We start from the raw sequence: 131870 nt of genomic DNA, 5'->3' as shown, positions 1-131870 counted from the left end.
CACAAGCAATCCAGGATCATCACCCTAATTCAATTTCAGCAGTGAGATGTTTTGAAGCTCGGCTGCAGCCCTTTAGAAAGCGAGTCTGTTTCCAGTCCTCAATCCTTTTGGGTGCCGACCCAAAGTTTGGTATAAGAGATCATGGACTTCAGATTTTCACCCCCAGGTCTGTGAGGCTAAACCACTCACTTCTCATCTTCTTCTTCTGAAAATGAGACGTACCACTGGTAGGAAAGTGGTACCTGTGCCTAATTTAACCCTGGATTTCTGTCTTCTCCTGGTTCTTGTCTGCTAATTCTTTATTTCCTTGTTTGTTCCCTGATGTTGATGACTTCATGTAAATGCTTGTCATATTTTTTTTCAGTTTTTCAAGTTATCCTTAGAAAGAGGGTTGAATCCAGTATTAACACAAGTGGAAATTCAATTTATACTTTTATTTTTATTTTCCCCCCTTCTGGGTTCATTTTCTTGTTTTAAATTTTTTTAACCTTTTAAAAATTGCTTAATGAAATCTCCTAATACATGCATATAAAGCTATACATTTTCACATGATACTATTTTGTCCATAACCTACAAGAGTCAATAATCAGTTTCTCTCACTGTCATCTATTTCCAAATAGTATGTAATTTCCATTTTGATTTCTTTTTTAATCTAAGGAATTAAGATCAGGAAGATAGAAAGGTGTTTTTATTTACTTGTAGTTGGAGTTTTATTTTTGGTTTTGAAAGAGAGCACTGTTGTTATTAATTTATAATGTTATTACATTATGGTCAGAGTGCATAGGTTCTGCATTTTAGAATTATTAAAATGTCTTTGATGGTACAGTATTTTCTGAATGTCCCATATGTATTTTTGAAAAATATGTATTCTGTTTGTTAATTTATTAGTTTTGTTATATAAATCCTCTATAGCCTTAGTTATTTTTGTCTACTTGATTGGTTAAATTTTGAGAGTTATGTTCAAGTATCGCCAAAAAATGAATTTGTCAAATTTTCTTGTATTTCCAACAGTTTTTGTTTTATATTTTGAAGGTCTGTTGTTAGGTTCATAAAGGTTCATGACTATTATATATTCTTGATGGAAACACCATTTATAAATGTGAAACATTAAATTGCTTTTGATTTAATTTGTTTGATTTTATACTGTTACTCCTACTTTGTCTTTAAGCATTTGTTTGAGATATCTCTATTCATTCCTCTAATGTCAATCAGTGTGAGTTATTTTGATTTAGAAGTAGCTCTCATAAATAACATGTAGCTGGATTTGTTTCTTACCCAATAAGAGATTCTTTAAATAGCAAATGTCATTTTTATCATTCGAATGAAAGTTTAAAAATAAATAAGTAAATGAAATGAAAACACAATGGATAAATTCATAAAAGGGGAATTATAAATAGCTCTTAAACATATACACAAATGTTCAACTTTACTTATAATAAAAGCAAGACAAATCAAAACTATGTTAGAAACAATATTTCATCCATAACATTGGCAAAGATCAAAAGTTTGATACCACTATGTAGTTGAGGGGGCCAGGTCTGCTGTCTCATTCATGGTTCAAGGGAGTACAAATTGCTACAAAGCTTTCAAAAAGTAAGGTGTACTTAACCTACTTCTAGGGATTTATTTCACAAATATGCGTGCATATATGCAAAGTCATGAATATACAAGGATATTTACTGCAGCACTGTTTGCAGAGATAAATGCAATATTGGAAACAAATGAACACCCATCAGCAGGGAACTAATGAGATAAATCATGGTTAATCCATGCATTGGAATCATTTGCAGCCTTAAAAAACAATGATACCAAAAGTTTAGTGGTTACCAGAGGGTAAGGGGGGTGGGGGGGTTGGAGATGAGGGTAAAGGGGATCAAATATATGGTGGTGGAAGGAGAACTGACTCTGGGTGGTGAACACACAATGTGATTTATAGATGATGTATTACAGAATTGTACACCTGAAATCTATGTAACTTTACTAACAATTGTCACCCCAATAAACTTTAATTAAAAAAAACACAATGATACAACCCTATATGTACTGATATGCAACAATTGCCAAGATAAATAAAAAGAGCAAGATGCAGAACAGTGTTAGGGTAGGCTATCATGTAATTACGCCAGTCTTTGCAAATGCACAGAATATCTATGGAGAGATATACAAGATACTTATAAGAGTATCTACCTCAAGGACAAAGGTGGCAGGGACACTAAGAACTTCACAGCATGTTCATGCCTCTGAGTTATGTAATATGTATATGTAATATCCACTTCTTTTCAACTAGCCTGTCCAAAAGTCACATAGCAAGGACATTTTCTTTTGAACTTTCTGAAAATTTGTTTCCCAAAGTGATGTCTGGCTGTCCATTAACTTGGTCATCAGAGCCAAGAACTTTAGTGAGAGCAATAATAATATATTAAAATAATTAAATCTTCACATACATATATATAGCACCTTACTTTTTCTTTCTTTCTTTCTTCTTTCTTTCTTTCTTTCTCTCTCTCTCTCTCTCTCTCTCTCTCTCTCTCTCTCTCTCTCTCTCTCTCTCTCTTTCTTTCTTTCTTTCCCATTTTTTTGGGGTGGGAGGATATCCAGAAAGAAGTACGTTGTGGGAAATGTATAATTAAAGATATCCATGAATTAAGTACAAGGAAAACTAGTGTGCAAAAAAATTGGTTTGAGATGTGAGAGTAGGTAAAACTGATCTGATTATTTTAATTAACTCATATTTTGTGATTTTGAAAATTAAAATAAACGAAAAATTTCCAAAGCTCCTGAAAGTGGAAAATTTATGTTTGCATTGCTTTCAAAAGAATTAAACTGTACAGAAAAACATCCCCAAAGTACAAATCACCTATAATCTGACCACTTGAAAAATGTATATAAAGTAACAAAATGAAAGACCCTGCTTTGCTTCCCCAATTACATTCCCTCAAAATGAAGCACTGTTCATATTTTAGTGCATATTCTTCCAGACCTTGTCCTATATTCATATAAACATTTTTTTTACTGTAGGTGAAAAATATTATATTGATACTTCAATGTGAATTCCTTTAAATATTACAAAGACTCAGGTTTTTTGTTTTTGTTTTTCAAATATGCTTATTAAACATTTCTTTTTCTTCCATGAAGTCTTTAGTCATATCATTTGATTTTTTTATTTTATTGGATTGTTTGTCTTTTCTTATTGTTTTGCTGGTGTTCTTTTTCTATTTAGGGAGATTAACCTTTACTACATACCGGGGGTGCCAAAAAAATGTGTACATACACATGACTTGTATTCATCTTTTGTTATCGGTATATATTGAGTTTTAGAATTTTACTTTTCGTTTCTTAAAATGTGCATACATTTTTTGGCACCCTCTCTATATTATAAGTATTTTCTCCTGTTGGCATGTTCCCTATATCTTGACTGTATTTAGGGTATCTTTTGGAAATTCCTGCATGGTTCGATCTGGCATTTTTTTTCTTTTATAACTTCTGAGTTTCCTATCTTGCTTGCACTGCTCCAAGATTACAGGGGGAAATAAATCTCTTATATTTTTACCTTACATTTGATAGTTTCAATTTTCACATGCTACATTTTTTTTTCAGTTAGCAATTCAATCCATCTGGACTTAATTTTTGGTTTTGGTATGACCTAGAATCTTAACATATATTCTACTTATTCCAACATTATTTATTAAATAATAGCTCAAGAGATTGCTGGGTAGCGACATTCCCTATATGGGAACAGCGTTCTTTAAATTACAGGACTTAGTTGATTTTCCATTTCATTCCAGGGTATTCCTTTGGTGCCATCAGCTTTCAGGAGCTGGTTCTGGGTAATCCTCTGATACTGCAATGAGCAGCTGGAGCTCAGAGTCACAGTTTACCCAAGGGTGACCCTCCATCTTCACTGGGGGCTGGTAGGAGATGGGAAGAATGGACCCTTCCCCCACATCCCACTCTGTGTCTTTGGTGTTCACAAGACCAACATAGCAGAAAGCATATGTTCCTTTAGCAAAAGGTTAGGACATTTCCAGAGGGGAATCACTCACTACATAGGAGAACTGAACATGTTAAATCTCACTTCTCCCTCGGGCGGCAGGAGGGTAGGCAGCTGGTAGCCAGACCTTGATGACCCTGTACTTCAGAGGCTTCTCTAGCAGCCCTCTAACTGGTTCTCCAGCACTGTGCTTAGTTCATTGTCCCTCTTGCATCCTCTTCTTCAGGCCTCAAAGTGGAGAAACTCCACCTTCCTTTCCTTAGGAAAACGCCACCTTTACCCGCAAGGACCCTGGTTTCTTTTCTTCAAATAAGGTTTTGAGTCCTAGTTTCGTAGTCTCGTCCAATTCCAAGGTCCCACAGGTGTGGGGGAGTGGGATATCCAGCTCCTGGGAGATGGTGAAAGAAGAATCTCTAGCTCCTGTTTTATTGACAGTATTTGTACCCATAATCATGGTGGCAAGGTTGCTGGTTTGGTTCCTCTCCTGGTTGATCTGTAAAAGTAAGCATCTCAACCTAGATAAATTACTTTTCTTTCCCTTTAGACTACACAACCTAAACCCATGCTGAAGCAAAAATATTTCTTCCCAACATTAACAGAATCAGTAAGTTATCGATTATTTTGCTAAAGAACAAAGCAGCTGGTTTCTCTCTTGAGTACACTCTCTGACACCCAGGGAAAGGCACCTGCCTTCATTAAACTCTTTCATGTCAACAATTATTATCTGATTTGGGATGGGATGGGATGGGATGACCAATTTTTCCACACAAAGCTTCCCCAGAGGTTTGAAATACTATACACATTTTTTCTTCAATTCTAGTAAGTATTTGGATCTATTTCTGTACTCTCCATCCCAGAGGTCAAAAATCCAAGTAGCTTTAAATCAAACAGACCAGGACAGACCCCAGAATAGGGGAGGGGTCGGAATTGGGGTAAATTGAAGGATACGGCCTCAGGATAGCCACCACCCAACTCCGGCAAACTACTGGTGTTGCTAGAGCTTTGGATTTTTTGAAGAGACTCCCAAACTCAGAATTTTTATGAGACAACAGCTGAACATCTTTTTAAAAATTAATCAGGTCAAATAAAATCTGTGTGTGCTAATTTTCAGCCTCTGTTTTATTATGTTCCACTTTTCTCTCTGCCTGTTCCTGCGCCAGTACGATCCTGTTTGAAATACTGTTTTTTCTAGGCTGAACTGTGTGCCCCCAAAATTTATATGTTGAAGTCCTAAAAGCCAGTGCCTCAGAATGTGACTGTATTTGGAGATAGGGTCTTTAAAGAGGTAAATAAGGTAAAATGAGGTCACGTGGGCCCTGAACCAATATGAGTGGCCTCCTCATAAGAAGAGATTTGGACATAAGCATACTCACAGAGAAGACCAATGAAGACACCTGAGGAGCACAGCCATCTACATGCCAAGGAGAGAGATCTTAGAAGAAACCAATCCTGCTGACACCAGGATCTCAGACTTCCAGCCTCCAGAATGGCGAGAAAATAAATTTCTGTTGTTTAAGCCACCCAGTCTGTGGTACTTGGTTATGGCAGCCCTCACAAATGAATACACTGCCTCTTCACAGAAAGATTTACTCTTCACAGCAATCTGTTTCAATACCACAGCCTCCCTGAATAGTTAAGAGGTCGTTCTTCTTCTTCACATAAGAAAAATGAAGTTCAGGTAAAGCACAGTAAGGGGCAGAGCCAGACTTTAAACCCAGGACTTCAGGTGCTGAGTTTAATGCCCTTTCCACTAGGTTTGAGGTATGAAGGGAAGGACTAGGTAGTCTGAGCATTCTTACTGCAGAAACAGGAAGTCAAGAGCAGCGCATATTACCCTGATAACCAGAGGCTGGGTGATGGTCCATAAGAAGGTAGAACCTCTTGCCTGGCCCTGCATAGTGACACCTGCCTGGAATGAACAATACTCTCCAGTCCCAGTGACGAGCATCTCTGGGAGGGTGGGGGAGAGTTGGCTCACTGTTATCCCAACCAGGGCTGCCACGCTAAGGTCTCTAAGGACAACTTCAAGGGCATGTGCTGGCCTTCTGAATCTGATAGACTCTTGTTTGGAATTCCATTTTGTATCAGAATGTTATCCTCAGTAAATTTAGGGATACCTGATGCTGTATAACAAAAAATTTGTCTGGTCTTTGTCCTAGGTTCTTATGATGGAGCTTCTAACTCCTAAAATTTCCCAAGTGATGGGAGTATCTTTGTTATTCATGGTGGATCCCTAGACAGTTTCAGAGTGGGGGCTGGTCATGCTGGAAAGACTGGTCACATGATTAGAGGGGTGGGGCTTCCAGCCAGGTGATTTCAGCCCAACTTCTGGGAAGGGGAGGGAGGCAAGAGATTGCGTTCAGTCACGTGGCCAATGCGTCTATCAATCCTGCCTATGTAATAAAACTCCAGTAAAAACTCCGGACAGCAAAGCTCAGCCGAGTTTCCTATTTGGTGACTACGTCAATATGTTGGGGAGATGATGCATCCTGATTCCATGGGGAGAGGACATGGAAGCTCCATGATCAAGCCTCTCCTAGCCCTCATCCTATAGGTCCCTTCTCTTGGCTTGTCCTGATTCAGATACTTTATAATAAAATTGTAATTGTAAATATAGAGCTTTCTTGAGTTCTGTAAGTCATTCTAGTGAATCATCGAGCCTGAGGGGGTTGTGGGAACCCTGATTTTGTAGTCAGTTGGTCAAAATTACAGGTGGCCTGGGAAGCCCCAAACTGGATCAGAAGCAAGGGCAGGCTTACTGCAGACTGTGCTCTTAACCTGTGTCTTCACTAACTCTCAGTGGTCAGTGTGAGAACGGCAGTGTTACCCTTACCGTTTCCTTTCCCTGCGGTTAGGTCTCACTTTGAGGGATTACATCACACCCAATAAATGTACGGCTCCCAACCTGGTCCTCAGCTGCTGTTGGCCTGTGCTGCCATCACCTGAAACAGCCTCACTTCCGCCTGGCTTCTCCTGTACCCCTATTCCAACAAAGGGCTCTCACTTTCTTCTCTCTCTCTCCCTCCTTCCCTCCTGCTCTCTCTCCCACATCCTTGTTGGGTTCCCAGGAGCATCTGGCTCTTCCAGAACTCAGGGCAAGGATAATTTTGAGGTCATTTCAGGCCTATCTGCCTACATATCTCAGATGTCCCCATAGAGGGCATGAAAGAAACTCTGGGACTTACCTTCCAGGCAGCAGGAATAGGTATTTTCCGTTCTCAGATTCTCAAAATAATTGGTAGAGGAGAAGTGCAGGATACATGCTCTGACGTCAGGGACACATATCAGCCTAGAAAGAGGAGGAAGAAGGGAAGGGAGGAGGAGAAAGAATGAACATTTGAGGGTTTGCTATGTACCAGGCACAGTTCTGAGCACTTTCTTAATATTAATTCATTTGATTTCTGCATCAACTTTAAAAGTTAGTAACATCTTAGAAAACAGAAGGACAGAGATTAAATGTAATTGCCCAAGTCAGATAGCTGGTAAAGTCAGAGCCAGAATTCAGAAACTGGGAGCCCCAGTGGTCATGGATGCTCCAGAACGACTTCCTCTTGCTAGACCTGAGTCATGCCTCCCCGTCTACTACTTAAGGTAACTCTTCCATTCTTCAGGACAGGAAATTCTGGCTCTCAGTAATCAAACATTTTTTGTAAACATTTCATTATATAGCCGAAATTCAATTTTTACAAAGCAAATCATTGACTACTTTGCTCTCTGCTATGTCAGCCTCTCCCTAAAGGGAATGAGATGAAACACGTTAACTACTGCTTCCTTCATGAGGGAAAGGCCACTCAATTAAAAGGGAGCATCTGGAGGTGTTGTTATACTTTGACACTTGAATGGGGCTCCCTATCTGAAACCAAAGAATTTATTGAAACAAGATGGAGCATGTTACAGTGATAAGAGTGTGGGTTTTATTAAAATGCTCACAATGTTCCAGTAAGAAGAAACAAAAACAAGTTACAAAACCATTTCAACAGTTGATCTCTTTCTCCCCACCCCCTCAAATGTTTACAATATTAAAGAACATAGGCTATACAGATATACAGTCACACAGACATAGATTCCAGTCCTTGCTTTGTTACTTCTGAGCTATGAGACATTGGGCACATTATATAACCTCTTGAATAAGCCTCCGTTGTCAACTATTAAATAAGAATAATTGTCCAAGTCATACGAGGTCGGACAATTAAGTTCGTGAACTTGTTGCAACAATGTTGCTAACCTTTTTTGATATCAGAAGGATTATTCATTATGAATTTGTACCAACTGGACAAACAGTTAACCAAGTTAATTATTTGGAAGCGCTGAAAAGGCTGTGTGAAAAACACAACCTGAACTTTTTGCCAACAATTTATGGCTCTTGCATCACGACAATGCCCCAGCTCACATGGCACTGGCTGTGAGGGAATTTTTGGCCAGTAAACAAATTACTGTATTGGAACACACTCCCTACTCACCTGATCTGGCCCCCAATGACTTCTTTCTTTATCCAAAAAGAAAGGAAATATTGAAAGGAAAACATTTTGAAGACATTCAGGACATCAGGGGAATATGACAGTTCTGATGGCCATTCCAGAAAAAGAGTTCCAAAATTGCTTTGAAGGGTGGACTAGGCACTGGTGTCAGTGCATAGCTTCCCAAGGGGAGTACTTCAGAAGTGACCATAATGATATTCAGCAATGAGGTATGTAGCACTTTTTCTAGGATGAGTTTGTGAACTTAATTGTATGACCTCGTATATGTGGTAAAACGAATAATTTGTATTAGACTTTTGCTATTGCTGCATGACAAACTGCCCAAATACTTAGCAACTTCAAACAACAATCATTTTATTATGAATGTGAATTCTGTGAGTCGAGAATTTGGAATGGGCACAGTAGGGTAACTACTTTCTGTTCTACAGTGTCTGGGACCTCAGCTAGGAAGACTCAGAAGCTAGAAGAATTGGAAAGCACCTGATGACTCTGAGATAAGGACTGTTGTCCAGAGTGTCTCCACGTGGCTTCTCCTTGTGGCTTGGCTTCCTCATAGCCTGGCAGCCTCAGAGTAGTAGGACTTACCACATAGTAGCTCAGGGCTTCAAGTGTAAATGTTCCAAAGAATAAGGCAGAAGCTGCATGATCTTTTTTGACCCAGCTTCAAAGTGATGTAGCATCACTTCTGCTATACAATTTGGTCAAAGCAGTCACACGCTTTCCCAGATTCAAGGGGAGGAAAATCAGACTCCGTTTCCTAAATCAGACTCTGTTTGCAGCTACCTTTGGAAAAACAATCTCCCACATTAGCCATCAGGGAAATGCAATGTAAAACACAATGAGATAACATGAATACAATTACAAAGACAAACGAATAAAATTAGAAACACTAAAATTACAAATACCCAAATGTTGTTCCGCTTCAACTGGAACCTTCACACACTGCTGGTAAAGTGTCAACGGCTACAAGTACTATGAAAATCTAGTCATATTTACAAAAGCTGGACCGTGCCTACCCTGTGACACTGTAATTCCACTCCTACACAAATCTAACAGAAATGTGTAAGTATGCTCACCAAAAGATGCATATGAGAATGTTCTTAGCAGTTCTACTTGTAATAGTCCGTAAATAAAAAGCATTCAAATATGCCTGACAGTAGAATAAATAAATGATAATATATTCATACAATGGAATTACATACAGTATGAGAATGACCTGTAACTACACACCAGTGAATCTCATTAGCATAATGTTGACTGAAAGAAAAACCCAAAACACAACATACTGCATGATTCCATTTACATAAAGTTTGAAAACAAATGAACGTCATGTATGGTGCTAGAGGAAGGCAGTGATCAGCAATTAGGGGAGCACAGGGGGCTTCTGGGGTTCTGATCATACCTGTTTATTGTTCCGAGTGCTGGTTTCATGGCTCTGCACACTTCCTAAAAATTCATCAGATTATACACTTATGATTTGTACACCTTTATATATGCTATATAGCAATTAAAATGTAATTAAAAAATAAAGAGGATGTCAGTAAAATGGTGGAGTAGGCAGCTCCAAATGCCCGTGCCTTCACAGAAACACCAGGGGGGAAAAAAACCCTGAAATTGTCAGAACCAACTTTGTCAGAACTTGGAAAAACCATCCAAAGTTCACAGCAACCAAGCAAATGCTGAATCAAGAAAAAGGCAACTTAAAAACAGTAGGAAAGCTTTGTGGCACTTTCACTTGTCGTTGTCCTATCCCCTTTCCCAGCTGGGTGGCACTGCTGAAGACAGCAGCCAGTATGGGCCCCTGGCCCCTGGTTCTGGAGGGTGCAGTGTAGACTTTTTTCACAGACTATTTGTTCTAACCTGTCTGGGAGCTGCCTGAAGGACTGACAGCAAGGTGCTAGTCTCTGTTTCGCTTATCTCAGAACCAGACCAGGGCAGACAAATGGCAGTCATTGCTCAAAAACACTGCAAGGCAAAACTGCAGGATACAAAATCAACACACAAAAATCAGTTGTATGTATAGAAATACATACACCAGCAATGAACAACCCACAAAGAAAACAATTCCATTTACAATAGCATCACAATAAATAAAATACTTAGGAATAAATTAAATCAAGGAGATCTAAGACTTGTACACTGAAAACTATAAAACATGACTGAAAACAACCTAAATAAATAGAACAATATGCCATATTCATGGATTGGAAGACAATATTGTTAAGGTGACAATACTACCCGAATCTATATTTAAATTCAATGTAATCCCTATCAAAATTCAAATGGCATTTTTTGCAGAAATGGCAAAATCTATCCTAAAATTCATACAGCATTTCAAGGGACCCAGAATGGCCAAACAATCTTAAAAAAGAACAGAGTCAAGGGACTCACACTTCCTGGTTTCAAAACTTACTACACAGCTACAGTAATAACAACAGAGTGGTACTGGCACAGGATAGAAATCTGGACCAATGGAGTAGAATTGAGAGCCCAGAAATAAACCCTCACATTTTTGATCAATTGATTTTTCACAAGGATGCCAAAACCATTGAATGAGGGAAAGAACGGTCTCTTCAACAAATGATGCTGGGAAAACTGGGTATCCTAATGCAAAAGAATGAATGGGGACTCTATCTTAAACCATACACAAAAATAACCTCAAACTGGATCAAAGATTTACATTTACGATCTAAAACTATAAAACTCTTAGAAGAAAATGGGAAAATTTACATGATTGTAGATTTGGCAATGGTTTTTAAAATATGATACCAAAAGCAGACAACAAAAACAAATAAATTGAACTTCATAAAAATTAAAAACTTTGTGCATGAACAGGCACTATCAAGAGGGTGAAAAAAACAATTTACAGATTTGGAGAAAATATCTGCAAATCATATATTTGGTATGAGTTTAATATCCAGAATATATAAAGAAATACTACAACTCAAAAATAAAGACAAACAACTAACTGCTTGTTTTAAAAATAGGCAAAGGACTTGACGACGTTTCTCCAAAAAAGATATACAAATGGACAATAAGCACAAGAAACAATATTCAACATCTTTTTTCATGAAGGGAATGAATTCAAAACCACAGTGAGATATTACTTCATACCCTCTAAGATATCTTTAATTTAAAAAACAAACAAACAAACAAAACCAAAATAAGTGTTGGCAAGGATGTAAAGAAAATTATAACCCTCGTACATCACTGGTGGTAACGCCCAATGGTGCAGCTGCTGTAGAAAACACTTTGCTATTTCCTCACATAGTTAACCAAAGAATTAACATGTGATCTAGCAATTCCACCTTTAGGTATATACCCCAAATAATTCAAAACAGGGACTCAAACAGATATTTGACATCAATGTCCACAGCAGTATTACTCACAATAGCGAAGGGCGGAAACTACTCAGGTGTCTGTCAACAGAAGAACAGATAAACCAAGCTGGTATATACTATACGTACGTACAATGGAATATTATTCAGCCATAAAAAGAAATGAAGTTCTAATACATGCTGTAACATTAGCATGAAAACATTATGCTAGGTGAAATAGCCAGACATAAAGGGACAAATATTGTATTATTCCACTTGTACGAAATGTCTAGAGTAGGCAAATTCATAGAAAAGATTAGAGTTTACTAGAGGATGGGAAGTGGGGGGTGGGGAGTTATTGCTTAATGGGTACAGAGTTTCTGTTTGGGGTGATGAAATATTTGGAAATAGGTAGTGATAATGATTGTGTAACACTGTAAATGCAATGCCACTGAATTGTACACTTAAAATGGTTAAAATGGCAAATTTTATGAAAGAAGGAAGGAAAGAAGGGAGGGGGGAAGGAGGGAGGAAGGAAGGAAGGAAAGAAGTGAAGGAGGAGGGAGGGAGGGAGGGAGGGAGGGAGGGAGGGAGGGAGGGAGGGAAGGAGGGAGGGAGGGAGGGAAATAGGGAGAGAAGGAGACCAAGACCAGTCCGGGGCTGAAGGAGGCAGGAGTTAGGTGGGGAATCAGGTACGCATTCCATTAAGCCAAGCTGGAGTCTATGCCCATACTCGTACCTGTGCACATAATTTGTACCCACAAGATTCCTCACTCTATAAGTTTGTTACATAGTAGAGGGTTGGCTGGACCCCTGATGAAGTATACTCAGTAGAGCAAATGAAAGGTCAAGAATAAAACCAAAGGACCCACCTCCATTTCCAAACGTAAAATACGCGGATGTGCCATAAACAATAATTGAATAATGATGTTGGAAACCCCATTTGACAACTGGCAGAGGTTTTTATTTGGACATATACTGTCTATTTCATCATTCTCAATGAGGGGAAATGTATAGGAACATATTATATGGGGAAAACACGAAAATATCATTTACAAATTATTTAATTATTACTTTATGAACTGTTAGGATCATAAACTCTTGATCACATGATTAATTCACTGTCATATTTGTCAATCTCTTAGTATTCTTGCCTCTTTTTTGGCTTCTTATTCCATCCTTCCTTCAACCCAGGTCTTCGCATTGACGTCTGAAGTCAGCAACTGCTACAAAGTACTAGGAAACAGGGTGGTACATGTGTTCAATAATTCATTCAATAACTTTGGACGATTCATCTAACCCCTCTGACACTTGTTTTTCTTATCTGAAAAATAGAGATAATACTGAAGGGTGTTTTTTTTTGTAAGAACGTGTGTATGTGCATATACATGCACATGTGTCAATACTGAAAGTAATACCTGAATAATAGAAACTTATTAAATCACAGCTACTATTTGTTTCGCTTGAGCATCCACTGTAGGGAGAGAATTACACTTATGCACATATTAATAAAATGTCTACCTCTTCCAGTAACTACAATTTCTCTTCTGAAATATATTATGATGAGATCCTCAATGTCAAAGAACTCATCTGTTAATGCCACAGCCCATAAGGAAAGTCATTTGTACAGGATAGAGATGCATCATAGAAAAAGAAATTTATCTCCAGGGATTTGAACCTTTTCTCATCTGGTAGAGGCAAGAGAGAAATCTGATAAGAGAAATCAGTGATGTTTATCTCAGCTATTGTCTCAGGTATGATTGCTGAGATACCTGGTCTTTCCCCAAGCCCATGGATTTTGAGTCCGTTTCCTAACAAGAGAAATGTGTCTTAAAATTTATATCCCACTGGCTATGAGCATTCAGATTTGAGATGTTTGGTTTCAATTAAAGTCTTTCCAATTCTAAATCTACCATGCACTCTAATAATTTTCTTGATGATTTACACCCCAAGACTGATAATGTCATTGTCACAGCATTTATCAATAGCTGATCTCACTTGGGAACTCCATTCCTAGGTATATACCTGTGATGGATTGAACTGTGTGCTCCCCAAATTCATATGCTGAAGTCCTGGCCCTCAGTACCCCATATTGTGACCTTATTTGGGAATAGGGTTATTGCAGATGCAATTAGTTAAGATGAGGTCATACTGGAGTAGGGTGGTCCCCTATTCCAATATGACTTGTTCTTATGAAAACGAGGACATTTGGACACAGATATGCACACAGGGAGAAGGCCTTATGAATATGAAAGCAGAAATCAGGGCGATGCATGTACAAGCCAAGGAATGCCAGATGGCCAGCAAACCACCAGAAGTTAGGAAAGAGGCATGGAACAGATTCTCCCTCACAGCTCTCAGAAGGAGCAAACCTTGCCAACACCTTGATCTGCTAGCCTCCAGAACTGTGAGACAACACCACCCAATTCGTAGTACTTTGTTACTGCAGCTCCAGCAAATACAATATCCAAAGGAAGCGCAAACAGGCACTCAAACACATTCACAACAGTGCCATTCACAACAGACCAAAGGGAGAATCCACCCAAATGCGAATCAGTGGATGAGTAGAAAACCAGATTGTGGTAAATACACACAACAGAATATTACTCAGTCATACTCTTCATATTGCATTCTATACAATGGAATATTATTCAGCCGTAAAAAGGAATGAAGTACTGATAGATGAAACTTGAAAATATTACTCTAAGCGCAAGAAGCCAGACACAAAATATCACATACTGTATGATTCCATTTATATGAAATATCCAGAATAGGTAAATCCATAGAAACAGAAAATAGAAAGCGGGGGCAGGGAGTAGGGGGGCTGGGGTATCCTTTTAGATTGATGAAAATGTTTTGGAACTAGACAGAGGTGGTGATTGCACAACACTGTGAATGTACTAAAATGTTCACTTTAAAATGGTTAATTTTTTTATGTCAATTTCACCTCAGTTTCTAAAAAACATGCTATTGCTATTTTTAAAGAGCACAGGTCTGAAGTATACAATTCGATGGGTTTTAACTAGTGCATTACCTATATAAACAACACTCCCAATACACAGTACCATCACTCCAGAAAGTTATTTTGTGCCCCTTTTCTTACTATACTATTAAGTCCCCGAGGAAATCACTCTTCTGATTGTAATCCCCATAGATTAGTTTCCTCTGTTCTTGAACTCCATATAAGTAGAATTATACTATATATATATATATATATATATATATATATATATATATATATATATATACACATACACATACATATACATACACATACATATACATATACATATATATTTGTGTCTGGCTTCTTTCACTCAACATAATGTTTTTGAGATTCATCTATGTTGTTGCAATTTTATTTTTTTACGGTATCTTTATCTGGTTTTGGTATCAAGGTAATGTTGGCCTCCTAAAATGAGTTTGGAGTTTTCTTTCCTCTTCAATTTTTTGGAAGAGTTTGTTGAGGATACACATAAAATCTTTGAATGTTTGGTAGAATTCACCAGTGAAGCTGTGTGTGGCCCTGGACTTTCGTTTGTTGGGAGGTTTTTGATTACTGATTCAATCTCTTTGCTAACAGTCTATTCAGATTTTTTCCTCATCAAGTCTTAGAAGATTATGTTTCTAGGAATTTAACTATTTCTTTTATGTTGTCCATTCTATTGGCATATAATTGCTCATAGCAGTCTCTTATGATCTTTTGTTTTTCTGTATCAGTTGTAACCTCTTTCATTTCTGATTTTACTTATTTGAACTCTCTTTTTTTCTTGGTGACTCTAAGTTTAATTTTGTGTCTTTTCAAAGAACCAATTCTTAGTTACATTGATCTTTTCTATTGTCTTTTTAGTATTTATTTCCACTCTGATCTTTATTATTTCCTTCCTTCTACTAACTTTGGGCTTCATTTGTTCTTGTTCTAGTTATTTTAGGTGTAAAGCTAGAGATTTTTCTTGTTTCTTAAGGTAGGCCTGCATTGCTATGATCTTCCCTCTTAGAATAGCTTTGGCTGCATCCCATACAGTTTGGTATGTTGTACTTCTGTTTTGTCTCTAGATATGGTTTGATTTCTCCTTTGATTTATTTGATGACGTATTGGTTGTTCAGTAGCATATTGTTTTCTAGTTTCATACTATTGTGGTGGGAAAATAGGCTTGATATTATTTCAATCTTAGATTTATAGACTTGTTTGGTGGTATAACGTGTAACCTATCCTGGAGAATGTTCCATGTGCACTTGAGAAAAATGTGTAGTCTGTTCCTTTCGGGTAGAATGTTTTGTATATATCCATTAAGACCATGTGGTCTAATGTGTCATTTAAAGATTTATGATTCCTTACTAATTTCAGTGATTCCTTATTAATTTTGTCTGAATGACCTATCTATTGATCTAAGTGGTGTGCTATTGTATTGGTGTCAATTTCTCCCTTTTGGTCTGCCAACATTTACTATATATTTTTGGTGATCCTATGTTGGGTGCATATATAAATCTTACATCTTCTTGCTGGATTGATCCCTTTATCATTATGTAATGCCTCTCTCTTTTATTATAGTCTTACTTTTAAAGTCGATTTTGCCTGATATGAGAGTATAGCTACACCAGCTTTGTTTTTATTTCTATTTGCATGGAATATCTTTCTCCATCCCTTCACTTTCAGTCTCTGTGTGTCCTTATTTCTGAAGTGAGTTTCTTCTAGGCAGCAAGTCTTGGCTGTTTTTGGAGTTCCTCTCTGTTCCTTTCTTCTTTCTTTCTTCCTTTACATTTTCTTATGTGTATTTACTATATAGGCTTTTTTGCTTTGTGGTTGCCATGAGGTTCATGTATAACATCCTATGTATATAACAATCTATTTTAAGTTGAAAGCAACTTAAATTTGAACACATTCCAACACTATATTTTTACTCCCATTTCAGTTTAATGTCACACTTCACATAACTTATTTTATGTATCTTTTAGTTATTGTAGTTTTATTTAGTTTTGTCTTTTGACCTTCATATTAGCTTTATAAGTGATTAATCCACTACCTATACCTTTTACAGTGAGATTTTTTACTTTTGTGCTTTCTTGTTATTAACTAGTGCCGTTTCTTTTCCACTTAAAAGATGTCCCTTTAACATTTTTTGTAAGGCCAACTTTTTTTTTTTAAGGCTGTAGTTTGTTTCTTTTGATTGCCGAGTAGTATTATAAACCAATTTATCTGATCTCCTGTTGAGAGGTATTTTGGCTGTTTCCAATGTTTTTATTATGAATACAGCTGCAATAAATATTTTTGTTGGACATATTATTTCATTAGTGGGGAGGAAAGAATACCTAGGAGTGGAATTGCTGAGTCATAGGCAAATATGTTAATTTGTACAAAGTTCTGGTGTTAGATAGTAGTTGCAACATTTTACACCCAACCACCAGTCACTGTGAAAGCCTCACATGTTGCACAGTCTCTCCGACATTTGGTCTTGGCTGCCTTTTTAATTATTCTAGTGTAATTTCATTGTGGTTTTAATTCGCATATGCATCATGAAATAGTATTATCTTTTTAAAAGTCAAATTTACTTACCTACAATAAAACACCCATCTTAAGTGTAGAATTTGATGAGTTTGGACAAAAATACAATCATATACCTACCACCACGAGGATATAGAGTATTTCCAATGCATCTCTTTACAGTCAATCCCCTCCCTCATCTTATAGTCCCTGGCAATCACTGGTATACTTTGTTACTAGTTTACCTTTTCTATAATGTTATATAAATGAAATTATATAAAGTATGTAGTCGTTTCTGGCTTCTTTCACTTAGCATAACGCTCTTGAGATTCATCCATGTTGTTGCATGTACCAGTTTATTCCTTTTTTATACTTAAGTGGTCTTGAACAGATATATCACAATTTGTTTATTCATTCATTAGTTGTTGGATATTTATATTGTTTCCAAGTTTTTGCTGTTATGAATAAAGCTTCTGTGAACATTTGCATGCAGGAGTAAATTGCTGGGTCATATTTAAGAGTGTTTTTTTTATAAGAAATTGCTAAGCTGTTTTCCAATGTACCATTTTGCATTCCCACCAGTAATGTATGTGGCCCATTTACTCCCCATTTAGACATTTGGTATTTTCAGTTTTCTCTATTTGAGCTATTCTATTGTATGAATGGTGTCTCGTAGTTTTTCTTTTCCATTTTGTTTTTGTTTTGTGGTTGTTTTGCTTTTTAGTATTTTTTTCCCCTTCAAACCCTTGTGTTAAAGGCTGGCTTTCAATAAATCAGTGAGGGAGCAGCTCTGTTACATAGCAACCCTGACCCAGGAGCAGTACTTCTGAGTGGTTCAGCACCAGGCTCCCCAAGAAATGTACATTGTGTGACGTGGGGGGGGGGGCTTTCCAGCTATGCCGTTTCTCCGGAGGGGCTGTGCTCAGTGCTCAGTCCAGCACGCTCCTGCACCACCTGGGCAGCACGTAGCCACCTGCCTGCAGGGCCAGTGGGGTAGCAGCAAACCAAGGCTCAGCCACTCTGCCCTATCATTCTGCCTTCGTGGGATTTGGACTTAGAGGTTCAGTCATAATCTCACAGATGGTAGCTTCACCCACTGGCTCCTTAGCCAAGCATATACACCAAATGTCTGAATCTGTTTCATTATTGTTTTAATTGCCTGCAGCTTACATTGTTCTAAAGTTGACAAAAGGTCAAATCCAATGGGCCTGAATCGATCCCTTGACATCAATGAGGGCACAAACCCTTACGGAGGACCTAGGAGGCAAAGGAGGGTGGTTTGAGAGGCTGGATCACACTCTCTAGTGGCAGGAAATGGAGCTCCCTCAGCCTCATCTCTCTGAAAATCATCAACGTTGCTAAGTCTCAAAGTAGTTGGGTGATTCAAACAGCAGACAGAGGTGAGCCTTACTCCTAAGGGACAAACGCAGAGGAAGCCAGGAGGGGAGGTCTCATGGCTGCCTTTGGTGACTACCTTATTTAGGTAACTGATCCAACTGATGGGGCAAGTGGAATGGACTGTGTACCCAATTTATCAACCTCCTTCACTGGTTGTATGGCTCGTGCTGTATGGCTCCAGAGGGCAATCAGGTGTGTCGTTTGGCTAGGGTGACAGGGAGGGACAATCACCCTCAACTAAATAGTTCGAAACCATAAGAATGTACCTGTCATGACAACGGTGCCTTCTCACAGCTGTCGGGTCTGTTCTCTGGCTCCAGCTCTAGTTCAAGGTCTGTTTTCTGTACCAGACTCCTCCTCTTTCCAGCCACTGAGCACCCATTGTCCCCTTGCTCTGCCTTTCATGTCAAAACTTCTCTTGGGATAAGACAATAATCTCATTCAATTCACATACTTCTAATGCTTAATGTGCGTCCTTACCCAAGGGATACGCATTCTGTGAAATATTTAAGCAAAGAAATAAATCCCCGACAAAGAGTAAAACAATGAATAATGATGATAGAGTTTCTGTGTATTGGGGTGAAGGTAGGGGTGGCAAAGTATCTATCTAAACCCTGTTCTGGCCTTCTTCACCTGTAAAATGGCTCTATAGCTGCTTCACTTCCCTTTTACATTTCTTGCCTGCCTTTCCCTATCCAAAGAACAGGGTTTGGATAGCAAATGGAAAAAGGAGTAACCATGCACTATGAACCCTCTAAGTGCTTTCAGTACATTTTGCTTAATTTTCACCTCCCTTAAATGTAGGTATTATATTCGTATTAAAAAAAAACCAAAAAAAAACCAAGACTTAAAAAGTTAGATGACACGCCCAAGGTCACACAGCAGAGCTACAATTTGAACCCAAGATCAGCCTCCAAGGCCCACGCTCTTTTCCTATCAGAACACCACCTTTTCATTAGTATTTACTTTCTGACCAATCCTGAGTGAATCTGAAGCAAACAGGAATAGTGCCCACCCTCCTTGCCCTCCACCCAAATCCTTACTGCAGCGCTCCAGAAATACTCTGTACTTCATTCCGCAACTCAGGAGCACTCACTCCCCTTTCTCTAAACAGGGACTGGGTAAGCTATCATCTTAGGAAAACAACTGACATGTTCTGACAAACATTTATTCTATTACACCCCTAAATTTAAACTTTCAAAAAAACCCAAAAAAAACAAAACCCCAAAACCCTCATTACTTCCCCAAAATTCCTTATTCAGCTGAATAACTTATGCTGTGGTATTCATTGCTAAGTATGTATGCTGAATGCTTAATAAGTAAGATTTAATTTTCTCTCAAGGACAAAAGGGAAATGATCCATAAGCCCCATTCCTTCGCCCACCCAGCATAACATCTATCAGATACTTAAAGGTGATGAAAATTTAAAAACACTTGGCTTCAAGGACTTCTCCTATTGGCCCTGAATGTGAAGTCCTTACCGCAGAGCAGCAGGAGCTGCCCCAGGACTCTGACACCATGCTTTTTTCACAACTGTCAACACGGCCTTCACACTGGCCGGCAGTCACCTACTGTGGCCTTAAACCCAGTCAGGGCTCTTAGTGATCTTTCCCTGGTTCCATGTGAACTCACCACAGAACTCCAGGAGCCACGTGACAGGGTAGAGCACCTTCCCAAAGCTCTGGGAGAATGAAGGCAGAGAGCCCTGGGGGAGAGCTTCCTTCCTGCCTGATGTGCAAAGGTGAAAACTTGGGTATGACAAGCAGGGACCAGTTGGTTTCCTGTTGGGCCCTGCTGCTGGCAACATGAAGTAAAGGGATTGCAGGGCTAGGGAGGGGGCAAGCAGCGACTGGCAAGTGTGGGGTTAAGGAGGAGCACTGTTCCAGTGAAAACAGCCTTTCTGATCCAAGCTCCCGCCTGGCTCCACCTTCCCCTGCGGAGAGAGACGCAGAACTTCTGGTTCAGGCGCCGTGTCCTTGGAGATCTCCATCTGTACAGTCCACTCGAACATTTATTGGACACTCACCATGTTACTGAGATTTAGGGAGGGAGGTAGATTCAGTTAAGAGTACCAGAGTTAGTCAGCAGTCTGACTAGGAGCCCATCCTACAATGGTGACAGCTCCTGAAACCCACCTGCCATGCCACCACTCTGCTTGCCCTAGCGACCTGTGAGCCAGACCCAGCTAATCAGAGACAGCAAAGGGGAGTAAGCAGAACATGAGCCTCCTCTGGGTAGTGGGGGAATCACAGCTCCTTCTACCGTCCCCCAGGACTGTGTCCTTTGATATATGGACACAGCCAAGAGCTATTGGGATTCTCTGGGCTCCTTCACTGGGGCTACACGACATTCACAAAGTTCACAGAATCTCTCACTCTCAGAAAGTCAAGAGCTGAAGAGGTAACATCCATAAGAGAGAAGTCTAGAAGGCTGACCACGTAGTGATGGGAGGTGAGAATAGGAAGACCTAGGCCTACTGGCAGGCTGGATGTATGAAAAGGTAAATAGTCTGGTGGTGAAGGCCCCGAGACGAGGTTGGCAGGACGTGGGTTCATCATGTCACAGCCTCTCCGTCTACCGAGATGTCTGAAAGTGGCTCTTCCGGAGAGACGGTGAGACCTGAGGAGACTGTGAGCTCCCCAATGACAAAGGACTTCGGCCCAAATACGTTCACTATGTTTCTCCTCTTGAACTATAATTCAATCACTGTACCAAGGCCTAAAATAAACCACACTTGGCTCTCTGAGGGTAGAAACCAAACCCTGCTTTATAAGGCTGAGTAGCCATCATTGGCTTCTCTGCTGAGATATGAGGTACCAGCCAGTGACTCTTCCTCACCTTCTCTCACCCCGTCCCCACCACCCCTCCAGCCATCCAGATACCCATCTCTGGAATTCAGCCACTTCAAAAAATACTCTGAGGAGGGCCAAGGTGGAGGGGGCCGGGGCTCAGGCTAGCTAGCCGGCCGGTTCCCATGAGGTAGCTAACAGCGGTGATCTGGGCAGCGGCTAGTGGAGAGGCCGGTCATGGGCTCACAGCAGCCAGGAGGGAGTCACCGGTTGATTGGGAGGTGGGGGAAGCAGACAGTGTCAAAGTCTGCCCAGAGTACTTGTGGGTGGAGAGGCTGGGCTCTTTGCTGGTGTCCTCACTGTCCTTTGAAGAAATGGGATTCCTGAGGAAAGAGGAAAGGTCAGCTTGAGTCTTCTTGGGCTTGGGTGTGGTCCCATCATTGGGGAGTGGCATTATTCCCTCAGAGGAGCTGTGTTTTCTAAAGGGAACAGGCGAGAAACAAATGGCTGAGACTGTGTAGCTGAGATTTTGACCCCTGATCTGCCTTCAGAGTCTGGACCAGCCATTGACAACATTACGGTGTTACAGGTCATAATTATATGGAAGTATAATCATTTATCTGAAGGCTTGAGAGCTTAAGTGTAAGTATGAATGTATGTAAGGCTAGGAGGGCTAAAGGTTTCCTACAGCGCGTGGGCAGAGCTGGAAGTGGCCACTTGTGCAGATGAGTCTGTGCTCAGCTCCGTTGCACTGGGCAAACCAAGAGCCACCAGGACGAGGGTATTATGGCTGCATATTCTGATACTGCCACCAACGCTCAGTTGGAGAATGCCGATCTTATCATGATCGAGGAAGACAGGAAGAAAGAAAACTCCCTAAACTCACGCCCAACACCTTTCCCTCGCCCAGGTAGCACTCACCCCAGCTTGCCAGTCTCTGATTTGGAGCAAGCACTGAGCGTCGTGTCACCCTTTGAGCCAGTCAGAAGTGACGTTGGGAGAGACCACTGAAAGCAAAGGCAGCGGTGAGGCCCAAAGGGCGAGGCAGAGATCAGGTGTGGCCAGGTCTTGGCACGCCCTCCCAGTTCTGCTTCTGAGTGACCCTGGGGCTTTCCCCTTTCCGACCCTTACGGCACGGGCCCAGATGAGAAAAAGTCTCGGTTCTCTCCCAATTCAGACAAAAACTGAGGCTACACAGCACTTTTCGATCTTTGAAAGAAAGGTACCCAGAGACAATTATACCCTTGAAAAGGAAGGGTGATTGAGACACAGAGGCAAGGCCCAGGGGAGAAATGAGAGGGTCTAGAGGTACACTCAACCCATGCAGCACTCTCCAGGCACAGAAGGCAGGCAGGGAGCCGTCCCCCTCGCCCTGATGGCACCACTCACCAGTGGAGCAGAATCAGAGATGGCTCCTGTGTGGAACCCTTTGTAGCACCAACTCCGAAGCAGATCTACTCCTACGACAAGATTAGCAGGGGTGGGACTTAAGAAGGTGGAATCAACTGGCCAATTCTTCTTGCCAGGGAGGCTCATTTCTGGGATTTAATCTCTCACTAGACATGGCCTCCTGTGGGCAGGGAGGACACATCACCTTTGAGCTTGTTGCCATGGTACTTCTGTTCCCATTGGGTGGTGAGAATGTTGAAATATCGTGGCTGCTCAAAAAAGCGGAGATAGCGAGAAGAAATTCGAGAAGGAAAAATTCGTTCAAATTGACCCCGGCGAGAAAACTCATCTTCCATCTCGACCAGAACCCGAACGTCATCTGGTGTCAGGACATCCAGCACTGACGCGTAGAAGTCCTACGACCCAAAGAAAGGGAGGAAAAGGGTGTGACAGAGAGTATAAGCCAGAGGAAGAGAATCAAGAAGACGGGGGACAGGGAGCAGAGCTCTGGGATCCTAGGGCCCCACGACTCTCAGGGGACCACCAAGGCAGCCTGGTGGGCCAGCTCTGGATTTCGTCTGTTCCCAAGTCTACTGAGCTTAGCTGGAGGATGGAGATACTCTTGTTTGGGGTGAGGGGAGCCACTGAGATTCCCCAGTGTTAAGTGGTTTGTTGGATGGAGTCAAGATCAGAATCCAGCAACTCATACTTGGCAACAGCTTTGTGTCTGCCACTCTTCCATCTGGCTCCCTCACCTGCTCTGAAAAAGCCAAACCTTCCAGGAGCTCACTGTACCTCAGGGAAAGAAATGCAAAGAGACTACAGCTTTGAGAACAACGGTGGGTTAATACAGCATTTTGCTAAGAGCAGTGGTTCTTGAACACATGATAAAGGCCATCAACTCTCTCCTGGAATAATGCACATGCCAACATACCTCTGCACATCAAGGGGACCGGGGTTAGGAAACCCTGCCTTAGACAGAAGAGAAACTGGTTGCCTCGGGGTTCCAAAAGTTTGAGCAGGGAAGCTTCCTGCTGGCACTAAAGGGGAGGTAATTTCCTACCTGATCAGGAGTTTTCTGGGACAGGTAATAGGCTTTCTTCATCTTCTGTGCAGTGAAGTGCTCTGGGGCCATTTGACATTTGTCTCTGGGGGAGATGGGCAGGCTAAGGCAGGGGGTGGAAAGGGAGAAAGGGCAAGGTCAGCAGCTTCACATCCTGAAGACATGTGGAGAGAGGGTCCAGCCCAGGAAGACACCCTTCTCAAGAAATGACAAAGAAATAGGGGCAGATGTTTGTTACTTGAGTAGATTAGACTGCAATGTATTCCATTCAAGCAGCCGGTCAGAAAGTCAAAGATCAAGTACCATGGAAGAACTAAAAGAGTACAAAGTGCCACTTCTAGGTTGTATTTCAATGATAAAAAAAAGACACTGAGATAATTGCTGTACACTTCAGTTTAGTTTAATTTCGTGAACACTTACTAAATACCTAGCTCGGCCCTACTGGCTGTGTGATCCTGGGCAAATGACTTGACCTACCTTCACCTCAGTCTCATCATCCACATTACTACAACTACTACTGAGAGACACAAAGATGGCCTCCAAGGAGCTCACAGGATGGCAGGTGTCAAATGACAACTACAGCACGGAGCCAAACATGAGTCTACAAGGTGTGGTAGGAAGAACAAGTTTGTTACCGGCAAATTAGGAATTGAATTCCAACTCTATACCACTTTGTAGATGAATGACCTTGGATGGGGTACTTAATTCCAGTCATTTTCAGCTTTCTCATTTGTCAACTGAGGATAGCAATACAAGTGTCATGGGGCTACTTTGGGGATAACTTATAGGTCTTTCCTTACACATAGAAGGTACTAAATATTGGCTCCTTTCCCTCAAGAATAGATCCGAGAGGTTTGGGGGTATGGAGGAGAGAGCCCACACTGAGCTGGCTTCATGAATATGTTGCCTTGAGCTAGGCTTCGAAGGATGGGTGAGGTCGCAACAGGGAGGTCTGGCTGAGAGGAATTTCTGGAGGAAGGAACCCCTGAGCAAAAAAGGGGACACTATGGGGAAACAGTAAGGGGCAACAAATGTTTCAGAGAGACTGGATTAACTGATCTTTAAGGAATCTTCCAACCTTGAGGTTCTATGAGCGATCCCGTTTATCAGAGCACGGAAACCAGAAGAGGAGTAAAGGGAAAGGCAACTGGGAAAAGGAGGCTGGGGCCTTGAACGTCCACGTGAGTGGAACGCTGATTCCGCAGGCCCTGTGGAGATTCCTGAGCAGGGGAGCAGTAGAACCAAACGTGCCTGTAGGGACGCTGACAGGGCAGTAGCGCATGAGTAACCGTAGGGCAGATGGCGCAGCAAGGGAGACCAAACAGGAGAGTGCCCAGCCACCATTCCTTCCGAGAGCCACGACGGGGCTGTGCATGCTGCCAGCCGGCTGCGGAAAAGCAAGGAGGCTGACCTGGTGGTGGAGCTGCTGGAGCTGCTGGAGCTGGAAACGATGTCCTCTGCGTTGGGCAGAACAAAGCCTGCCAGGTTCAGAAGGTCACGGATCATCTGGCCTTTGATGCTGATGTCCAGAGGAGAGTTGGAATGGAGGCTTTGGGGAAAGGATGCAGAGTGGTCAAAGCACATTCCAAAACTGTTTCTGGCCACACGTCCGTCAGAGCTAGCCCCATTTACTCCCTCGAATCTCTAGGATGAAAGGCCTCTGACATTCATTTCACGGGCACCATCGTGGGGTCGTCTTGCCCACAGACGTGAACACCCTTATTCAGGCGGTTCTTGCCTATGGCCTTCACTTGCTAGGGGAAGGCAAGCAGTGGGATCAACTTCAAAACAACAACTTCTAACAAGCCCTGTCTATCCTCAAAGAACCCTAAGATCATGGCAAAGAATGAGTAAATGAGCAAACGAGCAGATGATGAAGGGAAAACTCGAATTCTAGTGAAGGAAAGGTCTGCCCAAAGTAAGCAAGGCTCGAGTGGAAACAGGCTCATGAGGAGACAAGAAGCATTGTACTGCGAGTGCCGAGAACACCTCCGACCTCGGGGAGATGTTCACTTCCAGGACCCAGGGCTTGAGGTTCTCGTCCAGCATGATGTCGAAACCGAAGAGCTCATGGCAGCTGTAAGGTCGCCGCACGTACATCTTCAGCAGGCTGGTCACATATGGTTCTGACCTGGTCAGAGGCAGGAGGAAGTATTCAGCCCAGCTCTTCCCAGGGACTTTACCCAGAGCTGCCCCACCACTGGAATGCCCCGGAGATGGGAGAGCAGAGCAACCCAGAAAAAGCGCCTCTCAGGAGAGGCCCCTGATCTGGGGCCAGCTTCCGGGGATGAATTGCAGTAGAAGAGCAGAATTGTACTCTGTCCACACCTTCCTATTCCCTGTCCTCAGAAACTGAAACACAGCATGGTCAAAAAATCTGGAGCACAGCAGCATAAAGGCCCATGGTAGAAAGGGGGGTTCCCTGGTAGGCCCCCCACCAGGGTGGCAGTGTGACTCACGAGATGATGGTTTTGACAACCACATCCTTTATCTTCTCCCAGATGGCATCACTATTGACTCCCTTCTGGATCAGGTAGTTCCATAAAGCCTTCAGTGCCCTGCAGGAGGGGGAGGAGGGGCAGTATTGGGGGTTTTAGTCTATGAACTGAGTGATGAAGAGAAAGAAAGAAAAAGGGATAAGAAGCCCAAAGGTATTTTCTTTGTATCTCTTCTATGTTTTGAATTAAGAAAGAGATGAGCTTAGATGCAAACAGACCGATTCTGAATTGCCAAGTGTTTGTATAAACTTTGGGTCTTACATTAATCCTCGGCCCACCATCTCCCTGAAGCGCCCCAAAGCCCAGAAGCCTGCACTCCTCAGGCCTCAGCTCGACAGGGACGCGGCCTAGGTACCATTTGTGGCCCTGGCAGGCCGTTTCATCTGCATTGGGCTGGTACTCAGCGTTCTTTTTATTGACACTGTAGTTTGTCAGGTGCATGAACTTGTTGCCAAGGCTCTTCATGGAAGGGGAATACCTGGAAGTGAGTGGAAAGGCCGAGGGTAAGATGGCGAGATAGCAGACAATGGTCCCCACATTTCCCCAAATCCTGAGGCAGAAAAGGGCAAGTGCACAGACCTTTTCAGATGCACAAGAGCCTCAGAAATACGTCTCTTGGTAAGGTCTCTAGAATACCACAGCTAAATTAATCTCCTTTATCCCACCTCAGTCCTGAAGGAAGATCCTCCCCAGATTCAGTGAAGTAGAGACCCTCTTTAATTCCCATTCCTCATGTGACATTATGATTTATAATTTTATATATGTATGTAATATATATATATCTCTGCCCCCAGTTCCTGACAGAGCTCCTAAAACTTATACATTCTTAAGTGATAAGAGCACTAGGATCACCTTTTGTTCTGATATTTGGTCTTTGGCCCCAGTTCCTTAACATAGGACTCCTGAAACCTTGTGATTTCCTGGGTGACAGGAGTGCCTTCTGTTCTAACAAGGAGATTTTGGGGTGGGCTCCTGGATGAGGGCCGGTCACCAGAAAGACCAACCCATGAATAGAAGCTTGGAATTTTCAGCCCAGACCCCCACTCTCTTGAGAAGGCAGATGGGCTGAAAACGGAGTTAATAATTGATCATGCCTATGTGAAGAAGCCTCCATAAAAACCCCAAAAGTATGGGGTTCAGAGAGCTTCTGGGTAGGTGAGCACGTGGAGGTACTGGGAGAGTGCAATGCCCAGAGAAGGAGTGTTAAGCTCCATACCCCTTCCCACATACCTTGCCCTACACATCTCTTCCTTCTGGATGTTTTTTTGTATCCTTTATCATATCCTTTTATTCTAAAGTAGCAAACATAAGTAAACTGTTTCCCCGAGTTTTGTGAGCTGCTCTACCAAGTTAATCAAACCCAAGGAGGTGGTCATGGGAACCTCTGATTTATAGCTGATGGGGCAGAAGCACATGTGGCAACCTGGACCTGTGATTGGCATCTGAGGTTGAGGGTTGGGGAGCCTTGTGAGACTGAGCCCTTAACCTGTGGGATCTGACGCTATCTCTAGGTAGATGGTATCAAAACTGAGTTACATTGTAGGACACCCAACTGTTACTGCAGAGAATTGCTTGGTGTGGGGGCAAAAATATTTGGTGACCAGAAGTGTCAGAAGTGAAGTTTTCTGTGTAAAAGAGACACACAGAAGGAAAAGAAGACCAGGTTTTCCCAAATAAATCCCCCTTCTCCTTTGCTAACAAAAACTACCAAAACATCTGTTATTTTTCTGCTGGGTGTCCTCCAGTTTCCCTTCCTCTCAGGAAAGCAAACCCTGAAAGCTGTCAGGGTGACACCTCACCACTACCACATACTTGCAACTGGCAAAGCGGACAAGTCCATCGGAAAAGAGGTAAATCCGTAGAGGATCATAGGAGGTGACGTAAACATAGATTCGCAGATCAAACTTGCTGCCACTGATGAGGTAGGGTTTGTGTAGATACCTACATAGGGAAAGGCGAGTTTCAGGGACACGGCAGATGAGATAGGCTCACGAACCGTAGCAAGCCAGCTAACAAACAGTCCCCGAGACAAAGACTTAAACAGTTGGCTGAAGAAGGTGTGTGGCTGGAAGGGCAAAGGGCAGAAGAAAATGGTAAAAAGGGAACCTGTAGGCAGAAGAAATGAGAAAATGGGGAGCGGGATCCAAGTGGGAGGCAGGCTCACCTCTGTACCAGAAGGGGCCTTCGCTTGGGGAGCTGACTCCACTTGTGAATGACCTGGATGCCAATGCCGCGAGCTGATGCTGGCTGGAGGTCAAGTGGAAAGGAGGTGAGATCTGCTCTTGGCCCAGGACTCCGCTGTTCCCACTCTCACACCATGGCCTGCTCCCCTTTGTGACTCACTCACTGGTTTAACAATCCACTTTTGGCGGCGGCTGCTCTCCCAGGCTTTGCGCAGGAGCTTGGCGTCCTGGGGCAGGATGAAGGACTGGGGGAAGAAACTGAACTCCTTCTTGCCAAAGCGGCTCTGCATGCGGGACAGGTTCCGCCATAGTCGGTCCTTTCGCCCAATCTGGAACGAACCTGGAAAGTGGTTTAGCTACAGGAGGGACAGAAAGTGAGAACAGGGAGAAGGCCCAGGTAAGACCATGAGGAAGATGGCAGGACTCATGATCCCATCCCAACTTCTAGCAACTTTCTAAGCTCCTGCTCCATCTTCTTATCACCACCTCATAGTCCTTAAGTATTCAGCTACTGAGCACTCACCAAAAGATGATTAAAGCACAAACAAAACACAACACAATTCAGTGCCCTCTAGGACTTGATAGTTCATGACATATAATAGTGATTAAGACAGGCATGACATCCACTTTAAGTGCAAAGAATAAGCTGTTAAGTCTTTCCTCATGGCAGCCTATAGGACAAACGCAGAAAGGAACCGGGCCTTCAGTAAGTCTCGGGACAAGGGATCATTCATTACATGAGACCAGAGGCCTCTTTACACATCTTCAGCTGGAGGAAGGGAGGAAATGTGCAGTGGTTGTAGGGGAAAGATAACAAACTGAAAACAGACACTGCATCTCAAGACACATTAGAGGCAAGTGTCTTTGAGAGGCTACGACTGCCCGTCACTGCAGCTGACCTGCTAGATGTGCGTGATCTGCTAGGGTCTGACCCAGAGCCCTCCTCCTGTACTTTCTCCACTCCTCCACAGACCTTTCTGACTTCTCCGTGGTCAGCCACCTCTTCCCCCGATACCATCCTCCTCTTGTCTAGAGCAAACACTTGGGGAAGAGTGCGTCAGAAAGGGCCCCTACCTTCTGATGTTCCCGAATGGATCGGAAACCAGGAGACTTCATGTGGTGACCCCAGCAGCCCAGCCAGTCATCATTTCCTACGGAAGGCACACTGGGGAGTCAGTCCTGCTAGCAGCTGAGTCCCCGGGAGAGAGAGAGGTCTGGAGGCCCCCAGAAATACCACTGGGGCTGGGCATAGCTCCCAGACCCTGTTTTCTAAGAGTTACCATGGAGCCGTCCTACATAAGGCCCTGGGGTCAAGAAACAGAACAACGGCCCTCTGTCTTACAATTTTGAGGAAAAGGCTCTAGTCCAGAGTGTTCAGAACTATGTACTCCTATGAGGTTGGAAACTTCAGGACAGGGTCCCCACATGGCAGGAGGCATCTAGAGCTTTCCTGCTGCCCGAAGCCCATGTGCTGGGGCCGAGAACAGGCTCACACTAAGGCAAATGACTCACTCTTGCTGATTTTGAAGTGGGACCGTCCAATGGTCTGCTTGACAATGTTGGGGGTCACTGCGCTCATCTTCCACCGGAGCAGCTTCCTCTGTTCCCAGGGAAGTTTCTCCACTGGGGGAAAGTGGGGGTAGGAGGTGGGGGATGGAGAAGAGCAGGAGAGTCGTGGTGAGAAGAGGAAAAAGATGGCACTATTGCTCAACCTTCTCTGGGTAGGCAAGTCACTAAGTATTACTGCAGATCAGAGTTTCAAAAAAACAAACTTTGGGGAAGAAAGGACGCTGCACAGGAATGAGGAACACAGAAAGAAAGAGAGGTTGAAAGGGGAAAAAAAAATTTTAGAGGGAAAGAACGAAGAATGAGCTTATGGGGTTAAGAAGGGTCAGTTCAAGGATGAACAAGAAAAAGATCCCCAGATCAGACCGGTGAACCAGGTGGGGCACTGAGCACCGTAACAGCCACTCTGGAAAGGTAGCCACCCTTTTGCTACCTCCTCCTAACTTTGCTAGTGTCCTTCTCCTGAAGGCTCTTCTGAGCTTAGACACTTGGCTAGGTTTACCTCTCTCATCCCGAGTGCTAAAATAGATGGTAGGGGGCACGTTGGGAAAGAGACTATAGATGAGGGCTGGTCGGACAACTTTCTCACTGGAAAGAGGTTTGGTCAGAATCTCCATGCAGCTCCTAAGGGAAAAAACAGACATGTAGTAAAGAAAGGGGAAGCCACAGCCCTCAAGTGTTGTTACTGATACATTCAATTTCTTTTAGGGTGCTGTCTTTTAAATTGTACTTCTACGAAGACAAGTGCTCAATAATTATTTTGCAAATATTAATCAGTAAGGTGCTAGGGCTCACCCATATACAACTATATACCATTAAATGTCACCTAAAGACAAGGCTTTCTAATACTCCATCCTGTGGTACAGCTCCAGAATTTCCTATGGGAAGCCACAGGCTGGGGAAGTTCCTGAGAAGAGTGGTTCTGAGAGCAGGTAATGAGTTTGGGTGGATACTAGCACAGGAATATGCTACACTAAGACAAAGAGAAATAAATGAAGAGAGAAAAAGAATGATATGGATAATTAAAAAGGAGGAAAAGTAGAAAAGACCTAATAAGAGGCGTAGAGATTTTTAAAAAGAAAAAGGAAAAAAGCAACAGAAAGAAAACAGAGATACTTTTAACTCATTTTATATCTAGGTTTCTCTGAAGATACACAGTTGATGAATGCTCTTCTCCATTTGGGAAATGATTTGTGACACCAGATAGTTATGTAACCGTGCAGATGGGTTTCCAGGCAGGAATTCCTGCCCATTCTCGTGAATTTTTTTCGCTTTCCTGTTCCTGAATCCCAAGAAAAGTTGGTCGGGAAATTGGGAAAATCAGCTCCTTGAATCCAGTAATACCCACAATGGGAAATAAATGTACTACTCACAATGTATCTCTTAGACATTTTTCCTATTTATTGCTAGGGTTTCCAGACGGAAATTCCCACCCATTCTCGGGAATGTTTTTCGCTTTTCCATTCCCAAATCCAGAGAAAAGTTGGTCGGGAAATCGGGAAAATCGGCACCTTGAACCCAGACGGTTGGCAGTATCGGCCGTCACTTTGTGGAAATGATTCATTATGGAGAACAGTAAATAGTTTATATCTCGGGATTCGGGCATGGGAAAGCGGAAAAAAAACTTCTGAGAATGGGCAGGAATTCCCGCCCGGAAACCCTAAGCGTGGTAAGACAGGTCTGAGAATCCAGGGCAGTGGGCCATGGGATCCCTGTTGTTCCAACAACGGCTAGGCCAAGGCTACCTCAAGGGGTCTCAAAACAGTGAATACGTCAACTATCTATTAGTTCAAGTTGACAGATCCAGACCATGTCTTTAAATAGCACTTAAAATGAAGGGAATAGTATTACTCCTCTATCCTGAGCTGATATGATCCACAAATATTACTATTTAATTTTTAGCTTATAAAAAGCCATTCTACCTGTTGTTTTGCAGCACAACAGAAATAGGCACTGTATGTAAAATGCCACAGTGTTTTAAACCTTCAGAATTTTTAATGAAGTTTATTGGGTCAAGTTAAATACTAAGTCCCAATTAAAGAATTCCAATGAATTCAACTCTATTCCTCATTTCCAAAATATTTTACTTCAAAGAAAGACTTTTAATTTACTGAGTATCAGAATTTGAAAATCAAGGAGAATGAGTTAATTTAAAAACAAAGACATCTGAAGTTAACATAATATTGTATGTTAACTGTATTTGACCAAAAAAAATTTTTTTTAATCCAAAGACAAGATATAATGCAAAATGGTACAGCCACTCCGGAAAACAGTTTTGGCAGTTCCTTAAAAAACTAAACATGCAATTACCATATAACCCAGCAATTGCACTCGGGGCACTTATCTCAGAGAAATAAAGACTTATGTTCACACAAAAATATGTATATGATGGTTTATTTGTAATAGCCAAAAAAGTGGAAACAATCCAAATATCCTTCAACAGGTGAATGGTTAGACAAACTGTGGTACATCCATACCATGGAATACTACTCAGCAATAAAAAGGAATGAACTATCGATACGTACAACAACCTGGATGAATCTGCAGAGAATATGCTGAGTAAAAGAAGCCAATCCCAAAAGGTTACATATGGCTATCATTCCATTTGTATAACATTTTTGAAATGACAAAATTATAGAACAAATTAGTGGTTGCCAGGGATTAAAAGGGGATGGGAGTAGGAGGGAAGTAGGTGTGACTTTCGGGGAACAGCAGGAATGCTTGCAGTGATGGAAATGTTTATATCTTAACTTAATGTTAATATTTTGGTTGTACTGCAATACTGTAATTTTGCAAGATGCTACCATGGGGGAAAACTGAGTAAAGAGTTTGGAGGAATTTCTCTTACAATTGCTTGTGACTCTACAATTGTCCCCAAATCAAAAGTTTAATAATTGAAGAAAAGAAAGAAAATCTTTGTTAGCTGCCTCTCAAGAGTACTGGACTTTTATCTTCAAGAGGCTTGGCTTCTGGCCTACTGGCCTAGCAGTGCTAGAAACAATGACCTTGCAACAGCTACTTAAATTCTCTGGTCCTCAGATTTTTTTGTTTCGTTTTTTGTTTTGAAGATTTTATTGGGGAAGGGGAACAGTGTGCATTTCCAGGACTTTATTGGGGAACACTGTGCCCTTCTCAGGACCCATCAGCTCCAAGTCAAATTGCCATTCCTCAATCCCAGTTGTGGAGGGCACCGCCCAGCTCCAAGTCCAGTCACCATCCCCAATCCAGTTGCAGGGGGCGCAGCCCACCATCCCCATGTGGGAGTGAACCGGCAACCATGTGGTTGAGAGCATGCACTCTAACCAACTGAGCCATCCAGTGGCCACCCACCGGGAGTTCAGCAGCAGCTCAGCTCAAGTTGCCGTCCCCAACCTAGTTGCCGTCCCCAATCTAGTTGCGGAGGGCACAACCCACCAGCCCATGCGGGAATCAAACCTGCAACCCTGCTCCAACCAACTGAGCTATCCAGCCGCCCATCTGGTCCTCAGTTTTTATATCTGAAAAAAGAGGCTAGACTTGGCAACCTCCATCTCTAAAATCACATGATTCTTAGAAAAAGAATATGGAACTGGAAATGCAATAAACCATTGCTGGGTAGAGAAACAGAGGCAGTGTTTTCAATGATCTTTCTGTAATTGCTGAATTTTCTCTTATAAATCTTTCATAATTGGAAAAAATAAGATTTTAGCAATCCAAAAGAATTTCTGATTTTTGTCATCCTTAAAATGCAAAGTGGGGGTGGCCCGTTGGCTCAGTTGGTTAGAGCGCAGTGCTCATAACATCAAGGTCTCTGGTTCGATTCCCACAATGACTTGACTTGGAGCTGATGGGTCCTGGCAAAACACACTGTTCCCCAATATTCTCCAAAAAAAAAAAAAAAAAAAAACCATGCAAAGTGGTTGAGAATTCCTCAACCTCCATGTGCTTGAAAACCCATGTTTTAAGCCTCATATAGATTAGAAGGTCTGTGCGTTTTGTAGGAGTTAAATTAATTAATGAAAAAATTATTAACAAACAGCTTTTGTGAATTTTATCTTATAAATCAGAAAGGTTAAATAAAGGGCTATGCAGCTATCTTAAAGTAGGCCTGAAAACAAACCCAGTTCACCTTTAAGCATGAAAAAGGTGGGACTCCAAGTCAATTACATGTCAACTATCTTTCTCTCACGAAGAGTGGTGGTGCTTAGTAACATCCAATATATACAACCAGAAACAGCTTTGCTGTTCTGAAAGGAGGATAGGTTAGGCTTAGGCGACCCTTCACATATACAGCTGGATTTTAATTAAAATTAGAATAGAAAGTTTTAATCAAAAATAAAATACAAAAACAGAACTCCCCAACTTTTTAATTTTTTGTATTTATGTTTTGTTTCTTTTACGTTTTCAGTAGAAGTTATTTTTAAACAGAAAAAAATTAACGTTTAGTACTTTGGGCAGTTCTTTTTAATATTTAATAAAACAACGTAGTTGATGAGAGCCTCACATGGAGGCAAGGCTGGAAGTGGTGAGGGGAACCAGGAAGGTTACGTTGAAGAATGTTAACTTTCTACCCTGAAAGGTGGTGTATACGATCCTTTAGCAGGTTCTACCGATCTTTAGCACCACACCATGTCCTCACTTATAGTCATTTCCTCATAGCCCAGCATTCCTTCCTTTCCCGCAACTCTCCACCTCAGTTACGCAGCATCCTACGACTACCTGTTTCACAAAAGAAGGACCTATTCTAAGAGATCGATCTTTTGGTTCCCTTGTTAGAGACAGATATCACTCAGACTCCATCAAGGGCTGTCAATAAAATAATGTAGACTAAAGCTACAAAATTTTTAATTCAAATTCTTATCACTAAGGTTAATGCCAGTCTTATTTCCCAATATAAAACTAACCTCAGAATGGAGCAAAAGAGCATTTCCAATTTCCAAAACCTCCAGTTAACGGTACATCTATCCCAGAACTGTTCCTGACAGTGGAACACATTTATAATGCAAGGTGGCAATTACCCTCGTGTGAGTGGCCTAACTAATAATTTACCTCAAACATTATGTTTCAGAATTAATTGGTTATTAATTTTCTAACCACTTCTTGAAATTATTTGCTTTTCACTTGAACAATTTCTTGGAACCTAAAGACCAACTTGCAGCCTAAGAAACACGGTACTACTGCTTTTAGCCCAACTGACAAAATATGCTTCTGGTCCTTTCTATTCCTCCTTGTTTGAAAACTAAAGCTCCAAATGTGAAAATCTGGTAAAAGTGAGTCAGGGTTAACAGGGTCATTCATAACTTAGGTGATTAATCTCATTATAATCTTAGAAAATGAGCATCTACCGCCGATCTGCACAGACAGCACTCACCGAGAGATGACCGCTATGGACCCATTGGGGGAGACGGCACTGGGGGAGGAGCACTCGGAGTCTCCTGCGGGGGAAGCAGAGAAGTTCTGAAGGGGAGAGGCTGCTACACAAACTCACAAGCCTAGGCAGCTCGTCCTGGGACATCGTGGTCAGCCTTCTTGGAAAGCCAGGAGGACCACCCTGCTGCCTTCCCGGGGCTCAACAGCAGCAGGGACAAGGCATGACTAGTGGGATAGGAGGACTAGAGAACAGTCCCCCAAAAGCCACTACCCACCAGCCTTGGAGCCCAAGGCAAATGAGTAATGCAGATGATAAAGTGGGCCATGGACCTGGTACACAACTGTTAGCTCCCCCGCCCCCCGCCCCATGGGTCGTGACCAATTCCCAGCTGGAGGTAAGAGGACCCCCTACTCACCTTCCTCCTCCTCATTCTCGTCATGGCTGCAGCAGTCCTCCAAACCATCTCCCAGCTCTTCTTCTTCATCTTCAGCCTCAGCCTGGTCTGGCTGGAGGTCAGCAGCTGAGCTATAAGAAAGAATCATGCCGCAGCCCAGCCAATTCCATAATGGAGGTCACAGTCAGATTCTCCTTCCTTTCTCATTGCCCAATGTTTGTCCCTTCCCCAGTTACCAATCTGCTGTCTCTTGCCTAGCTCTCACAATTCGCTTCCCTTGCCCTCAGAGCTTAGGGCTAGCCATACTCAATCCTATATCCCCTATTCTGTAGAGACACTACTGTGATTCCCGGAAAATGAGACCTAGCCGGACAAACAGCTCTAATGCATCTTTTGGAGCAAAAATTAATATAAGACCCAGTATATATTATATTGTTATGTTATATGATTATATATATTATATTATACTATGTTATATTTTATTATATTATATTATACCCGGTCTTATAGTAAAACAAGACCAGGTCTTATGTTAATTTTTGCTCCAAAAGACGCATTAGAACTGATTGCCCGGCTAGGTCTGGTTTTCGGGGAAACACGGTATATATGTCTTTTATCTTCTCTGAAGTCCCTCAGAACATACAAGTACAAAATTCTGCATTCAAAACCCCATCAATGACTATCTGGTAATGGACTTCAAAGGTCCTTAGGCCTCTCTCTGGCCAAGGCCTGGGTGAACCAAGGCTTAAGAGAAGTAACAAGGAGCCAAGAGAAGCAGCCAAGTACATGTATGCTCTAACGCTGCAACGGCTGTCATACCAGGAATGACTGAGAACCTGATTGGGTGTCTGGAATTCTTATTTCTACCTGGTTATAACCTAAAGCAGGGGTCAGCAAACTCTTCCTCTAAAGGCCCAGACAGTAAGTATTTCCCGTTTTGTGGACCATTCAGTTTGTCACAACTACTCACCCCTACCACTGTAACAAGAAAAATGTCATAGATGGTAGTAAATGAATGGGCAAGGCTCCATTTCAATAAAATGTTGTTTACAAAAGCAGACAGTGGGTGCGATTTGGCCTGCAAGCTGTAGTTTGCTGACCTTCGCCCTAAAGTGAAAACCAAAATTCTAGGGCAACTGAAAAATAAAAACTTTAGAGACACAGGGTCAGTGTCACCGAATCATGGTGTGTATACTCTACAGCTCTAAAGGAACCGAAAACTTTCCCCCACTTACCCAATATCCCTAGAAGATGAGTCCAGCTCCCTGGCTTCTTTAGGCCCCTCCTTCCCAAGCTGGCCCAGATGGATGGAAGAGAGGCGGGTGGCCACGTCGGCTAAGCCACAGGGCTGAGGGGGAGAAGGCAGAACTGGAATTTTGTCTTCTCCAAGTGGTGGGGAGTCAGCCGCAGACCCACAGGCAGGGCTGTGGCTGAGCCCGTTGGCATGTGAGGCAAGGAGGTGAACGCTGATGCGCTTGGTGCAGAAGACGGTGCTATCCAACTCCAAGGCATCCGAAGCTCCGGGGAGCGTCCTACCGTCTGCGCCAGCATCCTCCTGCGGGAATGGCAGGTCTACCGCAGGAGGTTTCCACCGCCTGTTCCTGTTGAGATCCCACTGCAAGCTGGGGTTCATGAAACAAGACTGATCAAACTGGCAGCCTTGCCTCGGCGGCTCAAAGCCTCGTGCAGTCAACTTCCTCACAGCCTCAGTGAACCGAACCTCCCTGCTCAGAGCCTGGGAAGCAGAGTCGCCATCCAGGCCAAAGGGATGTGGCTTTGCCCTCGTGGCTAAGTTACTCTGGTTAGACTGGGGAGAGGCAACACTGGTGGCGGAAGTGTCTAAGGAGCTGGGGGAAGCCAGGGTGCTACGGGCAAGGGTGTCCTCTAGGACGGTGCCATTGCTCTTGGGGACCTTGTGTTCAATGGGCTGGAGTGCACAGTCTCCAGTGCCCCCTGAATGATGCCAGGAGGCAAGGTGGATCCTGGGTGAGGACAGTGGCTTCAGGCCCTCTGTGGCCTGTGATAAAGGCACTTTAGTGCTATTTGGCCGCATGAAGGAGTTGTTATTTAGCGTGGGCTTGTAGGAGGAGGAGGAGGAGGAGAGTGGAGATGGGCTCTTCCCTGAGATGGCAGAGGCCAGGCTATTCCCTGAAGGGATTTCCCCGGCTGCTCCCAGTGAGAAGTACGGATCAGTGGATGAGGACGCCGTGGGCTGGGCCATGGGGGAGACCGGGAGAGACGTGGCCTGATTGGCAGTGAGTCTGACAGGGAAGCTCTTTTGAGGGAGAGAAAAAGATCTTCTTTCTAACGGGCTTGAACGCAAACAGAAAGATTCCAGTTGCTGGTATGTTTTGTCCCTACAGTTGGAGCGGCGGTACAGCAGGGTGTGGCTGACCAGGTCCGGGAGAGAGTGCAGGTAACAGGAGTTGCTGTGGCTTGCAAGGACAGCTGTGGGCCCAGGGCTACATAAAGTGCTGGGGCAAAAGAAATATGCTGGTTGGGGTAGGCCCAAGAGGCCTGGGCCCAATTCTGCCGAAAGTGTCCCCACGTGCTTCTTCTCCAGCTTCCAGATCGGCTTCACCTGCTGATGAGCCTGAGGCCAGACTTGGCCCTCACAGCGTTTCTCAGGTGGCAGGGCAGGCGCGGGGCCCGCGGGACCCGTCTGCTTAAAGCCGTTGCCCTGGCGGAGGCCAATGCTGTAGTGCTCCGTCCCCGCTGAGGCCATGGGGGGCCCACGTCATGGCCACACGGCCTCATGGCCCTGCTGAGGGAAGGTGCCACACGCTGCCAGTGGCGGCAGCTGCATCCTGGAAGTCCGTCAGCTTGAAGGGGAGAGAAACAAATGGCAATGTCACAGTCCCAGGAGGACACATACAATGCGACAGCAGTCCCCAGGTAAACAACAAAGTCCCACATCATCAGTATTTCTTGGGTAACCAGTCTTGGTCGTCATTTGGAGCCCTGGGAGAAGAACACTAGATTCTTAGGGTGTTTTCAGTGGCCTTCCGGCTACCCTCATGCGATCAAAGCTGGCAACATCAAGGACTAGACTTTACAGCTCCGCCACTGTGAGTCTGCTCACCTGATGCCACTCTCTCACTCAGAGGGCCAGTTCCTTTCTATCCAAAAACAAAAACAAAAAACCCCATCTTTTTGTTTCATTATCCACAACTTTACATGAGGGGCTTCCTTCCCTCACCTAACATTGGTATGGCTAGGAATAAGGCCAGTCTGGGGGTGACACAGAAACCATCCAGTATCTTTTTTCTCACCAACCAATTCTGAAAGGTCAAAGATCATTCGAGAAACATAGTTTACATCTACTGGTCTTTGACCAACGCTCAGCTGCTCCTGGTGTGGTCTACTTTTCAGCAAAGTACGACAAGTTCAGAGAACTCCCTTGACCTCTGGAGCTGGGAAAGTAATTTCATTTCTTCAAGAGTCTTGCCAACTGTATAGAATTAAAGTCCATCCCATGCGTTGGTGGGAAATAAAAGAAACAAAATGGAAGTAGATACCAACATTATTTTTACTTAAAATGACTTTATTTCCAGTGGGTCAGGAGAGTTCAGAGAGTAGAATATAGAGGCAAGAAGAAGGGCACAGAAGCCTTCTTTACTCCAGATCCCAGACTGACCTCAGGGACAGAGAGCCTGTCTCCTATGTTTCTCATTCAGTGTTGCCTCTAAAGCAAAAATCTCTGAACCAGCTGTAGTTCTGGGTCCCAAACAGTCTGTTCAGCAGGGTCACTTACTTTCTAAATCAACTGCACAAAACAGTCTCCAGTTTTCACAACTGCAGGGAAAGGTGGGCCTTCTTTCATGACAGCATCCGGAGGTAAAAACAAGATCCTTTTATAAGAAGTCATTCATCTGAATGGAATCCTGGCCTCTTCCTCAAGTGTTTTCAGAGTGGCTACAGGGAAGGAATTAGCAGAGAATTTTTTTGTTCAAGTTAAATTTAAAACATAAACTTCAACAGGGAGAGGACCTTGTATTTTGATAAGAGAGTAATGGCCAAGGGAGATCCACGATTCCTGTTTGCAGCTACAAAAAGCCTGCAGAAGCCACACGATGTCACCCTCTTCCTGCAAAGGCTGACTTATGTGGATTCTTTCTCAAAAGTACAAAACCCAGAACTCATCACTACTGATACTCAAAATGACAGTGGGTTAAAACAGCGGAAGTGTTACAACTAGATTTTGATGCCAGTAACTTCAAATTAAGGTTCAAATTAAGGACAGAAAAAGGACCTCCACCACGTCCAAACTCCGGAAATACTGTGCGGGGCACGATTACAGTCTATGCCCTCATGGTGAAGCGGCACATGCAAAGGAAGAGGCAAATCATGCCCGTGACTTTACAACATGACACGAGTGCATGTGCTGTGTACACTCAACAGATTCACAGTCCCAGCTCACGGAGTCCTCTTTCAGGATTCCACATCCTGCCCTGCCGATACAACACAGCAGACACCCCAAAGTGATGGGAGGAAAGGGCTAAGGAAATGACACTTAGGGCTGGCACTCCCTGAAGAATATCCCACCTGTGGTTCCCATGTGCACCCTGCTATCTCAGACCGGCATGTCTTTACAAGTGCCGCTCCCTGGAGCCCTTTCCTTCACTTTCACCAGACTTCAGAACGAGCAGCTAGAATATCACCTTCTCCAGGCAGCCCTCCTGGACTCCCTTGTTCAAACAGGTTCATGGTTTCTCTTACAACAAGCTTTAAGTATGGACTGCTCATCTGACTAAGAGCAAGAAGCACGTTTTCCTCCCGCTGCTGTCGCCAGTACAGGGTCTGGTACACAGTAAGTGCTCAATAGTCTGTTGAATGAATAAACTGAAAAAGTTCAATGAATGAACGGGAAACACTCAAGCACCGAGGAATGCTAGTTTGGGTGCCTAACGAATGCCAGGTACTGTGCTAGGCATTTTGCCTGTATTATCTCATTTCATCTTCACAGCAGCCTCACATTCAATTTCTGATGACGACTCGGAGACTCAGAAGAGCTACGCAACTCTTCTAAATTAAACCACCAATAACGAGTGGTGCCTAGATGAAAACTCAGGTTTGTCTGACTCCACACGGCCTCTTAAACAGGAATGAAACACACACAGTCACTATTCCCTCAATTAGCCCTAAGCTTCTGGTATCAGACAAGAGCCAGGCTGGAAATACTCTTCCACTGTTTACACTGAGCTCCTTTGTGAGCAAAGTGACTACTTCATCCTCATCAGCACCACAGCCAATCCCACTTTCCTTTGCAGCCCTGGGTGCCCGCTGCACAGACTGCTCAATGTCTCCCTCTCCGCATTGTACTGTGTGAATCCTCAGTGCCAGGAATAGTGCACACAGGCGTCCTGGCATCTAGCTGACTTGACTTCTAATGCAAATGAGGAAGAGGGAGGCGAAGCTGCAGGTGGCCTGCTTCCAGGCAGAATGGGAAGCGGGCCAGCAGGGCAAGTGCCTGAGGAAAGCGGATTCTCTTCTCTCTAAGAGGATTCCAGCTCTCGCATGTCTCTGCAATGGCCATTTCCCACTCATGGTTTCCTCTCATAGTCCCCATGACGTGTAGGATGGCAACTTGGAAAAGGGCCACCTGCCTTCCCAGAGATGCATATCTAGACCCAGGGGCCTAGCAGGTGAGAAGATGTTTCTGTAACTCTCTTTTTGGGAAATAGCTCCACAGCTCGTAAGAAACATCCAGAGATGGCTAAGATAGTTGTGTCAGAACTGCCAAGCAAAGGCAAATCTGTCCAGTCAGATAATTCGGAGAGAGTAGCTTCAAGAACACGAAGTAACCAGTATCACTCATAACACGGTCACATACAAACGTTCCAACCTGGCATCAGTTTTTGGTTCAGAAGTAGTGTGTGGTGTAGACGAGGAAATGATGATTGCTAAAAGCCACTTCCTTCTTTCTGCTTACAGACAAGCCTGATGAAATCAAAGCTCCACGTGATGGGCAAGCAGAGCCCTAGCTCAAACATTCAGGCAGCCTGGGTCCCCGCCCCGACGGCTGCCACACGTCACCTTCTCCTGTGTGCTGCCCTCAACAGCACTGCCACTGAAGTGCCAGGAATTGACCCCTTCACCCTACAGGAATGCAAAGTGACAAACTTTAAAAAGCTTTAAAAGGCCCAAAATATAAGAAGTAGAGGAAGTGAGAAAGTAGTTCTAAAACCTAACATACTAAGAATAGTGGTTTCTGCCATAGCAAAGTCCAGGTGGGCAAATAATGTCTGGCCCCCAGGCCCTCCAGACAGCATACACGCAGCAGGCGCGTTTTCTGCCAGGTCATAAAACCTGTCCCCTGTAGTGTAGTTGGGGCTCCTGACACAATGTCTGCAAAACCCTTCTCCCAGCTTCCCTCAAATTTCTAAATGAACTGTGATGCTACAAACTTGCTGTGTCTGTGCCTTTAGAATCCAAGAGACAGGTTGCCCATCTCCCAGGAAATATTTTAGGATGACACATCAAAGAAAAGAGAACAAGGAGAAAAGGTACTAATATTTATGTATGTAGACGGCCACTAATGGAAGCCTCCTTTCAAAAACACTTGACTTAAGCAAATCTAAACTTATAGTAATTGGTGATTATGTAAATTAAAAGGAATCACAAGTTCCATTATTTTCATTCAATTTACATATATATTTTTTAGCCACATCTATCCACTACTTAAAGATAAGCAAAGGCATTCATACATACGCTAAGTCCAAACGATCCACCATCAATTGACCCTCCAATCAACAGTTTACAAAGAACTTACTTTAGGAAGAAATAAACTGACCTCATCTAGAAAATAATATTTTGAATAATCTAACAAATTTTAAAGAGCTACTAATCTTACACCTTTCTTGCTTCTACACATTATCCCTGGGCAACAGGAGGCTTACTTAAGAAGCAAACAGGGGGTACGAAAGTTCAAGTTTAGAAGAAACAAGCCTGTGTCTGGCTAAGTTCCTCAAAGTCCAAACCAGAATATGCCCAGCTGAAAAGAAAGGTTAGTTGAGGGCAGAGCAGCTAAGGAAAGAGTTCTTGGGAAGAAAAGTCCCTCTGAAACAGTTCTCAGGACATTTTTTATACTTACAGAAAAACACAGGTCTGGAAGAATATACACTAAACTATCAGCGTGGTTATCTTGGGGGAAGGGGTGGGATGAAGGACTGGGCAGTGGAGGGGAGTGGGCCACGTTTCCAGGTTACTTCACAGGCATCTGTATTGTTTGATCTTTCAAAAACAAATAACCACATACTACTTGTGGGAAGTTTTTCCAAGAGTCTCCAGGGCACTGCCACTACTCACACCCATGCGGCATCATCAGCAGCTGCCACCCCTTGGTGACTCACGTTAAACAGAGCTCTGATGAATAGAGTATCCATTCAATGCTGAAACAACACAGCTGGAATGTCTAGGGAAAGACTAGCGAGGAAGTACCATAACCCCACTGGGCAGAGATGGAATCTAACCAGAAAATTCACGTACAGCACAGTGCGTGGCCCATACTCACAGTCAAGTGATGCTCACTATCATACTCACTATTACGGGAACCAAATGATCTGACCTTCTCCCCTCAGCCCTTTTCTTAAGCTTCAATGCAGAGGGGAAACACATGGAGCAAGCAATATTACTCCACCCCCGAATTTCAGCTAGTATGTGTAATGCTCTTTTACACAAAGACATACCTGTCTTGTCATCTGGGGACTTCTGTGATATTTGTTACATTACCAGTAACTGGATTCTTCAGCTGCAGGTATGACTTGGCACTAAAAGGCAACTGAAAAGTGCTTTGGGACATACCAGGAAAAGACCCTTGCTTCTGGGTCTTCTTTTGGTTTCTATAACTAGATATTCGGGATTTCTGAAAACATTGGGTGAAAAGGTAAAAAGTGATTGTTACTCACCTACTGCCCAGACACTGGTTCCCATACATCATTTGTCAATAAATGGAACCAAGGAACTAAGTTCCTTGAAAAACAGCTGGGGCAAGAAAAACATCACATGAGCCTGGAAAATGCTCTAAAAAGGAAATACTCAAAATTTGATAGGAACATGTCATAAGATCACAGAAACAGCTAATATCATATTTATAGTGAAACACTAGATGCTTTTTCTCTAAGATTGGGAATAAGGCAAGGATGTCTACTCACCCCATTTCTATTCAACACTATACTGAAAATTCTAACCAGTGCAGTAAGGCAAGAAAAAGAAAATAAAGGCATGTAGATTGCAAAGGAAGAAGTAAAACTATGTTTATTTGACGGAGACATGATCTTGTACATAGAAAATCCTAAGAAATCCACACAAAACCTACTAGAATAAGCAAGTTAATTAAGACTGTAGGATATAAGATCAATATACAAAAATAGATTTTATTTCTATATACTAACAACAAGTAAAATGAAATAAAACAAATAATTCCATTCACGAATAGCATCAAAAGGAACAGGAATAAATTTAACAAAAGAAGTACACTGAAAATTACAAAACACCGCTGAAAGTAATTAAAGCTCTAAATAAATGGAGAGATATAACATTCATGAATTAGAAGACTCAATATCGTTAAGATGGCAATTCTTCCCAAATTGATCTAAGAGATAAATGCAATTCCTATCAAAATCCCAGCAGGTTTTTCTGGAGAAACTGACAAGCTGATCCTAAAATTTATATGGAAATGGAAAAGAACAGAATGGCCAATACAATTTTGAAAAAAAAAAATAAGTGTACCAAGTTGGAGAACTTAATACTACCTGATTTTAAAACTTAGTATAAAGCTACAATACTCAAGATAATACGGTACTGACCTAAGAAGACATATAGATCAACACAACCCAATAGAGTCTAGAAATAAACCCTTACTTTATAGTCAATTACAGGCATATCTTGTTTTATCGTGCTTCGCTTTATCAGGCTTCGTAGATGTTGTGCTTTTTACAAATTGAAAGAAAGACCTTTCATCAGCAAAAAGATCATGACTTGCTTTATTGCAGTGGTCTGGAACTAAACCTGCAATAGCTACAAGATATGCCTATAATTGTCAACAAGGCTGCCTAAGCAATTTAATGAGGAAAAGGACAGTCTGTAACAAATGATGTTAGAACAACTGGATATCCGTACACAAAACTGAACTTAGACACTTAAACACCATAAATTCACTCAAAATGGATCAGAGAGCTAAATGTAAGAACTGAAATATAAAACTTCTGGCAGAAAACACAGAAGAAAATTTTTATGACCTTGAGGTAAAGGTTTCTTAGATATGATGTCAAAAGCATGATTGATAAGAGGAAAACTGATAATAGTCCAGCTGTTAGTTAGCTATATCACAATTAAAAACGTAGAAAAACATCACTAGAAAGATGAAAAAAAATCCACAAACTGGGAGAAAACATTTGCAAATATAATATAAAGGACTTATATCCAAAATATACAAAAACTCTTACAACTCACTAAGAAGATGAAAACCAACTGACTTCAAAAAATATATTAATAGGCAATTTTAAAAATAGGCAAAACATGAATACTTCACTAAAGCAGATATACAAATAACTAATAAACACATGAAAAGATGATCAGTATCATTAGTCATTAAGGAAATGAAAATTAAAACCACAATGGGATACTACCATGTGTCCCCGAAAATAAGGCGTAGCTGGACAATAAACTTTAATGCATCTTTTGGAGCAAAAATTAACATAAGACCTGGTCTTATTTTAATAAAATATAAGACTGGGTATAATATAATATAATATAAATATAATATCAGACCAGGTCTTATATTAATTTTTGCTCCAAAAGACACATTAGAGCTGATGGTCCAGCTATGTCTTATTTTTGGGAAAACACGGTACTATGTACCCACTAGAATGACTATAATCAAATAGATTGATAATACTAACTGTTGGCCAGAACATGAAGAAAGGGAAACTTTCATACATTCCTGATGGGAATGTAAGATGGTCCAGCCACTTTAAAAAATAGTTTGGCGGCTTCTTTAAAGAGAACAGACACATCTCCAAAGAGGACATACAGATGGCCAACAGACAGTGAAAAGATGCTCAGCATCACTAATCATCAGAGCAATGCAAATTAAAACCACAATGAGGTATCACCTCACACCTGTCAGAATGGTTATTGTCAGTAAATCAACAAACAACTGCTGGTGAGGATGTGGAGCAAGGGGAACCCTCATGAACTGCTGGTGGGCCTGCAAATTGGTGCAGCCACTATGGAAAATGGTTTGGAAGTTCCTCAGAAAATTAAAAATAGAACTACCTTATGACCCAGCAATTCCACTTCTGGGTATTATCTGAACAAATACAAAACATTAATTCGAAAAGATATATGAAACTCTATGTTCACTGCAGCGCTATTTACAATAGCCAAGACATACCATGTTTAAAATAAGACCAGGTCTTTTATTAATTTTTGCTCCAAAAGACGCATTAGAGCTGCTTGTCCGACTAGGGGGGAAACATGGTAGAAGCAACCTAACGGCACATCAATAGATGACTGGATAAAGAAGATGAGGTACATATATATAATGGGATATTACTTGGCCATAAAAAATGAAATTTTACCATTTGTGACAACATGGATGGACCTAGAGGGTATTAGGCTAAGTGAAATAAGTCAGACAAAGACAAATACCATATGATCTCACTTATATGTGGAATCTAAAGAAAATAAACAAATAAAACAGAAACAAAGATACAGAGAACAAACTGATGGCTGCCAGATGGGAGAGGTTTGGAGACCTGGGTGAAAAAGGTGAAGGGATTAAGAAATATAAATTGGTACTTACAAAACAGTCATGGGGATGTAAAGTACAGCATAGGGAATATAGACAATAATGTTGTAATAACTATGTATAGTGCCAGGTGGGTAATAGACTAATCAGGGTGATCATTTCATAAATTATATAAATGTCTAACCACTATGCTGTACACCTGAAACTAATATAATATTGAATGTCAACTGTAATTTAAAAATTAAAAACTAATAAAAGTATGAGGTAAAGATTAAAAAAATAGTTTTATAGTGACCCAGCAATTCCACTAAGTGTCTACACAAGAGAAACAAAAAGCATATGTCCGCACAAAGACTTATACACAAATGTTCATAGCAGCATTTTTCAAAATAGGCAAAAACTAGAAACAATTCAAATGTCCATCAGCTGATAAAGGAATGAACATATGACATATTCATATAATGGCATGCTACTCAACAATAAAAAGCAGTGTACTACTGATGCATGCAACAACCTGGATTAATCTCAAAAACATTATGCTTAAGAAGCCAGACACAAAAGACTATGAGGTGTGACCGAAAACTACAGTGAATATTTAAATAAAAAATTATTACAGTAAAAGACACATTGTCATTAATCCCCTCAAAATACTCCCCATGGCTTCGAACACACTTATCCCATCACTCTAGTCACTTTCTGAAGCAGTTCTGGAAGTCCTCTTTTGTGAGTGTCTTTAGTCGTGCTGTTGTGGCTGCCTCGATGCCCTGAATCAATTCAAAATGTTTACCTTTTATGGTCATTTTGACTTTGGGAAAGAGCCAGAGGTCACATAGTGCTAAATCTGGTGAATAAGGTGGATGAGAACGCACTGTAATGTTTTTATTTGACAGAAACTGCCATATACCAGAAGCGATGTGTGACACGGAGCGTTGTCATGATGGAGGATGAAGTAAAAACGCTCACGAAAGAGGACGTCCAGAACTGCTTCAGAAAGTGGTAAGAACAATGGGATAAGTGTGTTTGAAGTGATGGGGAGTGTTCTGAGGGGAGTAATGGCCATGTGTCTTTTACTGTAATAATTTTTTTTTTATTTAAACATTCACCGTATTTGTTGATCACACCTCATACATAATATACGATTCAATTTTTACAAAATTTCTAGAAAAGACAAAGTTACAGAGATAGAAAGTAGATCAGGGGTTGCCTAGGGCTAAAGGTAGGAACGAGGAATGAGTATAAATGGGGATGAGGAAACTTTTTGGGGTGGTGAAAGTGTTCTACAGCCAGACTTGTGGTGACAGCTGCATAACTGTTCAAATTCACTAAAAGCCATCGAATTCTACTTTTATACTGGGTCAATCAATTGTATGGTATGTAAAATTATACCTCAACAAAGCTGTGAAAAGTGGAAGGGACAAAAAGGACAGAGAGCCACCTTAAAGACGATCCCTCTCACCACATCTAGGACGATATGAACAGCAAAATAAATGAGTTATCAGATTAACTAAAAGAAGAATCCACGAATCCATGCTGATATAAATGAACAGAAGAATGAATGACGGGGGAGAAGGAACTCTTCCTTACAGAATTCCAATTAATGAGAATAGAAAATCCCCATTGGCAACCCCTATAGTAACAGCTGCTTCAGGCAAAACTCATCAGTGGATCCTAAAATTGGTGGGTGAAAGGTTGTTGGAAAATAGGATAATTATATTGTCTCTAAATATCTCTGCACCAGATTTTATTAATTACAAAGGGGAAAATCCTAACTTGAAGTGGAGAAACCTGACAGACACCACCGCTTTAATCAAGTAGTCAAAGATGCCATCAACAGAAATAGCACAAACTGACTTTATGTGCCCCATGACATGATGCATTGAAGGACACGTCATCACTTCTGTGATTTCCTGCCCAAAATGCATCATCTTCAAGGCATGAGAAAGTATCAGGCAAGGCCAAGTTGAAGGTCGTTGTACAGAGTAACTGGCCTGTACTCTTCAAATGTGTCAAATTCATTAAAGACAAAGAAAGGCTGAGGAATTATTCAGATAAAGGAGACTAAAAAGACATGACACCGGAATACCATGTGTGAGCCTGAAACAGTTAAAGGGCATTGACAATATTTGAATAAGGCAGACCAGATAATAGTATTATAGTATACGGTATTATATCAAAGTTGATTTTCTGATTTTCATCATTATACTGTGTCAATGTAAGAGACTATCCTTGTTTTAGGAATTTTTTAGGAAAGATTCAGATGTAAAGGGGCACCATGTCTGCAGCATATTCTCAAACATTTAAAAAAAACAGTTCATAGACCACATATGAACGAATAATAAAGTGAGTATGGTAAATATTAACATTTGCTACATCTGGGTAAAAGTAAATAGGAATTCTTCGTACAATTTTTACAATTTCTGGCAAGTCTGAAATCATTTCAAAATGAAAAAGTCATTACTATTGTAAGGGAAGCCTGGTTTTCCTCGGACCAGCAGGCAGGCAGCACCCAATCAACTTCAACTTCTTTGAAATTAGACTGGCAGGAATGGATTTTACCAGTGAATGATTCAAGACGATAAAATACAAGTCACTCCTTGCTCTATTACCTGAAGCAGGCTTGACTGGGGGTTCCACCTGTCATCCCTGAGGTACAAGAACTGAGGTCACACGCCTCAGGAAGAGCCTCGTCAGGACACAAGTCTTTCCAATGCAGCCACTGGGGGGTGGCCACCCTCACATGAACTAGCCACCCAGCACACTGCGGCCTAACCTGCCAGTGCCTCTGCAAACTTTGGCTTCAGGGGAGCACAAGGGGGAAGGCACACACCATAGCCTGGCAGATGAAGTTTAACATTTAATAGCACTTTTTCTGGGGCCCATCAACACACAACGTGGGGGGAGGGCTCCAATTTTTAGGGGAGAAATGCTGTTTAAACTCGGTTTTATGTGAAAACCTCGTTGCCCGACAAAACACGAAGTTCTCGTTTTGCCTTCAATTGAGAAAGCAGTTGCTGTCAGCTGAGAATCAGGAACCTAGAAGCTGCGATAAGGAGTTCACAGCTACAGTCAAGGGAACGGGGCAATGTGGGAAGCTCAAAGTTCTCTATGATCAGTTATTCAAGGAAGGAACACATTATCTTTTAACCTCCTTGAAACCAGACGGGAATGTCAGATTTTAGTAAAAAGAAGGGCTAAGGGAAGTGGGAGGAGGGCTAATAAAACAGGAATGATCAATCACATTCCTTATTTAATTGACCTTTTAGACTCAAGTAATCTTTTAGAATCAGGGACGGGAAATAAGCTGCAACTGCACAAAGACGTCAATAAAAAAATATATATATATATATATATATATATATATATATATATATATATATATATATATATATATATATATATATCTCCAGGCAGAAGGGTGCTAAGTACCTGGGACGAGTGTTTATGCAACACAGAAATTCCCAACATGCCCTGCGGCAATGATTTCACCCTGACCTCAGCTATCTTCATTTCCACTCCTCAATCAACAAGTCCTTCCAGTTTCAAACATACCCCCTCGCATGCATGTGTCCGTCTCCATTCCCACTGTTACTACGTTAGCCTCAGATACTGTCGTCTCTCACCTGCGGTTCCAGCTTCTACTCTGACCTCTTCTTATAAGCTAGTCTCCGGGCAGTGGTGATGGTGCTCTTCGTAAAAGGTAGTTTAAACCATCTGACTCCTGACTCTCTGACCTTATCAGAGCCACTCTTGCCCCTCACCAGGCACGTTCCCACCTGAGCTCCCAGGGTCTTTGTGTTCCCTCTAAAACACCCAAGTGGCTTACAAGGCTGGCTCAGATCCCTCACTCAGTATTCAGCTAATATCACCACCTCACAGAGCCTGTCTACCCTAATACTGCAGCACCCCAATCAGTCCCTATCACGCTACCTTGCTCCAGTCTCTGTTTGCATTCTCCCAGGATCTAAAATTATTATATATTAATATTTCCTCATAACTGCCTAAAGAAACATTGGAAGGATAAACAGAAACTGATTTTTTTTTTTTAAAAAAAAGGTTACCAATGGGGTGTGAGACTTCTCTGTGTATACCTTTTCTATCATTTTGATTTCTGAGCTATATAAACGAATCACCTAGTCAAAAACCTTACTAATTATATTTTAAAGTGAAAAACTCCCAATTATTTAAACATTCCTTTGCTATTTGTCTACCTTCTCTTCCGGAATGAAAGCTCTATGAGAACTGGGACCTTGTTCGCCCGGCATATGTCCCGCCCTGGAAATGTAATCAGGGTTCCTTAAACATTTGCTGAATAAACAAATGTACCTACAACAGGTATAACCAGCAAAACCACAAGATGGGCCTCTTCAGATTAAACAGGTGCTCCTCTCCTCCCACCGTCTCCTTGTTGCTACTTCTTTTCTTGGTGCAGAATCTCTGCCATCGCCACACCTGACTCCTTCAACAATAAATACCTTTTTTCCTCCACCTGAGGACTCCTCCAAAATTCTCCACAGCATCTGTCTTTCTTCCTTCCCACATCAAACCAATCTGCTCTTATAATTTCAACTATCACCCGCAGGAGGACAGTCAGTTTTCAGACCTTGATCTCTCTCATGCTTCGCGTTTTCATCACCAACTGTCTGCTCCATCTTTCCCACGTGCGTGTCCAGCCACTTCAACCCAGCTCGTCAAACTCGCTCTGCACTCTTGACTTTCCAGTGTCTTTCAGTGGGACCTTCTTTCTCTCAGTCACTTAAGAGGAAAACGTCAGTCACTTCCGACTTCCTCCTTTCCCTTATTCTCCAAAACCACACCAGACACAAAACTTAGATCCTTTCTTCATAGCATGCTTCATCTTTTATTTCCAGCATCACCACCACAGAGCTGGACCATTGCAAGCATCCAGACTGAAGTCTGTGTCTCCAGAGTCTGCCCCTTTTAATGCTGTCCTGTGCTGGTCTCAATGCTAAGTCCTGGAATAAACCTTTGAAACCGGTCGGTAGGCCTTGACACTCCACTAAGCCTCCTCCTTCTGAATCTTTATATTTTACTCACCTTTTTTTTCCCAGGCCCAGCTCAAGCCCCACTGTCTCTATGAATATCCGTTGTGTATTTACTCCTCTAATTTGACACTTTGCAAAGGCTATCTTTTACCACTGACTGCTCTCTTTTCACACGGATGTGCCGCATAAACCCACAATAGTTTTTATAGGGAAGCCCTGTGTATCTATAACAGACAAATGCAGAGCTAATCTGGCAGAAGTGGGGAGATCACTGCCCTAGTTTGGCTTCCTCAGCGATGCTGCCCCACTCTCCTCCCCCAACAACTTCATGGGAGCACTGAGGCTCCCCAGAACAACGTTTGAAAACAACAATTCACTTGGGAGTGATGGATATGGTCCATGTCAATTATACCGACACAAAGCTGTTGAGGGAAAAAAAAACTTGACTAAAGGGGCAAGAAAGGAGAGTAAAGAACTGCAGAGTATTCTAAAGATAAACAAAATGGTCTCAAACATGCCTTTCTGTTTGCACGGCTGGCTCAGCCCAATCCCTGATCCACCCCCTCCCCCTACCAAGTGTAGGACTGTCACAGTAGACCCCTGACGGAAGTCCCTGGCTCCAGGCTCTTCCCTTCTAAAGCATTCAGTCTCAGGAATCTCAGCATCCTGCTCTGTCCTCTTTATACAGCCTTCAGGAACTGCCGAGCTCATTCTGCCTTCCACTCATCTATCATTTTGCCTCAAGTTTCCTCCTGAAGTCAGAGTGAGCGATGAGCAGCCCAGGCTTGAAAATCTATGGCTGTTGCGTCAACTCGTCAGGTCTCCAGGGACCCAGCCCAGACCAACTTGGACAAGGTATCTGTTTGTACAGAAAGCAATTATTCATTACCCACTGATTAAATCACTCTCCTCTATTACAGGAGTGCGTGTGACTCCTGGGATCTGCAGTTTCCTTTTCCTCCTCCATCTAGGTGTTTCCCTCGGTCACCAGGGGAACTCAGGACATCAGAAATGGTTCAGAGTCTACAATTCACAAGATCTCTCATGAGATTACTTTAATTGCTCCGTAGTTATGTTAGAAGACAGAACTGACTTATGTGGAACAAAATAAAATGGGGAGGAGTGTAGGCACCAGACTCCCTTTCTCTTAGGAGATAAATCTAAGCTGTTTCCCTAAAGAAAGCTGGAGCAATGAACTTCCTCAAGTCCTACTGAGAAAGGTCGATACCCCAGCCCTAATGAGAAGGGAGGGTCAGTACCAGTGAAGACAGGGAGCTCTTGTAGAACACACTTCAACAAAAGGAGTTAGCAAACCTGGGGGGAAAACACTGATCACAGCAGTTAGAGCTGAAGGAAGGAAATCTCCAAATTACTGAAAAAGGAAAAACAGTAGAAGGCTTAACATAATTAGGTGACTAGCTCTCCTGAAGCCCTGACCTTTATCAGCTTCAGAAAGGAGCTTCTTTCCTCATCCTGAGTGAGCTCTAGAGCAGTGGTCCTCCAAGTATGGTCCACAGAACCTGAGGGAACCCCGAGACGCTTTGAGGGGTTTCACTAGGTGAAACTGTTTTCATAACAAAACTAAGATGTGGTTTGCCTTTTTTTTACCATGCTGGCCTTTTCACTGATGGTGCAAAAGTAATGGTGGGTTAAACTGCTGGTGCCTGAGCAGGAACTGAGAAACAGCACCTGACTTGTCAAACTCGCTCTGCACTCTTGACTTTCCAGTGTCTTTCATTGGGACCTTCTTTCTCTCAGTCATCTAAGAGGAAAACGTCAGTCACTTCCGACTTGCTCTTTTCCCTTATTCTCCAAAACCACACCAGACACAAAACTTAGATCCTTTCTTCATAGCATGCTTCATCTTTTATTTCCAGCACCACCACCACAGAGCTGGACCATTGCAAGCATCCAGACTGAAGTCTGTGTCTCCAGAGTCTGCCCCTTTTAATGCTGTCCTGTGCTGGTCTTAACACTAAACTCCTTCACCATCACACACTTCTTCACCGCACAGTGAAATAATAAATGCCAGCTTTACTTAAGAATGTCCTTGATGATGCAGTAAAAATGATATTAAGTCTCAATCCTCGAATATCTTTGTAATATTCTGTGTGACAAAATTAGAAGTACATTTGTGTGCATACAGAAAAGGATGGTCTCTATAAACACTTGTGTGTCTGAATTGCAGAAGTTTTCTGTGAAACACATGTTTACTTAAAAGAATGAATGACATACAGTGATGGGTGAGACTTTGGTAATTGGCAGACATTTTCGGTGGAGGGGGAAACAAAGCTGTCACTTCAGGGAAAACAACTGACAATATTTGTTGCCAATGGCAAAATTTGAGCTTCCAAGAGAAAATTAGAATTTTGACAAACTCATATCTGCCACGAGCTTGACAGCTTCCCAATACTTAACCATTTTTCTAATGACAGTGTGGTAACATGACTATGGTTTTTTGATACTGTGTAATAAAATGTGGCAATAATTAGAAGATCTGCATAACTCAGTGAACCACTATTTTCCAAATACCTATCACACAATGTTACAGAATCACACATGGGTAAAAAGTCCTGTCAAAGTGAGAGAGACCAACAGTTTTTAATGTAACAAAGTATGAAAAGTTCAGTGATATCATTTCAGATTCCACACTGCAACTAACCTTCACAAAACCACCCTTTAACTTTTGTGTAGTACCAAAGAAGAATACTCACAATTACCAAAAAAGGCTATGGAAATATTTCTCCATTTTCCAACTAATTATCTGTGGTGTGAGAATGGATTTTCTTCATAATGCAACCAAAACAACACATCACAACCAACTGAATGCAGAAACATATGAAAATTCAGCTGTCTTCTATTAAGTCAGACATTAAAGAGATTTGCAAAAACAACGCCACACTTCTCACTAATCTTTTTTAAACAAAAGCACTTCATTTAAAAAAAAATGCTACTTACGTTAACTTGTAATGGATGTATTATTATTTCTAAATGAATTAATAAATATTTCAATTTCTAATATGGTAAATATCAGGACATATGTATCCCACACTAAAAAATATATTGAAGACCCCAAAGAGCTTTTGAAGTGCTGAGAGGAGTCCTGAGACCAAAAAGTCTACACACCTCTGGTCCAGAACACTGCTGCCTGTCCATGATACCCAGGAGGGCTCCTAAGGACAGGTCCTTTGTATTTCAGGGCCTAAGAGAAATTCGTACTCTCAGCATTTGTTCCAAAATGCCAGGTCTGGCTTCCCAGTTCTGCCAGAAGAGGGTGAGAAGTTCAGGCATTAGAGAAAATTTTTCTCTGTATTTCACTGGCAGATCAAAGCATTTGATCCCATCCTAAAATCCAGGAAGCCAATGATCAGATTATTCCAAGGTCATAAAGGAATCTAGGTGAGAAAGCTAAACTCAACTCCAGATCATGAATATCAGATTCCAAAGTGAAGGCTTCATCTAGATAAGTTTTCAGCAAGTGACTTTTCATTTACACACTCATTGTTGTGTTTAGTTATAAATTCTCTGCCTTCATCCTCCATCCCACTCTTTCAATGGTGGTGTTCCTCTGAGCTCAGGCTTCCCCATTGCCTAGCACATAGTAAGTGTTCAATAAATGGCACCTGCCGTTATTACCACAAACTCACCCACGGCAATCTGTTCCATCCCATGACTTCAATCACCTCCTGTATTCTTAACTTTCTATCATCACCCAGACCTCTGCCATGAGCCCCAAATCTACACAACGACCTCCTGGGCCTTTCTACCTGGATGTGCTGCAGCGACCACCACTCAGCATATCCGATGTGTAACTCCTTTATCACTCTCTTCAAAGCTGCCCCTCCTCCTATTTCCTTCTGCATCAAGAACCACCTGGTCACTACAGTCAGAAACTTAGGATCATTCCAGACTGCTGCTTGTCCCACTCTCCCTAGACGTATTCTGCCATCAGGTTATATCCACTCTCCCACCTTTAATCTCTCTCAAAACCCTCCATTCCTACTGGAACCACCATAAACCGCTCATCGTCTCTAGCCTGGTCTCTAGTTTTCTCATTGGCTCCCTGCCTCCAGTCAAATTCTTCCTATGCAACCCACACACTGACACGACGGTAATTTCAAACACAAATCTGATGCTATTTTCCTGTTAATTATCTTTCTGTGGTTTTCCTGCAGCATACTCTTCAAATGGTTTTACTCATGTATACTCATGTAAAAGGATTTTTAAAAACGTGTATTCCTTGTACATCTTAAAGTTGAATTCTAAAATTTTTCATCGCAAGTTTAAACCAAGTTTATTATTTTGTTAAAAGGAGGCAGAAAATACTAAACATTTTATTAAAAGAATTGTTAAGGATTAACTATAACTAGAATAAACACTTTATGATAAAATAAGTTTTAACTATTTTATTGAATGACACACACCTAAACTAAAAAAACCTCTTTAAAAATTTTTGTGTAAGTTTTACCAAGTATAACTTGAAAAACCTGTGGTCCCAAAGAACATTCCAGTCACATTTAACTATTATGTTCTTCTGAACTCAGAATATCCCAACAAGGAACAAACGTCCCTCTAATAGCGATGTGTATTAAACAGGGAAAGACAAGAAGCCTTCTGGGTTTTCAAGGTAACTTAATCACTAAACGAGGCCTCCCTCAAATCAGTATTTCCAAAATATTCCATTTTGCAACTGAGGTTTGTGCACTCGGGACAATATACTACAATAAAATTTGGAAATTTGAGAGATATGACATTCCTTCCACCAGCCCTTTTTTTTTGTAAGGTGAGTTTTAGAAGAGTTCATTTGGAAACTGAGGTTCTGGAAATTGATTCTTCTAAAGCTTTGTTGTGCAGGTACTGTATATCCCTTGGAAGTCTTGGGCACTGGTTATCCCAGCTTGAAAACCACTGCTCTGGAGGATACACCTCTAACTCCTTAGCAAAATATCTAATGCCCTTTGTGACCTAACCCCCATTAATTTCCCTCTTCCTAAATGTCACTGGATGGCTCCCATCAAAACCAACTCAGGTCTGTGAAACTGTTTCCAGTTCTGTTTTCAGGACTTGCTGTATCTTCTCTAAAGTTACATTGTATCTGGAACGTCTTCTCAGCTCTTTATTCCCAGAAAACACCTGATAATTTTTCAAGGTTCCATTCAGTCCAATCAATGGGCAGCTGGTAACTTACTGGGTACCAAGGAGGTGGTTTTTACACAAGAAATGAAGGATGGATTGGAATACTGTCCCAAAGGGTCTCCCAACTGCTTGTTGATTGGCTAAATTAACAGGTGCTGAAGTTAAGGAAGATGCCATCTGGAGTAATTGAGAAAGCAGGAATGACTCCACAAGGAAGGAAGGATTAAAGCACTTCTTAGATCCAGAACAGGATTGTGAAGACCAGGGAATGGGGATAATAGTTTTCCAAGTGAGTATGGGTTATGTATCTTTCTAATGTTCTATCAGAGCACACACCACACAGTATGACAAGTGCTTGTTTACTTGATTAAAGTCTCCCCTAGACTACAAGCTCCGCGAACACGCCTGTCTTGTGGACCACTGTATCCCGCCAGCGCCTTCCATCGTGCCCTGGCTCATTAAATATTTGTTGATGTTTATTACAAATTATTGAGTAATTAAATGAAGAAATGGATGGATAAATGAGTTAAATTCCACAGGATCTCAGCTGCTGTTTCAATCTCTACAGTTTAGGATTTTTCTATAGGTACTGAAGGTGGGAAAGTAAAAATGTAGGTATCCATGTTAAATGCAGCCACGAAGCCTGAGAGGAGCTTGGGCTCACACCCAAGGGAGAATTTAAACCGCAGAGTGGCGGGAAAGAGGAGGCACGGAGGCCCAGGGTGAGGGGATGCAGCAGGGTTCGGGTGCCCAGAGGCGAGGCGGACTAAGTTCACAAGCGTAGAGAAGGAAAAGAAGGGTTCCGAGGAGGGGTCAAGTCCTGGCCCGGTGGAAGCCAAGGCCCCCTGGCCTCCCAGCGGATGGAGAGTTGGAGGGGAGGAAGCCGGGCTGGAGCGGAAGCGGCCGAAGGGCTGGAGACCCGCGTGAAAGGACCCGGGCAGAGGGAAGGGCGGGAGAATAGGGTCGGAGGAGAGTCGCTCCCGCGGCTCCGCCGCCACACTCACTCACCTAGCCGACTCAGCTTCGCCCCGGCACTGAGCTCGCTCCGCGCTGCTTGCTCCTTGGCCTGCTGGGCGAGCGGGCGGCCTCAGGCGCCCCTAGCAACCACGCACCGCCACGCGACCCGCGCTCCCAGCCGCCAGCTCCGCTACCGCCTGCCACGCACTGCGCGCGCCCCCAGTGGACGGACCCAGGGCCTGGAAGGGGCGATAGCGGGCGGAGGGATGCAGGCGCAAGGAATCTCGGGGGTTGTGGGGTTGCGGACTGGGAGGGCCGGCTTTCACCGGCCTCGCGCACGCGCAGTCGCTTCAGGGCGGGTGGGACCCGAGGAACAGAATTCTGGGAGATGTAGTCCCGAGATTAAATCCCTGACAGGCTCCGTTCTAGCACTTCAGCACTCTCTCGTCTCTGATTCTATCTAACCCCTATGGACTCTTTTTTTTGGCCGTGCCTTAATTCGTTCTTATAAAATCAAACATCTCGGGCTTTATTAAAGATTATTTTGTAGTAGTTCTTTCAAGTAAAAGCCTTTGAGTTTGACCCCGAGTAAGAAATCACAAGATCTACCATGCGTCCCTCCAACCCATCTTCCCCTACCCCAACCCACTCAGCAGGGTACAGCTACAACCACCTGTTTTGAGGGCTTCAGGTGTGAACTTTAGGAAACACTGACTCAATTCATTATCTCCCTAGGCAAGACAGATCGTGCCCCCTCAGTCTCAAATGTCCCTAGACCTAATGGATTTGGAGATCTAAACGGAGCTGAAGGCTAAGAAGATCTCTTCTAAACAGTCTGCTACATCAATAAAGGGGACAATAAAAGATGAAACTAACCTAATGAAAACAATCTGCACCACAGCAAGGATGCTTAACAAACAATTGATTTAGGCAACAGTCATTGATGGATACTAAAACCATCAGAGGATTAATGGAAGAGTTTTACACTGTAAGGGTGTCTGCCATCACCTGTATATTTTAAGTAATCTTAGATCATGAAACATAGGACAGCTAAAAAGTATGTCTTCTGATGTGATGCAATCTGAACTATAGAGCAATATTTAGGAAGTAGTGTATTTTGTCAAAAAAAATTAAAAGTTGAATCTGAATCTAATCAAGCTTTTGGCTCCAACTTCCAGTTTATAGGAAATAAAGAGAAACACCACCACAAGAAAGCAATCGGACAAATCCAGAATGTGGGCCAACATACAGATGAATGACCTTGTTTCTTCAACAATTTCAGAGTATAAAAAATAGTGAGGTGTTCTAGATTGTAGAAGATTTAAGAGACATAATCAACCGCAATGAGTGGACCTTGTTTGGATCCTCATTTAAACAAACCAACTGTAAATTTTCAGACAATGGAGAAATCTGAATATGGACTGGGGACATAAGAACATAGCCAATGTTAAGAAACCATTATTAATTTTGTTATTGTAGGACATCCCCCCCCCGCAAAGGATATATCCATATCTTAATTCCAGAAACCTGTAAATATTACCTTATACTATGGCAAAAGATGTGATTAAGGATTTTGAGAGAATGATTTTTGAGATGATTAAGGAATTTTCCTGGATTATCTGGATGGGCCCTAAATCCAATGACAGATGTTCTTAGTGAGGCAGTGGGAGATGTGACAGACACAGAAAAGAGGAGGCAGCAATGTAACCACAGGCAGAGATTGGAGTGATATGCCTGGAATGCCTGGAGCCACCAGAATGTGGAAAAGGCAAGGAATGGATTCTACCCTAGAGCCTTCTGAGGGAAAAGGGCCCTTTGGGCAGCCTAATTTCAGACTTCTGGGCTCCAGAACTGTGAGAGAATAAATTTCTGTTGTTTGTGGAAAGCCACTAAGTTTGTGGAAACTGGTTGAGGCAGCCATAGGCTACTTTGGTTCTTTAAGAAAATACCCATTTTTATTTTTTTTTAACAGACACAGGCATATATATTTTTCAGGATTAAATGAGATGATGCCAGGGATTTGCTTTTGCTTTAAAACACCCCAGTAGCAATGAGCACACCTGGCGCTCAGGTCTTAGTTTCTAGTACAGACAGTCCCCAATTTACGATGATTCCACTTAACGTGTTTTTGACTTTATGATGGTGTGAAAGTGATATGCATTCAGTAGAAACCATACTTCAAATTTTGAACTTCAAATTTGAATTTAATCTTTTCCCAGACTAGTGATATACAGTATGATACTCTCTCGTGAAGTAATTAATTTTAGTTCAATGCTTCAAACATTCTGCAGGCCCAGAGTGATTTCAGCTGCAAGTTAATGGTGAGTACCCACACAACCATTGTTTTTCACTTTCAGTACAGTATTCAGTCAATTACATGAACTAGTCAATACTTTATTATAAAATAGGCTTTGTGTTAGATGATTTTGCCCAACTGTAGGCTAATGCATGTGTTCTGAGCACATTTAGGGTAGACTAGGTTAAGCTATGATATTCGGTAGGTTAGGTGTGTTAAATGCATTTTCGAATCATAGTATTTTCAACTTACGATTGGTTTATCGGGACGTAACCGCATTATTAGTCAAGGAGAATCTGTACTATTCTGATTTAAAAGGAACCAGGGCTCCTTGGAGAAGTGGCTGATTCTAGGACCATGCCAGGAAACCACAAGATGAACCTCAAGTATCTCGTAGTACCAGAAAGAAGGTATTTAAAAAAAAAAACTAAACAAAACCACATTGTTGGGAGTAAGTCACGGGAGCTAACTGAAAGAACTCCCAATGACCAAAGCTGGAACAATGTGAGCAACAAAATTAAAGTAGTAGTAGTTTATAACCAAAGTATAAAACAAATATCCATGAGTCCCTAGTATAAATAAATGGTTGACTATGTTAAACAAATGTGGTAAAGAGACAAATCTGTGCAGAAGAATTCCAAATAAATACTCAGCCCCAAAGGAGGGGGAGCATTACTCCCTACTCCTTAAGTGTGGGCAGTGCAGAGTGACTTCTTTCCAAAAAGCACAGAATAGAAAGGGGAGTGGGGTAGGGCAAAAGGAGTAATAGTAGAAAAATCTGACAAACACTACTTCAGCCAGGTAATCAAGGTCAATATCAACAGGCATAAATCATGTAGATAGTATGTGCCCTTGATATGTGATGCAAATGGAACACAACTTTTGTGATATTCCTCCCAAAACTGTAACCCCAATCTAATCATGAGAAACAGACGAATTCCAATAGAGGGACATTGTACAAAATGCCGGCCCAGTACTTCTCAAAATTGTCAAGGTCATCAAAAACAAAAATCTTCTGGGAAACTTACAGCCAGAGGGGCCCAAGGAGACAACTAAATGTAAGGTATAATGAGATCTTGGAACAGAAAAGGGACATTAGGTAAAAATTAAGGAAATCTGAATAAAATATGAGTTGTAGGTAATAATATATAAATATTGGTTCATTAATTGTAACAAATGTATCATAATACTGTAAGATGTTAATAATAGGGGAAATTATGTGTAGGGGTGGAGTATAATATGTGTACTCTATACTATCTGTTCAATTTTTCTGTAAATCTGAAACTTTTCTAAACTATAAAGTCCATTGAAAAAAGAAAAACTACAGCAACAGAAATTTGCCCAGCCTACCTTAGCCAAGTGATCAGGGGTAACTTCACCAATAATGGGAAAAAGCAACATCATCAACCTCCAGATATGATGTACGAAGAGGACACATCATCACTTACGTAGTGTTTCTGCCAAAAATATATAACCTGAATGAAATCACCAAGAAACATCAGATGTACCCAAATTGGCCAGTACTCTTCAAAATGTCAATCACTGTCAGAAAAAAACAAAGAAAGGATGAGGAATGGTTCTAGATTACAGGCTAAAGAGAAACACAACCAAACACAAATCATGATCTTGGATTGGATACTGGACCAGGAGAAAAATTGGTATAAAGAACATTATTGGAACAATAGGCAAGATTTGAATATGAACTGTAGATTAGTTTATAGTATTATATCAATGTTAAGTTTCCTGGTTTTGTTAATTATACTGTGGTTATATAAGTAAATATCCTTGATCTTAAGAAATTCACTGAAGTATTTAAAGGTAAAAGGGCATGATATTTACAACATACTCTCAAATCATTCAGAAAAATATGATAAAACTAATTGTGGCAAAATGTTAACAGCTAATGAATCTGGGTGAAGTGTATTTGGGAGTTGTTTTATTCTTAAAACTTTTCTTTAATTTTTTTCAAAATAGAATGCTTTTTTAAACTATAGCAATGACAAAATTAAAAAAGGAATAGGTAGAACCAGTGTCAAAATGTTGGTAACAGCTGAATCTGTGGGATCAAGGTATGGGGGTTTATGATGCCATTCTCTATGCTTATGTATGTTTGCAAACTTGAAGCTCCCTCCCCTCCACCCAAAAGGTAAAACACATATACGCTCATACACAGGCACAAATCTTCAAGCCTTCTAGACATTCTCTGAATTCCAGACACTACTCAGACCGTTCACTCCCAATCCTCTCAGCACTTTGTGCAATGATCGCTAGATATAAAATTGTTTTCATATTTCTAACCCTTTACACTGTATGCTCCCGAGGATGGGAACGTGTTTCCTTATTATGCATCCTCGTAAAATGATTAAGTATTGCTTTATGCGATAGCCTAAAAAGTTTGGATGTATATTTAATTTCTCTACATCAAATTGTTTATGTACCAGATAAGCATGATCTCTCAAGCTAGTATTAAATGAATTATTTGAAAAAAAGAAGAATTCTTCCATAAGGTAACTCCCCCTAGTTTATCTTTTAGAAAAAAAATCCAGATTTTAAAAAACAACATTGTATTTGCCTAAATCCAGGCAAGTCTTAGTTTAGTAAGTACTGTGGTTCTGTTAAAAACAAAACCAAAAGTTCTGATCTGGTAGAGATATACACTCATAGAAGTACTTACCAGTAACATTGTATGTTGCCCAGGATTTGTTCTAAAATACCCAAGTGAAAAAAGGATACAAGGTGATAACTGTTGAAGCAGTGATGGCATTCAATGGGCTAATCTCTCTACTTTTGTGTGTATTTGAAAATTTCCAATTAAGACTTAACGCATTCAAAACTGAACTCGAGGTTTCCCACCCACTACCATTCCACTAATAGCCTTGCCTGTTTCAGTGAATGGCAATTCTATCCTTCCAATTGCTCAGGCCAAAACCTTGGACTCATCTTTGTCTGCTTTCCTTTGTTCACACCCCCACATCCAATCAGGCCAGAAATCTTACTTTCTCCATGTTCCAAATATATTTAAAAATCTGACTACTTTTCATCACTCCATTGGTACCACTCTAGTACAGAATACCTGCATTATTACAATAGCCTCTTCACTGTTCACCCTGTTTCCCATCCTCCCCGACTCTTCATAGTCCATTGACACCAGAATGAGAGTAACCCTTAGAACATAATGTAGATCACAGCCTTCCTCCATCAAAACTCCCCAGTAGATCCCTCCTCTATTCAAAGTATGAGACCCACAAGCCCTCCACATCCGGTCCCCATCACTGTCCTGCGCTTATTGCCTATTCTTCTCCCACTTCTTCCCTTCTTCCATCCAAACTGACCTCATAGTGCCACAAGCACTCCAGGCATACTTCCATCTCAAGGCCTTTGAAGAGATCATTCTCTCTGCCTGTGCTTTTCCCTCAGATAGCACATGGCTCATTCCCTCATCTCCTTCAAGTCTGCTGAAATGTCGCCTTCTCGGTGAGACCTACCGTGACCATCCAACTCAGCACTCCTCATTCCCCTTCCCCTGCTTTATTTTTCTTCAGTTTTTATCACTTTCCTACATACTAGATGTAATTCACTCATTTTAATAAGGTCAGTCTCCCCCACCAGGACGCAAAGTCTATGAGAGACAGGCACTGCCTGGTATACAGAAAGGATTCAACAAATACGTTGAAGGGAATTGAAATAATCTGGGTAGGAGGAAATTACGGTGGTCTCTAGAAAGTAAAAATATTCCTTTTGCTAAAATGTGAACAGAGTCAATCAGTGGGCAATAAAGATGAGGACTAACTAAAATTCCTTGTCAAAACAAGGAACATCTGGAAGGCGGTCTTTGTGACAAGGTGTCCACTGTCTTCTCTTAATGCTGCCATTTTGGAATAAACCTGTGTTTCTTCCAAAAAAATGGAACATCTTTCACTTCTAAAACAGCTGGAATTTAAGAAAGGACAAAAGTAGTCTCCCATTTTATGGATGGAGAAATAAGGGCCCTGGGAAGCTTGTCACAAGGCATCCAATGAGTCGAGGTTTAAGCTTCTCAGTATATTTCCAGCTGGGTTACAATTCTAACTAATGGGTCTGCCAAACATCCCTTTCTGGTAAACTACATCATCTCCATACACAGCTGCCCTACTAAAGCAGCTGGGGTTCCCTATACACTGAAACTCCACCAAATGTTAAAACTAGCCACTAAGCCTGCGATCTCAAAGCAATCTAATTTACCTCTCTGTTTAATGCTACCCTTTCCTATTTCAGCTCCACTGGCCTGGGCTTGGAATTAGGTGTCCACATGTTGCTCATCTGGGGTGGAGGAAGCTTCAAGGCAGGAGGAGATATCAATAAGCTCTCACAGCAGAGTTCTGTGTGAATACGATACCAGGGCTTCTAGCACCACACAGCAGCTGAGGTGCTGCTGTACCTCCCAACCCCTTTCCCTGGCAGCTCACAGGGGGGTGAGGCACACCTTTTATTACAAGAGTTTACAAACATCTATAAAAATAATCATAATAAAAAGGATACACTTCCCACCCCCTCCCAATGATGGAATGCGGACTATAGGCTGGGGAACCCTCCACAACAGACAGAGCGTTTATCCCCGCTGCCTAGATCTGAGGCAGGCGCTGTCTTCATGTGTCCTGCGGTCAGTGCACCTCAACCCAGAAACTGCTGGGAGGATTACGGGAGCTCCAGAAAGAGATTCCTCAGGTAGGAAGCGTCACCCTAAGATCCAGGAGCACGTTCCTGGGCTTAAAGGCACAGTAGCGGAGAAAAAACCCCTGGATGTAGAGAAAGAAGGAATCTTCTCTGGCACCAATAGCAATGAAGTTTACTGGTTGAAATCATCCTGAATTTGGGGGGAGGAAGGAGCTTTGTACATAAATCTCTCCTAGTTTCCTGTTCTCCAATCAGTGGAGTTGGCAGCTTCTCTCTCTTTTTTCATCGTTTGAGCTCTCGGTTGCGCTGGTGGCTTGTAGAGCAGCAGAAGGAAGAGTTGGCAATAGTAGGGCAAAAAAGGCTGGAGGCTGGGCCCCAGGAATCGGGATCACGTGCTGGGGGTCGGCCTCAGGAGGTGAATGAGTTTCCTGCAGTGTTTGGCCGAGGTGGGCCTGGGACTGCTGTGTGGCGGTAACTGATTGCCCAGCGAGAGCAAGGCTAATTTCTCACTGGCACCCAGGGACACCAGCACCTGTGGGACAGAGAACAGAGGACAGTACATGATGTGCGAAGGACTCTCATTTGGCCGAGCAATTCCCACTCCAGAAAAGGAAGAAATAGGTTGTGTGGGAAAAGAGAAACCTTGGAGACAGGAATCGTCAGGACCACAGGTCTACTTCTGATCTCTTTGGTTACAGACCCAGAAACCCGTGCCTCAAGGGACAATGCACTTGTCCCCAGGAAGAGGTCCTGACTGCAGCAGTGATAGTAAGCCAGAAGGTGTGATTCCCAATCATGGATCTGGACCAGTGAGTCTTAACCTCATCATCGCCAAGAATCCCTTTTATTGTATCCTCATATGGATTGCCAGAAAACCCTATAATATATATCAGTAATCATGTTAAAATTTCATGAACCACCCAATGCTACCACACTAAACTTCCTTATAATTTGGAGGTTTAGCCTTATGGTAGGTAGATGTGTGATTTCATTGGGCTGCTTATATATTGAAAAGTGAGAAGGAAAGGCAGAATAAAGCAGTGGCTAAGAGTATGGGCTTTGGAGTCAGGCTCTTGAGTTTAAAAGTCTAATCTTACATACTAGCTTTGTAATTTGGACAAGTTATTAAATTCTTTGTGCCTCAGTTTCATAGCCTGCAGAATTAGGAATACAATAGCTTAAACCAAATAATGAAGGTAAAATGCTTAGCATGGTGCTTTTCACATGGCAAGTGCTAAGAAGGACAGCATCTGCATGGCCCCCAGAATGAACCCACACTATACCTCAACATCTCTAATCTTCCCTCATCTCCCTCCCATGCAGCCTCTAGAAGAACAACAGTGGTCCTTGAGATTCCAGGCATTTCCAAGCCCAAGGGAGCCCTCTTCTAGGGTGGGAGACAGTAGATGGAAAACTCATCTCCAAGACACTGGCCCTGGGTTTCCTGCTCCCAGAGAGGGACACACCTCGGGTTTCTGGATGTCCTAGTGCAATACAACCCATCACATGGTTCCTAAGTCCTCTGGGGTGTACCTGATGGATGCAGGGTTCCTGGCGGAGGCTCCGAAGGGCAATGAGGGCGGCCTCCTTCACGGTTGGCTGGGGGTCTCCACATGCCACCTCTAGGAGCCGCTGGGGTACTTGGCACTGTAACAGCTCTTCCCCCAACCCCTCAGGCCCCAAGTTGCCCAGAGCTAACACGGCATTGCGCCGGATACCAGCCTGAGGATCTCCAAGCAGCTGGGTCATACTGGGCACCGCAGCTGCCAGGGCAGGCCCCAGGGGACCAGCCTGGTAGGCTGCATTGCCCACAGCAAAGCTGGCACTGCGCCGCACAGCAGGGTCCTTGTCCCCAAGCCCCAGCAGCAGAAGGTTGAGCAGTCCAGCCTGGCTCTGCAGAGCTCCACGCAGGGCCATGCTGTGTTGGAGCAAGTGTCCCAGGAGCCCATAAGTGCGGGCCCGCACGGAATTCTCTGGGTGGCCCAGGAGGCTGCGCAGGGGCCGATAGGATTCATCGGCGCCAGCCAGGAGTTCTTGGATAAAGGACAAGTGGCTGGGAGACAGAACCCGGGCTGTGTGGGCCAGCAGGGAGAGAAGGTCAGAGGTCAGCAGCGGCTGGTTACCCAGGAGGGCAACTGAGAGAAACGAGATGACGGTGCTAGGGGAGGCAGACACGGTGTTCACGAACTTGTTGAGCGAAGTGGGATCTGTGAGGGCCAGGCGTGTGAGGAGACTGATGGGCAGCTCGACCTGTGGCAGCGGAAGATGATGGCAGCAGACCTGGGCGAAGTGGGGAGGAGAGCAAGGAAAAGCAGTTCAGGGAGAGGGAGAGTACACTGCAGCTCGACAGCCGGAAGGAGCCAAAAATCTGGGAGGAAAGCCAAGTGCCAAGCTATAAGAAACACCACAGAGCTGGGAGAGCTGACCCACAGCAGGCAGAATGGGGGCCCCAAGAGCACAGGTCCTTTCCAAGTTCAGTCCTTGCTCTGCTTGTCAAAGGCCCACTGCTTAGTGCCAAGAACTGCCAGTAAAGGGATTCCTCATGGAGAAGCTGAATCGCCAGTACCTACACTGTGATGTTCTCCCCATTGGGCTCCAACGGAGTCCAGTTAAGGGATGATGGAGGCCCCAGCTAAGGGATGATGGAGGCCCCAGCTAAGGGATGATGGAGGCCCCAGCTAAGGGATGGTGGTGGCCCCAGCTAAGGGATGGTGGAGGCCCCAGCTAAGGGATGGTGGAGGCCCCAGCTAAGGGATGATGGAGGTCCCAGCTAAGGGATGGTGGAGGCCCCAGCTAAGGGATGATGGAGGCCCCAGCTAAGGGATGATGGAGGCCCCAGCTAAGGGATGGTGGAGGCCCCAGCTAAGGGATGGTGGAGGCCCCAGCTAAGGGATGGTGGAGGCCCCAGCTAAGGGATGGTGGAGGCCCCAGCTAAGGGATGATGGAGGCCCCAGCTAAGGGATGATGGAGGTCCCAGCCGCAGCTCCCGCCACACGCCTCTGTTCAGGCCTGAACGCTTTCTCTCAGGTCAAGCCAGATGTTCCTCTCTTACAGGGCCCATGGAGAACCCTGGAGCTGTCGGGAACTGAATTCGAGTGCACGAAGTGGCTGGCCATCTTCCTCTCCCACTTTCATGCCTGGGTAGCTTCCCATGTACCTGCAGCAGGTGGGCTGCGACTTCTGAGTCCCTGAGGTCAGCCAAGACCCCTACAAGGAGATCAGCATCCACATCCAGGGCGAAGGGGAAGCAGAGGATCTGGCAGACAGAGAGCACCACGTCGGGGAGAAACTCAGACCCGTGCGGCCTAAGGAGGGGAGCGGGGAATGATTTACTCGGTCTGGCTCCCTCACCCTTATCACTCTCCCCCATCCTCCTCCAATTCCCCAGTCCAGCTCTCCTGCCCCAATCTCAGCCATACCATTTCCTGCCTCACAGCTCAAGCTGTCAGCTCATTCTCTCCTGCCTTCCCCTCCTTACTCTCCATCGCAGACTCTCTGGATCCTTTGGTCTCCCTCCTCTAGCTCAGACTCACGCCTGGCCCAGCTGATGCAGGAAGCTGGGGCAAAGCAGGTGCTTCAAGGTGGATGTGAGGATACTTCCACGCTGAGACAGGTGGTTCAGGCATAACTCGGGCTCTTGAGTGAAGGTGGCCACCGCCAGGTTCAGCAGGGCTGCCACACCTGCAAACACCACGAATGAAGACCCAGTGGAGCAGGCAAGAGTCCCCGATGCTCCTACTCCCCCATGGCTCCCAGGGTTACCACCTATTCAGTCACCTCCCCATCCCTGGGCAGCCCCCGTGTATATTCTGCCATCCTCTCCCCGGGCGGCAGCGGCAGCAGCAGCAGCAGCAGCAGCAGCAGCAGCAGCAGCAGCAATCTCCATGGGCTAACCCAGTTCTAGGCTGCTTCTCTTGATGAGGGATCAACACGCTGGCCCCACAAAGGACGCCGTGCTACTGGAAAGGTACCTTGAGGTGAGATCAGCGTCCAGTCTGGCTCTGGGCTTTGTGGACTGGACAGCAACAGCTCGTCTTCCTGTGTGGACACCTCCTCGGGGAGCCTCAGAGCCATGGAGAAGCGGTGCCACAGAGCGGTCCACATTTCCGAGCTAGTCAGGTCGCTTATCAGCCTACCCTTCCCCTGCTGGAAACAAAATTGAAAGAAGGTGGGTGGGGAGGTCAAAGTCAAGAATCAAAAGGCCTTTCCGCACTCCTATCCCTGACCTACGAGAAATAATTCCTTCTGTTTTCCCACCTAGGATTTCCCTGTTGTCTTAGTTCCCTTTCTTCTTATATCTTGACCCCCACCTCTCAACCTATGTGTAGGTCTACTGGAAACCAGGGAATTACAGCTTTTTTTCCCACTGAATCCCAAGGGATAAGCTGAATGGTTCCCTTTTTAAAGCTTCCAAGGGCAGCTGGGCCCCTTCTAAGGCCACCACATGCACAGTAGTGTGTGAGATGCTTCTTTAGTGTCTAGTGGCACCCCACAATGCCCATTTTCTCTCTCCTTACTTCCCATCCATCCTAAGATGCAGCTGTACCTGGGTGAGGAGCTGTAGCAGAAGGATAAGGAGACCATCGTAGAATCCACAGCCACCTGGTGGAGCCAGCCGGACCTGCAGGAGAGAGGGAGGCAGAATGCAGATCCTGAGCGGGATGAGGTGGCCTCACAGGCCTGTGCCCCCGACTCCTGGTCAGGCAGGAAGAGCTCTTCCTCGGCCTGGGGCCGTGAGGACAGTTCTTCTGGACTTAGGAGTCTTGGTTCCTGCCTATTCAGTCAATGACTAACTCTGTCCTAAAGACACACAGTCTGGTGGCGTAAGCAGACGTGGAAACAATTCTAGTTTAGGAAGACACTTTCCAGACAGGAGTCTGGGGTGGGGGTGGGGGGTTCACAGTTGAGAGTGCCTAACTCTGCCTCCTGGTAGGATTAAAAGTTGAAAAGGCAGACAAGAGAAGGTAGAGGTGGGAAGGGAGAATATTCCAAGTAGAAGTCATAGCATACATAGAGGCAGGTCATGAAACAGCATAGTGAATTTTGGAAATGGTAACTCGTTCGGTATAGCAAGATTCCAGAGCTCAGAGGTAACAGATGAGCTTTGAGTAGCCTGCTCAAGAATTTGCACTTTATCCCAGATGCAGTGGGAAGCCACTGACAATTTACACAAACTCCACATGGGCAAGATTTTTGTCTTTTATTCACTGCTGTATTCTCAGAGCCTAGAATAGTGCCTGCTACTCAATCCATATTTATATTTATGTGGTAAGTAATCAACAAATGACCAGATTTTCCTGTAAGCAAGATCACTCTGGTGGCAGTGAAGAAAATGGACTAGAAAAGAGGGCCTAAGAGAGAGCTCCTTTAGCAGGCACTGCCAAAGTCCAAGAGACAGATGACGCCTCTTCCCTCTTTAGAAGTCCAGAGTGTTAACAACAGATCTGAAGCCCTGACCAGTCTGGGCTGAGAGGGGTCATTTATCCAGGGGCAGAAGGGCAGGAAAGACTCCTTGATTCCTTTAGCATTCCTTAGTTAACTCTAGGCTGGCTGGTACTTCAGCCTTTTCCCCATGAATGTGGTCCTTGTTTGACTTAGAGAAAACACGTCCACACATTCCTGGCAAGCCTCACCTCCGCAGGGGCAGACAGGGCATGTGTGGCTGCAGCGATCCACTCCACAGGCTGGAGGTCAAAGGTCACCCCTTGCTGACCAAGCTGTCCCAGTAGACAGGCTGCTGCACTCTGGAGAGTTAGAGGAGAAGGAATGTCCAGATCTGAATGGTATTCAGCACAGGCAGAAAGATTTAGGTCTTTGTCCCAGGCCAGCAAAATGCCTCATAAACAGCTGCAAAGGGGATAATGCCATGCCTGCTTCCAGAAGGGTTGGATGACAGGGTGAAAGGAGGAGGAAGATGAAGGCTGAAAACTCACCACAAGAGAGACGACGTGTGAATGGGTGAAGACAGTAGCAACCTCACTGCCTAGCTTCTCCACTCTGGAATAAGGAGACACAGTAAGGAATGCAGCAGTGTGAAAGGAGGCCGGTGGGTGGCCTTCCCTCTCCCTTGGATGGCACTCGCCACCTAAGCTGCATGTCCGACTCCAAGTCACAAAGTTGGTGGGAATCCAGGTCTATTCTTGGTAGAGAAAACTTCACTCTCTCTATCCCAACACCTTCTACGGATAGGTTATTGGATGCCACTCCCCATGTTCCATGTCAGGGTGAGCTATACAAATGGAAGATTTCAGTGGAGAGAGCCTACTTTATGACTCACCCAGGAGGTAGATCTTGGAGCCGAAGGACAAGAAGGGAGAGGAGACAGAGTGTCACTTCAGTAGACTCTTCCCAATCCACTACCTTTACCTACAAAGGAAACCTAAATGATCAGAGCAACCTCGGAATCAGATGACAGGGCCACCATGAGATGCCCACCTATATTGCTGGCCTACCTTGCCCTGGACCAACATGGACAGGGACTCCAAGGCCAGGGGCTCTCGCCCTAGAAGATGGCACAGGGGCTCACTGATGTGGCAGCAGGAGTAGAGAACCTAAGGGAGTGGGGAGAAGTCTGTCAGTGAGCAGAGCAGCACCTGGGCTCCCAGATTGGAAGGCCCGGCTGAAAGCAGGCTAGCCTCTCCACAGATCTGGTATCTACATTTGCGGGTGTTGGAGAAGTTTGGGCCACTTCCAGCTCTTGATGTACTTCTCAGTTTGGGTGAGGATGGGCTAACAGTGGGGCCATCTCAGTTGAACAGATTTAAAAGCAGAAAAAGGTTCTGCGAGGGGATCTCTCATCTCTCTCCGTGTCTCTCTCTCTCTCTCAGTCCTGGGGGTTAAAAAGAAATCTGAAGTGCTGAGAGATATGGGCAGGCAGTACCTTGAGAAGGTGTAGGCACAGGATGGGATGCTGCAGGCCAGAGATGAGAGATGACCTCAGCTGGCTGTTGTCTTCGGTGAGCTGATTTGCCAAGTGACGAGAGATCTATAGGGACATAACTGAAGACTCAATCGCATTTCCATTATTCCAATCCTATCTTATCCTATCCTATCTTCCACTAGTCAGTACTCTCAAACCCTCGCTAGGCCCAGCTTCACCAGGGACCTCAGACCCCATTGCATTCCCGGTCTTCATAGCCAATGGAGAACCAAAAGTCATGGGCTTATTTAGCCCCAGTGTGGCAGGTACAGAGGAAAGTGTTGCTAGCCAACAGGGAGCAGGAAATCTGACTCCTGAGCCCTTGAAGAAGCATCACTGGTGGCTTCAGGTCAGCGACACGACCACAAGGGCAGTTGGTCACTGAGCTCTGTAACCAAGGCCTCTGGGATTTTGGCTACATCATGGTCTGCAAGTGGCCCAGACCCAGGTTTGGAGCAGTTTCTGAAAGTACTGAGTACAGGGAGGTACCACAGCTTATTTGTCTGCCTTCCTGAGAAGCTGGCAACTCTAAGAAGGACGAGAAGAACAAGAGACTGAAGCTCAGACCTGCTCCTTGGCTTCCCAGCAGCCAGGCAGCCCCACAGGAGCAACGCACATGGCTGCCAGTGCAGAGGAAACGGCTCCCAGCAGATCCTCACTCTGTTCCCGCAGTGGCTGGCTCACTTGAGGGGCTCCTATGGAGAAAGGCAAAGAATGAAGGGTGGGGGCTAGCTGCTTCTCTCACATTGCTCCCTTCAGTTATTTATTGGGCACTAATTAAACGTGCAGAGCCGGACCCACTCAACAGTGACGTCCAGAGAACCTTCCCTCCCCACGCTGGTTACCTGGAGGTGTGTGAAAAGGGAGCTGTGGAACTGTCAAGCCATGAAGGAGCCCGTCCAACACAGCCCGCTGTGTCGTCAACAGACTGGAGTAGAAGGCTTTGGAGATGGTCGAGCTGTTCCCATCCATGGCTTCACACAGAACAGTAAAGCACTAAGGGCAGGCAGGGTTCACAGTAAAGGAGACCAGGGCACGGTTAACATGAGGGCGTCAGAAAACTGATTGGGCTTAGGGGAAGAAGCAAGCATCCCCGGACAGCCTGAGAAAAGAGGAGGAAAACCCAGAGGGACTAGCTGTCTGATTCTAAGTATTTCTTGTACAGAAGATGCATCATAACGGCCTTCACATTTCAAGGACAGGAATTTCAGGTGTCATTCCCTCTTCTCTCTGATCAGCTGCTCCCTAGACGGTGTTTCTCAAAGTGTGATCTGCGACCAGGAGTATGAGAATTGCTGGGGATTCCTGGGTCCCTATCAACCCAGTTTTCTGAGTCAGAATTTCAGGAGGTGGGGTATTTATTCCAAACTCCCCGTGCTACAAGGACCTGTAAGAAGTGCTGGCCAATAATATGAGTCACCGCTGGGGAACATTTAGGTTAGATATTAAAAGCTTCCTGAGTTAAAAGAGTGAGGGATGCTAAAATAGGCTCTGAGACTGGGAGAAATTGAATGGACTGCTAGCTAGAGGCAGGAATGTAGCCTAGATCTGTGTTCTCAGTTGCCAGTTTGAACAACAACCAGGCAATCGTTTACTTCCTTGCACATGTTACCCTGTAACTGCCTCCTCCAAGATTTTCTCATTCAATCCTCCATTCTCTTGTCCCTCACCTCCGGAGTTCAGTGGAGAAAACCCACAAGATGGAGAAATACTGGCTGATCTGCAAGTCTCTTCAAGAAGAAATACTTCTATTTGTGGTTCCCTGAAATAGTCCACAGGGCTTAATGCCTCTGGGCCTTTATGTAGGTTGCTCCCTCTGCCTGGAATATCCCCTGGACTTCCTGCCTCATCCACCTAGCAAACTTCTATGTATTCTCCAAATCCGAGCAGAGATGATTTCCTTCTTCAGGATTTCTTCTATGACCCTCCAAGGAGTGTTCATCTTCTTCAGTGGTGCTTCTGGATTTTATACCACGTTCTAATGGGCTTTCTACACTTTTGTCCTTGAGCACTTTACATCTGCCTACTAGACTATCCCTGGTCCCTTGAAGATAGGAGCTTTCTCTTACTCAAATGGCATATGGCACATAGTTGGCATTCAATGAATGTCTGATGTCTTACTTTGATCTAACCCTATCTAGTCATCAGAAAGGGGATGGGAGAAACACGGAGAAAGACAGGAGAGACAGAAATGTGGAAACGGGAGCCGATTACCGTAAGGCTATCCCTCCGCCAAGTCTGCTCAGAGTCATCTGGTTGGGTCAGTAGTTTCCCCAACAGGTCCAGAAAGAGGTTGGCACCGTCCTGAAATACCTGTAGGCTAGGGGGGGAAGTGAGCCCATGGTTTCTTCTCCTCTCTCTACTAAAAGCCCAGATGTGGTGAATGCATCCATTCTGGGCAGCTAAGAGAAGCTCTGCAAAGGAACACCTCAGAATGCTCCCTCTTCTGTCCCTTGCGAAGCACACACACAGACTCACATACACACCCTCTAGGGCCCCTTCTTTGCCATTTCCCTGGTTATTCACATCTTGATGCTTTCATTTAGTGTATGGTGACTGCTGACCCTGAAAACCTGAAAGTCTTGGGGCAAACTTGGAGGTGTCTCAGGGTCCTTACAAGGGCTAGCTGGACTCTGAGGGGTCAGTCAGCTGGTCCCTAAATCTGTCACAAATCACAGCGTCTCCTCACTTAGTTTCTTCCTAATGGAGAAAGGAAGAAATGGGAATAGAAATTGAAGCCAAACGGGTCAACAGAGCAAAACTGCCTCTCATCCCACCTGTCACCTGTCTGACTCCTCTCCAGATTGAAGGTGCAGGCAAAGTAGGCCTGAATCGCGGCCATCAGGTCCCGTAAGAAGGTCCCATACCAACATTGCTGCCGAGGAAGAGGACAAAGAGTAAGGGCAATGTAGGGGATGGAGACAGAGACTAGAAAACGCAGTAAAAAAAGGCATCAGGTATCCAATCAGGTTGACCAGACAGAATGGGGCAGAGGAAGAGATGGGGCAGACTGGACAGAGAGAGGAGATCAGAGGTAACAAAGTGGTGGTCAATGGGCTATAAATAGCCTGAAAATGTGTCTTCTTTGACCTTAACAACATTTTGGAGTTTAAGAGATTCTGTTTTTCAAAACAGCTCAAAATCTTTTCGAAATTTCTTTAAAACACTCAAGTTTAATATTCATCAGCAGAGTGCAGTTTTCTCGCAGCCTCAGCGTAGGTTCTCTTTATTCTGTCCTTGGCTCAGCTGTGTCAGGACACAGCATGGGGGAGTAGAGGTTGGATTTCAAACACGCTGAGTCTCAATCCTAGCTCTTCCACTATCGTCGCCGTGACCATTTACAAGGTAGTGCCTATGTATGAGCCAGTCACTCTCTGAATTTCAGTACCCTGCTCTGTAAAATTGGTTCAATAAAGCCAAGGATTTAACACTTCAAAGCACAGTGCTCTAAATATTAGGAGATGACACATAAAATCTGGATTTCTAGCTTCAGTTGGAAAATTGGAAGATCTGGCGATACTGGGCCCGTATTCCCACATGGCAGCAGTAGGCTCTGGCTGAGGAGAGGATGTCCCATTTAGACTGGGCACGAGCTCTCCAGTTTATCATATTCCCCACTACTCACACGGTCCCACATCATCTACTTCCCTGACTGACATCTGCCTGGCCTCAGAAGGCATTAGAGTTTGTAATTCATGGTCTACTAACTAGAAAGAGGAGGAAAGAAAATGAAAGGCAATTGGTCTGAATAGAGATGGCAGTTCGAAGAAGAGAAACCCAAGGAGAAGAAACTCCTGGAAGTCTTCAGAGGCCCCTTGCGTCGTGCTTACCTGCTGAATACTGTTGTTCTCCTGGCTGTGTCTGAGGAGGCTGAGCAGCAGTCCAGGGAGTCCTGCCTCGCGGCAGAAGGAATACAAGGGAACAGAGTCACTGCAGCTGGACAGAAGACTGCTCAGGACCCGGAGTGCAGGAAGGATGCGGGAAGCGCCCTCCAGCATGCCTTTCAGGATCTGGGTGAAAGAAGGAGTCATCGATGTTATCAGAGGTAAAAGGAGAGTCACAGTCACCAAGTGTCCCCAAGGAGTTGGCATATCACCAGATGTTCCCATTCCTTTCTCTGGGAGTCTAAAGCACAGAGAAGGAGAAGAGGGAAATAGGGAAACTGTACCAGGGAAGAGGATTATAGATGGCCACGTCACTTGACTTATAACAGCAGTGAACAAGAAGGAGGGGACCACCCCGCAGGATCTCTCTGTCAGGCCCAATGCCATTCCTGCCTGCTCCCTCCCTTCTCCAGCCTTTCATCTTAAAAACAAAACAAAACAAATGCACGCACACTCACGTACACTTCTGAAAATGAAAAACAATGGACACGAAACCATGTTATTCAACTCCAGATAGACAAAACAATATTATTCAACTCTAGATCGGGGTTGACAAACTATGAGCTACAGGCTAAATCCAGCCTACCACTTATTTTTATACAGCCTGCAAGCGATGGACAGTATTATATTTTTAACTGGTTATTCTTTAAAACGCTATTCTTCAAAAGAAGAATAACATTTACATCAAGTGTTTTACAGTATGCTATTCACTATTCTAAATCTTTTCACTTATATGCTCATTTAATCTTCACAATAATCCTTTGAAGTAAATATAATTACCATTTTATAGGTGAGGAGATTGAAGCGTCCAGATAGGTTAAGTAGTCAATAATCACACAGCTAAAGAGTAGTTTCAGATGGAATTCCAACTCAGGAAGTCTTACCCTGGAGGCAGAGCTTTTAACCTGCTTCCCTACTGAAATGTTGTCCAATACTAAGAGGACACTGGGTAAGGGCCAAAAGAGAGCAAGTTGCCACGGCAATTCACTGAGGAAAGGAGAGTCTTTTCAACAAGTGGTGCTGGGACAATTGTATATCCACATGCAAAAGATGAACTTAGATCCCTCACACTGTATGCATACACCTCACATGGCACACAAAAATTAACCCAAAGTGGGTCAGAGACCTAACTGTCAGAGCTGAAACTAGAAAACTTTTAGCAAAAAAACATAGGAGAAAACCTTCAAGACTTTGGCTTTGGAAATATTTCTTAGATACAATAACAAAAGCATAATCTACAGAGGGAAAAAATGGTAACTGAACTTCATCAAAATTCAAAACCCTTGTGCTTCAAAAGATACTCTTAGGAGAATAAAAAGACAAAGCATGGAAAGGGAGAAAATATTTGCAAATCACATATCTGAAAAAGATCTTGTATCCAGAAGATATAAAGGACTCTTACAATTCAATAAGAATACAAACAACCCAATTTAAAAATGAGCAAAGGAATCGAATTGGTGTTTCCCCAAGAAGATACACAAATGGCTAATAAGATGCTTGACATTAGTCATTTGCAAAATGCAAATTAAAATGACAATGATATACTATTTCACACTCACTAGAATAGCTATAATAAAAAAATAGATAATACATGTTGGCAAGGATGTGGAGAAATGGGGACCCTCATACATGGCTGATAGGAATGCAAAATGGTTATGTTCAGCAGTTTCTTAAAATGTTAAACATAAATCTACCATATGGCCCAGCAATTCCACTCCTAGGTATCCGCCCAAGAGAAATGAAAGCATATGTCCACAAAGACTTCCATGTGACTGTTCATAGCAGCATTATTCATAAAAGCCAAAAAGTGGAAACAACCCAAATGTCCATCAACTGGTGAATGGATAAACACAATGTGATATATGTCCATATAATGGAACGTTGATCAGCAACAAAAAGGAATGAAGTACTGATACATGCTACAGCATGAGCGAACCTCGAAAACATTAAACTTAAGCTAAGTGAAAGGAGCCAGCAAAACTATACTGTATGGTTCCATTTATATGAAACGTCCAGGAAAAGCAAATCCATGAGACAGAAGGAAGGTAGATTAATGGTTGTCTGGGACTGGGGTAGGAATGATGATTAACTAACTGGGTATGAGGGATCTTATTGGGGTGATGAAAATGTTCTAAGATTGGATTATGATAATAATTGGATTATTGGATTAAGTGTTTCACACTTCCTATAAGTCATTAAAACAGACTTTAAAGAGAGGGGAAGAGATGCAGGCAGGATATTTCGGTGAGTTCCCAGAAAGGAAGATCACTGTGTTTCCGAGAAGCAAGGAAAGGCTTTGTAAGAGGGAACACTAACTATGAATGCCAATTAAGCAAAATGTTATTCCCTAAAAAAAAAAAATCGTATTCTTCTCGTTAGTATACCCATTATAGAAAATATTGTGTAGTTGTTACATCTACATTTTTCATTTTGTCAATAAATATTTTGTAGAAATGTGTTTTCTCTCATTGTAGAAGTACTTACATAATGTCCTCCATTTTTGCCTCATGGCCCACACCACCTGAAATATTTACCATCAGGAATTTGCGGACCCCTGCTCTGGATAAATACTCTGCCCTTCAGAAAGAGAAACCCGAGGCCTGCTCTTTCTGTGTTACTAAGAGGGTAGCAAATCTCCTAGAATGAAGCAGATGAACTGAAAAACAATTGAAAAGGGGCAAACTTTCTCTCTCTCCTCGTGTCAATGTTTTTTAATGCCTCATCTGTGAAAATAGTCTCAAATCCCCTCCACAGTATCTTTCTGTCTGTCACCTGCGCGCCAGCCTCCTGCAGCTGACTCTGGATGCGCTGGCAGAAGTCAGGATTGCACAGCAGGGTAAGAGGGGCTTTCAGCTGGATGGGCACAGGCTCGGTGGTCGCTAGCAGGTGTTGCCACTCATTGCTGCCATCATTGTCACTGTCTGGCTCCTGAGGCACAAGGGAGTAAAAGAGGTCATGAGGAGTATGTAAGGTTGAGGGCAGGAGCTCCCAACCTGGGGGACCGTGAAGTAAATGCAAGTAACTGCATTTATTTATTAAAATCTATAAATTAATAACAAGAAAGCAATTTTGAACACACGGGGAGCTCATACTTGGAGGGTTGGGGATCATTGCTCTAGAAAAACATCTACCCAGACCCAACATCCCACGGCAGGGACAAGGCCCAGAAGAGCCCCCAGGGCTCACCTCATTTTCTAGGTCCACTGCCTCAGTGGTCCCCTGGCCCGCCACCTCTGGCCTCAGTTCTGGGAATGCTTGGTCACAATCCTGGGTGATGCACTTTTCTCTGGCAGAGGAAGCAGGGGGTAGGATGAGTTCTAGACCTGTGAGGCTTAGGGATCATTAACTTGTCCCTCGCTCTGGACCCAGGATAGGAATGAAGAAAAGCCACATAGGACTGGATAGAGGAGACCTCGTTCTAGGATAAGGCCGGGACAGGGTATGTTGACCACTACACACACATCCTGGACTACCCTCCCACTTTGCATCTTATTCTCAAGTCTCCCTTAGCAGTTTACACCTGTGGCTCCCAACTCAAATAACCTTCCCATTTTCATGGAGATGATTCTTTCCCTTTCAGTGAATGTACAACTGAGGCATAGAGGAAAGGAAAGTTCCCACATTTCCTGATCAATCAGGAAAGTATCTGGCATTAGAATTCAAGGACCCAGGACTCAGACTCGTAGGGCCCTGTTCATATTTAGGCAGTGGCTAGTGACAGGGACCATGTTGTATTTGCTTTGGCTAGAGCCCAAGATCTGCAAGATACTTCACCCTATAAATCCCTAGCTATACCCTCCTCACCGAGGTGCTGGGGGGGCCTCTCCAGCCCCCCACTCAGCCCAGCTGCTCTTCATTTCTGAGGCCATGATCCCAGCCAAGAGGCCTGGTTCCTGAGGACTAGCCCTTAGTCTGGGCAGTGGGGCTGTGCCGGCAGCCACCCTGCTGGTCCTGTCCACTTGCTCAAGGGCAGGTCCTGTGTTGCGGTGTTTCTGTGGGAAGTAGGCAGGAGACACTGAATCAGAACTATTTTGTTGCCATAAGGCAGCATCAATCCTATTTGTGGCCCTTTCCCAACCCTAGAAAGTCATCTGCCTCCTCCCACAACCTCGTCATTAGCCTGGTCATGTCACATGTTCCCACAGACCTTCTTCTTGGCCTCCTCAGCCATGCGCTTATAAGCTTGATGCAAGATGCGAGATCGATTGCCCTTGGGGGCCAGCTGATGCACCTGTTGGTCCTTTAGGATCTGAAGTTCTGGGGGGAGGCGACTGGTGAATGGGGTACCCAAATCTGGGTCTGCTGGTTCGGTTATGACTGCAGAGAGGGAAGGAGGGAAGACATTATTATATAGGAGCTGGGCCATGTCCACTTAGCCAGAGACAACTTCAGCATCTCCAGGCTTCTGTGGAATATCATTTGGACAAAGTGACAAAGAGGTAGGGGGGTTGCAAGGGAAGTGGCAAAGGTTTGGCAAAGGCCTAGTAAGAAAGTTCAAACTGGAGACGTAAAGAGATATGTTAGATCCAGATGTTGGAGGAAGGTGGGTAGATTGAGAACACTAGGAGTGCAAAAGCCCTGGGGAACCCTAATGACTCACTGGTGACACGACCAGCAATAAAGGGGTGATGTAAAAGGTCTGGCCAGGCCAGACGCTGCTGGGGGTCCTTGGTGAGCAGTCCCTGCAGGAAGTTCTGTGGAGAGAAAAAATCCCCCGTCAGCCTTCACTTCTCTCTAGGCTCTAACCCATCAGCAAGCCAAGACTCCGGAACCGATCTTACAGAAGACAAGCTGGTCTTGATCACACCCTCTCTAAACCTATCCTTAGGCCTCATTTCCCTGGCTGAAATCATGGACAGAACTCGCTGCCTCATCTCCTGGGGAGCCCCAATTCCCGTCTACGGACATTTTGGAAACCCAGAAGGAGAAACAGAAATTTCAATGTCACCAGCTTTGTGAAGAAGTGAGGAAAATACTAGAAAAGTGGGATGTCACCTTCATAGTCATCTTCAGAAAGCAAACATTCAAAGGAATCCCCAGCTGCTCACTTTGCCCTCCCTTTGACTGCAGTTTGCTTACAGCTGGGGAGGAACAGACGCATTTATGGTTAGAAGCACTCACACAGGTCATTATGGAAAGATGTGTTTGGGAGCACTCAAAACCTTAAATCTCTCAACAAGTGTTCAGATGGTAGAGGGGTAGGGAGACTGTCTCTGAAAAGGGTACATTGTTATGAGGTATCTTTGGGGAAATCCTCAATGGGGCCTGAACTAGGAATAGAAGATAATAGATTATGACCACTATTAAAAAACACAGTGATTAGGATACTATGGCTCTGACTAGCGATTCCTGCATATCTGCCCTAAGGGAGAATGAATATCCTATGTATATCACCCACCTAAGTTTTCTTTGTTTAGATTCTTTTTGATAATTACTTGGGCCTCCTCAACAAAATAGGTTGGGGAGAAACCTGTCCCTTTTCATCTTAGATAAAGCAAAGGAAAGTTATAATGAAATTTCACTCTGAGAGAAGGTTGCATTTAAATTCCGTTCAAGGCCCAAATTGCCCTAGATAAGAAATAAAAAGGGTCAACTCTTTTTCCTCCCTCCTGCCCCCAACTCCTCCAGCCTGCTGAGACTTAGCTGCAACTGCAAGGAGCAGGTCCCATCCCTATCATCTGCCCCTACACGCTGAGCTAGGCCCACTAGCTCTGGCCATTTGGATATCTGAAGATTCCTTCTTTCAGGAAGAGGACTGAAAGCTGCATTGGCAAAACCAGATTATCATCTAGACATTGCACCTGATAGAAAATAAGTGGAACAGAGTTTATGTAAAAGGACCACTATCTGCCTCAGGTGTCTTGAAAGCCCCTTTCCATTGTGACACAGGATAGCCTGGCCATTCCCAAGTTGGGCAGACCTTAGAACACCCTCCAAGAATAAGCCCCTTGCAGTAAAAAAAGGAAGGCAGCTTGGCCCAGCTTCTGCCTTAATTCAGTAACTGCAAAGTCCTGTCTCAGCTCTGGGAAAGGATTTTGGAAAAGGGAACAGGAGCAGAGGGAGACAGGTTTCTGATGCAGAAGTAATCTCCCTTTCTTTATTACCTTGAAGCAAGGACTAAAGGTGGGGGGCCAACGCACAGGATCCTTGAGAATGAGGTTGACCAGCTGAAAGATGCTTGTGGTATAGAAGGGAGGGGTCCCTACAGCCAGTTCATACAATATGCAGCCCACAGACCAGAGGTCTGCAGTGTGGTCATATGGTCGCTCTTCCACCAGCTCCGGAGACATATAGAGGGGAGTGCCTTTGATGGATGTCAGCACCATCGTGTTGGTGCTCATAGCCCGGGCAAATCTGCAGATGATGGCATGAAAATGGAGAGAAGATCGTCAATAAAAACCAGACATGGTCACTCCTCCTCCTTATTGTCTGAGATATCCCAAACCCAAAAAGAGAGAGCACCTTCCAAAAGACCTAGTGGGAGTTCCAGTCTCCAGTTCAGGTTCTAAAATGAGGCCCAAGTAAGCCACGTATGTGGTCTAAGACCCCCTGCAGAACGGGAAGCAGACATGGAAGCTCAGGCTCCTCACCCAAAGTCACAGAGCTTGATGCCACCACCCTTGGCAAGGAGAATGTTCTGAGGCTTCATGTCCCGATGAAGGATGCGGTGGGAATGCAGATAATACAGGGCTGACACCAACTGGGCAGCAATGGCCTGAACCTAGGGGTCAGTCAGGTGGGAGGAAAAAAAGAGAGGTCAGAGGAAGGAACCTGCTGACAAACCCGAAGACTCCTCCTTAATACGACAGTGGCTGGAACTTTTCTCTTCCTTCTCTTTTTTCCAGAGCTTCACACAATACCTTCCATAGTTCTTGCTCACTTACTCATTCACTCTTTCATTTGCTCATTCATTCAAAGAAAATTTATTGCGTCTCACTAGCTGCATGACCATGTACAAATTATCATACGCCTCTCAGATTCATCATCTATAAGGTGACGATAATGATACCACCTACCTCGTAGGATTATTGTGAAGATTATATTAAAGTATGTAAAGTAATGTAATGCTCAGAATGGTGCCTGCACTTAGTAAGCATTCAATGTATGTTAGCTGTTATTCAATGAGACAATATCCCTTTCTCAAAAGTAGTCAAAGAAACAAGACAGACAAAAGGAATGAGATGATGACTTACAAATAATGATGAGTGCTCATAAGGAAATAGAATACTGAGATCGGAAGTCCTGAGGGTGAACTACTTGCTAGAGTACAGAGAAATCCCTAGAATAAGTGTGGATGGAAAAGGTGTTCAACCAAATCCCACTGCTAACCAGTATGTCTTGGTGGCAAATCTTACCCACAACCCATATACCTTCCAGCCCTCTCTGGTACCACCACACTGGCTCTTCTTCTGTAACGCTGCCTAATAACGACAACAACGTTAATAATAGCTAACTATGCTGCATACTGTGTGTCAGGCACTCTTTTAAACATTTGTATATGAATTAACTCATTAATCCTCACAGTAATTTTATGAGATAGACACTATTAATATTTCCATTTTAAAAAGAGGAAACTGAGCCCAAAGAGGTTAAAGTAACTTTCACAAGAGGATCCAGTGAGAAAGTGGCAGAGCCAACCTTTGTATTCAGATTTTGGCTCCAGAGTTGATATACTTTGTCGTCACACCACACTGCCTCTATATACACCTAGGCTCTTGTATTTTTCTCAGTTTTCAAAATGGAGACTCTCGGCACCTTCAGCTTTCCCTACCAGTCCTTAACCTGAAGAGAGTCAGGGGTGGGGAAAAATTTGAGTCAGGAAACATACCTGGTCTTCGGGAAGTTTTCCGTCGTCTTCCAGGATCTGAAAGAGCTCTCCCTCAGCATAGTCTGTCACTACCACCACCTGAAGGGAGAAGGGAAAGGCATTGATGGTTCCAGATTTATGCATTCTGAGGTTGGGAAATTCCCAGGACCCCTCTTCTTGGGGAGAGGTGACCCCAAACAAAAATGCACCTCTTTATCAGTCTCAAAGCTGTCAAGCAAATGCACGATGTTGGGATGTCGCAGACCCCGCATTATTTCAATCTCTCGTTGCAGATTCCTCAGCTCCTTCTCTGAGCGTCCCAATTTTGGAATGAACTTCAGGGCCACCACCTGTCAGTGATAAGATGAAGAGCCAAGGCCTAACCACACTAATGAAACATTAGCCTCAGAGCTCCAGAACTGAGACTTGAGATTGAGCAATTCTCATTACACCTGCTTGTCTCCCACTCCACTTTCCCCATGGTGCCTTGGCCTTACCCAAGCTTCCCCTACCCCTTGCCCTAGGAAGAACCAGCGTCTGCCAGACAGATCCCTTTGGTGGATTCTGGGAGATGTGTTCTGATCTAGGTAAAGAACTCAAGATATAAGGGATTTAGGAGGAAAGGAAGAAAAGATGATGAGAGAATAGAGTTCGGGTGGTTTATTGTTTCCTGCATGGAACAATAGAGATTCATAGTAATAACACTATTTAATTATTGTTTACTAGGTGCCAGGCACTGTACTAAGTGATTCAGTGTGATATCACATTTAATCCTCAAGCCCCATCAATCAGATACTGTTCTTATATTCACTCTATAGATGAGGAAACTGAGACATAGAAAGGTTAAGTAAGTAACTTATCCCTAGTTCTAAAGCTAGAAAGTTGTAGAGCTAGGATTTGAACCCAAGTAATCCAATTTCAGAGCTCATACTCCATAAGAAGTATGGAGTCCATGCCTTAGGAACACAGGTTAGTTTGAATGTTTCCTTTCTGGCCCTATTTCCCCCTGGAGTTGGGGGTGCAGAATCCCAACCAAAAGATACCCCTCTTTGTTCACCACCTGAGCACTGTATTTTCTCCGACCCTTGTACACCCTCCCAAAAGAGCCTTCTCCAATCATCTCCAACACGTGGTACTTTTCCATGACAGAGGTTTCAGGATCCCTCAGAAGACAGAAGGTAGAGATGGTGGCGAAGCGCTACCGCTCCAGAGACAGGTCCACATATCTGGAAGGCCTGGTTCGGGAATGGAAGAAAAATTAATGTTAGCCGCCTTGCTTTGTCCTCGTTTTCATTTCAATCCTGGCCTCAAAACCATGGTAGGGTGGACTGGATGAAAAGATGAGATCTCGGAGTAAATAGAATGCCTCTTGTAGTTCTCCTTCTTTCTTAACCTCTTCCTGTTCCCTAACTCAAACTCGCGCCCAGCCGACCCGGTGCCCCACTCCTTCCTCCACCCAGCCTAGCCCACGGTCCACTCTCCCTCTACTCAGCCTCGCTCACCCGACCGCGACCCCCTCCATCCAGCCTCGTCCACCGATCCCGCCCCTTCCAGCTTCCTCCAAGTTCTTGCCACTGCCCACCTCCTCAGCACCCAACCCACACCCTCTGCCCGCGCGCTTCGCACACCCGAGCCCCTCTCTCACCCTCAGCCCAGGAGCTTCAAGCTCTTCAAGCGGAGGACAGCCAGCCCTGGCCTTCAGCCCTGCCCCTTCTGTCTGCCTGCGTGCTTTGCCTAACTTATAATTATTCTCCACCCCCACTGCCAGTCTCTCGAGACTCCCATTGTTACCAGTTTTACTCGCTAGAACCGGTCAGAGAGTCAGAGGACTAAGGCATTACGAGGTATTGGGGAGACGGTGGACCGCCCATAGGCACTTTCTAAGGCACTTTCAAACCGTCTCCTGGCCATCAGGACCCAGTAAGGACCCAGAGTCTGCGGTTGCCTAGAAACGGCCTCCAGCCTCACTGCCACCCCCTGTGACTTTCCGCCTCCGACCGCCCCGAGAACATTTCCGGTTCCGGCTGCGGGCCGGAGAGGACATGGCGGCTTCTGCGTCGGCAGCTGTAGGAGAGGAGGACTGGTAACTTTGGGGCATGGGCTTTGTCTGACCGCCTGGATCCGGTCCGGGGGACAGGCGGCGGCCGCGGACGGTCGGTACGGCGGGCATGTGGGGCGGAGCGAGGGATGAGGGATGGCAGAGACGCTGACATCTTCCCCTAAGAGAGCTGCTGGACTGGGGAGCGGGTGGGTGGAGGGGCGCTGATCTGAGAGAGGAGGCAGGATCTGCGCCGGTCAGGCCAGGTCGGGCCACGCCTTACCTGGTTCGATACCCTCTCCTCAGGCCTCATCCCGTCCCATCTTCTCCTCCTGAAGTGCATTTGCTCAGGGTCCCGGGTAATGCCTGCTTGTCAGCTCGTCCCACCTCCCTTTTACCTGTCAGTACCGATGTCCTCCATCTCCCGTCCCCTTTTCCCCTTGAATCAGCCTATTTCCTCCGAGGCTTTCCTTAACTATCTCCCATCCCGACATCATGAATGAGGACTATTGTCTGAATGAAGCTTTACACTTCACAAATAGCTCTTAGACCTTCTCTCAAGCATTCTTAACAAGAGACCAGAATGTGGAAGGACTCAGGGATTTGGAAATAGGATAAATGTGGGTTCACTCCACATTTAATTAGCTGTGTGACGCTGACCAGGCCACCCACTTACCTTCTGTGAGTCAGTGGACTCCCTGTGGGGGGGAAAAAAAAAGTTGGTGTGGCATCTACCTCATAGAACAGTTGAGAGAATCACGATGGATTTGTAACATACATAAGCCTCCTTTTCATTATTAACGCTGAGATGGAGATATCTGAGGAGACTAGATGAGGCCCGAGAGGTGAAATGCTTATAACTAGGTATCCAGGTCGTCTGACTCCAAATCTTATATTCTCAGTACTAGGACACTCTACCATCGCTCTTTTTTTTTCTTTTTTTTTTTTCCTGTCACCACCCATCCCATATCTCATACCAGGGCCCAAGTCACAGCTAGGGTGGGTGAACTAGAGAAGGGCCTCTCGATGGAGGTTACACCTCAGTGTTTCATTTGTTCACGAAGTGCAGTTAGTGCTCGTCTTTATTGAGACCATCTAGATTCCTGGTTTTCAACTTCTTCAGGAAAACTTGAAGATTCTGAGGAGACACTTTTGAGTCATGGAGAGGGCAGCAGTGATTGCACAGCTAGCCCATGGTGCTCTGAGACTCCCACACTCAGGGCAACCAGACCTACTTCACTGTTACTTCTTTTTTATTTTGAGGTGTCTGCCTAAGACTTAAAAAAATTTTCAGGAGAGAACCACTCTTGGTGAAGAGGGGACAATATACTGATAAGAAAGCAAACCAAGCGCATACCTTTCCATGTATTATCTGTGTATAGCTGTGGACTCAAGCCAATCACTCATCTTCAGTGTCACACAACTGCTATTTCTGTGATTAAAAATGTGTGCCTTCTGAGTTACATCAGGACCACTGGATCCTGACCTGGATAGGTTGGTCTAGATCAAGTAGACAGCAAGGTTCATAAATACATTGAATACTAACTACATCCTTCCGTCTTTCCTTTTAAAGGAAAAACTTATGTACGAACAGGAAAAAAGAGGACATAGACTAGCTACTATAGCCAACATGCTATTAGGTACTTTACATAAACAAATCACCTTCCATCCACACAATAATCCCAGGTGGTATTATCTATTATGTAGACAGGGTAACTCAGGCCTACAGACAGAAGTAACTACTCAGATCACATGGCTGGTAAGTTATTGGTACCTAGTACTAACCCCAAGGCTGATGGCTGTTCCACTATAACACAGCTTTTCTACCACCTAGATCTGTTCAGGTTGTTATGTCCTTTGAGAAGATTTAGGGTGACTGGTATTGGCAGTGTGTGTAGCTACTAGGATCCACATGAACGTAGTGCAGGGAAAGCCAGGAGTGGTATTGATAGCCTTGATGTTAATCAATGGACATCATATTTCTTGGTCAAAGAGATGGCCACTAAGGAACAACCAACAGTGCAGTGAAACTTAAACAAGGAATCAGGAAATCAGGCTCTAGTCTGAGTTGCGCCTCTGTTAAGCCTTAAGTTTTGGGCTAGTCATTTCACCTTCCTGGGAATCTGTTTCCTTATCTGTTGTAGAAATGATCTCTAAAACTCTGATTCCCGTGCTTCCTACCTGGCCGTTTGACAACTTAAGGAATAATATTTTCCCCATTTTTATGGAGCTTAGCAAGAGAATGCACACAGGCAGATTCCTGTTTTCCTACAAAGCCAGGTTTCATTGGCCTTAGTAGGCTTTAACAGGGAGAGCTGTAATGTGAGTCAGTCTCCCCCTTTCTTTCTAGGGTACTTCCTTCTGAAGTCGAGGTGTTGGAATCTATCTATCTGGATGAACTACAGGTGGTTAAAGGAAATAGCAGGTATGTATTCAACTAGAGGTGGTCAGGAATCCCCTTAGTGATGAGAAGATTCCACGCAGAATCTGTGAGCCTTGATTCAGAGATAATGTTTCTCATAGACAAAGACTATTCTTTTAATCCCCCGCAAAAGAGCGAGCCCAGTGCTTACATCCTCTGCCCGCTTTACTGTCTCACCCCCATGCTCCGCAACGCTCGGGCCCCTGCCCAGTCCCATCCCAAGTCTCCACTTCATCTACCTGCAGATCTTCACCATGGGAGGTCTCCATCACCCTGTACCCGGCCACTGCAGAAGACCAGGATTCACAGTATGTCTGCTTCACTCTGGTGCTTCAGGTTCCAGCACAGGTGAGGCCCCTACTTGATGGCAGCAAAGGGACGGAGGGGACAGGCTCTGGGGTGGAGTACTTTAGCAAGAACTTGTGGTTTTCTCCTATTAGTATCCCCATGAGGTGCCACAGATCTCTATTCGTAACCCCCGAGGACTCTCAGATGAACAGATCCACAAGTAAGTGGGCTGGGCAGAGCCGGGAAAACTCTAGATACAGTTCAGCCTGGTGAGTGAAGGGTGCAGGCCTAATGTTTGCTTTGCCTTCTTCCTCCAGGATCTCACAGGCGCTGAGCCAAGTGGCCAAGGCTGGGTTGGGTACTGCCATGCTCTATGAACTCATTGAGGTAAGAGGTGTCCTAGCCTGGGGAGATATCCTTCCCTTCAACCTAGAGCAGTTCTTCTCAAAGGAAGCTCTGGACCTAGAATCTTGAATATATCTGGATTCATTCTTTTAGTCCTTGTTTAGGTAAGGTCTAAATTAATCTAGAAAGATGAGACTCTTCTGTTTCAAAAACACCTCCCAAAAAGACAGTTCTATAGCTTTCCCAAGTTTCCTATTCCAGCATCTTGGCAGAAAATTACTTCCCCTCTTTAACTTGCATTTTTCTTCAGTTTCAGTGCATTTCTTGTTCTCTTGGCACTGGCAACTGAATGTCGCAAGAGGTGGAGCCTGCCTGGGGCATCTTCACTCTAAATGAACATCTGAAAGCTAGTCTGCTATTACAGCTGACTAGAAGAACTCATGGTTTTTTTATTCATAGTTTCTATCCTAGTGAAGGAAACAACCCATATGAAGCAACACCTACAGCTACAAGTTAATATACACAGATAACTTTTGCTGTTTGAGATTAAAAACACAATTAAGTACCGTCTTGTTTTCCTCTACTTTGAGTTTTTAAGAAAAATGTTTAGAAAAGAGTGAAGGTGGGTGGCCTGGTGTCAGAGAAAGTGGGTGTAGACCGCTGTAGCACTCCTGATGTAGGCCTTCAGGAATTCCAGAATATTAGCTATTCGAATACCAGTGCAAGTGCATATTTCGTAGCTCAACTCGATGCCTTTTGTATTCTTTGTCCCTTTGGGTTGTCCATGCCTTGACTGACTTTCTGAAAGCCTACTCCAGTACAAACTCATTGGGGCAGTGATGCTCAAAGGGGTTAACCGAGAAAGGCCTCCCAGAAGATGTGTTTGAGTTGAACATTTTTTTCTCTCTAAGGTATATTATTTGCATTCCCAAGAGCTATTAAAGGTGACTAAATGAGTGGGAAACTTAAATTGGATTTGGAGCGGGGCTGATTTGGGAGGAGGGGTGGGGACTGCAGGATTGATTCCAAGCAGAGGGAGTATCACCAAGACAGAAATGCGTGAACGTGAGGTAACAGACTGGCTTGGTGGGAGACAGGCCAGCCAGCCAGTCACTCCCGGGACTAGTAGACAGGTTTTGCTCCCAGTTCTCGCCACTGCCTCTGTTTGAACGATGTCTTCTCTCCTCTCAGAAAGGGAAGGAAATTCTCACAGATAACAACATCCCCCATGGCCAGTGCGTCATCTGCCTCTATGGTTTCCAGGTGGGTTTCTCTCTTGGGACCTAGGGTCTGCTTGGGATGAGCGCGGAGGGCTCATAAGAGAGCTGTGACGCACTGCTCTGTATCCGTCCTCCCTCCAGGAGAATGAGGCCTTTACCAAAACACCCTGTTACCACTACTTCCACTGCCACTGCCTTGCTCGGTACATCCAGCACATGGAGCACGAGCTGCAGGTTCAAGGACAGGAGCAGGAACAGGAACGGCAGCATGCCACAACCAAACAGGTTGACCCTCCAGGCCTTGCTCTCATTTGACACCGCTGGCTCTCACAACCTTTGCTCTCCCTCCCCTCCAGTGGTTCTTAACCTTTTTAGGGTCATAGATACCTTTGAGATTAATGAATGCTCACCTCTGTCCAGAAAAAGGGCACCCTTATATACATGTAATCACATTGCATGCAGTTTCAAGAGGGTTGCAGACCTGTCACTGGGCAACCCTCCTCTGTGCCTCCTCACTGCTCAGCAGGTACGCCTGAGCCCTTCGGACCCAGCCCTCTGCACATGAGGCTGACTGACTGGGTGGGGCACCCGGCCACCACCCTGGGCGCGAAACGGTGTGATTTCTTTTTAGAAGGCAGTTGGTGTGCAGTGTCCAGTGTGCAGAGAGCCCCTCGTGTACGATCTTGCCTCACTGAAAGCAGCACCCGAACCCCAACAGCCAATGGTAAGGGAACTCCCTTCTAATCTGAGCCAGGAGTAATGGCATTCTCCAAGGAGAGAGGAATGGCATCTTGTTTGCCTCGAGTGGGATCTCTGGAATTGGGCTCAACCTGCTTGGGACCTCTCTGCAAAGCCACAGCTCCCGCTGGGAGCCCAAGGCTTCATTTGGGAGCCCAAATCTGAGGGACAAAACCAAGAACCTTGCAGATCTCCTGAGCCAGTCCTGGAAGAGCAGGGGCTCAAGCCTACCGTCTTCTGTTTATTCTTTTCTCCCTGCCAATCTGCTCCTTTCCCTCCAGGAGCTGTACCAGCCCAATGTGGAGAGCTTGCGCCTGCAAGAAGAGCGCAAGCGGCTCTACCAGAGGCAGCAGGAAAAGGGGGGCATCATTGACCTTGAGGCTGAGCGTAACCGGTACTTCATCAGCCTCCAGCAGGTGAGGAAAAGGTTTCCCACTCCACCCATAATGACACCAACCTTCCTACCAACACCCCTCTGCCCTAGGGTGCGCTTTGTTCTACCCAGGGAGGTGATAGGCTGACAGTGGTCGGCTCATTGAATGGGTGAGGGCCCTGTGGTTCCCTGCTGTGAGAAGTTGCATCTGTCTCACGTCGTCTGCTCACTTCTCTCTAGCCTCCTGCCTCTTTGGAACCCGAGTCAGCTGTGGATGCCTCCAGGGGATCCCAACCACCCAGTGCTCTCGCCACAGAACTGTCCGCTTCATCAACTGGCCAACTCACCCTGTCAACTCCTCTGTCTGTGGCCTCACAGTACACATGTGAGAAGATTCCAGTGGCCGAGCCAAATCAGCAACGGTTGGGCGAGACCCAGAAAGCTGTGCTAGATCAGCCCCGGGCCAGTCGAGGCCCCTGGAGACAGCCTGAACGGAGGCACTTGAAGGGAAAGGAGTACATTGCCCCCAAAGGTACCAATGACACCCAGCTACTGCCATCTCCTGAGGGGCCCGTCAAGGAGCCCATGGACTTAAAGCCAGAACCCCATAACAAAGGGGTTGAAGGTCCTTCCCAAGAGAAGGGGCCTGGCAACTGGCAAGGTTCCTCACCCCGCAGGACTCGGGACTGTGCTCGCTGGGAGCGCTCCAAGGGTCGGACATCGGGTTCTTCCTACCCCCGCCTGCCTCGGGGTCGGGGAGCCTACCGGCCTGGTACTCGAAGGGAGCCCTTGAGCCTGGAATCTGAAGATGGTTCCTAGCAGTACTGTGGGGGGAGAGGGAAATGGGGGTGGATAGGGACAATAAAGTGATTTGGCCTTGTTTGGCTTTCTTTGCTCAATAGTGCCTAGCCTATGACGTATGGCTGTCTAAGTTCCTAGCAAGGCTGGAGTATGGCAGAGTAGCCCCAACCTTGCCCTGAAGTCTGTTGTCCCATGAGATCGGGGTCTGGGTAATCTTTTTTTTTTCTTTTTCTTTTATTTTATTGGGGAAGGGAAACAGGACTTTATTGGGGTACAGTGTGTACTTCCAGAACTTTTTCTTCCCCCCCAAGTCAAGCTGTTATCCTTTCAGTCTTAGTTGGGGAGGATGCTGTTCAGCTTCAAGTTGTTCTTTCAATCTTAGTTGTGGAGGGCGCAGCTCAGCTCCAGGTCCAGTTGCCGTTGCTAGTTGCAGGGGGTGCAACCCACCATCCCTTGTGGGAGTCGAACCGGCAACCTTGTGGTTGAGAGGACGTGCTCCGACCAACTGAGCCATCTGGGAGCTCAGCGGCAGCTCAGCTCAAGGTGCCATGTTCAATCTTAGTTACAGGGGGCGCTGCCTACCATCCCTTGCGGGACTCGAATCGAACTGGCAACCTTGTGGTTGAGAGCCCACTGGCCCATGTGGGAATCGAACTGGCAGCCTTCGGAGCTAGGAGCACAGAGCTCTAACCACCTGAGCCACCGGGCCGGCCCGATCTGGGTAATCTTAAGGAGTGTAGTAGGTTTCAGGGAAACTAGTGGATGCCAACATCTAAGAACATGCAAGAACCATCCTGCCGTGTAACCCACTGTTTATATATACCCACATTGTGTGTATGTGTGTGTATATACATATACGTGTGTACACATTTTTAAAAATAAGGTAGAGGATTGTACTTTTCTATTTACTATGGTGTATCCTCTTTCTCCTTTGTCTTAAGCTGTGCTGCTAGCACTTAGATATGTGGACACCTGGTGGCCCCTGTAGGCATCTGTGATTATATCCACTGCTTTTTCACTCTAGTACCAATACAGGGAGGTAGGAAAGGCGGTCAGAGACCAGAGCAGTGTGGCACATGTTTATTGATCACCTAGAGGATGGCTGCTGAGCACAGCCTCATCGTCACCTCAGGGACTCAGCATTTTGAATTGCCCCTGCAGGGTCATTCTTATACAGCATGAAATAGCCCTGCACCTGGGCGGGACTGATCTGGGTTGTAGCTTGAAGGACACGTTCTGCAAAGGCCTCCGCCAAGGAAGGTGCTTGCCCTGGATAGAACCTCTGGAACATCTGGGTCAGCTGCCAGCGTGAGCAGTAGCCCACATACTCCTTCAGGTCTACTCGCCCCGGGCGTATCAGAGCAGGGTCCAGTCTAAGAGGAGAAGGCAGCAAAAGCAGAGTCATGGGCAATAGTACCACGGGTACCCCAAAAACGACGGTCCCCTCAGAACATCCTAATCCTAAGATGCTGAGGTGGAGCCTGGCCTCAGAGTTCCTCACTCCTTCCTACCTGTCCACATGGTTGGTGGTCATGAACACAATGCGGGCCTCAGTGGAAGCCACACCATCTAAAGCATTGAGCAGTCCACTGAAGGTGAGACGACCTAGACCTTGGTACTTCACTGGGTCTAGTGGAAGGCAGAGAGAAAGAATCAAAATCAGTCCTTTCTGTTCCCCACCACATTCCCCTACTTATCTGCACCTCTGTGGGCTCTTATTGCTAGCCCAGGCAACCTCCAGCAGCCCTCCGGATTCCCACTTTTCTTCTTCTGTTCATTTAGAAACCCCTTCCCTCAACTCCCCTCACTTACTGTCCACAGCCAGGTCTCGACTGAGAAAGGCAGCATCCACGTCTTCCAGGAGCACCAGGCTCTGCTGAGGGGCCACACTCAGCAGGTGGTTGAGCCGGTCATCGGAGAGGCTGGAGTCTGTGAGACTCAGTAAGCAGATGCTGTGCTCCAGTTCCCCAGCCAGGGCTGTGCTACAGAAGGTGGGAGGACGGATGGTTGGCAACCTGGGAATTCGTCCTTGGGCCCACTGCTTGTTCCTCACTGTACTAGATGTGTCTCAGGCCTACCCCTTCCACCACCCCACCCTAATGTTCCTCATGTCTCGTGTTTATCCTGGTCCATGTTCCCGACATTCCTTTCTCTTTCCAATCCCATCAGCCCAGTTTTCCTCCAGTTTGAGGATTAAGAGAAACATTGACTCTACTTACATAAAACTGCTCTTTCCACAACCAGGGGGTCCGTAAAGCAGGTAGCCACGTCTGTAAGGAATGCCTAGAAATACCGCCAGGATGATCACCAAGGCCTGAAATCATGTACTCTACCCCAGACGTCCACATTCATTCCCATCCTGCTCCTCGGAGGCCCAAGGACCTTGGCATTGGAAGAAATCATCGCCGTAGGCAACTTTCCCTTCATCTCTGGGAACTGGGCTAGAGCTTTACATTCATTCCATCTGGCCAGAGACTAGCCTGTTTCCTCCTGCTCTAACATCAAACACGGTCTGACCAAGACCCCAGCTACTGCTCACCTCTGTCAATGTACCACTTGGGGTTATCGATGAATTCCCGGATGTCTCTGACAATTCGCTCAGCCAAACCCTGTTCTAGAACCACAGAATCCAGTGGCCGCCGCCGGCGTGGATAGCCAAAGGAGCGCCATTCAGAGCCCATGGCTGTGTACATCACTGTCTTCCCTTCCTCCTGCTGCAAGGCTAAATCTCGAGCTGGAGTTGGGGGGTAGGGGGTGGGGTGGGGGAGGGGCGATATGAGACAAAGCCAGCATTCCTCTCTGCCGTGCAACTAAGGCAGAGTTGTACAAAAACAGCTTCCCCCAGCCCCCTGCTCCCAGGGGCTCATAGCTTCCAAGCTTATTTCCTCTAAGTTAAATGCCCCCATCCCTGCAAGCCCCCATAGAGCCTGCCTATGCCATCATCCCACACCTTCCTTCAGCATGTTGAAGAAAACCTTGCGGTCAGTGCCCAGAGCCGTGAAGGTGACAGATTCCCAAGGAGTCCCCGTCTGCAGGTCTATCATCTGCATATCTCGGCTTCGTTCTACTCGGATCCATTTCCCCTGATACCTGAATAAGAATGATCAAAATTGGGGTGAATGAACTGGTGAAACTCAGCTCCCCTCATTCTCCTTTTCTACTCTTGGAGCCCTCCCTCCCTGGCTCCCCACCTTACCAGATAAAGTGGTTTCCAGGGCTGGGGACAAATTCAAACTTAGTGGAGATGCGGCCACTCTCATGCTGAAGGTACGAGGTCTCGACACTGAGGTGCTGCGTACGGGTACTATGGCGGGTGAGCCAGCTCAGCAACCAGGCATAGCTCCTGTCTCGAGCAGGGACTTCCAGTGTGATCATGTAATGGCGCCGGAATGCCACCAGGCCCAGCTGGGCGCCCTTCCGGGCCACGGCCAGGGCCGTGCCCACACCCACCAGTCCAAATCCAGCCCCAAAGTAGGGATTGTCCTTCAGGGCCAGAATAAAGTCTGAGAGGGGCATCTTAAAAGGGAAACACTGAACCTCACAGGCCCTGAAGCATTTTCAAAACCTGGGGATGGGGTGCAGTGGGGATGGGACAAAGCACAACATTAGTTTAGAGCTTGGACTCCACAATTCCTCCCCTCCCCCCTCCTCCTGCAAAAGCTGTGAGCAGGAAAGACAGGTCAGCTACTGTGTACTTCAATGTCCTCCCTTTACGGGACGGCCATGGTGTTGTGACGCAAGGGCTGAGACTCCAGACCCCTTGGCCCATTTTGCCCATCATTGTCCTGCTCATACCTGTTTCCTGAAAGAAGACTATGTCTGGAGATTTCTTACTCCTCAGAGTACAGTGTAACCAGCTTCATAACAGGATAACAGACAGAATTTTTGTGGTCCCTGGGACCAACTGAGATAGAAAGGGGCCCACTGGCCAGAGTTAGTAGGGGATGAAGCCATTGTCTTCCCCTGACCTGTCAGTAACCCCAAGCCTTGTGACCATGAGTGACGTCCTTCGAATATCCTCTCCTTTACATGCTCAATTCCTAACGTCCTGTTTAGCCCTTTATTACCTCCTACCTAAAGTCTCTTGAAAATTTAGTTCTTGAAATGGCATTTAATTGGTCTTCACCCCCTGCTTCACAAAACTGCTATACAGAGGCCCAGGTCTTCATAAAGATTGGCTTTAATTACTATCCCTACTCCAACACTCTCAACAGACCCCGGAACTAAGTAAAAAACAAACGAACAAACAGAAACTCCTTTGCCTGATACTCAAAGCCTTCCATAACAAACCGCCCACCTACCTTTCATGGCTTAGCTCCTAAAACTAACTGCCTGTTGAACAAATATGCAAACCACTTCCCACCTCCTGGCTCAAGCAGTTCTCCCAACTTGAAAGTCTATTTTAATTTCTCTCCAACTGAATTCTTCCTCATCTGCTACTTTCTCCATGGTGATTTTTCAGAATTCTCCGCAATAAAACGTGATCGGGTCTAATTCTAGGAAACCAAATGGTTCCTAGTACACCTCCCCGGCCCCCTGCCACTTCGCTCTGCTCCTGGCACGCGGAGCGGTGAACTGACTGACAGCAGTGACCTCCGCTGAGGCTCAGAGTTGGAACCAGAATTCCAAAACACCTATGCATGGAAGGCCACAGACAAAGCCCTATCCGTTCCAGGTCCTTGATGGACGCTCAGAAGCCCCCTCCCGAACAGCCTCCACACCCCAGCTCGCGCCTCCAGCAACGTGCTCTGGAGTAATCTGTCACTCCGCCCCCTTACCGCCATGACTCTCTGGCCCTCCCTCTCAGTGGTTTCACCGCTCCGCACTCCTGGGAAGCGCCGCTCGGCCCCGCCCCGAGTTCTCTCATCTACTTCCCGCCACGCCCACCACGAGAGCCCTGCCACTCTGCTCCACAACTCTCGATGGTACTCCTCGGGCTTCTCGGCTGGGAGGAGTTGGAGGTTGGGGAAACGATAGAGAAAACCATAGAGTACTACTCCCGCCGCCAAGAGGTAGAGAGAGCGGTCTCCATAGGCCCGATGCCATAGAGGCCGCTGGGCCGGAGGCGGCCGCATAAAGGGAGTCTCGGGAGGCCGCTCCAGCTTCTGGTAGATCATAGAGATGCGGCTCCTGCCGGTCCTGGGCCGAAAGGTAAGTGAGCGGCTGCGGGGAGCGAACGAGTAGGGATTGTGGATGGAGCGGGCTGGAGGGAAAAGTTTCTTGAGCCCCAGAATGAGGGTGGGACTGGGAAGTGGGAACCTTTGAAAGGAGGTGCTGAAGGGAGCACGCCGATGAGCGGGGCCCCGGCGCATCACATCAGCTGCCCCAGTGCCTCAATCGCGTCACTGCTCTGAACCCCGCCCTGTCACCCGCTCGCTCTCCTCAGGACCGTAATCGTGACAATGCTTCATCCCAAGCCTTGCAGGTTACAAATCGGCTTTCCCATTCGCGCGGTCTGTGATCCCGCTTCCTGTCCAGCGATGTGGACTCTGTCGTCGCCTCCACTTTACAGATAAGAAAGCTGAGGCCCAGAGAAGCGAGGTGACTGTATCTGTCCAAATCCACGCGGTGAGTCAGAGCCCACAGGCAGGGGGAAATCCGGCGCCTCTGGTCCCCAGGCCAGGTCTCATTCATTCCCCAGGCCTTCTTTCTGCCTCAACCTGTCAGGAAACCTTCGTAGTGGAAGTGACATGTGTGCAGATTCTTAAAGGAGTTGGTTAGCCAATCAAAAATGAGAAGGGGGAAAGGCCCATAAAGCCGAGAGACAGGCAGACACACAATGTGTGAACGTACAGAAGGAAAAGGATGTGGTGAGTATGGGGAATGGCAAATCATTGGTATGAGTGGTTCAGAGGTCTGTTGAGGCAAGATGAGTCTGGAGAGGTCAGCAGGGGCCAGATCGTGAAGTTCGCCTTACACCCATACTAAGGAATAGTGAATGAGTTCATGAAATGTTAAGAAGGGAAGGGGCATCTGAGATCCCTGGGCTCCACCCAATTTTGTTGTAGCTAAGAAGAGAGATCCAGATTGCTTAATGGTTTGACCAATGTCACTTAGCTCCAAAAAACTTAACCTGCAGTCTTTAATATATTGGCCAAAACTTGTTGGCTCTCTCCTAATATTAATCCCTCTTATAATTTTAATACTTTTTGTTCTAGACATTGTCATAAAAATAAAACTTCTAGGTTGATGAGTTATGGCATGCTGCCATGCAAAGCAGTACCTAAGGGGGCAGGCTCTGGGTTGTCCACTCACATCAAATGGGAAGCAAGTGAGAGATCTTACTATATTTTATTTGGTTTCTCTTCTAGTTGTTTTATCAGCACTTAAGAGACCATAGCACACAAGTTGGTGGTAATGACAGACCCCGTGTTGGACTCACAGCCAAGCAACAGCACTGGAGAGATGGATGGACTGTGTCCTGAGCTATTGCTGATCCCCCCACCCCTCTCTAACCCTGGAATCCTGGAGCCTGTCCAGAGCCCCTGTCCTTCTGGGGACCCCACACCTTTACCTGCTAACCCAAGCTGCCTGCTGGTAGAGACCACAGCCACTGGAGAGGACACAGGGAACATGGAGATCATTGTAGAAGCAGTAGCTGGAAATCTGTCCCCAGGTGCTCCTGGAGAGACCTCAGGTATAAACACAGTTGCTAGCAGGCCAGTGGGGCGAACAGCCCTGAGATTTTCGTCTGTGCTATTTTTGTTCCTTCTCTATAAACATGATGAGAACACAAGGTAGCATCCTATCTTTATACTTAGAGATGTGGTAATATGATTTGCAGTTGGTAAATGTTGATTGAAGGCTGGCAAGGTGGTGCACAACCTTGTACCAAGCTCTTGGCAGTCTGTCCCTGTAAGGGCTTTATGTCGGCTAAGCAGTAATCCAGAAGGGAAGACCTTTCTGACACCTCTGCCAATCCTTACTCCAATAATCCTTGGGGATTCTTTCCCCCATATTGACCCTCCCACCCAGGAACTGCAGCCAGGGGTTAGGCAAAACGCCCAGCCTCTCTCCACCACCCTGGACTTGGCAGGGCTTCCCAGAGGTAATCTGGGCAGGTATTTCCCTGCCCTAGTTTCTTGTGTATAACATACTTAACTCATCCAAGGCATGTGGTTAAGAGTGGGAGTTGAACATTTACACTTAGGCTAGAAGAAAGATTCTCCCCTTTATTCTTCCCACATCTATAACTTCTTATTTTTAAGTAATTTCCTGTTTTTTAACTGCCATCCTTTAACTATAGCTGTCACAACTTCCCTTGGCAGTGTACAAAGAACACGGGGAAAGATTAGTTAATTTGATCATATAATATTTCTAAACTTCTAATCAGTAAAGAAATAATAAATAAAAAACATACCTGGGAAAAACATTTGCAATGTATAAGAAAGAGTTAATATCTTTAAAATTTAAAGAGCTCCACAATAAGAAAAAAAACACAGTATTTTTTTAAAAATTTAAACAGTATTTTTTAAAAAATAAAAAGTGGGGGAAGAAATCTATATGAAATTCAATAAAGAAGAATTAAAAATAGTAACTATAAAGATGAGTAATCTCACAAACACACCAATAAATTCTAGTTAAAAATAACTATGAGATACCATTTTGTTTCTCAACTTTGGCAAAAATTGAACATTTTTTTATGATACCTAGTGTTGATGAGTCTGTGGGGAAACAGACACTGTTGTATAGCTTATGGAGAGTAAATTAGCATAAGTTTTTCAAGGCCAATTTATTTACATAACAAATTTTAAAATATGCATACTCGGACCCAGTAATTCCACTTGTTGGGATTTGTCCTATAGACTCACACACATGCGCAATGATACAGGGGTAAGGATGTGTAGCTTTATTTGTAATGGTTGGAAACAACTCAAATGTCAATCATTAAGGACAAAATTTCATTTTAATTTATCCGTGCTCAGAAGTACTGTGAACTAAACAAAAAAATATGAAGTAGATGTAAGTGTACTCATAGATTAAAAAAAAAACAGATAAGTGAGAAAAAATAGGCAAATTGCAGAAAAATGACCCCAAAGGATATAGACCAAACTGTGTGGGGGGGATGGGAAATATTCTTTTTGTGATATATGTCTGGATTGTTTGAATTGTTGCACTCAATATTTATTTAAACAAACAAAAAAATCATAACGAGAAAAAGGACCACCAGAATAAATATAAGACAAACCTGGGCGTGAGTCATGGCTCCACCATTAACAAACATGGTGGCCTTAACCTCACAGAATCCCAGGGCCCTCTTCTCATAGGGCAGTTGGAGGACCAAAAGTGTTTCCTAAGCCTTTCTTTATCAAGGTCCTGCCCATTGCTTAAGAAATGGCAGTGATTATTATGAACAGGATTTGGCTATTTTCAAAAAGGATGTTCCCCATTTTATGAATTACTGTGCTGATAAAAATCTCTTTACAGAATGTAACACTCATCTTGTAATATGGCAGATAGTATTCTGAGATTGTCATTTTCTTTTTTTTTTTTTAAGTTTCTGATTTTTTTATCTGGGCAAAATATATTGCCTTTTCTTAATGCTTTCTAATTTGGTTAACGCTTGCTACAGTCATTTAACAAATACTTAAGTACTTACTTTGTGCCAAGTATTGTGCTAGATACTGGGAACTCAAACACATCTGCAAGGCAGACTGTCCCTCCCCTGATGGGGTTTATGGTCCAGGGGCAGAACCAGACTTAAAGTCCATCTCCACTCCGTGAATATTAAGAGTCACCTATGTTTTCTGCTAGAAACTAACTCTATGCATGTTGTTCCATCTGATTCTACGCCTTTTTCTGTCGGTCCTTTGCCCGCAGGTGTCCTGGTAAAAGTGGTGGAGGTGTACTTCTGTGAGCACTGTGAGCAGAGCTTCGCAGAGCCCACTCTGCTGGCCCTGCACCAGTGCACTGAGACCCTCACACAGCCTGTGCAGGGCCTCGCTAGCCCCCCCTGTTCTGTACAGCTGCCCCCCAGCAACCTCACTCTCCCTGGCCCTCTGCAGGGCCAGAACCAACCAGATAGCCCCCTGCCATGCCCTGTGTGTAGACAGGAGTTTGCCCAACCCCAGACTCTGAAGAGCCACTTCAAGACTCACCGGGGCACTCCTGACACCTTCTCCTGCCCAGAGTCTGGCTGTGTGTTCTCCGCTGAAGATCGTAAGGGTCTACAGTACCACCTGAGGCAGACCCACAGAGCGCTTCCTGTGCCCTGTTCTTTCCGGGGCTGCCCCCTGCTCTTCGGGAGCCAGCAGGGCATGGAGCTGCACCGGCAGGCCCATTATCCTTTCCACTGCAATCATTGCAGCTTCATGGGCTCCAACGTCAAACTCTTCCGGCAGCATCGGCGCAGCCATAGGGCCGGGACACAAGGAGAACTGGCAGCCGGTCAGGGTCTTCCATCCCAGGAGCTGCTGCCAGGTATGAGGCCAGGGGCCCAGCAGTATGTTGCCTGGAAAGGCAGTTACTTCTAGGGCCTGAATATAAAAGAATCCAGAGTAGTGGCCCAGGAGGACAGAACCACTGGCTGACGGAAGAAACTTCAGACCAGTCAGCATACGTGGCATATAGAGAAAGTCTTTGTCCGTGACATTGACTGAAATTTGGCTTCAGCTATACTGTGGCCTTGAAGTTACTTAAACACTATTCTCTCCAGATCCATTTCAGAACTTTCATGCCCATCAGTGGCTGTAGCTACTGGTAGAATGCCCCTAGACTCCTTTTTAGAGCAAGTGGGGTTGGATAGGAGAAGCTGGGGTTATTTTAAAAAGAAACCTTCAAGGAGGGTGGTGCTTCTTGATTCTTACTCCTCTGGGTCTCAAAAAAAGGGCGTGGGATGAGTAGAGGAGAAGGAAGAAATGGACAAATCGGGCCAGGAGAGGCCAGGGTCCTGCTGAGAGAATTTGGCTTGCTAAGACTCATTTGCGCTCTGTTCCCAAAGAGAACGCCCCTTTTTTCTGGGAAGTAGTCATAGGTCTTTGCCTTTCTGAGGCAGCTGCCTCTATTGAGGGACAGAAAGGACGGATTTGAGAGGACAGGATATGACCCTGAATTGCTGAGTTGCGTTTCTCAGAACAGTTTAGAGGTCAGGATATGTTCACCTGCACTGAGCCACCAGCCATTAGCCCTGGGGACCCAAGCCAGGGAAGTGCAGTCCACCCATTCTCTACTTCTCAGTCCCCTAGTCCTACTCCAGTGACCTCAGAGCTCTTCCCTTCCAGGAGTCTGAGGATAGTGTTATCTGAGGTGTGATTTACTTGAGGCTGGAGAATTACTGATAGCTCCTGGTCTTCCTGTAAGAACCCAAGATGCCATTATGCTAAATGGGGACAGAGTGATTCTGCCAGCCAGTAAGAGGACACATACAAGCATTCAGTGTTGTCATTGGCTCCAGGAGACTTTATCAAGTTTTATGTGTCTCCAGCTCCCAAACTGTCCCAAGGAGGCGAGCCTTCGGAGGAAGCAGGTACGCCCTTGCCTAGGCAGGAATCAGCTGACGATGAGGACATAGAGGAAGAGGAGGAGAGTGGCAACCTGAAGGACTCCCAGAAAGGCCAGGGGGCTCAGCAGTTGGAAGGTAATGACACCATTGCTTTTGAACCTCTCGGCGGGGAGGAGTGAACTGTGGAGAACCTGGCATTGAGGCTCTAGGCTTTGGTTTTCTGAGCTTTGGTTCAGTCCATTTTGACAGGTCTAGTGGGAAATGATAAATGGGTAAAGACTCTAGTAACATAAGGTGTAGAGGTAAATAGAGTTTGCTCTCGTGGGCTGGTTTTCCTCAGGCAGAAAGCGCTTTTGCAGGGTAGGGACAGGAGATCCACAGTTAAAGATGCCGGAGGTTATTGATGATCACAGCCTGTCTTGTCTGGAACTGAGCCTCCTAGGATATTTTTCTGAATCATTGCTTCCCAGTTTCCAACTCCATAGAACATTTGAAACCCATCACAAAGGGAACATGTTGACTGTCAGGTGAATAGGCAAGATCTGATTATATTTATTAGCAGCTCCCCATAACCTAGATAGAACTCATGAGCCAGTGTTTGGAAGTTGGAGCACTTTACCTTCTTCTCTTCTCGTCTGCTCCATCCCTGTGGGGCTCGTTTTCTTCCAGCCAACCCTGCTCATCCATCCACCTGCCACAACAATGCTCCGTCCAGGTTGTTCTTTTGAGCAGCTCTAGACAAGGGCATAATAGTGGGTGGCTGGGTAAAGCACTTCAAACAGGCCATGGCAGGGTCTGAGAAGTGATTTTGTTTCTCTGAATCCTTGAATTTTTCATCTCTTCTTTGAGTACAATGTTTGAGATGCTATTGTTTGATTTCCTAGACCGAAAGGGGAAAGGCCATACACAGTGTCTGGGCAAATTGTGGTTCTCCCATTACCTGGCCAGCCCCTGACCTATCGGAGACTCTCACTCTCAGCCCTCTCTACCTCTCCCTGTCACAGGGGATGTGGCTTCTGGCACCGAGTCCCTCTTCAAGACCCACATGTGTCCAGAATGCAAGCGCTGCTTTAAGAAGCGGACCCATCTGGTGGAGCACCTACATCTCCACTTCCCCGACCCCAGCCTCCAGTGTCCCAACTGCCAGAAGTTCTTCACCAGTAAGAGCAAGCTCAAGACCCACCTGCTGCGGGAGCTGGGCCAGAAGGCCCACCGCTGCCCGCTGTGCCACTACAGTGCGGTGGAGAGGAACGCGCTCAACCGCCACATGGCCAGCATGCACGAGGATATTTCCAACTTCTACTCAGACACCTATGCCTGTCCCGTCTGCCGGGAGGAGTTCCGCCTCAGCCAGGCCCTGAAGGAGCACCTCAAGAGTCACACGGCGGCCGCAGCCGCGGAGCCACTGCCCCTGGTCTGCTTCCAGGAGGGCTGCAGCTTTGCAGCGCCCGACCGCAAGGCCTTCGTGAGGCACCTGAAGGAGGCCCATGGGGTGCGGGCTGTGGAGTGCCGCCATCACTCCTGCCCCATGCTCTTCGCCACGGCCGAAGCCATGGAGACCCACCACAAGAGCCACTATGCCTTCCACTGTCCCCACTGTGACTTCGTCTGCTCCAACAAGCACCTGTTCCGCAAGCACAAGAAGCAGGGCCACCCTGGCAGTGAGGAGCTGCGCTGTACCTTCTGCCCTTTTGTCACCTTCAACCCGGTGGCCTACCAGGATCACGTGGGCAAGATGCACGCTCACGAGAAGATCCACCAGTGCCCTGAGTGCAGCTTCGCCACTGCCCACAAGAGGGTGCTCATCCGCCACATGCTGCTGCACACAGGTGAGGCGGTTTCCGTCCTCTCGATCACATAGTGATGGTGGTGGTGACCATGATGGCAGATGGGTGCTTCTACTGTGTAGCAGACACGTGAGGGCTTGGCACTCGTTGTCTCGTTGGACCTCAGATTCCTAGAGATAAATCTGGTATTTGGAATTCATGAGCCTTAAGCTGAGTGTCACTCCGCTAGTAAAGTGGTCCGGCTAGGATTCAAATCCGGACAGCCTGATCCAGAGCCTGCGGTGTAACCACTGTGCCCCACCTGTAAGGCCCTGCCCAGTTCTGCCCACCCCCGTCAGGCTTGGGCAGGTCAACACTCAGCCTCTTAAAGTGAAGAAACCCAGGTCAGGACCAATACCTCCCTTTGCAATTCAAGTTTTGTGATGTGCTGTGAGATGCGGGGCGAGAGCACTGAGCCATGCATACACGTTATAGCTCTAGCAGCTGGGACACTGAAACACGATCGTGTCACAGCTGTGATGCTGAAACACGATCATGTCTGGTGACCTGGAAGTGGCAGATATTTCAAGTCCGACTTTTAATTGGTTGCCAGCATTACTGATGCTTTGACAACCAAATCAGGCTTCCTGCTACCGCACCATGCCGTTTGATCTCTGTGTAAGCACAGTGGATTGATAAAACATTTACAAATCTCATCAAAGACTCTTTAGTTTGGGGGGACAGTTTTTAGGCAGCCTGGGACAAAGCCATTGTTGTTCCTATTGAACATTTCTATAAATGCTTTAGTCACAAAGTCTCATTTTTCTGAGGCCTTTCTTAAAACCGTACGTGTATATAGTGCTTCATAGTTTATAGAGTTCTTTCATATATATTATCTCATTTAATCCATAACAATCTTGTAAGGAAGGCAGGTAAAGATGAGAAACTGAAAATGTAAATGGCCCATTTCAGGGTTACAGCTAGTGTCAGAACCAGAGCCGGGACACCACGTTGCTGGCCTTTCACCACAGAGAAAGGGGCTGAGTGGGTGGGCAGGGCTAAGAGGGAAGGGTCCTGAAGGAACATGGGCCCCAGCTTCTTAGAGCCAGGCCTTGGCCAACTCCATGGACAGCTCACCCTCAAGTTCTCACAGGGCACCACGGAGGACTCTGGGACATCTCGTTGAATCTTCCTATCAACCACGTGAGCTCAGTATTTTGTTGCCCTCTTTTTGGACACAAGAAAACTGAGACTTGGCGGGGTTAAATGACCTGCCCAAGGCCACATAAGAGTAAGTTGGAATTTGAGCCACCACTTAATAGCTCTGTGATTTCTCTGTGCCTTAGCTTCGTCCTCTAAAATGGGATGATCATAGCCCCTGCCTCATAGGGCTGTTGTGAGGATTCCGTGAGAGGAAGCGTTTTTATAAAGTGCTCAGAAAGGTACCTGGTACAGAGTGGGCACTCTATACATGTTGGCTATTATCTTTATTACTGTGTTGGACTCCGGAGTCAGGTTCTCAGCCACTGTGTTCTGTTGCCTAATGTTTACTCCTCCATGTCCAGAAAACCAGAAGGAACTGGGCTACGGGGAGCAGTTGGCTGTTAGTGACAAGAAGCTGAATAAAAAACCGGGAGTGGACTTTATAGCTAGTTTTGCAAGGCTCAGCCTTCACTGTCCTCCCATCTTCATTGCTGTTGGAGCGGAGGCATAGTTGTCGGAAGCGCATTGACTCTTGTGATCAGCACGTGAAACTTTTGCTCCTGCCTGGTGTCAGGACAGAGCTGCTGGGGAAAACGGTCCATCTGCTCACTCGATCTGTATGTGACCTGTGTTCTCTCCCCTCTCATCCCTACCCCTACCCCCACCCCTACATAAGGCGAGAAGCCTCACAAGTGTGAGCTGTGCGACTTCACGTGCCGAGACGTGAGCTACCTGTCGAAGCACATGCTGACCCACTCCAACACCAAGGATTACATGTGCACTGATTGCGGCTATGTCACCAAGTGGAAGCACTACCTCAGCGTGCACATGCGAAAACACTTAGGGGACCTCAGGTATGAGCGCACGCCTCCATGCCGATCCCAAGCACCTTATGCTAAGCTAGCCTCCTCTTGAATCCAACTGTGGCCCGCTCCTCTTCTGGCCTTGAAGAGATGCCTCATAACGCCCCTCTCCTCCTGTCATCTCAGCTGCATTGCCTGTAGCTGGCCTCTGTGCCTGTGGCCCGTTCTCCGTGGTGAGAGATCTCTGACTCGGGGAAGGAAGCGTAGACCTAGAAGATAGGCCTAAGCACGAGGGTGTCACTTGAGTTCAGAGTCCAGTCCTGGGAAAATAAATAGGCTGCGCTGTGGCCCCCATCCCGGCCACCTCCAAATTCATGCAAGTTCCGTTCTGATCTCGGCACAGCTGGCCAGGGAATTTCTCCTTCATTTTCATGTCTTCATGGGAGAATGAGAACTAGGCAGAAAAACCTGCCCCGTGGGGCTGTGGGCATGTCTGCTGCTTAGAAGTCCCCAGTGGGTTGCTGACTTGTGATACCGTCCCTTGAGGGAGCAGTAGAGAGTAGGGGCTAGAACACAAGCCGTGAAACTAGACCATCTCTGCACTTCACTTTGTAACTTCAGGCAAGTTATTAACTTCTGTGCCTTTGTCTCCTCACTTGTAAAATGCGTACCTATTTCGTAGGGTAATGGCAAAGAAGACCACATCAGATGGTGTATGTACAGTACTGAGTATAGACCCTGCCTCAGTAAGTCTTTAGGGACCATGAGATGTGATGACGGGTTTATAATGATGATTTCACTCCCCCTCCCTCCGCCTCCTCCCCCCTCGCCAGATACCAGTGCAACCAGTGCTCCTATCGCTGCCACCGGGCCGATCAACTGAGCAGCCACAAGCTGAAGCATCAGGGCAAGTCGCTGATGTGCGAGGTGTGTGCCTTTGTTTGCAAGCGGAAGTACGAGTTGCAGAAGCACATGGCGTCCCAGCACCACGCCGGCAAGCCAGCCCCGCTCTACCCCTGTCGCTACTGCAGCTACCAGAGCCGCCACAAGCAGGCCCTGCTGAGCCACGAGAACTGCAAGCACACCCGCCTCCGCGAGTTCCGTTGTGCCCTCTGTGACTACCGCACCTTCAGCAACACCACCCTGTTCTTCCACAAGCGCAAGGCCCACGGCTACATGCCCGGGGACCAGGTCTGGCAGCTCCGCTACGCAGGCCCAGAGCCAGACGGGGCCAGGCAATGCCTGACACCCCCTCCAGGCTCAGCGTCCTCCAGCCAGCTGTCTGCTCTGCCTGCGGAGCAGGACCGTGACCCTGGGTCCAGGGTGGACCCCGGCTTGGACCAGGCTCTGCCGGAGGCTGGTGAAGAGGACAGTCCCAGGAGACAGGATGGCGATGAGGGCCCCCAAGGGAATGACCTAGTTGACAGCCCCAGTCCAGCAGAGGTCGATGAGGGCAGCTGCACACTACACCTGGAGGCCCTGGCAGTCGAGCTGGAACCTGTGGCCGAGCCACCCCTTGAGGAGATCACCGAAACAGCCCCTGTGGAGTTCAGAGCCCTGGGTCCCTCAGGGCCCCTGAGACTGGAAGGGCCAGATGGAACTTTGACAGCGCTGTCCGCCTTTGAAGGTGCTGAGACTTCTGGCCTGGGTGCTGAAGAAGGGCCCATGCTGGACAAAGCAGTCCCTGAGCCCCCCAGGAGCCCCCCTTCCTCAGAGGAACCCCCTAGCAGCTGGGTGGGAACCTTCAAGGCAACTGCACCTGCTGAGACAGCACCCCTGGCCCAGTTCCCTGAGTCAGAGTCATTACTGAAGGCTCTAAGGAGACAGGACAAAGAACAGGCGGAGGCACTGGTGCTGGAGGGGCGGGTCCAGATGGTGGTCATCCAAGGAGAGGGGCGGGCCTTCCGCTGCCCGCACTGCCCTTTTGTTACCCGCCGGGAGAAGGCCCTGAGCCTGCACACCAGGACTGGGTGCCAGGGCTGCCGAGAACCCCTGCTGTGCCCTGAGTGTGGGGCTAGTTTCAAGCAACAGCGTGGCCTTAGCACCCACCTGCTGAAGAAGTGCCCTGTTCTGCTCAGAAGGAACAAGGCCTTGCCCAGAGCGGAACCACTCATCGCTCCGCATCCGCTGTCCCCGGGCACCCAGGCCTCAGAGGCTGCAGAAGGTGGGAAGCCCCCACCTGCACCATCAAAAGTAGAGTTAGTGAGCCCTAAAAATGCTCCTGAGCTTCCTAGGGAACCCGAAGAAATAGAGGCACCTCTGGCCCCCCTCTCCGTCCCCACAGTACTTCCTCCGGGAAACTCCTCAGCCCCTGAGAAGTTCCACTTTGAGCAGGGCAAGTTCCACTGCAACTCATGCATGTTCCTTTGTTCTCGGCTCTCCTCCATTACCTCGCACGTGGCCGAAGGCTGCCGGGGAGGACGTGGCGGGGGAGGAAAGCGAGGGGCCTCGCAGACCCAGCCTGTTGTGTCCCCACTGAGCAATGGGGACTCTGGTCCCCTGAACAGTGGGGGTACAGAGTGCAGCCCTGGCGATGGGGACTCAGCTCTGGTTCCAAAGCAGAAGGGGGCTCGCTTCTCCTGCCCCACGTGTCCCTTCAGCTGCCAGCAGGAGCGGGCCCTGAGGACTCACCAGGCCCGGGGCTGTCCCCTTGAGCAGTCTGGAGAGTTGCACTGTGGCCTCTGTTTGTTCACCGCTCCCACTGCTGCCGCCCTGAAGCTGCACCAGAAGCGGAGGCACCCTACTGTGGCCCCAGCCCGGGGGCCCCGGCCCCCTCTTCAGTGTGGGGACTGTGGCTTTGTCTGTAAGCAGAGCAGGTGCCTACAGCAGCACCGGCGGCTCAAGCACGAGGGAGTCAAGCCACACCAGTGCCCTTTCTGTGACTTTTCCACCACCAGACGGTACCGGTTGGAGGCTCACCAGTCGCGACACACAGGTGTCGGCCGCATCCCGTGTAGCTCCTGTCCCCAGACATTTGGTACCAACTCAAAACTGCGCTTGCACCGGCTGAGGGTACATGACAAAACCCCCACCCACTTCTGTCCACTCTGTGACTATAGTGGCTACCTTCGCCATGATATCACTCGCCACGTCAACAGCTGCCACCAGGGCACCCCAGCCTTTGCTTGTCCCCAGTGTGAGGCCCAGTTCAGCTCCGAGACAGCCCTCAAGCAGCATGCTTTGCGTCGGCACCCTGAGCCGGCAGCCCCAGCCCCTGGCTCTCCTGCAGAGGCCACGGAGGGCCCCCTGCACTGCCCCCGCTGTGGCTTGCTGTGCCCCAGCCCTGCCAGCCTGAGAGGACACAGCTGTAAACAGCACCCCCGGCTCGAGTGCGGGGCCTGCCAGCAGGTCTTCCCCAGCCGGCCAGCGCTGGATGAGCACCGGCGGCAGCAGCATTTCAGCCACCGCTGCCAGCTCTGTGACTTTGCTGCCCGGGAGCGCGTAGGCCTGGTGAAGCACTACGTGGAACAGCATGAGGACGCAGCGGCAGCGGCCTCGGACGGGGGTGGGGATGCTGGCCAGCCCCCGCTGCGCTGCCCCTTTTGTGACTTTGCGTGCCGCCATCAGCTGGTACTAGACCACCATGTGAAAGGGCACGGGGGCACCCGCCTCTACAAGTGTACGGACTGTGCTTACAGCACCAAGAACCGGCAGAAGATCACCTGGCACAGCCGCATCCACACCGGGGAAAAGCCCTACCGCTGTCACCTCTGTCCCTATGCTTGTGCTGACCCCTCTCGCCTCAAGGTAGGTAAGGTCAGGGGCCATAGGGGCCAGGCAAGGAAGGAGTACAGGCCATGGAGATAAACCACCTGGGGCCTCTAATCGTGACTCCCCCAAATGTTAGCTCTGTGACCTTTGTCAAGTTCCTTAACTTCTCCAAGCCTCAGATTCCTCATCTGTAAAATGGGGACAGATAATACTTCATAGGGTTGTTGCAAAGATAAAGTTCCATAATACATCTAGGCATGTAATAGGTTGGGGGTAATCTAGATAATAACAGCCTACATTTATTGAGCACTTACTGTATGTAGGGCACTGTCATAGTAATCCTTTCAAAAAATATGGGATACGGTTTCTTTTACTATGTCCCACTTTTACAGATTAATAAGTGGAGAATTAGGGGTTAGGTCCCCCAAAGACACAGGTAATAAGTGGCAGAGCTGAGATAATCATGGTAGACCCAAGGGTGGGCCCAGCGGATAAGGTTGGCGTCAAAGTGGCCTGACCGGAGAACCTGACTGGTAACGGGAGTGTGGACAGGATAGGAGCAGAGAACAGTTATCTGCCAGCAGATTCTCTGCCTGCTGCCCCTATTTCCACACCCTGTGGGGATCCAGGGACGCACATTTTCTGGGTCTTTCTTTCTTCCCTCCTCCAGTACCATATGCGGATCCACAAGGAGGAACGGAAGTATCTGTGCCCTGACTGTGGTTACAAGTGCAAGTGGGTCAACCAGCTCAAGTACCACATGACCAAGCACACAGGTGAGTCTGTGTGGTTTTGACAGGCCCAAAGAGTCCCCCATTCCCTGGCACTCCCAGCCTCCCTGAGGTGTGTTTGTCCTTACTCAGATTCAGTGTGCAGGTCACTTTTCACACTGGGGGTAGTGAGTAGGCCGAATGGCCAGAATAGCTTCCCAACCCACTGAAGCTCACAGCAGAAGACAAGTGAACCTGAGAGCCTGGGCGTGTGTATTTTGCAAAAGCTTCCCAGGTGATTGTGGCACCATGTCACCCACTTCCCATTGAGAGAACCCCCCCCAACTCACACACGAGTGACGAAAGGTAGGCCTACCTGCTTCCTACAGACATGATGGAACCATCATGAGTAAAGAGGAGAAGGTGGGAGGGGTCACCTGTATTAACATAATCCTGTTTTTCTCCCGGGTCTGGAGTCCACGAGCTACAGGTTCTCAGAAAAGGGATAATGATGGCATGCCTCTGATTATTGCGTATGCTCTCCCCATGTAAAGGAATTGATCAGATGCATTTCAAGGCCGTCTGCGTCTCTGAATGCCACTTGTTTCACCTCCACCACGTTCCATGAGTACCTTGTGCCCAAAAGGAGGTTGGAATTTCCCATTTGGAAACCCTGTCATCTTTGAGTAGCCATTGCTATCAGGCTGCTATTTATAAGTCCAGTTAGTTATTAGCATTCATTGAGCACCTATTGTATACAAGGGGCTGTGTTGGGAGAAGGGCACAGAAATGTCACACAAGACTGGAACATTCCAAAGATAGGATCACTAGTCAGTTTGCTGCTTGTCTTCTTTATGTGCCACAATCAGTGACTCTTAGGGTCCACAGAAGCTTGTTCCACCTCCTTCCATGGTGATTTGGTCCCTGTCCTTGCCCTGCCCTACAGGACTGAAGCCATACCAGTGTCCCGAGTGTGAGTACCGCACCAACCGCGCGGACGCCCTGCGCGTGCACCAGGAGACCCGGCACCGGGAAGCGCGGGCCTTCATGTGTGAGCAGTGCGGCAAGGCCTTCAAGACCCGCTTCCTGCTGCGCACCCACCTCCGCAAGCACAGCGAGGCCAAGCCCTACGTGTGCAATGTGTGCCACCGTGCTTTCCGCTGGGCAGCTGGCCTGCGCCATCATGCCCTCACCCACACGGACCGCCACCCCTTCTTCTGCCGTCTCTGCAGCTACAAGGCCAAGCAGAAGTTCCAGGTGGTCAAACATGTGCGCAGGCACCATCCCGACCAGGCCGACCCAAACCAAGGCGTGGGCAAGGACCCCAGCACCCCCACGGTGCGCCTGCATGACGTGCAGCTGGAGGAGGCCAGCCCTCCTGCTCCTTCTGCTCCCCCAACGGGACCTGAGGGCTGAGCGCCCACCCCACTTCCCAGACACAGAGAGGGCGTGGTGTGAGATGTGCAGACTGAAACCAGAGCTTGCCTGAGAAGCCCAGAGCAAGGAAGGGCTGGCTTCGGGGTGTCAGGGTGGCTGGAGCCCGCCTGGGGCACTAGCTATAGTACTTTGAAGTTGACAGCTACATAAAGCAAGACATGGACCACAAATGGATTTCATGTTGAGGCCCACGATGCTTTCACCTGTGAGGTCCTAGTTTCTTCATCACTCCACCAAACTCCCTGGCTCTAAGATCTTGGTTTTACCCATTCCAGCTTCTCTTTCCTTCTCGCTATGTCACGTCCTACTTTCACTCAGCATCCTCGACAGTTGTATCCGACCGCATGTGCTGCTGTGCTTGACGCTCTATAAAGCATGTTACACAGAGTGGTTACGGCTTATTGCCTCGTCCCAGTCCTGTCGTAACATCTCCCGGCTATCTGCTTGATCTGCCCTGTCCCCTTGTAGACCTCTGCGTCTTCTTTGTCTCCTTCCGTCTTCACTGGGTGATGGCTTCTCAGACAGGCCCAGGTCTGCCTTCTCTCTCTCCTTGAGCCCATCTTGACCCGTGCCCTGCTCCCTATTTCTGGGCCATTCTGTCTACCTGTAGAGAGAGGACTGCCGCCTACTAAGCCTCCCAGGAAGCAGCTTTAATTCAGCATCAGACTGAGTCAGCAGCTGCTCTAGAGTTAAAGCACAAAGATAGTGTGAAAGGCAAATGATTTGGGGCAAATCTCTAATGTGGAAGTCTGAGTGCCTCCCAGTGACTGTATAATTAATCATTTAAACTGGGACACACCGGGAAAATGACAGAGGGTACTATTACTAATTATGCTGGGACAGCAGACAGAAACCAGGACTGTTCCAGGCAAATCTTCCGTAGGACTGGGATTACATACCCCCTTGTCTGCTCCTTTTGCCCTGCCTCTTAGAAGCCATATTTCTGTATCCTTCCTATGGACACGCAGGGGACCCCTGGAAACTTGTTTTTCCACCTTTTCCCTGCCCCACCTATCTACCCAAATGACCCCCAGCCCTCGAATCTCCCTCTCTTGCCCCAAATGACAGACCATACATACTCAAGCCAAGTTAGAGGGAGCAGCTCTATTTATATGGGGGCCAGGGAGGAGCAGTCCAGTGGAGATGCTGAGCGCTGGGCCGTGTTCTCTTGAGTCAGTGTAGTCTTTTTCAGGTGTCAGGTCTCTCCCCAGCCTTTGCCTGCGGAGCTTTGAGGCTTGGTTTATTCCTTCCTTGGCTCTGGGCTTTGAGGAAGTTGGGGGTAGAGGATAATGCCTCTTAGAGTTTCTCTGCCCCACACCCCTCTCTGGATTTCTAGTTGCCATCTGCCTTTGAGCCACGGTCGATGGGAGAGGTTAGTCCTAGGTCTGGGTATGGGATTATGCCCACAGCAAGAGGAAGAAAGGAATTCCAGTATAGAGTGTGCTCAGGGGAAGGACAGGAAAGATACCAAAAGGAAGAGAAGGTGAAAAATCCAGTCCTAGATTTGCTTGTTAGGAAGGGTGACGTAATTTTGTGTCTAGGAATGTACAACCCAGAGGTGGTTTTCGTCACCTCTGCTTTCTGGAGCATTTTTCCAGGTTTTTCTTATCTTCTAAAACCAGTGCACCCACCCTTCCCATGAAGTGCCCACCTTAGGATTCATCCCCATCCAGCCCTTCCCGGATGCAGAGGTGTACGAAGATGGAGGCTGGATGGAGTCTGGTGCCATCCTTGGAGAGCAGGTGTATGTGGCGGTAACCTGGAAGGCGCAAGAGGACAGCGTGAGGCAGGCAGCCAGAGCTGAGGGTTTGACCAGGGCCCAAAGGAGGGCTCACCTTGTTGCATGCAGGTCCAAGGCAGGGTGTACTGGCCCACAAAGTCATTTCGGGACCTCCAGTTGTAATCCTTTACCACAAAACGCAGCAGGGCCAGTTCAGGCACCAGGACCCGGAAGCACAGCGTCTGCCCCCAGTACGGATTAAAACCTGAGGTGGCAGGGAGGGTGTGAATGAGGGATGGGAGGAAGGAACAGGTGTTGCTGACCAGTTCTTAGTTCCGCGCTGGGCCGCTTTCCCTGTGTTCTCCCTCTTAGTTTTCATAGCGATCAGCGTTTTGCAGGTGAGGAAATTGAAGCTCAGTGGATGAGCAATTTGCCCAAATCACCTGAGTTGATAAGTGAGGGGCCAGGATTCAGACCCAAGATGTTCAAGCCCTGATTCTCTCCTGTTCCACACGGCCTCCCATGGACATAGCGGGAGGGTGCTGGCCTGGGCACTATTTGATGGAGGGCAGGATGGTAGGAAAGTAAGAGGCACGCCCCTCCCACCTCCCTCCAGCACAGCCCATGTCTCACCATTGTTCTCCACGTAGCTGGTCTCTTGCCGAGTTGTGTCTGGGCGGATGCCAAAGACCTCCACTCTCACCAGGGGATCCACAATGCACCCCTCTTTGGTCTTGTCCACTTTGGGGAGTTGCTGGCCACTGATCACCTGCAACCAGGGCTCTAGAACACCTCACTGTTTCCTGCTCGGCCCATCCCCACTCCAGCTCACACCCCAGGGGGCGGGGGGACACAGGACCTCGTGCTCTAGCTTTGGGTTTGCAAAGCCAGTCCTCCATGGGTAATATATTTCCTGCTAGTAATCTCTGTGCAATTTAAAATGCGTCCAAATGGAAATTTAACAAGGTTTGAAAGGTACGTTTGTAACAACAGCAGCCCCTCCGATACCACTTGTTAGATACCAGGCATTGTTGTAAGCACTTTGTTTTAACTAATCACATCAACGCTGTGAGGTGGGTGGTGGCATTACCCTCACGTTGCAAGTGAGGAGAACAAGGTTACGGAACTTGCCCATCATTACACAGTGAGTAATGGGTTTGAACCTAGGCAACTGGCCCGGGGTCCCTGCTGCTAACAGTCAGGCTAGCCCGCCTCTCAAGGGACTTCTCACCCATTACACTCCTGTCAGGCTTAGCCACCTCTTCCCCCTGCTTCTAGCCCAAGTAGCCCCAGTTTTTTCCGATGGTTTTGCTTTCTATTATACCTGGACTAGGAGGGTCCGGGCTTTGAAAGGGCTGATGGGCCTCTCGGGATGGAAGGAACTCTGGGTATCCCGTAGGAAGTCTGGCTTCAGCACATAGCCACAGCCACCGTTCTGGCGGAAGAGCCCATCACAGATGTCCATCTCAAGCCCCGCAGTCTGCACATTCATAGCCACTGAGGCCCCAGGAGAAGAGAAGGGAAGGATTCACCTTGGGGAGCCATCTAGCTCCTCTTTCAGAGAGTTAAAAAGATGTGTTGGGTATAAAAGCCTGCTGGGAACACCTCCGCAGGTAACTCTCAGCCTAGCACTTTTGGAGCATTCCCTGGCTGGACTGCCACCCAGGGACTTACTTCCCACCTGTTGCTCTTCCCTGTCCCTGCTACCTCCTCACCCATCTGGCAGCCTGCATTCCAGAGTTCCTGGGGATTGTAGTTGGATGAATCTGTCCTCAGACCACTGGGATACACACGGCTTAACTGCCAGGCGTTGTGCTGCACAAACTCATTGCCTGTAAAAAGGGTGTAGGTAGAGAGATGGGAGGGATGGGTGCTCCGCCTTCTCTGGTCCCAGGGGGCCTGCTCACTGACTTCACTCCTCCCCAGCACCTCCCGAGGCTGGCTCCAGAAAACGCCACCGTGCCTCTACTCATTTCCATCCAGACCCCGCCCCTAGCTGTCTTCTCCCCAGAGCGTCGAGCCCACTCTAACTCCTGTCCCCCTGCCTCCTCTGAGGAGTTTCTCAGCTCCCTGATCTCTCGCTAGCTCCCTTGCCTTCTTTCCTGGGACTCATCTGCTTGCCCATCCATCCTGCCCTTACTCGTCCCTGTCTCCTCCCTACCCCGCCCTTTCGGTCCTGACCAGCCTCCTTGATGAGGCGCCTGGCTTTGGTTTCAGAGAAAGATGACAACTCATAGAAGCGGTAGTGCTCCCTTGAATGAGTGAAGTTGTGGAATGAGACCGTCTTCATGTAGACAACCAGGGCAGAGAGGGATGGACACAGGATGGGCGTGGATTTCTGGAGGAGAAAGCAGAGAAGAAGATGGAATTGAACCATCAGCAATCTGAGGAGGAAGAAGCCAATGGCCAAGATCTGAACTTCCCCAGCCAACCTAGACCTCTGCCCACTTCCTCCCCACTGCATTCTCCCTCCTACCTCACCTGCTTAGGAAAGAGAGGGGACCCAGGCTTGGGAAGAGGAGCCTGGACTGTAGTCTGACAACAGATAGGCAGACAAAACAGCTGGCACAGCAAAACCTGGGGGTGGGAATGGGAATGAAGGCAGTCTACGTATATGGTGGGATCGGTTTCAGCCTCTGGGCTTGGAGGGTCTGCACCATGTTACTTTCTGGGTAACAGGTTTTTCATTGATTATTTTTAAACAAGTTCCATCCTTCCTGTCTCTCGTCTTTTAAAACAAATCAACAATTTTGGGTCAACATGTACACGAACTCACAGGTATGTCAAGTTATGCAAACGGTCGTGGAAGTCGCAGCTGGAAGGATGTGAGGGTCCCAGAGTAATATCTTTAGATTTGTCTCCTGAATTCCCATTTCCATCCCTGGACATGGCAGCAGATTATACACCACAGCCCCAGAGAACAGGATAAGCTAGACATCAGCCAGCTGAGCCAAGCAAGTGCACAAGAGAGAAATGCAGACTTCAAACCAGGATCGCGGTGATCCCACAAATGGCTCCCCTTCCCCACAGGGAGCTGGGCTACTCAGGCACGGACTTCACCTTCCCCACCTCTCCCTGCTCCTCTTTGGCTAATTCTGGCCCCTCCTCAAACTCACCTATTCCAAGAAGCTTTCTCTAACTAAGCCCACTTTAGCAGAGGTCACAGCAGTCACTCCAATAAGCCCTACTTCCCCAATATAATGGGGGCACACATGCACCCATCAGTGGTTTTCAAACTGGCCTTTGAGGAGACTGAGAAGTAGTACCAAGATGTCTCAGGAGTCACCCAGGGGATGCAGGAGAGAGCCAAATGGGCGCTCCAACTAGGATGCATTTTGTATACCGAGTTTCCAGATAAGATTTGATTAAAAAAAAAGATTTCATGGCCCAAAGAAGTTGGAAAGCCACTGCAATATATCTATATATAGCAATACATGGTGGTGCCAAATTTGCATTCTTATGCCTTTTTTACTGGGGCTGGAGGCCGCTTTGCCCCTCAGCCCTCTACCCTGCCTGGCTCTAGAGTCTCTGACCAGATACCAGAGCAGGAGACCGCCCTCCTCGCCTACCTTCTCCTTTTTGTCCTTAGTGCGAGGGCTCAGCTCCGGGCTCTCAGGCTCCGTCGGGGCCTCCAGCTCCAGCCCAGGCTCCTGCTCCCTCTCTAGTTCAGACTCCAGCTCTTCCTCCTCTTCTTCCTCCAGATCTTCTTCAAGCGTCCTTAACTTCTTCCCCTTCACCAGGATCTTCCTCCGAAGCTCCTAGGAGACAAAAATGAAGGAGCCTGTCTGCTCTGGGACCCTCCTAAGGACCGTGCAGCTCCCACTGCTCTCACAAGGCCACCCAAGGCAGAGGAAGTGAGTGAGTGGCCGGAAGTTCCCACAGGAAAGCTGCTTGACACATACAGTCAGGATTCCATGTTGTTCAGCAGACGTGTGACATCTCCGTCCATATGGAAAAACATCAATGGGGACCCCTACCTCACATTCGGTGCATAAAGATTCCTCATAGATTAAAGATTTACATGTAAATATAAAGAACATAAAGGATATTAGAATAAAATAGAGAATCTTTTTGAATAATCCTAAGGTGAGAAAGCCTTTAGAACATGAGATGAAGAAAAGTCGGAAGACATAAAAATGACTGGCAGATTTGACTACATAAAGCTTAGCAACTCCTGTAAGGCAGAAGATGATATAAACACAAAAGAAAAAAATAGACTGCAAAACATATTTCCACAGCATTAATATCTTTAACATTAAAAAAATTGTCATACATCAATAAAAATTATAAACCCTCAAAGTGGGTAAATATTATCAATTAAATCAAAAGAAGAAAACAGATTTTTCTTTAAAAAAAAACAAACAAAAACACCGAACGACTTTTTTTTCATGTTTGCTATTATGAATCATGTCATACTGGAGTTATTTGTGGTCCCTCTCTTATACTGTTGGTTGGACGGCAAATTGGTATTTTTTCCAGGAGGGCAACTTGGCAATAATAACCAAAAGGTCAACATGCAAACTCTGCAACCCAGGAATTTTGTTTCTAGGAATCCATCTCAAAGAAAGAGTAAATGGGCAAAGCTGCATGTACAAGAGAAAAATTATAGACAACCTAAATGTTTACCATTTACTGGTTATGTTTCTCATCTACTGGTTGAATAAATTAGGGCCCATAACATAAAATGAAATACGATAGAGCTGTTAAAAAGGGAAAAAATTATACATGAAAAGACACCCATGATACATATTATATGTGAGATATAAAGGGATATAGAGGATAATCCCATTCACTTTAAAAAATGTGAATATATATATACATATATGTTTATATAAGCGCTTAAAAATCTATTGACAGCAGTTATTGGGGAAGGTTGATATAATGGTGAGGGGATTTCCCTTTATATTGCTGGTATAGTCTATAACAGTTACAAACTATCAGGAAAAAATTAAGGTATTTCCATTGAAAAAAGAAATATAAGGTAAATAAATTATTTGAAATTTAGAGAACTATAAATAGAATTTTGTGTTCAATTAGAGTTTTTAAAAATTAAAGTCTCCAAGGAGATTAAAGAGCAAGATGGTTCATCTGAGGGTGAGAAGAAGGAAACAACATGGAGGAAGGAGCCAAGGTGGGGGGATACGGAAGCCACAGTCGAGCCTGGGCTGGGGGAGCAGGGTCCCTACCTCCGGCGAGGGCAGCTGAGTGGGCAGCAGCCCATCCAAGGTGGAGCTCAGCAGCTGCTCCCCCAGGATCTCGGTCAGATGCTGTGCTATGATCTCCTGCTGCTCCCAGCTACAGTGGATCTCCAGGGACAAGATGACCGGATAGTCTGATGTCTGATGGGGAGGGAAGGGGTCACTGGAGCCAGAGTTGTAAAGCCTGTAACCTCCTTGCTTCTTCCATCCCACCTAGTTACTCAACTGAGTACCCGATTGCTAAACTCCTCTGACCCTGTTCTAGGACTCAAGGAGATCTGGCTGGATCTGGAGTCCACCCCACATCTAAAAGTCACTCTTGGGACCCCAAATCTCAGACCTGTGCCAGGTAGGACCCAGGTCCCTCCGAGACCTTTGATTTTTCAGCCTTAGATGGGAAGGCCAGGCCATTTCCCTGGTGACGTGTTCGTGTTACACTCTCAGGCTTTCATTTCCAGATTCCTATCGTCTCCCAGCCCCACCCACCACTTTCTCTGTTTCCTAATCCACCCGCTCCCAGACAGGTGACAGAAGTTGTTAGAAGGAATACTTACTAATCCCTAGCAATTACCTCTATGACAACTAATTACTAGTAACACACCCAACACTTATTTATAATAATCCCTTAATATTTGTCTGACGCTTCACAGTTAAAATCTTTTACCTATATGCCAATTTGACGTAACCTCCCCTTGTCCCTCCACCCTCCCCAGACCCAGAGCCAGCCACTCTTCCCTCAGATCCTCTCGCCTCACCAGTGTCGCCATCCTGGGGCTCCTACCTGGAAGGCATACTGTGCTACAGCGGCCACGACTTCTTTAAATAGGATACGGGAGGTCAGGGTGTGTCCATGATAGACGATAGGTTCCCCACTAGGTCCATCCCATATATCCACCTCCACGCAGCGGCACCCTCGCTTCAGGGCCCTGCAAGAACCCCAACCCCCCAGGGACAGGAGGGGTCAAGGTCTGATCTTCCACCTAGGAACCCTCTCCCCACGCTGAAGAAAACACTGCTCACAGGCACTTACCTGTCAAGATCCCTTCAAGTTACATCTCCATGGACCCTTCGCTGCCCACTGGGACACAGCTGCAGCTCACATTGATCTCCACCACCCCCCCAAACCACCTCACACGCTTTCCTTAGCAAGCCATCACATACTGTCTCATGAGGCCGCTGGTATTCTGGCTGTATTTCATTATACAACACATGAATTATTCAAACTTTCAGTAAGTTTCTACTTTATTTTCTCTACTAGACTTCCTAGGGCAGGAACTATATGCTCCACTCACCTTTGTATCTCCTGAAGCTACTAGTTCAGTGACTGGCACTACAAAGATATCTTGACTATTTGATCTAATCCGTAATGCATCACAATAAAAGCTGGTACCTTTTATTAGCTATTGACACATGGATGATCTCATTAAATACTCACAATAACCCAGACAGAATAGACACTGTTATCATCCTTATTTCACAGATGGGGGAAACTGAGGCATAGAGAGGTTAAATACTTTGCCCCAGAGTACCAAGTGAGGGAGCTAGGATTTGACCTCAAATGGTCTGGCTCCAAAACCTATGCTTTTGACTCCTATGTGATACTGCCTTCTGTTTAACACTTAGTTTACTTGTTTATTCCAGATAAATCTGTCAGGACCTCTCAGTTCCAAGAGAGTTTCATAGCCTACGAAAGAGAGAAGCTCCATTTACGCATAGGGCTTTAATACCACTCTCCCACCAGTCTTCAGTATCCCCTCTCAAGTATCCAGAGATCGTCAGCCCCAAACTCCCCGCGGCATCTATTCAATCCCTGTATGTATTGTCAGCACACCTCAGTTTCCCACAGAGGGTCCCTTTTCATGAGCTCGGCCCCTTCTCCCTTCCTCTCACTGCACCTTATATATCCCTCGACACTGCTCTGGCCACAGAGCTGGTCCCCAACCAGGTACGTGTTGTGAGAGGAGTTGATGTAGTAGTGGTTGAGGGGTTGAGTCATATCCTGGTAGATGGGGAGGCAGGTTGGGTTGAAGATATCTCCGTCCTTCGAGCTGAGGTAGCTAAGGAAGCCATCCATGCTCAGTACATGCCGCAGCTTGCCTAGGGTGTGGAGTGGGGGGACACCAGCGTGAGAGAACTCTGAGTGGGAGCTCCCCAGCACCCCTACAGCATGACCTCCACCCCACCCCTCTCCAGGGTCCTGCCTGTATGCTGTCCACTCCCAGCTTCCAGATCCCAAACTTGCCTCCCCCCCCACCACAGTGCCTGTCATTTCAATCCTCCCCACCCTCAGAGAATGTCAAAGCTACAAGGGGAATCATTACGATCATTCTAATCCAGTGCTGTCCAATGGGACTTCCTACAATGATGGAAACGTATCCTGCATTGTCCAATATGGTAGCTCCTAGACACATAAGCTGTGTGGCTGTAGAACTGAATTTAAAATTTTCATTTCAGTTCATTTAAATTTAAACAGTCACATGGAGCTCATCGTTACCATAATGGACAACACAGTATGCAGTCCAAAGGGCTAATTTGATAGATGGGGAACCTGAGGCCCAGAGAGAATCAAAGTCAACGACTTATTACTGATATGACCAAGGTACCTTTGTTTCATTCCCTGGGCCGTGTAGCTGCTGCCAACTCTGACCCGAGGGTTTCTTCCTCTCATCAATTCCCATATCACGTTTTGAGGAGTGTTTGTCCAACATCCCCTTGAATCCTACTCCCCTCAGGGGCAGGGCCCTGACGCTCCTTCTTAGCCCTCACCCATTTCAGCACAGGGTTCATATAATAACAACAATCACTAACAGTTACTGAGTTCTTGCTCTATGCCAAGCACGTGACATGCAGTGTCTCTCTTAGTGCTCTCACCAACATGGGAGGTAGATATAATCCAGTCTGTCCTGGGAAGTTAGGTAACTTATCCCAGCTCACATGATGAGTAAGTGAAGGAGCTGGGATTTGAACCCAGGCAGCCAGGTGGCAAAGCCATGCCCTACACCACTGGGCTGTGCAGTCTCACTGAGGGTGACACTGCTGCAGGGGCTCCCTTGGGGGGCAGAAAAATTGCACTGTGATGTCCAGCTTCCTTGTGCTCTCCAGGATTGACAAGGCCTGGAGGTGGCGGAGAATGGCAGGTAGTTGGGCAGGAAGTTTCATTCTAGACAGTAATAACTCAAGTCATTAGGGTAAATCCACAGTTGCCAGATACTTTTCATGTGCATTATTTCATTTCCTCGCCAATTGTTTCACAGATGAGAGAACTGAAGCTCAGGTTAAGCGAGTTGCCCAAGGTTAGTTAGTGGGGAGCAGAGTAGGGACGTGAGCCCAGGTTTCCTGAATGACGCTAATACTATACTCTGCAGCCAGAATATAGTACCCAATAGTCAAGTGCAAGGCGATGGAACACCAAGAAGGCTGGGAGGTAGAACAAATGTAACTGATGTGTGCTGAATGCTGCACTGGGAATAGGAGATCCTATTTCTTAACCCTCTGACATTCCTTTTCTATGTAGTTTTCCGAAATGATTTCTTTACAGACCCATTTCTTTTCTGAGCACGCACATGAATCTGGAATCACTGATCCCAACACTTTCTGCCTGACCCTGTTCCATGAGGGCATTGTCCTCGTCTGACCTGCTGCTGTATCGCTGGTGCCGAGGGTAGGTCCTGGCACATTAGAAGTACTCAGTAACCATTAGCTGAAGTCATGAGTGCATGAGCGAATGAAAGGAAGTGGGAGTTGAGACGTAGGAAACCTGGGGCACTTGTTCAGCTCTCATTCATCTCATCTCCAATCCTCATTCGCAGGAGAGGCAACAAGTAAGAGTCAGATGCCCTGGGTTTGAATCCCAATTCCTCCTCTCGCTAGCTGTGGGCTTTGAGCAAGAGATTTGATTTTTCTAAACCTCAGTGTTCTTCTTTTGTACAACTGACTTAATGATAGAACCTACTTCAACGAGTCATTGGAAGGATTAGAAGAGAAAAGGCATGTAGAAATATTGGCACGTTATGGGATACTTAGCAAAGGGCCAATTTAGGTTATTGATTTTGATTTATGAGGTTGTAGTGAGGACTAAATGAAGTAAGGAATGTGAAAGTGCCTTATAAGTTATTTATTATTAATAATGTAAATTCCTCACATTCTGAAGGGAATGGGGGGCAGGAAGATGTCTACTAAAGGGGCAAGGAGAAAGGTCTGAGGGCAGACAGGGCATATCTTAGCTGTGCTTGTTAAAAAGCTAAGTTTTTGGTCTCATCATCACCCCCCTCAGCCAGGGGATGACGAGCTTCCTAGGGCTTTCCTGGGCTTAGAGACTTCAAGAACCATTTGGTGAATTTGGAGAAAGCCCAGAAAGGGACGGAGAGCTAGTATTTAAAGAGACAGCAAACAGGATCTAGAGGAAAAGGAATCATATGCACTAGAGAAGAGGCCAAAGCAAGAGGATCTAGGATGTTCCATGTCCACCGAGGCCCAAGGTTGACATCAGGAAGAACGTTTTGCAAGTGAAGGATGTGAAACATGGTGAAACATGAGCATGATGGAGGAAAGGGGACTAATGGAATGTTCTTCCTCCAGGGAGACCTAGCGTTACAGAGGAGACTCCTGTCCTATCGGGGCGGGAAATGGCCGCTCTCCTTCCAAAGGAGTGGTTGAATGAGATGAAGATTGGGCAGGGAACTGGCCTGGGGTGGACTCAGTCTTCCTTGAATTAGGCAGCAGGCTGCTGGTCTCTGGAACTTTCTGGTCATGGTCCCCTCCCTGCTCCCATGTCTGGTGTCTTTCTGCTCTGGTCGTCTTACCACTTTCTGAAGGCTCATAGCGGTCGATGAGTTCCAGAGCAAGGTCAGAAGCGTGGTCTCCTTCTTTCTGCTCCTCTTGGAGGAAATCCACGAATTCCAACAGGGTCAGCTTCTGCCCATCAGCCGAAAAAGTTTCAAACAGTTCCTGCACTTCAGCACGCTTAGTCAGTGCCTTATAGAACTCTATAAATTCTTCTCCCTCCAGAGTGTCAGACTGAGACATGTCTGCTGCCTGTAAGAGGGTTTAGAGGTGAGTAGACAAACCCTTTAACAGCAAGTTTTATGACATTGACTTGTCTTGGAAGGACAGTCTTACTGGCAGGTGGACCCAAAATCCTTCCACAGAACACCTGATAATGTTCCTAGAAGAAGCCAAAATTTTATTTAATTTTGTAAATTAAAAGCAAAATTCCAGTCAGACTATTTGCTATTAGAAAAAATGTTCAACTAGAAAAAGTTAAGTATCCCAAAGCTCCCTAAAAGGTCAAAAGATTCCCTCCTCCTATTCATTCACCTTCCAGTCGGAGTTTTCCATTATACTAGGCACCTGTGAAATTCTGGCCACCGATAGAGAGATCCTTGAGGTCTGATGTGATAGCACATTGGTATTTACATTTCATAGATTATGAATCATCTTTCCAACAAGACTGAAGAGTGAGAACCATGGCCTACACTTCCCATTGAGTCTGGCATTGTCCTAGGGTACATAGTAGAGATCTGATAAATGAGTGTTGCCGGATAGGGTCAGAGTACTTCTGGCCAAGTGACAGTGTGGCCTTGGACACCTTCTGCAAATCCTCCCCCAGAAGACTCACCTGAAAAAGCTGAAAGGCATATTCTTGTTCCATCTCCACATTCATCATGTGTAGTAACCGCTGCACCTCTCGGAAACTCATCCGACCATCCTGGTTTTTATCTCCGCGCTGGAACCAGTCACTCAACCATCCAGGTCTGAGTCAAGGCAAAAGCACTGGGTGTGTGTGTGTGTGTGTGTGTGTGTGTGTGTGTGTGTGCAGATATTTTGTGCATGTTCATCTATTGACATCTCACGCCTGTCTTTGCTCCCCTTCTCTCCACCACATCAATTAATTTCCCACATTAGCTTCCAGAATAATCTCCCCAGAACGCCAACCTATCTTATTCTCGCATGGGTCAGGTGCATGCAGGGACCTTCCTGTTGCCTGCAGAAAGAAGCCCAAATTCCTTCACATAGAAGTTAAGCTCTCTGCGCTCCTGTGATCCAGCCCCAACCCAGGCTTCTCAACACATCTCTGTCTTCCCTGCATTTTCGCCCGACCCCTAACTCTATGCTCTCTGATGTCCCACTCTTTCTCTAGCTCTTCAGTTTCTTATCTCTGGGCCTTTACTCATGTTACTCCTTCAGGCAGGAGTGTCTTTCCCTCCCACTGTCTTCATGTTCAAATTCTACTCATTTTCAAGGCCCAGCTCAAATGCTGGGCCTTCCTCCCTAAAGCTTTCTCAGAACCCCTTCCTTTGAACACGCTCAAATTATCTAAGTACCATACACGTCCATGGTACTTAAATTATTTAGACAATTCCGCCCTCTCCACTGACAAACATGATATCTGAATCTCATTAATCTTTGTACTGAAAGGCCTGGTATAGTACCAGATACATTCTGCTTAATAAATGCTGAACGAATGAATGAATGAATGAATGAATGAACGGAAGAACGAGCTGGCATAGAAGGTGAATACAATCTAGGAAACTTGAAGTGAGATGACACCAGTGAGCCCTCTGATGAGGGATTGCTTCCTACCACTGTGGGAGTTGATGCACTGGGATCTTCTGTTAACCTCTCAGGATCACACCTTGTTTTATCCTTGGCCTCTCGCTGTCCCTTTCCCCACTCCCCGGGGGCCTGATTCATGCCCAAACTCTGCCTGGCTCCGTCTTTGCCACCTCAAGCCTCCATTCCTCCCTCAATATTCTCAGCCTCACACTGGCCTGAGCTGCCCCTGCCCACCGCGTCCCTAGGGCGTCCCTAGGCCTGCACTCCCTCCCACCTGTCCTTAGCCCTGCAGCATCTGCTCCGTCAATGACCCCCGGCCCCCACACTGACTCCATCCTGCCGATACTGGTCCAGCCGCTCCTGTTGGTCCATGTTCGTGACAAAGTCCACCAATAGCTGGAGCCCCTGCATCCACATCTGGGCCTCCTCCACACTGTGGGCCACCAGGTCCAGGTTGGAGCGGCGGCCGTGGAAGACGATGGTGAAGCCCTGCTCCAGCGGAAACTCCTCGGCCAGGCTGCGTAGCAACTCGGACTCATGGCCCTCACGTACTGTTTCCACATCAGAGATTGAGACTGCCAGAGAAGGAGCAAGTAGGGGCACTGAGGAAGAGAGTCCACCAAACTGCAGCAGCTAAGGGCCAACCATTACTCCCTTCTCTGTGAAGCCAGAGAGAGGAGGAATCCCAGCCTCCACGGGCTGCAGACCCCTGGGATGTAGGATTCCACATGAATCCTTGCTGCTTTCGTAGGCAGCATGGCAAGGGGCCTGTGCTGGGAATAGCAAGACCTGGCATCCAGCCATCAGCTGGCAGTATGACACAGACCGAAAAAGCCGTGACCCTCAGTGTCCTCATCTTAGATAAGGGATGGTCCCTTACATGGCCAGGGCACATGGTGAGCACAAGAGGACTGTGAGTCTGACAAAGGGACACGTGCTTGCCGATAGAAGCAGTTACACCAAAGCATGAGATGCCCGAGTTCAAGTCACCCGTTCCAGGTTTGAGGACTTCCTCTTTCCACATGTTTAGGAGGGAGCCAGAGAAATTCTCATGCCCCCTGTCCTCAGCTGGGGATGGTGTGGATTGTGAGCTTTGATTATGTCTTTAAGGCAGACTCTCTTAGACGTGTCCTGTGATCTGCTTTTAGGCGGATCATAAAGTGTTTATAGTCAACAGGACGCACACGTACGATGCATTTATGGTATTTTACAATAGTCACCATGATGGCTCACATTTATGAAATGCATCCTGGTTTCAGGTCCCATGTTTCAGACATTCATTTACTGAGTCCCCGTAACCCTACTAAGCAGGTACCATTTAATCCCCAACTTACAGATGAAGAAACTGAAACTTAGTTTAAGTAACGTGTCCAAAGGCGCTGAGCTAGAAAGTGGCAGAGCCAGGACTTTCATCCAAGCGGTCTGCTTCCTGCGATCATGCTCTTATTATAATAATAATAACAAGATGTAACCTATGATTTATTGAGCCTTGTTATGTGCTCGGACTCTTCTGAGCCCTTTATGTGCAATAACAATGTAATCCTCATAGCATCCTTAAGAGGCAGGTACTGTTATAATTTCCGATTTATAGGCTCAGATGTAGATACGAGTGGGACAGCAGAAGGGCACATCATAGCGTGCTGGTCCCTCCCGTTCCCAGGCTGCTGGCTGCTTAGGGTCCCAGCCACCCATGTGCCCACCCCTAGCTACCCCATCACTCACAGCTGGGCTTGGCTCTGCCTCCCGCCTGCCGGGCATGCCAGACTGTCATGCCATCTTCCTGAAGTCTGAAGTATCTTAGCTTCTTCCAGCTTTTGGACCTCACCTTCCGCATCAGTGTGCCTTTCTGCATGAGCAGCACGTCTTCATTGATGGGCAGCCCTGGGCCAGGAGAAGCAGGGGCTGGAGAACCGGCCAGGAGGGTGGAGGGCCCACGAGGTGCTCTTCCCTGTCCCTGGGCCGGTACCCACGCCCGCCTCTGTAGGGGTACTCACGGCCTTGCAGTGAGGACGCCATCACCCACTGCTCCACCAGCTGGTGCCAGAGTCACCTAAAGGAATAAAGGGGAGCACGAGACTGGGTTAATCTTAGTGGTCTTGAAATAACAGGTCAAGGGAGGAAGAGAAGGAAACCAGTGTTTCCTGACTGCCCATTATGTGTCAGGCATTTCATCTACACAGTCTGTAGCAATTTTTATTTCTAATTTGAATTTGGTGACGATGAGGCTTAGAGAGACCAAGAAACCTATCTGAAATCACACAGGGAGTCAGAATTTAAAGCTAAGTAGGTCTGATTCCAGAGCCTCTGCTGTTTCCCATAGCCATCTCCAGAGAGAGCTAAACCAGGGCTTTCTGCCAAATACCCCTCTGCTTCCCAATACCCTGCAATCCACAAGGTAACCTCATGTCACCCTGCCAGTTTCTCATTATTAGGAACTGCTGTCTCTCTGGCTGCCCTTTCAGAACCTGGCATCTCTCTACATCCTAGACTTCTCTTCTCCAGATGGAAGCATCCTAGCTTCCCTATTCTGGGAGCCCTCTCCATGCTCTCATGCAGGTCACCCAGCTCCTGAAGGGCTAGGGCAGACTGTTTCTTTTGTCTCTTCTACAACACTTAGCACTGTACTTAGCTAAATAAGCCATCTTCTTCTCCCTTCGCACGGCAAAGTATATTTTACACTCCTTTTCATAACAGTTATTCTCACAGTTTTAACAGACCAGATAAATTACAAAGTCTCAGAACTGCATTTTCAAGTTTTCTCTATTGACTAAAAATGTAGGACCTGGTTAAATTGTCCTAGTAGGTAACCACAAGCTTCCCTTGAAATGAACTAGAAGATTTGCTATGTCGGCACTTTGATTCTATCTCTGCCCCTATAAGAAACACTCAACTCTTGGCTAAACCATTCTCAAACTGTGAATGCTATTGAAACATAAAGCTCTATGCTTTTGTATAAGCAAAGGATCTACACTTGAATAGAAATGTGTTTTTTCATTGATAAGTTTAAAATGTTGGCAATGGTGAACATCTAAAAAAGTAAAAGACTCTCTGAAGCAGTCATTCAGCTAGTGCTTCATGAAAACATCGTACAGCTCAAATCCCGATACTATACAAATGAAAAAGCGGAAGTCTAGGAACAGGATGGGAAGTGTCCGAGGTCATGCACCATATTAGTGCCCTATCTCTCTTTAGTGGGAACAGCCTATAAAGTCACCTGGGGGTGGCCAAGTCTTTAGGAAGAAGGTAAAAGTCACTGAAAATACAGCTTCCCCCACTGCAGGAACTAGAGACGGCTTCCTAAATCAGTAGCCATGTGCAGGTACCCAGACGGAGAGGGCAAGGTTGGGAATCAGTCTGTGCCGAAGTGGGAAAGACAACTCAAGGCAGTTCTCAGGAGAGAAAGAACCCTGCAAGTTCCATGAAGAAAAGGTTTTACTGGCTGAGGCTGACTATGGGAGACTGAGTGAGAAAACTCTGGAAGGAAGAAGGTCCCCAGGTGCTTCCGGGGAGACAGAAAAGCATCTCTGCTTTTCTGGGTGGAGATGCACAGTTTGGAATCTGAGGTTTGCCAAAGATATATGAAGACTGAAGTAGAAAGTAACGGGTCTCTCTTAAGTGTTTCAGCTCCTCAGACTCTGGGGTAAGGCAGGGGGTCAGCCTGGCATGCAACTTTAATCCCCCTTGCCAACACCCTATCTTATCTTGTCTCTGAACTTCAGCTCTCATGTCTGGGGCATAGGGACTCTGGGATGGGTGGGCCTTGGCCTTGGGAGAAGACAGAATTACTTCCATTACACCTGACAACGATGTCCTCAAACGTGGGAAGCCTCAGAACAGAAACCGAGTGCCAGGACACCCCTATTTTGGAGCCTAGTTCCTCTCACACCAGAGTTAGAAAATTATTCTATCCTCTTTTGTCAAACTCTTCCAACCCCAGGGGTTGACAGGCTCGTCAAATCCTGCTCCCATTCCTGAATCACTATTTGAAAGCTGTATCCAGGTGACATGTGGCCATAAGAAGGCCAATTTCAAACCAAGGGGACATAGAATGTCAGTGCTGGACTTCATTTTATAGAAAAGGGGACCGAGGACTAGAAAGGTTAGCTGAACTGCCAGAGTCACCAAATGAATTAAGTGGCCAACTGGGACTAGCACCAAAGTCTCCAGATGACCAGCTCAGAGATCTCACCAAGACTCTACCCTCAGCAAGGGCTTTCTCTAGGAAGCAGGTTTAAAGCAGGGCTAAGGATCATCGAGGGATATCAATGTTTTGTCTTTCTCCTCCATAATTTTCTATCCCTACCATATCCCACCAAATAGCCTTCCTTTTTTCTCTTCTTGTCTTTCCTTTCCCCATCCTCTGCCTGACCCCTTCCTTTGCCTTTGTCCCCAACCACTCTTCTCTCTCCTGATCCTTTCTGTGCCTCCCCATTTGCTCACTTGTCAGCCTCTCTTTGCTGTCTGCTTCTCATCCTTCTCATCCCTTCTCCCCACACCCTCTTTTTTCTGGTTCTCAGCTCCGGTGAGTATTGTGAAACTGTGGTCCAGTAGCACATCCCTCTGCTCAGCCTCACTCACGCTCCCCCGTATCCTAGGAGACCGACTAAACAAACTGCCCAGAGAATGTGACTTAGAACCCAGTTGTTCTCGGTCTTGGTGTTTCCTCTGGTGTCTGAAGGTAGGAAGGAAAGAATGGTCACAGCAGAGTCAGGTGCAGTTAGGAGAGAAGGCACAAAGGATTTGGGAGTGAGAGCAAGAGCAAGAGGCAAGAGACAGGATGGAGACAGAGGAAGACCGACTGGGTCATCACTGCTCACTCCTGGGCATGCATGGGGAGATCCTTGGGAATACAGATAATTTCCGCTATAATACAGGTGAGAAAACAGACACGCAGAATAAGGTGGGGAGTGGCCAGGGCTGCCGAGCAAGATTTGGTCCTCGACTTCCACGTGGTTAATGTCACCTAGAGATGGATTTGGGCAGCATTGCCAATGGTGCCAGTGGCATGACAGTGGAATTCAGGGTGTCTCAGGTCTCTCTGAGGACCAGGAAGGAAGAGAGCATTTTGTCTGCTCTTACTTCTGAGCGGGATTATGTCTGATCTGGTTCATACCAGGAGGACATATGATTCCAGTCAGAGCCCTCAGAACGTTAGTTTCAAGACTTTTATAATACATCTAATCCAGAGGTTCTAAAACAAAGCTGTCCTTACAGAGGGATCCCTTAACCCCACCCCAAATCTGCTAGATCAGCATTTCCAAGGATGGGGCTCAGGAAGATTGTATTTTAAAGAGGACCCCGGCTACAGAGGCAAGTCTGGAAAACCCTAAATCCTTCTTATCACAGAGCAGGAAGTTGCTGTCCAAAGTCACATAGCGAGTGAATGGCAGAGTCAGGACTGAAAGCAAGTCTCAGCACAGTGCTTGGGTATGCCAACAAACTGCTCTGGCCCATTGAGGAGGCGGAGAATGAGGGATAGAATCAAACCCTGGTTCTTTCCAAAGAAGTCTCCTAACTCCTTATTAGCAGGGGTTTCTGTATCCCCAGGGATCTTGGCCAACCCTCATTTGGTAAACCTCAACAATCTGGTCATGAATATGCGAAAGCACAGCTTACTCAGTTCTCTCTCTTCCCTTTGCTAGGTTGGGGCTCACCTCTGAGTGACAGCCCGGGGTAGCTAAGAGGTCCCATGTAAAGGGGTGACTGACACAGCCAGGGGGAAACGTGTAAGTCAAAGAGGGTAAGCTGGAGAGAATCAGGTCGGAGCCTTGTAGACCTGTTCTGGCAAAGGAATCCGGGGTGCAATTTAATCAGGGTGGATTAGTGTGGAAGGCAGAGCTAGGGACTCAGGCAGGTCAGAGCTTGGAGCAGAGGCTGCTCGGAGCCTCCGGGCACTTACCTTGGGCAGGAGGGCAGTCCTGCGTCTGTGAGCACCGCAATGCTGTGGGATGAGGAAACCCAGCTGGCTCCTTCGTTCCTTTGCTCCTCGTGTACTCGCTGCTTTCCTCCCTCTTCCACTGCAGTTTGCTGCTGTGACTGGCAGTTACAGCCAGAGGCAAAGCGTAGGGTGGGGAGAAGTATGAGCTCTCTCCTCAGTCCAGCCCATCTAACTCTTAAAGGCCCAGGACATTGGTCGGTGAGGGAGTCGTGGGGGTGGAGTGGGTAGAAAAGAATTAAGGGGAGGGATTGGAGCTCCACATCTCTAGGGAGGAGGAGCCTGGCAGACCTTCATCTTGATGCCAGCTCTAACTGACCCCAATCCCGCCAGAGCTCTCAAAGTGAAACCCAAGGAGTGCCTGAGCTCCATGAATCACTGCTTTTCATTCTGGCCAGTTTCTTGCTACATGTTATACAGCTGTCTTTGCCCTTATTTCATCTGGCTCCTTTCCATGGTGTCTGTTTCCACCATCCAGCCTGCTTCTGCGTCTCTGCCTCCTGTCTTGCAGGCCACTCAGTCTAGCTCTGTGGCACAGGGAAAGGAAAAAAGAAATAGGATGGAAAAGGAGGGAGATGAGGTGAGAGGGAGGAGAGGAATGATCTTACAGTGTAGAGGAACAGGTTAGTATCTTTGTATATATTAGGCACTCGCTAAATATTGAAGGGATGTATGCAGAAATTCATTTGTTCTTCGTCTTCATTTACTCTCTGAGCATTTGTTCAGCCTCTCCGATGTGCAAGGACATACATGCGTGTTTATAAAGGTGTGTGTGGAGATGAAACAGACTCATGGTGTGTAGGAATCCAGGGCAAAAAGAAGAGCACCAGACTGGAAGGACACCCAGCTGGGAAAGGTAG

The 131870-nt window shown here is 46.0% G+C and overlaps 6 protein-coding genes across 14 annotated transcripts; 2 read left to right on the top strand and 4 right to left on the bottom strand.

The window, feature by feature from the left end:
* Positions 1 to 21409: 21409 nt before the first annotated feature.
* Positions 21410 to 58074, bottom strand: TTLL4 (tubulin tyrosine ligase like 4). 3 transcript variants are annotated; one of them, XM_019741790.3, is made up of 20 exons: positions 57799 to 58073; positions 39653 to 39813; positions 37134 to 38720; positions 35920 to 36029; positions 35505 to 35568; positions 30657 to 30778; positions 30101 to 30211; positions 29663 to 29739; positions 28753 to 28944; positions 28570 to 28652; positions 28218 to 28346; positions 26761 to 26883; positions 26367 to 26465; positions 25904 to 26038; positions 25319 to 25456; positions 23908 to 24010; positions 23050 to 23260; positions 22845 to 22915; positions 22377 to 22462; positions 21410 to 21934 (listed from the first exon to the last, which is right to left on the bottom strand). In XM_019741790.3, exons 3-20 carry the CDS (start codon positions 38621 to 38623, stop codon positions 21691 to 21693), a joined length of 3588 nt encoding a protein of 1195 aa, XP_019597349.3. In that variant the 5' UTR covers positions 38624 to 38720; positions 39653 to 39813; positions 57799 to 58073; the 3' UTR covers positions 21410 to 21690. The 3 variants fall into 3 exon arrangements, with proteins under 3 accessions (XP_019597349.3, XP_019597350.3, XP_074169443.2); XM_019741791.3 differs by having other exon boundaries at positions 21410 to 21838; positions 57799 to 58072; XM_074313342.2 differs by lacking the exons at positions 21410 to 21934; positions 22377 to 22462; positions 22845 to 22915; positions 23908 to 24010 and having other exon boundaries at positions 23092 to 23260; positions 57799 to 58074.
* Positions 58075 to 64495: 6421 nt separating this feature from the next.
* On the bottom strand, positions 64496 to 85090 carry STK36 (serine/threonine kinase 36). Of its 3 annotated transcripts, none has more exons than XM_019741787.3 (27): positions 84952 to 85090; positions 84367 to 84541; positions 83516 to 83656; positions 83328 to 83405; positions 82090 to 82220; positions 81604 to 81853; positions 80100 to 80193; positions 79647 to 79816; positions 79304 to 79491; positions 78686 to 78785; positions 78272 to 78427; positions 75446 to 75625; positions 74393 to 74490; positions 73830 to 73935; positions 72461 to 72611; positions 72183 to 72310; positions 71577 to 71681; positions 71149 to 71247; positions 70974 to 71062; positions 70630 to 70693; positions 70330 to 70440; positions 69243 to 69317; positions 68668 to 68842; positions 68230 to 68377; positions 67854 to 68001; positions 66230 to 66976; positions 64496 to 65228 (listed from the first exon to the last, which is right to left on the bottom strand). In XM_019741787.3, exons 2-27 carry the CDS (start codon positions 84448 to 84450, stop codon positions 65085 to 65087), a joined length of 3960 nt encoding a protein of 1319 aa, XP_019597346.3. In that variant the 5' UTR covers positions 84451 to 84541; positions 84952 to 85090; the 3' UTR covers positions 64496 to 65084. The 3 variants fall into 3 exon arrangements, with proteins under 3 accessions (XP_019597346.3, XP_074169422.2, XP_074169427.2); XM_074313321.2 differs by lacking the exon at positions 84952 to 85090 and adding an exon at positions 84809 to 84887; XM_074313326.2 differs by lacking the exons at positions 81604 to 81853; positions 82090 to 82220; positions 83328 to 83405; ... (1 more) ...; positions 84367 to 84541; positions 84952 to 85090 and adding an exon at positions 80495 to 80774.
* Positions 85091 to 85250: 160 nt separating this feature from the next.
* RNF25 (ring finger protein 25) lies at positions 85251 to 91629 on the top strand. 2 transcript variants are annotated; one of them, XM_019741870.3, is made up of 10 exons: positions 85251 to 85389; positions 87695 to 87769; positions 88012 to 88114; positions 88207 to 88274; positions 88372 to 88441; positions 89591 to 89662; positions 89761 to 89904; positions 90254 to 90343; positions 90639 to 90773; positions 90971 to 91629. In XM_019741870.3, the coding sequence occupies exons 1-10, from the start codon at positions 85349 to 85351 to the stop codon at positions 91547 to 91549; spliced, it is 1377 nt and encodes a 458-aa protein (XP_019597429.2). In that variant the 5' UTR covers positions 85251 to 85348; the 3' UTR covers positions 91550 to 91629. The 2 variants fall into 2 exon arrangements, with proteins under 2 accessions (XP_019597429.2, XP_019597428.2); XM_019741869.3 differs by having other exon boundaries at positions 85252 to 85389; positions 90251 to 90343.
* A 967-nt stretch (positions 91630 to 92596) lies between these two features.
* BCS1L (BCS1 ubiquinol-cytochrome c reductase complex chaperone) lies at positions 92597 to 96408 on the bottom strand. 2 transcript variants are annotated; one of them, XM_074313414.2, is made up of 8 exons: positions 96310 to 96408; positions 94728 to 95096; positions 94482 to 94621; positions 94071 to 94265; positions 93751 to 93814; positions 93344 to 93513; positions 93043 to 93160; positions 92597 to 92904 (listed from the first exon to the last, which is right to left on the bottom strand). In XM_074313414.2, the coding sequence occupies exons 2-8, from the start codon at positions 95045 to 95047 to the stop codon at positions 92655 to 92657; spliced, it is 1257 nt and encodes a 418-aa protein (XP_074169515.1). In that variant the 5' UTR covers positions 95048 to 95096; positions 96310 to 96408; the 3' UTR covers positions 92597 to 92654. The 2 variants fall into 2 exon arrangements, with proteins under 2 accessions (XP_074169515.1, XP_074169523.1); XM_074313422.2 differs by lacking the exon at positions 96310 to 96408 and adding an exon at positions 95327 to 95453.
* Positions 96409 to 96574: 166 nt separating this feature from the next.
* Positions 96575 to 111989, top strand: ZNF142 (zinc finger protein 142). Of its 2 annotated transcripts, XM_019741834.3 has the most exons (10): positions 96575 to 96682; positions 96918 to 97099; positions 97843 to 98168; positions 100352 to 100951; positions 101955 to 102107; positions 102977 to 103801; positions 105618 to 105795; positions 106578 to 109491; positions 110126 to 110231; positions 111112 to 111989. In XM_019741834.3, exons 3-10 carry the CDS (start codon positions 97889 to 97891, stop codon positions 111579 to 111581), a joined length of 5526 nt encoding a protein of 1841 aa, XP_019597393.3. In that variant the 5' UTR covers positions 96575 to 96682; positions 96918 to 97099; positions 97843 to 97888; the 3' UTR covers positions 111582 to 111989. The 2 variants fall into 2 exon arrangements, with proteins under 2 accessions (XP_019597393.3, XP_019597395.3); XM_019741836.3 differs by lacking the exons at positions 96575 to 96682; positions 100352 to 100951 and having other exon boundaries at positions 96962 to 97099.
* Positions 111990 to 112686: 697 nt separating this feature from the next.
* Positions 112687 to 131126, bottom strand: PLCD4 (phospholipase C delta 4). Of its 2 annotated transcripts, none has more exons than XM_074313379.2 (17): positions 130975 to 131126; positions 127070 to 127125; positions 126798 to 126956; positions 125422 to 125650; positions 124138 to 124273; positions 123323 to 123554; positions 120416 to 120617; positions 119302 to 119446; positions 118509 to 118661; positions 116892 to 117080; positions 115504 to 115660; positions 115038 to 115154; positions 114647 to 114819; positions 113956 to 114091; positions 113438 to 113587; positions 113254 to 113361; positions 112687 to 112864 (listed from the first exon to the last, which is right to left on the bottom strand). In XM_074313379.2, the coding sequence occupies exons 2-16, from the start codon at positions 127089 to 127091 to the stop codon at positions 113255 to 113257; spliced, it is 2307 nt and encodes a 768-aa protein (XP_074169480.1). In that variant the 5' UTR covers positions 127092 to 127125; positions 130975 to 131126; the 3' UTR covers positions 112687 to 112864; position 113254. The 2 variants fall into 2 exon arrangements, with proteins under 2 accessions (XP_074169480.1, XP_019597396.2); XM_019741837.3 differs by having other exon boundaries at positions 124138 to 124267; positions 130975 to 131112.
* Positions 131127 to 131870: the final 744 nt, after the last annotated feature.

This window comes from Rhinolophus sinicus, chromosome 17 (genome assembly GCF_057876585.1).
Source record: "Rhinolophus sinicus isolate RSI-liver-muscle chromosome 17, RSI-T2T, whole genome shotgun sequence".
NCBI classification, from domain to species: Eukaryota; Metazoa; Chordata; class Mammalia; order Chiroptera; family Rhinolophidae; genus Rhinolophus; species Rhinolophus sinicus.
The sequence above is the reverse complement of the archived record's forward strand: the minus strand, read 5'-3'. Positions and strand labels throughout refer to the sequence as shown.

Bases quoted from the DNA above. Each gene is read 5' to 3' on its own strand.
- TTLL4 (XM_019741790.3), bottom strand. From the start codon at position 38,623: ATGGCCTCAGCGGGGACGGAGCACTACAGCATTGGCCTCCGCCAGGGC. The intron at 30,779-35,504 runs GTGAGTGCTGTC...TTTTTCCCTTAG, and splicing joins TCCATAGCGGTCATCTCTCG to GAGCTGCATGGAGATTCTGA. The intron at 30,212-30,656 runs GTAAACCTAGCC...ACTTTCCCCCAG, and splicing joins TAGCACTCGGGATGAGAGAG to TGGAGAAACTTCCCTGGGAA.
- BCS1L (XM_074313414.2), bottom strand. From the start codon at position 95,047: ATGCCCCTCTCAGACTTTATTCTGGCCCTGAAGGACAATCCCTACTTT. The intron at 94,266-94,481 runs GTGTGGGATGAT...CCCCAACTCCAG, and splicing joins CTTCAACATGCTGAAGGAAG to CTCGAGATTTAGCCTTGCAG. The intron at 93,161-93,343 runs GTAAGTGAGGGG...GCCTTCCACTAG, and splicing joins TCGAGACCTGGCTGTGGACA to ACCCAGTGAAGTACCAAGGT.
- STK36 (XM_019741787.3), bottom strand. From the start codon at position 84,450: ATGGAAAAGTACCACGTGTTGGAGATGATTGGAGAAGGCTCTTTTGGG. The intron at 78,428-78,685 runs GTGAGCCCTGGG...CTTGTGCCTCAG, and splicing joins CAGTGGACCTAGAAAATGAG to GAGCCAGACAGTGACAATGA. The intron at 74,491-75,445 runs GTAAGCACGACG...CTTCCTCGGCAG, and splicing joins AGAACAACAGTATTCAGCAG to CAATGTTGGTATGGGACCTT.
- PLCD4 (XM_074313379.2), bottom strand. From the start codon at position 127,091: ATGGCGTCCTCACTGCAAGGCC. The intron at 123,555-124,137 runs GTGAGTCTTCTG...ACCCTCTTACAG, and splicing joins ATGCCTTTCAGCTTTTTCAG to GCAGCAGACATGTCTCAGTC. The intron at 113,362-113,437 runs GTGAGCCCTCCT...TGCGCCTTCCAG, and splicing joins TTGGACCTGCATGCAACAAG to GTTACCGCCACATACACCTG.
- RNF25 (XM_019741869.3), top strand. From the start codon at position 85,349: ATGGCGGCTTCTGCGTCGGCAGCTGTAGGAGAGGAGGACTG. The intron at 90,344-90,638 runs GTAAGGGAACTC...CTTTCCCTCCAG, and splicing joins CCGAACCCCAACAGCCAATG to GAGCTGTACCAGCCCAATGT. The intron at 90,774-90,970 runs GTGAGGAAAAGG...ACTTCTCTCTAG, and splicing joins ACTTCATCAGCCTCCAGCAG to CCTCCTGCCTCTTTGGAACC.
- ZNF142 (XM_019741834.3), top strand. From the start codon at position 97,889: ATGACAGACCCCGTGTTGGACTCACAGCCAAGCAACAGCACTGGAGAG. The intron at 103,802-105,617 runs GTGAGGCGGTTT...CCCCTACATAAG, and splicing joins CCACATGCTGCTGCACACAG to GCGAGAAGCCTCACAAGTGT. The intron at 105,796-106,577 runs GTATGAGCGCAC...CCCCCTCGCCAG, and splicing joins AAACACTTAGGGGACCTCAG to ATACCAGTGCAACCAGTGCT.